This window comes from Antechinus flavipes, chromosome 3 (genome assembly GCF_016432865.1).
Source record: "Antechinus flavipes isolate AdamAnt ecotype Samford, QLD, Australia chromosome 3, AdamAnt_v2, whole genome shotgun sequence".
NCBI classification, from domain to species: Eukaryota; Metazoa; Chordata; class Mammalia; order Dasyuromorphia; family Dasyuridae; genus Antechinus; species Antechinus flavipes.
Window position 1 is genome coordinate 340,991,757 of NC_067400.1, and position 144,179 is coordinate 341,135,935.

The window sequence follows — 144,179 nt, forward strand, 5'->3', positions numbered from 1 at the left end:
AAAAAAGCAATTAAAGTTTGGCCTTGAGTAATGAATTGTTTGCGACTAGGATAATTTACAAAACCTGGCTTCTATGGCATGAGGAGCCTGTGATCACATTTGATCTTGGAAGCCCTGACATTGTATAACATTTGTGACAACTTTTGAGGGCTGTGTGGTATATGATATAAAGGTTCAACCTCAAGACAGGAAATCCTGCCTCTGAGACACAGTAACTGTGTCACCATCTGCAAATCACTCAACCTTTCATTGTTCCAGAAAACTCTTTAAGATAATAAGAGAGTGTTGGTTACCTATGTTAGTGAAGGGATTTTGTAGACCATGAGTATTCTGCTCACTGATGAAATCCTGCACAAAAGTAAATAAAATAGATCTTTTGTTACCTGTTTGCTTAATATGTATATGCCATGGTTATCCTGAAAGAATCTAACAATGGCATTAAAATGATCTTAGAACCAAAAAGATGACAGAAGCTAAGCTAAATTTAAGCTAAGTACTAACGCAATGAGATCACAAATTTGTAGCTGAAAGGATCCTCAGAGACAATCTGTGGTTCAACCTCCTTATTTTACAGATGAAGAAACTGAGACCTAGGTAGATTAAGTGACTTCAAGAAAAGGGTACAATCCAACAATGTAATGTCTCATATGTACAATCCTCCCCAAACTCTCATAACTTGTTGGGTTAACAGAATTACCTTGATTATGTTGCATGCATGTTGTATCATTATGTAATGCAAATGTCAAAAGAAGAATTGAAAAGGGTCCTTTTGGGTACTAAGTAATGGTGAAAACAGTAAAAAAGACTCAGATTAGAGGACTTTCACTTCATTTGCAATCTCATAGGCTGGGAAGTTTTAGAACTCAATTCCTGAGAAGGTCACTCCTTTTCTATCCTTGGTGAGTGCACAACCAGGATTCATATATAATTATCTTAATGGTTTGTGACCCTGTCATATAACAGTAAATTTCTTCTCTCAAGAGACCATTTAAGTCCAGATAATCCTCCTCCCCTCCCCCCTTTTACTGAGGGATCAGTTTTTCTTAAATTTTTGTTCCATGTTATTGGCAGAGTGTAATGGGCTTTGTAAATATCTATGGTGGAAAAAGACCCACCCAATATAGTTAATGTTTAAAATAAGAAACAAACAACACAAGAGAGATGAGAAAAGTCCCTGACAGGGCATTGAGCCATGTTTTTTTGTTTTTCCATATAATCACAATGTTATCTGGTTCAGAATGTTCTGTTACCATTTAAAATTTATTTCCAATAGCTCTGCTATAAATCAACGGGACATGCGCATCCTCTGCTGTTAAGGTATCCTTTTTTTGCCTTGGCACCTGTTGTTTTCCCTAAATGTCAAGGACTGACATTTGATATCATTATGCCCTGTCAGTATATTAATGATTAAATTTCCCATTCCACTCCCTCCCCTACCCCATGCTCCTGCTCTTGACATTGAATTTAACAGTGACCATCTGTATTGCAAATAAAATCAATAACCCCCAATCTGGCATTCAGTTCTCCCTGAAAAAGAAAATGGCCTCGAAATGGGGGTGTTGATAGCTTCAGCTTCCCCTCAAAATAGCCATAGCTTTGGAGCTCTCCTCTTTCCCAGATGTATTGATGCTAGGGGTATCCTCTGGAATAGAGAGCACTAAGAAAATGTCTGTGTGGTAACTTTTTTTTGGTAAGGGGAATTATTCCTTTTTTCTCAAATGAAATATTCTTTTTTGCTTTCGTCCCCAGGTTCCTGAAGGGTTGGGTCGTTTTTCAGGGCTTCTTCAGCACTTTCTGCAAACTCTGTTCCCTTGTCTTCATTTGTGTGGTAGGTGCCCTTGTGCCGGAACATATAATGCAGAATTACAAGCAGGAGGCAGATGAGGACAAAGGCCACAGCAGCAATCACAACTGCATGAAACAAAGAACCACAAATGAATGAACTACTGTATATGATATACTTGGCAAGTCTTAAAGTTCCATTTAAATGTCAGATATTATTTTATTTTTTAAGTTCTATTTTTAAAGATTCTAAATTTAATAACGACCAAACAAAAAGAATATTTCTATATACAGAGTAGAGCTTAAAAAGAAAATTGTACATGAAAATAAAGAGGGAGAAAGAGACAGGGAGACAGAAAGAGATATTTAAAGAGACACACACACAGACAGAGGCAAAGAGAGAGAAAGTGTCAAGAGAGACAGGGAGGGGGAAAATCAGTCATAGACAGAAACAGAGACAGAATTCCAAGCTTTGTGATTTCCAGGACTAGGTAGATGATGATTTTCAAATTCAGTATGAGAAACTCAAGGGGAGAAATCTTTGTTGGCCAGGTAGGGATTGGGATAAACACCAAAGATAATACTGCCCTTCCAGGTCAGAGAATCTAGGGTATAGGGTGATAGAAGTGACTTTTGTCCTTGGAATTCCAGAAGCCCTGGAACTAGTTTCAACCAGTGAATTCACAGAAAGGATAACAGGAAAAATTTCAAAAGTACAATGGATGGATGGTGCAGGGGATACCAAAACCAAAACTAGAATTTTATCCTGTCCGGCAGATGGATGGATTTGGGGAAGGGATGCTGACAGCAAAGTTGAAATTTCTAGTATCAGAGAGCTTGCTTACCTGCAATGATGGTGATGTCATTTCCTGGACTGGTTTCTCCTGCTGTGAAGAGAGAGCACAATGGCCCAAGATAGATTAGATATTCATAGTTGAATGGAAACCATCAATCCATTGGTTCTTTTCAGCTTCCTTTTACCACCATCAATCTTTCCCTAAAACTAAACATGTGGCTTCTCCTAAGATTATTAAACAATTCTTCCTTAATTGTTCTGCTCTGCCCTGCTGTGGTCTTGTCTCCATAGAGTTCTATAAAGAGGTGGGGGCAGGAAGAATAACACTAATAATGGATGAAGTATCATCTATCTTGGAAAGGATATTAGATTGAAAATTATGAGATCTGTTTTCAAGTCTCAGCACTGCCACTGATTAGCAAATTCCCCATACTCTGTGTTTCTAAAATATGACTGCAATAGGAATATACATTTTAATAACATTTCACATACGTTATCTCATTTGAGCTTCCCAACAGCCTCTGAGATAGCTACTCTAGTTATTGTTACCTTCCTTTCATAGATGAAGAAACTGAAGTTGAAGGAGTTTAAATGACTTCTTCAGGATCTTAAATGACTTCTTCAGGATCATACAGCCATTGAGTGTCAAAGGCAGGTTTTGAATGCATACTTTTTGAATCCAGTTCTAATGCTCTTTCCACTAAACTGTGTTAACTCTCATATTAACGCTGCATCTCATGCCCTGCCATCCCTAAAATTAACCCTATTTCAGTTAAGTAAGCAGATATATAAAGGATAAATGGAAATAATAGAGAGAAGGCATTAGGATTAAGAGAGTTAGAATGGGATTTCATCTGGGATTTAAAATAAAGTCAGGGAAGTCAGAGAAGGAAAGAAGGGAGAGCATTTCAGACATGATGACTTATAGGAGCTGTTTTGTTTGTGAAATAGCCAGAAAGCCAGCGTCACTGTATGAAAGAGTACATGGTAGGGATTAAGTGGTAAGAAGACTGGAAAAGTAGGATGGCAATAATTATAAAGAACTCTTAATGCCAAAATTGATCATTTGATATTTTATCCTGGAGGTGATAGGGAGCCATTGGAGTTTACTGAGTGGGAGTGTGACATCATCAATGCTTTAGAAAAATCATTCTGGTGACTCAGTGGAAGATGGATTGGAGTAGAGAGAGCCTTGAGGCAGCATACTCCCCCCAACACTCTATTTTGATAATCTAGCCATGAGTTGAAGAGGTCTCTATTAGATTGGTGGCAGTATTAGGAGAAAGAAGGGGGCATATTCAAGAGATGCAAAGGTGAAATTCAGAAGCCTAGCCAATAGATTGGATTAGAAAGAGTGAGGGATGATCCTGAATTCCTGGGTTGATATTTCCTAAGTAAAAATGAGAAAGGTTGTTTGGAGACTGGGAACTTTCCCAATATTCCTGAAATCAGGGGTAAAGGGAAGGTCATATACACTTATATAGCATTTACTATGTGCCAGGCACTTTGTAAAATGCTTTACAAATATTATATCATTTGATCCTCACAACATCCCTGGGAAATAAGTGTTGTTTTTTTCTTTACTTTGAAGCTGAGAAAATGGAAGCAGACCAAGATTAAGGGATTAGTCCAAATTTACACATCTAGTAAATGTTTGAGCCTGCATTTAAACTGAGATCTTCCTGACTCTGCATCCATCTCTGTAATCACTGAGACACCTAGTTGCCAAAATCTTATCAAAAAGGTTGTTCCCTAGTTTGTTTGGTCTTAAAAGTCTTGCAAGAAAGGAGTGATTTTTCACAAAATCTATGAAGATTATTGAAGACCCTTTCTTTGGACAATTCCTCTCTTGCTTCCTTTGAATGAAACAATGACTTGTTTCTCCTCAAGGAGTAATGTTTAAAATTTTTCTTTCCTTCTTGGGAGAATGGATATTAAAGTCTATCCCAGGAAGTTTTCCTTGCCTCTTCTGTACTACCTTAGAATCCTTTGTATTTTATCAGACCTATGGAGTTTACTTAAGTCACTGTGAGCTCTTGGAATTCTCCTTCCTAACAAGAGCCCTGTGGTCCTAAGAACTAATGAAATTGTGTGTGCTTGTCCTCAGTTATTAAGCAGACTTACAACCTCTCCTCTGGGAAATTGGAAAGAATAATGATTTATTAGACAGAGGAAGAAGCATCAGTGTTAACATGCAATTCCCATGTTCCCATTACAAGGACTACACATATTAAAACAGGGAAGACTGCTTTATAATAGACATTTCTGTTCAAATAATCACTTTAATTATAGTGATAGAGGTCATTCTCTCCTAGGGTAATTGCCAGATGCTTCTTTTTGTTAAAAAGCAAGTTGCCAGCATTGGGACCATGGGTATTTAGTAGCAGGGAAATATACAAAGAGGGCAGGAAGTCAGAACAAGAAGGACTGGACAATTCACTGGGAGAAGGTGGTAGGGGGGTGCCTATGTTCAGTTTAGGGGCGGCTGTTTAGGCCAGCAAAAAGGCTTATATAAAAGGTTAAGATCAAAGAATGGAATAACCATCTATTGGGATACCAAGATCTAACCAGCTGAGGTATCTTGAGCTCTGACATTGCTTGATGCTCTAGGGGTAATAGCCGTTCTTAGATCCATCCCCTAGAATCGCAGGGGTCCTCAAACTACGGCCGGTGGGTCAGATGCAGCAGTAGAGGACGTTTATCCCCCTCACCCAGGGCTATGAAGTTTCTTTATTTAAAGGTCCACAAAACAAAATTTTTGTTTTTCTATAGTCCGGCCCTCCAACAGTCTGAGGGACAGTGAACTGGCCCCCTATTTAAAAAGTTTGAGGACCTCTAGGGTCTAGAGACTCTCTCAGCACTAGTTCCACTCAGCTTTGGAATGTCTCTGGGACAGAGCTGCCCTGGACAGGATGGTGAGCCAGTCTTCACATCAGACTTCTCTATATAACTGGCCCCACACCAGATCATGCTTCTTATCATCTAGATTCACAAGGAGACCAGATCCTAATCATCATAGGCATCTTGCCATCTGCTACATGGGTGTAGCTCCAGATGCTTTCCTCCTCCTGCCCAGACACAGATGTGTATATAGGGTGTGCCTAGGAATACCCCAAGATTTCAAAAAATTGGTGTTTGGTTTCTCATTTTTAAGTTTGTATTTTAAAATATAATTTTTAATTTAAAAAAGTGAATGTAATTGACTTTTAGTCTCTAGTACTTTTTTATTTTTGATGAATAAAATACATGTCTTTTAAGACTAAGAATTCAATAAATTTTTACCTAAAAAAATTTCTTAGGTGTACACCCTAAAGAAACAATGAATGCACGTGTGCTCAGGAATTAGGCTTAGACATGGAATTCAAATCACATCAGTACAGGCTTTTAGAAAAAGTAATAATGATCACACTAGCCTTGCTAATGTTAGCCTTCTAATGTTCTAGAAAAGGACAATATTTAATGTGTTATGACTCCATTTATAAGCCCTAAAGTGCTTAGATTAAAATCCCCTTCCTTGACTACTACTCTCTATTCATTTATCATATCCTCACAGTAGAATACAATCTCCTTGAGGGCAGGGACTTTCTGTTTTGTATCTCTATTCTAGATAGTTTGGGGTATATAATAGGTGCTTAATTAATACTTTTGATTGATAGAAATTTGGAAGACAGGCATAATACAAAGCATTCTTGGATATTGGAGGCCATGGTAAGAGGGGGTATCTCAGAGACAAGGAAAACCAACAAACCCCAAGAAGCCTTTGCACCAAAGAGAAAGGAAAAGGAAATCATAAAAAGGCTGAAGTATATGAGAACCCCAGTTACATGCAGTTTTTTAGTGTTAAGCAGTGGAAAGGACAGCACCCAGATTTGATACAAAGTTTAGCATCACCATGAACATAACAAGCCTTTTGATGTCCAGTACTTCTCTCACTTACATAAATAATAGGGGTATAAATTTAGAACTGGACCTTATAGGTCATCCAGTCCAATTATAATAATTTTACAGAGGAGGAAACTGAGGCTTTGAGAGTTTGTAACATGCTCTCGGTTACACAGTGGTAGAAGTTGGATCCAAATTCAGCACTTTTGATTCCAAATCCAGATATTTTCTTGAGTAATACACTCCCTCTTTTATTTCTCTTATTCCTTTCCTATCACTCATTGGATCCTGAGGCTGTTCCTTTTAAACCTTCAGGGTATGGCTACTGATGATCAGATTGAGTTATACTATTCTTCCATTGTATTTTCACTCCTTCAAAGTCTTGGAGATACAAGAAGAAATGGTTAGGGACTAAAGAAGTCATAGAGTCTGAAAGGACATCACATTTTTGTTAGGTTTATAAGTTATTTTGGTATAATGAAAGAAAATTTTCCTGAAGGTCAAGACACCTGGGTTCTAGTGTAGACCTTGCTACTGACTAGGTAATGTGACTTTGGGGAAGTCACATGACTTCCCTCTAGTATTCAATTTCCTAATTTATAAAATGAATTAGTTGAATTAGGAAATCTCTAAGGCGCCTTCTTGCTTAAACATACTATGATAAAATGAAAAAATTGGGGTTAAGCAATAGCAGCAAGTTGATTTAATTCTGTAGTAAGCTTCTATACCAAGCCCAGTGTAGACTTTTTGTGAGCAACTGCTCACAACAACTGCTTCACACAAATTCTATATTGGGCAAAAAGTTGAAGGGTGTTTAGAGGAAGGGATCCAGGATGATGAAGGACCTTGAATTCATGTTGTGTTAGGATCAGTTGAAGGAACTGAGAATTTTTTGTCTGAAAGACACAGAAGACACATTAGCTGTCTTCAAGTATTCCAAAGGCTGTCATGTGAAACAGAGGTTTTCTTTGTTCTTTTTGGCCCCAGGAGTCATAATTAAATGTTGCAAAGAGGAAAATTTAAGCTTGATATCAGGAGAGACTTGCTAGCAATAAGATCTTTAGAGAGCTAAATGCTAAGAGATATAAGGTGCTAAGCCTGGAGTTAGTATTACGTTCAAATCCAGTCTGACACATTATTTCTGTGACCCCTGGAGTATATGATAGCCTCTTTGCCTCAGTTTCCTTATCTATAAAATGGGGATAATAAAAGCACTTATCTCTTAGGTTTTATGAAGATTAAATATTTGTAAAAATCTTGGCAAACCTTAAAGATAACACACATGCACACATATATCATTATTGTTGTAATTGTTATTATAATCTGTCCAAAAGTGAAATGTACTGCCTCAAAAAGTAGTGGGTTCTATCATTCCATTTTGGATTTCTTCAGGCAGGGCTTGGATGGCCACTTCTAATTCCTAGTACAAAGGGAATTTCTTTTACATATGGCTTGAAGTAGAAGTTGGCTACAACTCTCAATTTTGGTGATTCTGTGAATTAGAATAGCTCAGGCACTGGAACCTTGCTTATAATACTTATCATGTAAACATTTTTCTGAATATGGAGCTGAGATGGCAGATATGGTCATGGTCTTCCTTCCTTCTTTTCATTTTGCTAACAGTCATTTTACTGCTTGGCTCTTACTCAATAACTAGAGCTTTCCAGATCCTTCAGATCTTACAAATGCCTGTTTCCTTCTGGTCTTGGAACCTTGTTTTAGAAGTCTGTTCTCTCTATGTCTGCACTTAACCACATGGAGCCCAGGAATCTGAGTTCAGTCCAGAGATAACTGATTCTTCTTTGAATTGTGTGGATTTTTTGAGTGCATATTCAAAAAAAAATTGAACATTTACCAATAGGCAAGAAGACAAATTCTATAGTAGATAAAAATCTGGTCCTGCTGTCATGAAGACTGGATACAAGTTCTATCTTTAGTATGAGGTTGGGTGAACTGGACAAAGTTATTTAAACTTTCAGTGCCCTGAGAAACTTTCTAAGAACACAAGTTTAAGAGGAAGTAACAATAGTTATTTATAGAGAGTTTGTTCACCAAGGAATTCCCTACTCCAGTTAAATCATACCTCTAATTCTTCTCTCTATTCTTATTCTTATATAAGTAAATTTTAGTGTTTGAATTTTAATGACCACTCAGATCATGGAAGTAACTAATTTTCCAGCAGAATGAAATAATTAATAGGTCAATCATGATGTATTTATTGTTTAATTCCTGTGCTAAATACATGGTAGATCATCCTCAAACAAGGGATTGGTACAGCCAATTAAAATAATTCAATGAATTTGTGCTGTATTTCTGATTATTAGTTATCTTTTTTTTTGTGATGCACATTACCCTCCAATGATGTTTTCTTTTTCATGATATGAAGGTAGTTCTGGATTTTCAACGACTTTGCAAGCTGGGAATTCACTCTGGCCTCTCCTACCAAGCTGGAAAACTTTTTATACAGGCCCAGCAATGGACCAATCCATCTAATTTTGGAGAACTTACTACTAGAAGGATTCTCTTTGGGAACTGATTTTCACCCTACAGCATTCAAAAGACTATTTACAAAGTAAGGAATGGATTTTGATCTGTGTCAGCAGGAAGAACCATCATGGGAAATCCTGGATCCTTGAAGAAAGAAATATGTGCTTTTCATATATGAAGATGTGAAGATGACTCTTGGGAATCTCCTGGCTTACAGAACAATGTTTTTTATCACTAGATCACATTTTCCCCTAAAATTAAACCATCCTATCCAAAGGACATCAGGTTTTTTAAAAATAACATTTTTATTTATATATCAATTCATTTGTTTTCTTTCTTTGCCTCTTCTTTCTTTTATTTATAATTGAACATTTTGGCAATTGAAGCAACATGTGTTATATTTAGTCTGTGATGGTCCTTTAAGGGGATGGAAGGTTGCTTGGTTTCTTTATCATTTAAGGTCTAAAAGGCCTAACCTAGTGGAGCCAGTGCTGGAAGTTTCACCAAAATTCCTTGCTGCCCTGTGAAGGAATGACTTGATGATTTGATTTGGTTGCCATGGTGACAGTAGAGAAGGAAGCAAGTAGTATTTTATCTAGTCACTGTCTTTTTTTTAACTTTAGAAATTATATCTAAAATATCTAGTTATTTTTTTAAACGGCGTTTATGTTCCATAACTTCTAACCCCAAGCCTGAATCATTTAATTGACCTAGGTTTAGGTCTGGCCCAGAGCAATTAACTTCCAGTGCCTCCTTTTTATTAATCTTGCTGACAGCCTTTGTGAGTCATTGCCTGGTCTTCATATCTACAAATGCTTATTAGCTGTTTTAAGTGATTACACAGCTTTCTATTTCACTAATTTCTTTAGAAATTGGATTCTTCCACCTCATACAGGGTTTCCTAAAAGTCTAAATACAGCATTAAACTTATATTTGCACTGACTTTTGGAAAACGGTTAATAAATTCAATTCAATAAACATTTATGAAATAACTACTATGTCCGAGGCTCTTTGCTATGTAGTAGTTTTACTAGTTAGTCGAACAATTGACATTTATTGAGCACAGTATATTGAAGGAGTTTGATCATCTGGGCATTTTGTTAAGCAATCCACAACTACTCAGCCTGGAATTTGATGCCTTGGGAGATAACAGAAATATAAGATACAACCTTTTCTCTCACTGAACATAAAAGTCTAACTGGGAAACAGAACACTGACACATAGCTCTGTATTTGGAATAAAAAGAACAGTTTGAAACCTGTGCTTAGTACGGGTGAATCTGGGTAAGTTACTGAACCTTAATGAGACTCAATTTCCTTATCTATAAAATAAAGCAGTTGAACTAAATGACCTTTAATGTTTTGAGTAATAATTTTATGATCCAGTGAATAACACATGCCACAATTAGAGAATAATACAAAATAGGATATTGTGTGGTGAAGACACAGTGAGGGTGTTAAGAGATCTGAAAGGGGGAAAATTACTGAGAATGCTTCATAGAGTGGGAGGGATTTGAGCTCAAATCTAACCTAAGCTATATATATATTTTTTCTTTTCTTTTAAGGAACCCAGAAATATTTAGTTTGTGAATATTTATTCATTAATTAGCAACATACTGAGAAAGAGAAAACGGGAGGCAAAAGGAGAAAAGGGTGTGTGTGTGTGTATGTGTGAGATGAAAGAAAGACAGACACACAGAAAGACAGAGAGACAGAGAGACAGAGATAGAATTAGACAGACAGACAGAGACAGACAGACAGAAAAAGAAAGAGACAGGGAAACAAAGAGAGACAGAGACAAACAGAAAAGATATGGAGAGAGAGAAAGAGAGAGACAGAGACACAAAGAGGAAGGGAATCATGATTTTTATTTTACACTGTATATTAGAACTTATGAACCAAAATGACTTAGGACTAGCTTTTCTTCTGTGGCATTTGTCATTTGGGCTTTTGGACTAATGAGTATTGGTTATATCTAATGAGCACAGCTAATATCCACACCACATTGATCTTTAGTTAAGTGGGACAAACAATGGGAGCCAGAGGCCCTTCATTTAATGTTATTTTTAAAAAAATATTCCATCTATACTGAAATATATCATGATACTAATGATGTCATAGATTTGAATTGTGACCTTGTTATTGATTGGCCTGGTAGCATTAATCAATCAATTAAAAGTATTTTATTGAATGAAATCAAGCCAATGCATGCCAGGCCCTTTGCTAAGTGCTAGAGATACAACAAAAGGCAAAAAATAATCCTTGTTCTCAAGGAGTTCACAGTCTTATTATTAAACACCTGTCAAATTCTAGACATACAATATAATGAATACAGCAATCCCTATTTTTATTGAATTTATATTCCAATGAGGGGATGAATAATAGAGATCTCTCACTTATCTATCATCTCTTTCTTTCCCTCTCTCTTTCTCTCTCCTTAAATACACTTGTGTGTGTGTATACATATATACATAGGCTAAATATATGGTATCTCTTTGGGATGTATCATGTTGTGTGATGAAAAAGCCTTCCTTCTATTCTTAATATTTCTTATTGGTATCTAGGAATAATTTGATTGATGCTGAACCAGAATTTTGTGATTGTACTAGGAAAATAATCTTTTACTTATCAGGCTTTTTTTCATTAAGGACCGCTTGATGAGCTCATGATCAACAGGAAGAATCCAAGGATATCTGTGTTTGCTCTGAAATGGGGAGAGGGAGAGAGGAAGGGACTGTCCTTCACACATACCAAAAGGAACACAATTCATTGAGAGAATAAATATGCTCTAGAAGTATGTTGGGAGCCAAACAGTATCTACTTGTTGAAGATAAGGACTCTTTGAAGAGAACTCTCATTCCTTACTCCTCAAAGAAGTTGGAATTTTAAAAATAGAATCTTATCTGATCCTTTACCAAACTCTTCTTTTATTTCTAACATCTAATGAATTTTTCAAATACTTTAATGATTATTGAAAAAAAAATTCTAACATCCTGTTCCACTGCCTTCCATCCTTCACTCCATTCATTCTGAAACGTATTTGAGCTTAGTTTTGGCTATAAGATCTATGCAGAAATAGAGTAGTTATCTCTCAATTAAAGTTCCTTTTTTCATGGACAATCCCTGGGACTTGAACATTCTGGAAGGATTTGGAAGGTAAGAAAGAATGTAATTTAAACTCTCCAAAACTGGGTAGGGGGATCCAGACTTGCTAAAATTTGAGAGGGACAAGTAACATTTCTAGCCCCCACCCCAATTTAACAAACTTTTATTAGCAACACCCACTTATGATCAAGGTACTAAAAATTCTAAAATTCCCCTTCAGTTGGATTGTGGACATACTGCAAGAGAGAATTAATATGAAGGCTAAGAGAATCTGAAAGGAGTTAGGAATTGGAAACTCTTAGAATGTTTAAGAGACTCCCTCAAAGTCACACATGTTATGAACAACAGAAGTTAGATTTGAATTGAGGTCCTTTAACTCGAAAATCACTGTCTATTACTCCATAGCTAATTCTTGGACAAGTGTGGGGTAGATCAAAACGACCCCTAATAGACCAGAGGCTCCTTTCTCCCTTGGTATCACTTTGCTTATCAAACTAGGTAAAGTTTGATAACCCTTCCAGGTGGCTGGACTATTTGTACCACTCAGGTAAAATGATATTCTTCCAAAGGAATAGAGAACCATCAGGCCAAAAAAGATTGGGCTTTTAGTTTGAGTTATTTGCAAATAATTTACATTAATATCTCAGGGAAATTACTTCAACTCTCTGTGTCTTCCTTAGCTTTCTTCCTCCCTTCTTTCCTTCCATCCTTCTTTCCCTCCTTCTATTTTCATTCCTTCCTTGCTCCCTTCCTTTTCTTTCTCCTTCCTTCCTTCCTTTCTTTCTTCCTTCCTTTTTTGTTTCTTAGGACACTCTATCTCTCCTAAGTTGGAAATACAGTAACTACATAGAAAACTAACTTTCCTGTTGATTATCATGGATGCTTTGATTTGCTCTATTTTGCACTTGGACAGATTCATCCCTGTTTAGGAGACTTATTCTTATGAACTCACCATATTGGTACCAGGTTAGTGTGGACACAAGACTGACTTTAATTCTGTTGTTGTTCAGACCTCCTGATCTTAAGTGATTAACCAACCTTAGTTTGCTCAATAGCATCATATCTGTCATCATACCAAATGGGCCTTAATGAAAGACTTTGTCTAGAGGGGCTTTAAAGTTCCTCATGGTTTTGACATTCAAATCCTGTGTTTGATACCTTTCAGCCATCTAAAGGGAGGAACAAGACATTATCCCACTGCCTTTTTTGTAGCATTTGTGTGACAGGTCCTAGGCCTCAAAGTAAAAACTGCCATTCTCCATCCAGTATATTGTTTTGTCTGGCCCCAATGTAAAAATGCACCACTGGGGACAGATAGGACTCAACTGCATCAAAAATAAGGTAGTTTTGCCTTCAAGCTTGCCAAAGGTAGTTTTCAGAAAAAAGGCAATTTTGTACCACAGAAGAAATTGTTATATACTAAGATATATGTATGACTTCCAAAAAGGTAAAATTCCTGGATGGATTATTAATATTAGCAATGAGTTAATAGAGAGTTGTTAATAGAGAATTCTGGTGGAATTCAGAGCATAGAGAGCTGTCCTCAGAGTCAGAAGGACTTGAGTTAAATTTTTACCCTTTGATATATACTAGTTACATGACCTGGGTTATTTAACCTTTCAGTTGTTCCTCCAGTCCCTCACTATATCAGTCCACTTTCACAAATACCTCTTCCACCATTAACTCTCTAAGCTTATAAGTTGCAGACCAGTTGGGGGTCTGCATTGGTATAAAGATTTTCCTCACAGAGAGTTCTGGATGATGCTTTTGTACACATTTATTGGGAAGCAACTATCTCTGTATTTAGTTAGTACAGGAGCCTGAAAGAATTATTAGACACAATCCCTGACCACTGGCAATTAATAGTATTGCTGGGAAATCAAGACTAACCCAAAGAAAAAGGTAAATAATAATGCAAGACAGAAGATGCTAAGCAGACTGGAATTCCCATGGCCTCCATTCCACTATCCCAAACATGGGAGAGTGAGTACTATAGGAGTTTAAAAGAGAAAGAGAGAGAGAGAGAGAAGAGAGAGAGAGAGAGAGAGAGAGAGAGAGAGAGAGAAAAGAGAGAGAGAGAGAGAAAACAGAGAGAGAGAAAGAGAGAGAGAGAGAGAGAGAGACAGACAGAGTCAGAGACAGAGAAAGACAGGGGGAGACAGTGAGAGACAGAGAGAGAGACAGAGCGACAGATAGAAAGAGACAGAAGCAGAGACATACAGAGAGAGACAGAGAGAGAAACACACAGAAAGAGATAGAGAGATAGAGAGACAGAAAGACAGAGACAGACATACAGAGACTGAGAGAGAGAAAAAGAGAGAAACAGAGATAGAGATAGATAGAGATAGAGAAAGAGAGAGACAGAGACAGAGACATAGAGAGAGAGAGAGAGACAGAGAGAAACAGAGAGAGACTGAGACTCAGAAAAACTGAGGGTGCCAGCTGTGGGCCAGGGAAGCTTCATGGAAAAAGTGGAACTCCAGGGTGACAAACAAATCTTTGAATTCATTAAAAAGCCTGGAAGAATAAAATACAGTAGAATCTGAGCACTGAACTTGGAATTATGGGAATTGAGTTAAATTTTTGTTCTACTACTTGCGACCTGTGCAACCTTAGCTAAATCATTTAACTTCTTTTGACCCCAATTGCCTTATTTGCAAAATGAGGAAGTTGAACATCTTAGATAATAGACTCTGAGTTCCCTTCCAATACGAGTTCAGTGATTCTATGATTTAATCTGAAGTTTTTTGTTTTTTTTTTCCCTTTCTCTCTGTACTTGAGCCTAGGACTTAAAATTCTTCCATGGGCAATTGAGACCAGTTAGCAAATGGATTCTATTAACTGAACTGTTTTGGTTAAAACAAGGTCAAATTCACTTTCTTTCTTTTTTTCTTTTCTTTTCTTTTTTCTTTTCCACATTCCTTTAGACATTCCCTGAATTAATGAAGCACACATGCATGGGAAGTTGAGAAGTTATGAGAGTTAATATCATGTAATGTAATTCATTTATCTATCAACCCATTGGTTACCCATCTACTCATTCACCCATTCATCCATACATCCATCATTTGATGGGAACTTAATTATACAGCCCTGAATTAAGTTCTGTCTGGGCTAAAAGGAAGAGGATAGACGTATTTTACTCTGTTAAGGAAACAAGATATATACCTTAACTTAATCAAATAGGCAAAGAAGTATTTATTAAATGCAAACTATTGTGTGCCAAACACTGTATTAGGTTCTGGGATTTACAATGATAAATATGAAACTATCCTTGCCTTCAAAGACTTTACATTCTATAAGGTGAGATATACAGATATATACAGAGAACATGTATACAAAACATAAATGAATTAGCTACATGGTAATTTGGGAGAGGAATGTACTAGCAGCTGAGGACAAGGACAATTGAAATAGCAGGAAAAGTTTTACACAGAAGAAAGTTCTTCTGAATTTTTGAAAGAAATCAGGGATTTCAAGAGATAGAGGTAAAAAGAGGAAGCATCCCAGGCCTGAGGCACAGCCTACACAAAGACATGGACATAGGAGATGGTGTGCTGTATTAAAGAAACAAGATAAATAAACATGATGAGGCAGTAGGGGTTGAGTTTCAAACAAAGGGCACAAACTGGATGTTTCATAGGAGAGAGAGAGGAAAGAGAAATCCTTCTTGGGTATTCAGACAGTATAAAACTTGATTGGGCTTCCCTCTAGTTACTATCTGAAGAGCCATTTCCAATTCAAAAGAGAACTGTTTGAGATAAGAAGAAAGTCTATCGTTCTGCAGTATCTGTCTTGTCTTGATTTCCTTTTCATTTATGTTTTGCCTCATGTCAACACTCCATTTGAGAAAAAAAAGTATTATTCCATTAACTTATACTTGCTGATTAAATAGTTTAAAGTATGACTGGAACAGGGTAAGAAGAGCCTAACTGAATTCAAAAAACATATTTCTCATGAAAACATCAGAAAGTCAGAAACTAGTTTGTTTTGGTGAATATTTGTTTTGGTGAATTTCATAATTTCTCCAAATTGAGAACACTCTTTTCTGAGTGTTATGGTAGCATGATTATTAACACTATTTTAGAGATGAAATTGGATTTGCTTTATTCTCTCTTCCAACACTGTTACCACTTTGGTGCAGGCCTTCATCACCTCACACCTGAAATGCTACAAATAGCCTAATGGTAGGTCTGTTCACCTCAAGTTTCCTAAAAGTAACTTATTGTTGAACTGAAACTTTTATCAGTTTCTATTTTATGGGTAAATTCATTCCATTCACATTCTAATTTACACCCCTTCCTATTTTTGTTCACTGTCCTCATCATATTACTATCATTTTTCACATCTCTCCTTTACTTCTACCTTGCCCTCCTATTCCATAACCTACTTATACTTCCAAGACTCTGTCCCTTATCCTTTCTTCCTACCTATCCCCTTGCTTTCTTACTTCTTTCTGAATTAAGATTTTCATCTGCACATAGACATGTGTGTATGCATGTATATATATTGTTCTTTTTTAACCTATTCCCAAAAAGAGTAAAATTTTAGAACCACTTACCCCCAATTACTCCTTTTGTATCAATTTTTCTTTTTATGTCTCATTTATATGATCTAACTACTTGCTATATAGTTTTATTTTTTTAGATTCACTTCATCATGCTCAGCTCAAGACTTTTTTTTTCAAACTATCCAAATAATAATGACAGTCACAAGAATACTGTTAATATTTTCAAATATAAGAAGTAAATAATTTAACCTTATTGAGTCCTTTATAACTGGCCTTTAAGCTTTGGCTTATGGGATAGCTAGGTAGGGTAGTGGATAGAGTACCAGCCCTGAAGTCAGGAGCCCCTGAGTTCAAATCTGGCCTCAGACACTTAATACTTCCTGGCTGTGTGTCCCTGGGTAAGTCACTTAACCCCAATTGCCTCAGGAGAAACAAACAAAGATTTCCCTTATATTTCAACATAGAAACTGCTAGGTTTTATGTAGTCATTATTGTAGCTCCAGGATATTCAAATTGTATATTTTTTCTTATTACTTCCAATATTTTCTCTTTAATCTAAGAGCATTGAAACTTGATTATGATATTCCTGTAAGTTTTCATTTAGATTTTTTTTTTTTTAGGCAGTAATCAGTGGATATTTTTTTATTTCTGCTTTTTTGTTCTGTAATTTCAGGGCAATTTTCCTTGATAATTTCTTGTAATAATGTTTCAAGATTCCTTATCATAAGTTTCATATAGTCTGTTTTCTATTTTTTCATTTTCATTTATTTAGTATTTTATCTTTTTGCAGTTTTTTAAAAAAACTTTGGATTCCAGATTCTTTTCTCTCCCAACTCCACACTATCCTTCATTCAAGTACTATAGTGATTTTCCTGATGCACAGGTCTGACCATGTCATTCTCTCTTACTCTATAAATTCCGGTGATTCCCTATCACCTTGAATATCAAATACAAAATTCTGTTATTAAGGGCTCAAAGCCCTTCATAATCCAGCCCCCCTTATATCTTTCTAGTCATTTTATACTTTGCTCCTTGATATGTACTAGTTGATCCAGAGACACTGGATCCAGAGATACTTGTTCCACAAATAGAACACTCTATCTATCATCTCCAGGCATTTCCTCTGACTGTCCTCCAAGCCTGGAATGCTCTTCATCCTTATCTCTACATACTGACTTCCATAGTTTCCTTATAGTTACCATTAAAATCCTGACTTCTACAGGAAGTCTATTCCAACTCCTCTTAATTGCAGTGCCTTCCCTATGTTAATTATTTCCTATTCATCTTATGTATAACTTGCTTTGTATATGCTTGTTTGCATGCTGTCTGTCCCCCATTACATAGTAAATTCCTTTAACCCTAACTAAAATACCATTTTCTATAGGTAGCCTTTTCTTGTTGTTCAGTCTTGTCTGACTCTTCCTGAGCCCCTGTGAACAAGCCAGGCTCTTTCATCCTGCACCATCCCTCAAAGTTCATTCATGTCTATGTTCACTGTTTCCATGATACTTTCTATCCATCTCATACTCTGCCATACCCTTTTCTTTTTGCCTTCAGTCTTTTCCATCATCAGGATATTTTCCAGTGAGTCCCATCTTACCATTAAGTGGTCAAAATATTTAAGTTTTAGCTCCAGTATTTGAACTTTCAGCGAATAGTTTGAATTAATTTCTTTAAGTATTTATTGTTTTGACCTCCTTGCTATCTAAGAACTCTCAAACTTCTTCCAAATTTCATAATTTGAAAGCGTTGATTCTGTACTCAAGCTTTTTAAAAATAATCCAACTATGATAGTCATACTTTGATACTGGAAAAAAAACCAAACATAGTTTTGACTGTATGAACCTTTGTTGGAAAGGATGTGTCTTTGCTTTTTAGTGCTGTTCAGATTTGCCATAATTTTCCTTCCAAGGAGGAAGCATCTTTTAATTTCATGGCTGTGGTTGCTGTCTGTAGTGATCTTTGAGTCCAAGAATATGAAATCTGAAACTGTTTCCATTTCCTCTTCCTCTGTTTGCCAGGAAGTGATGGGACCAGTTGCCAAGATTTTAAGAGTGTTTTTTTTTTTATATTAAATTTCAAATCAGTTTTTACATTCTCCTCTTTTACCCTCATAGAAGCCTATTAATTCCCTTTCACCTTCTGCTATCAAAGTGGTATCATCTGCACATCTGAGATTGTTAACATTTCCAGTAAACTTAATTCTAGCTTTTGATTTATCTAGTTTGGCATTTTTCATAATATTCTCTACATGATATATTCTTCCTCACCTCTCAAATCCAGCGCGTTCCTTCTTTTAATTATTTTCCCTCTCCCTACCCCCACTTTTTGCTTGAGGATATTTGTTTACTTGTTTGTAGCCTTCCCCATTAGGTTATGATCTCCTTGGAGGCAGAAACTGTCTTTTATCACTTTTTGCATACTTGGTATTTATTGTTGTGTCTGGCACATAGAAGATGCTTTATAAATGTTTATAGACTGACTGACTAGTGCCCAAAGGCCCATGAACTGCTAGTTGATTAGCTGTTAAATACTAGAACCATCTTCCTTCTCTATCTCCCCCATTTTAAATGACTCCCATTCCCTATTAGATACCGCATTAAATATAGATTTCCTGGCTCACATTCTTTTTTATTTATTAAATTTATTGACATACCTTTTAAACACTTCCCAACAGACTTAAAAATGTTCCTACAACGTACATTCCTTGAAACATATTAAGTCTATTGTAAGCAGGAAGAAGAGATATGTCTTTTAACAATATAATATTAGTGCCAAGTATTTTAGCAGAATTTATTGGCTTGCTAGGTTGATATTATACTGTTGTAACCATTAAATATTCTGTTCTTTTAGTTATTTTTTATTTCATATCACTTCATATCAACTTTTTCATATTTCTCTGAATTCTTCATATTTTTCATTCCTTACAGCCTAGTAATATTCCATTACATTCACATATCACAGTCCACTCCCCTCCCCCAGCTATTCTTGGTTGTTGGGCATGCATTTTGTTTCTAGTATTTTGTTATTACCAAAAAATGACATGATTATTTTCATATATAATCCAAGTAGTGGAATCTCTGAATCAAAAGATATGAATGATTTAACTGTGATGCAAACTTTTTTTTTAATGTAACTTCAGATTATTTCTAGAAGTCAGAAGATCTGCATTTGGATTCTAGACCCTCCTTTTACCAGTAAATTATTTTGAACAAACCATTTCATCTCTAAAAACACAGTTTCCTGACAAATAGAAGTGTCAATTTTTTAAAATAAGCTGTATAACAAGGGTTATTGTCAGGGTTATATATGTATAACAGGGTTATAGTGTCAATACTTGGCACTAATATTATATTGTTAAAAGACATATCTCTTCTTCCTGCTTACAATAGACTTAATATGTTTCAAGGAATGTGCGTTGTAGGAACATTTTTAAGTCTGTTGGGAAGTGTGTACACACACACATACATATAAATGTATAATTTTGTCTATATTGTGTATATTCATGTGAGTGGAAATAGTTTCAATTTTATCATCTGAAAATTGTCTGTTCATATCCTTTTAATCAATAATGATTGAAAGCATTTTTTCATGACTATAGATGGGTTTAATTTTTTTTTACCTGAATCATTTTTTCCTACCTACTAATATACTTGGTTCTTCCCTATCTGAAATACACAGAACAATTCAGACTTTTTTTTTTAAACTTTCTACCTCCAAAAGTACTCCAACTCTGTCTTCTCTTTCAGTGTTGAACTTCTTGAAGATGCTTGCATACTGAAAGCTATAACCTAGTTTCATCTTGGCTTCGATTCTACCCTCTCTAGTTAGTTATCCTATCTTCCCCATTTTGTTGTATAAACTTTTTACATGGACTTCCACTTTGGTCTCATGAATTCTTACTTGTTCTTATTTTATTTTAGCATTGTATATTTTGTTTCCAATCCAATCTAATCCAATCTGATAAACATTTATTATGTGATAGCTCTATGAAAAACACTATGCTCACTGGTAGAGACACAAAGGCACAATAAAACCATTTCCTGGCCACAAGGAGTGCATATTCCTTGAAGAAAAGTTTTGTACTTCATAAGAATTTTTTATAGAGCTTAGCATAGGGTAGGTATAGGGGGACTCCATGAATATTTGTTGATTGAAAAATGGATTTATTGACTGCCTGTGTTGTATGTAGTTCTGCATTACATAGTGTAAGGAATGGAACTTGAAGTAAAGGTACAAGAGAAGATGAATTAGGTTTTTACTTATATATCACAAAAATCCTAGAATGTGCTTTGTGAGACAGGATATCAGTATAAATGATTAAGAATCTCGCAACCAATGAAATGAAACTCACAAAAGACTTTGTCTTTACCTTGAATCCTTAATTGTTCTTATTTTTCTCAGGAAACAGGTGATATAGATGGAAGATGAGTATAGTTAAAGAAATACAGCTCATGTTATTTGACCTCTTCTCTTTCCCTACCCTTTCTATCTCCTGCCTCTCCAAAAAAACACTATACAAAGTATCTTGAAGCTCTAGAACAGTGATGAAGTCGGTCATTGTTTGGAACACATCAATCTGACATGCCGAACACAAAAACACTACCACCCTCAAACAATAACTCATCAGGCTTCATATTCATCAGTCCTGCTCTTTGAAAATTAAGCAACGGTTTCTCAGCTGTCAATCTGGACAGTAGACAGAATAATTTGGCTTCCATTTATATGCTAAATTATTTCAGTGAAACTAATGGGAGGAAAAACAACCACTGCTGATTCATTTAGGTGAATAACTGAAGTCTGTTTAAAATGCAGCGGCAAAAGGTTTATAATTGCTTGGGCTATTTCCAAACGAAGATACCTAATGCTTCACATGTAAATAGTTCATCACAAAAATGACACAGGAAGGAAATAACTATTTGTAATTTTGGGGAGGAAAACAAGCATTTAGAAACAGTGAAGTGATACTTAGCATGATTTGTATCCTGTTTCATCTTTCCTATTCTGAGTTCTGCTTACATCTTTTTAAATTTTTTATATGACATTTGGACATAGAATGTATGCTCCTTGAAGACAGCAGACATTACATTTTTTTTGTATTGCATACCTAAGTTCCCAGCTTCATTCCTAACATGAAATAGACATTTAATAAATGCTTGTTAAATCATTGATCAGATGTCAGAGATTGAGCAGAAAACTTCACCATTTTTCTTAGACTATTGAAGCCCCTAAAAAACTATGCATTCAGCATAAACTCTTTCCAAAAGTTCAGCCTCACAAAGGAAGAATGCCAGTGGATGTTTCCTGTTTTTAAACAACAAATCAGAAAGATAATCTCAATTCCAGAGTCAAGAACCCTGAGTTTGTGATAAATGGACTGATAGGAGGCAGGAAGGGAGTGGTATGGGAAATCAGAGTCTTTTAGAACTAGAAAGAACCTTTGACATCATCTAGTCTAAACAACTCATATTACAGATGAGAACTCTTACATAGGGCCACACAAGGAGTTAGTGGAAGGACAGGAACAAAAATCCGAGTCTATAGAATCTTTTACTGTACCAGTGCCTAGCACTTCATTAATTTAAAATATTCCATTTGTTTGGTTTCTTGGCTATATAAACAGGCCTCACTTGAAGAAAATTCAAAAGTTCAAAAATTCAATATTTTTATAGGTTTCTTAATGGTTTTATAATGGTTTTAAGGAGCAATTATTTCCTCTGTGAAATGACTCTGCACAGGGAAGAAGGTCTATTGAAGACTGCATAGAAGGTAATGAAGCTTTTTGATCAAGATAAAATTTATCTCTGGAAAATTAACTGTACAAAGGTGAATTGGGGCAGGATCCTTATACTAGTGTTTTTCTGGTACTGGAAAGGGATCTAGTGGAAAAGCACTGAGATCAAGAGGGGATAGGATCTGAGGTAAAATGATGCATTGGTAGAAATGGATTGAGGACAAATCCATGTTAATTAGTACTCAATGTAATGAAAAAGGAGACAGTTATTTAAAGTGCTAGACAGAAGCAAATACAGGAAAGCTTAAAACAAGTGACAAGAATTGAGTGTGCACAATTAGCACAATTAAACAATTAAGACAGGTTAATTGTCCTTATCTGCTTTTGACAAAGAGCCAAAGGATCAGTTATATTTTATTCTTTAGTCCATACTAAAGCATAATTATTTGAAGTAGGAGGAACTGAGTAACAAGAAGAAATGTTTGGGTATACCATTCAAGGGAGTTTAATGTAATTATTCCAAAGCTTTTGTTGTAAGGCCGTTTCACTTATAAGATAATGTCATCATTTGGACTCTGAGAACCTTGTTATACTGAGATTCTCCTGTGACTTTTTGTCTTTATGTTGCTCTAGTTATCCCTCAATCTTCTGACTTCATTTCCTCCTCACTTTCTCTCTCTCTCTCTCAGAAAAACAAAAAACTCCCAACACAATCCAAAACAAAGACAACCCTCCCCCCACCAAAACATTTAAATGGATATATCTATTGAACATATTCAATGAACAGTTCAGAAATCCTAAATCACTGAAGCACAGCACGAAATAATAAATCCCACTAGAAAAGTGGATATTTTACATTTGGGGGATATATGTGCATACACAAACGTTTTGTAATTGATATTTGTGTGTTTAAACACATTCATGCATATGTGTGTTTATAGACATATAAACACATCTATCTAGATTGACTGGAGCAGTGAATATAGTATCTGGAGTTAGGAATAATCTTCTCTTCCTGAATTCAAATCTGGCCTCAGATATGTATTAGCTGTGTGAGCCTGGACAAATCATTTAATCCTGTTTTCCTTGGTTACCTTATTTATAAAATGAGCTACAAAAGGAAATGAAAAACTACTATAGTATCTTTGCCAAGAAAATCCCAAAAGGAATCACAGAGAATCAAGCGTGACTCAAAATGATTGAACAACATTTCTCTATCTGTATGTATGTATGAAGGTATGTAGAATGAATAGGGATAGGAATTATACATTTGACTTCACTGGAATAAGGAACTTCCCAGTGATGCAACTTCCTGTACCAATCAGTCCAATGCAGGTTGACTTCTTTTTGCAATTTATCATCTTAGTTGACTAGAATATTCAAATGTGAAATGACTTTCCAGGTCCTTAAAGCCAGAATGTGTCAAAGGTATAACCTAAATGCAGGTTTTCTTGGTTTTGAAGCTTGTTCATTTTCTGCTATTCCACAAACTGCCTCATTCATCTATGAGACTATTTGTTTATATATCTACATGGATGTATTTTACTTACCTAAATTAAGAGTTGTCACATTATTAGTGCATTTTAATATTTTGTGCTATAGTTCAGTATTTCTGAACTGCTCAGCAAATCAGGTTATACTGAGGTACAGTCCCTGTTTGAATTACTGTCCCCTCTTTCTCTCTCCTGTAGATTATTCTCCTTATATCATTTGACTAATACCTTTTCCTTCTGAATGTGATATATCTGAAAATAAATTTCTATCCTAATTTTCAAAACATGAGTTAATTTATGGTTGCTTCACCTATTGAATAAGTCATAGAAAATAATCAGTTTTAGAGTTCTTGTCTTGAGGTCAGTTTTGGAAAAAGAAGCCCAAGAATTTGTACTACTCTAGCCCCCTCATTTTACAAAATGGGAGAAGGGTTACATGATTTATCCAAGATCACATCTGTGGGATTTAAACCCAGGCACTCTGATTCCCAAACCAATGTTCTTATAAGAATCTTATAATTCTTATAAGATTAAAGAAATGTCAAAAAAGAGAAGGAAGGGACATAAAGGGACAAAATATTTTAGTAACTAGTCCTCCCAAAGTTATCTGAAGGCTTTGGGAGGGTATCATTTATCCATAAACTAAGATAACAGTATTCAGATGTTACTACAAACCTAGTTTAGAGGGGAGGAAAGAGTTAGGTAGGAAGCATTCTATTGGGGTGATTCTCTGTCTTTTCTTTCTTTGATGAATCTGTTCCTTTGAATTGCCTTTCTCTTAGTCTTCCTTAATGTCTTGGGTAGAACAGAAGTTAATGTAGGTTCTTAAAAAAAGACTATGCCCTAAGGATGACCCTGTACATCTGGCTAGCTTTAATACATTATTGAAGGAGAAATGTCATCTCCCCCACACCCCTATGAAAGAGGACTATGAGATGGTCAGAGCTTGTGAAAGGGTCCTTTCCCCAGCTCATGGCAGTCCAGTCTGAGTGCTCCTTTTGTTCCCAGCTCCCACTCTTTGGTCTATTTGGACAGGCTGCCCCCTTAGGTTTGGGGGCTGGTCATTTTTTCCCTTCTTACCATCATCTTTACTCAGAACAACAGAATTAGTTTTCTCTTTCCAATCTTACTTATAATTTGCTGGTTTATTTTGATCTTTAAGATCTTTTCCTGTTCTAGAATTGTTGCTTTTTATTATTTTTGTTTTTCACAGAGCAGGACTATTATGAATCCACCCAGTCAAAAAGTAATAGAGACAGCCCTGAGCCCGGATTTCAGAGACAACATTGCTAATGCCTGTTCTTTTTTTCTCTCTGTTCTTTCATTCCTTCCACTTGCCCTTTACCTCCCTTTTATTTTCCTCTCATTCATTTAGAAAATAGTATATGAGCTTTAGGCTATGTTCAACCATTCATCCTTTGGTACTTTGAGTTCAGACAAAAACTAAATGTACTGGGGACACAGAAAGTCCTAAGGAGAGAAGGGGTATAAAGGGTTTATATAAAGGGTTCTGCAGGCCCGTCCTCCTTTCTCTTGGATAGATGACCTCTAAAAACCTTCTTGTCTAGATATTCAGTTACTTTTTAGACATAAAAGTACCATTTTGGTTACTTAACTCCAACTTAACATATTCAACCTGAACAGCCTCTGTATTTTAACCCTTACCTTTTCTGCATGATTATCTAGGTCTCAGTGTCCTCATTTAAAAAAATAATATAATAACCTTCAAAAATGATCTTATTCCTATGAAATCTACAATGCAACCTCCTCTCTCTTCTCTTATAGCCAATCAGCACCTTACTTCTATGAAATGTTTTAAATCATCCTAGCAAACATTTGTCTCTTCTTCTGAATCTTCCTAGCATTTGTTTTGCTTCTTTTTTGACACAGTGTGGTGTCATAGTAGAGAGAGTATTATACTTTGTGTAAATATATATATATAATATATGTATATATATATATATATATATATATATATATATATATATACATACATATATATATATCTGGCTAGCTGGCTATCTAACTCTAGTCTTTCTAAAAGACTAGAATTCAGATTCAGATAGACTGAATATCTGTGCAACCTTCTATATGTAAATCAATTTTTAAATTTTTTTCAATATACATGGATAATTCCTCAACATTAACCCTTGCAAAACCTTGTGTTGCAATTTCCCTCCTCCTTCCTCCATCTCCTCCCCTAGATGGCAAGTAGTCCAATATATGTTCAACATAGTAGAAATATATGTCAAATCCAATATATGCATACACATTTATGCAATTATCTTGCTGCATAAGAAAAATCAACTCAAGCTGGAAAACATGAGAAAATAAAATAAAATGCAAGCAAATATCAACAAAAGAGTGAAAATGTATGTTGTGATCCACATTCAGTTCCCACAATCCTCTCTCTGGGTGTAGATGGCTCTCTTCATCACGAGATCATTGAAACTGGTCTGAATAACCTCATTGTTGAAGAAAGCTACATCCATCAGTATTGATCCTCATATAATCTTGTGGTTGTCATGTGCAATGATCTCCTGGCTCTGCTCATTTCACTTAGATCTCTCTAGACCTCTCTGAAATCATCCTGATGTCATTTTTTACAGACCAATAATATTCTATAACATTCATATACCATAACCTTTTCAGACATTCTCCAACTGATGGGCATCCACTCAGTTTCCAGTTTCTTGCCACAGTAAAAAGGGCTGCCACAAATATTCTTGCACACACAGGTCCCTTTCCCTTCTTTAAGATCTCTTTGGGGTATAAGCCCAGTGGAAACACTGCTGGATCAAAGGGTATGCATTTTGACAACTTTTTGAGCTTCATATTGCTCTCTAAAATGCTTGGACCATCTGGGCAGGCATAAAGAATTTGGGAAGAAGAGTATAAGGAAATATGACTGGAAGAATATTGTGCAACCCGGCTCTATGTTTTCTGCATTCAATATATTTGCTCCCAACTCCAACTATTTGAGCAGACTGTTGTTATCTAAGCCTAGAATGTCCTCCCCAATGGAAATATTCTCTTCCTCCAAGGCTCAATTGATACATCTATACCACTGAAGCTTTCATGATTCCTCTAGGTTAGAATGTTCTCAAGTTTCCTAGGTAATTTTCTTCCCTGTATCATATATTGTAAATATCTATGTTCATGTTATAGTCATATTCCTCCAGCACAAGTTTCCATATGAGTAGTATGTGTCATGGTTTTTGTTTTTAATATTCACAGTACTTAGAACTAACAGTGCTAAACAGATGTTTAAAAAGCTTTCCGTTTGAGGTTTTCTTCAATTTGATCTATATGTAGTTTGTTTGTACATAGTTATTTGCATGTTATCCCTCATTAGACTGTGAACTTCTTGAGAGAGGAACAGTCTTTTGCTTTTTTTTTTTTTTGCCAGTTTTCTTATTCCTTAGTTCAGTAGGTGCTTAATAAATGCTTGTTGACTTCATTTACAAAAGACTTAAGTAGTTAGCAAAGGCAGATTTTGCTGCCTGTATTTCCCCATTCCACACACTCTCTTCCTTCCCCAACTCTCAAAGCTTAAGAATCAGACAGGCATTCAGGAAAACAAGAGAAGGATGAAGCAGGTTAATATAATACAGCTGATAAATGCAATTATCAGCATTATGTAACACCCCCTCTTCCCTCCATACCATCAAAACAATAGCAATCAGTTCTTTTACCCATTCTATACCTGAAATCACTGGAGATTCATAGATTTAAAGTTGGAAGGGACCTGAGAGGTCACCTAGAACAGCCCCCTCACTTCACAAATAAAAAAATGAGGTCTGAGGAACCATGGTATCATAGGCAGTAAATGACAGTTCCAATCTCCAATGACTACCCTCATTTCAAGTACATAAAAATCTTAATATATGTGGGAGGAGAATCTTTTACATTGTTATTTACCTTCCCTGTTGCCTGATGAAGATGGCCCTGGATGTTGGTGTTGGCAACAAATTAAATAAGCACTTAAATCATCTCATCTGTTAAAGAATCTGCTGAATTGGAAAATCTCAAAGGATCTTTCCAGCTCTTAACTTTGATGAATAGGCCTAAGGCCATTTTGAGAAATGGATTAAAATTTTGAAATATAGCACCCAGAATTTAGACATGACTGTCATGGCTGAGCTGCGTGACTTGAGATTTTTTTCATCCTTTTAGGTCTCACTTTCCTTAACTGCAAAAGGAAGGTATTGGACTACACAGGGGAGAGATTTTAGAATTCAGAGTCCTGTCTCCTCCCTTCTTCCCCATTTTACAGACTGAGATTCTGAGGGTTTTACTGCTTTTATAAAAGAAAATAGACACTAGAACTGGGATTCGAATCTATATTATCTGACTCCAAAATCAGCCTTCTTTCCACTGTATTTTATTAATCAATGACTTTATATATATTGAGTCTGTATTCTAGCAGGATGCATATATAATGCTACACATGCTGGGCACAGTGAATGAATGTTTTTGGAGAGCACTAAACAGAACCGAGGTCTGGAACCAAAATGGAACTTTTAAGGCATTTCCAAAAAAGGAGGCATCTAAAAGAAAGCTTTAAGACTGGAAGAAATCTGAAGGGACTATCTGCAATGAAATGTCTAGCCATGAAGGGACTCCAGTTTCATAGATAGTCCAACTCTATTCCCTCAGAGTCTTTTTCTTCTGTGTGTCCTGGTGGCAGTGACTCCTCCAGAGCTCCAAGTGATCACTTCTGCTGCTGTAATACCTGCCCACAAGAGTTTCACTTATTTCTTTGTTGTATTGACTGACTTGAAGAAATATCTGGGGTATACCATTATCAAACTCACCAGTGTCCTGAAGTTTTAAAGGAGTAATTGTTGTAGGAAATGAAGGTAAACAAACTAAAGAAAAAAATCACTCCATGAAACCCAGTAAGTTACAAAACAAAGATGGAATATAGATTTTTGAATTAATCTGGATACTGTCTAAAGCTTTTTTCTGCTTACTGTCCCATTTGGTAACACTTTTAGATTTTTGTAAGAGAACCAAACTTATGAGGTGTAATGAGAAGAAGAGTAGTTTCTGAGGTAGACAGCATGAGCCTGAATCCAGATTTCTACTATTTACTATCTTCATGATCTCTATGAGATTGCCTCAGTTTCCTTATCTGTGAAAGGGGAGGGTTAACTGCAATGATCTTTTTGGTATCTTCCAGTGCAAGATTTTATTATTTTATGATTTTACAAAGGCAGGGAAAGGAGCACATACAGTCAATAGGGGTAAGAGGAGAAAAGGAAGAGCAAATGTAATTAATATGAATATTTAAAGTAAAAAAAAATATCATTCAAGAGGCCATAGAGAGGCAGCCTACAACATAGGATGAACTGAGTTTAAATCATGTCTCTGAAACAATCTGGCATTGTGACTCTGGTCAAGTCATTTAATTTCTTGGTGTTCCAAGGAAATTCTTCAAGACTCCATTGTATTCTCTAATAGGATTAGATCTATAGCAGTTGATAATCTGTATTGGTAAAGGAAATTTCCTCACAGGTGAATGCCCTATACTGATGTTTTATAGAAAAGAAACAAAGTTAACATGAGGTGATATAATTATGCTTCACTGATATTTCTTTATACTTTTGTGGTATCATAGAAAGTAATGGACTTAAAATTCTTGAATCTGGATTTGAATATTTACTCTGCTATTTATCACCAACTTTGATTTTTTTCATCTGTTTAGATGATGTATTTGGATAACTAAATTCTCTTCCAATTTTAAAATCCTAGGCTGCTCTTCTATGAATGCAGAAGATATGAGTAAATGGGAGCGAGGAAAGGTGATATAACACAACAAGACAGGATGGACTCAATTTTGTGAGATCTCTTTGCAAATTCGTTTCTTTCTTCCTGTGCTAATCCTGGGTTGCAGACAAGTCCAGGAAGCAGTTTTTTTATCTGCTCTTCTAGGTAAAGTCTTTTCTGTCTATATCTGCTTTGACTAGTGACTTTAGAGGTGTATGAAGGTATATGAATAGAGGTATATGAAGGCTGTTTAGGATTAGGTCAATAGTGAGCTTGATGCCCATCACTACAGCTGTTTGTTGTCTGTCTGATGCATTTTTAATAGACCAACTGTTTTTCCCCTAAGGACACACCTGCTATAGAAATGGTTGATTCTGACAATATAGTGGAATCCTTGCTGCTGTTCAGTCATTTTAATCATATTTGACTATGACCCCATTTGCTGTGTTTTTTGGCAAAAATGATGGATTAACTTGCCCTTTTCTTCTTTAGCTCATTTTTTTTTTCAGATGAGGAAACTGAAGGGAACAGGGTTAAGTGATTTGCCCAGGCTCCACACAGCTAGTATGCATCTGAGGTTGTATTTGAACCCATGTCTTTTTAACTCTAGGCCTGTCCCCCCATCTACTGCAGTATTCTAATTGCTTTAAAAAATATTTAGTCATTTCCAGAACCCATTTTCTATTTCTGTGAGTCAGGACCCTGGACTATCTCTTTTGTCCCAGGTTGTGCTGCACTTCCCTCCCTACCCTCCCCCCCCCCCCCCCCCCTGCCTCTGGATCTTGCCATATTCAATTGGAGAATTAACCAAGTGGACATCTTTGGATGGTTCAGGGATGGAAACGATAAGATAAGTAACAAAAGAGGGGAGACTGTAGTCAGGAGGCTAAGTGAAAAGATTAACAAAGAGCAGAAACCGAATTCTAGGAGCAAGACCTGGGACTCAGTGAGAACAAGTCTGTTCATCACCCAAGAATAAAAGTCAAATTGAGGAACTGTCAGAAGGGGTCAAAGGGTCAAAGAAACTGGAGTGAACTAAAGAAACAGGAAGTAGACTGACAGCCGAATGAGTTTTTTTTTTTTTTAAATAATAACTTTTTATTTTCAAAATATATGCCAAAATAGATTTCAATATTCACCCTTGCAAAACCTTGTATTCCAAAGTTTTTATCCCTCCTTTTCCTCCAACCCCTCCTTTAGATAGTAAACAATCCAATATATATTAAACATGTGCAACTTCTATATATATTTTTATATTTATCATGATGCACAAGAAAAATAAGATCAAAAAGGAAAAAAAATGAGAAAGAAAACAAAAAGCAAGCAAATAACAAAAAAAGGTGAAAATACTATGTTGTGATTCACATTCAGTGTCCATAATTCTCTCTTTGGGTGCATATGGCTCTCTCCATCACAAGTCTATTGGAATTGGCCTGAATCATCCCATTGTTGAAAAGTCAAGTCCATCACAGTTAATCATCACATAATCTTACTGTTGCTGTGTATAATGATCTCCTGTTTCTACTCACTTTACTTAGCATCAGTTCCTATAAGTCTCTCCAGGTTTCTCTGAAATCATCCTCCTGATCGTTTCTTATAGAACAATAATATTCTCAGCCATTCTCCAACTGATGAGCATCCACTCAGTCTGAATGATAATTTGACACACTCAATAGACACCCTGGGCATTGTATTTTTCAGCTGGGTTTGAATGTATTGATTCTGTTCCTTACAGGAGAAATGTTGTCAAATGCTGTGGTTCCTATTATTGATTCCTACTCTGCTTCTTAACCCATCTATGAGTAACGTACTTTCTAATCTCTAATCAAAACATTTTCTATCTGGGCTTCAGGTACCATTAGGCACTCAGTCAACAGGCATTTATTAAGCTTTCATATGTTCCAGATATTGGGTAAGATTCTCTTATGCCTTAAAATCAAGGCAAATTTTAAGATTTTAATGTTTCTTGGTTCCTTTAAATTTTATCTTCATGCTCAAACTATTCATGTGATCCAAAATATATGTGCTAGATAGCTGGTTGTTAAATATGATTCTAACTTTTCATGAGTTTTTGTTTATTCATTTCACTTCATTTCAACTAACTTCAACCTGGAGCTTCTCTAATTATATGAGTCTGTTTTTTATGCTTTTGGTATGTTTGTTTGCTTTTTTTTTTTTTAAAACTGAGGTCTTTTGTATACACCAGGGGCCCTGAGCCCATCAGGTTTAAGTACCCTCATACTGGTTTGCTCTCCTGTGAGATAACAACACTTCAATCTTTAGCACTTCTCAGGAGGACCTAATTCTGTTTTTAAAAAAATCATATAATTGCATTTTCAGCATAATTAGGCACCTAATTACATGCCCAAACTGCCTCCCTCCAGCTGCATGTGTAAATAATGATGATTTAGTTAGCGATGTTTTGTTTCCTGTTTCCTAGAAGCCACTTCAATTGGTGAATGGAATTTTGAAAGTATTTTTCTCTTTTTCTCACCCCATTTCTCTTCCCCTCCCCATTCCATTTCCTAATGCTTTTGAAAGGACATAAAAACAGAGACAAACATACACGAAGTGCTCCACGTCAGAAGAATAAATTAAAGACAAAATAATGGGCTAGAGTTTGACAATATGCAGCACAATTTAAAACTTCAGAGTAACTGCCCTAAGATTACATGTAAAGGATTGTTATTTTCTTATTTTTCAAGTAAGAACCAGCCCAGAATTCAAATTATATTTCACAGAACAAGTAATTATTGCAGAAAAAAAGAAACATAGTGTGTCTAGAGAGATGTCCATAATCTCCTATAATCATCCTAAGTTCTGAAAATAAATAGAAAATATAAGTGCAAACTGTGAAAATGGAAAGGATTTTGAGAGAGAGAGAGAGAGAGAGAGAGAGAGAGAAGGAGGAGGAGAAATTTAGATGGGGTAAGGGAGAGTGTAATAGGGAAAATCATAAATGCATAGACTTCTAGAATTCGAAGAGACCTTGAATATTAATGTGGTTTATACAAGCTCTAAAAAATAGTCAGATACTTCCAACTGGCTCTTATATTGGGGAACTCACAATCCCAGTAAGAGATCTTTCTATTTTAGGATATTTAATCATTGAGAAAATCTTCCTAATATTCAGGAAAAATGTCTTTCATTAATATTAATTTTAGAATTGTTGATAGATTTAAAGACTCTAAGGTTCATAAAACATTTTACTTCGCAAGAAATGTGTAAAATAAATTATACAAATATTATTACTCCCATTTTACAGATAAGAAAACTGAGGCAAAGAAGAGGTTATATAATTTTTTAGGGATCATAGAGTTAGTAATTATCAAAGATAGGACTTAAACTCAAGTATTATTTTCACTGAACTTTACTATTTTTCATGAACTTCTCATTGATTCTACTGCTGTCTTGGGAGTCTAGCGCAGTTGAGTCCTTGTTCTGCATAAAAACCCTTCAATTGTTTGACTATTATTGTCATATATTCCTTAGATAGCACCAATAAATGAGCAGGAAGGAATGAGGATGTTATGTTCAAGAAATAGTAGGTGATTAGTCTAATCTGTAAGGTTTGGAAAGGTTGGGTGAGAGCAGATTGTGAAGGTATCAGATACCAAACTTATAGAGTTTAGACTTCTAGCAAGGCTGTACTCTTCTATTTTCAGAGGCCACTTCATTTGGGAGAATTGGATGTTAAAAAGTTTTCTTTATTAAACCTGTTGAATTATCTTCCTTATTGTACACTGACATACATAACACAGCTGCCACCCATTCATGAGGGAACATGCGACTGTTGGAGAATCGTAGGATTTAGATCTGGAAGGGACATTAGAACTCATCAAATCCAACCTACTCCTTTTTATAGAAGGGGAAAAATGAGAGGCTGAGGAGTAAAGTGATTTTCTAAAGGTAACATAGCTTTTCAAATGGCAAAGCAGGAATTTGGAATTTAGGTCTTTCCTTCTGATTCCAAATTCATTGCTCTTTCCATTACTTTAAGATGGCAATCATGAGACTTTAGAATATATAATGAAAAGCTGTGGACGGCACCATACTTTGCCTCAGTGTTTTTGCAGAAGTGATCCTCCACGCCAAGAATGCAGCCCCTCCTCTCCTCTATCTTGAAGAATCTCTAGTATCCCTCAAAAGACAACTCAGGTACTACTTTCTACATGAAACTTTTCCTGATTCCCCTAGTAATATAGGATTTGTACTTTCTTGAAATAACTTTGTACTTATTTACATTTTAACAACAACCTTAATTAGCATTATATACTACTTCAAAGTTTGTAAAGTATTTTACAAATATTATCTCATTTTTTCTATCAACAACTCTGAAAGGTAGATGTTATTATCTTTATTTATAAATAAGGAAACAGCCTGAGAGAGATTAAGTTACAAACTCACATCATTAACAAAAATTTGAAACTGAATTTGAATTCAAGTTCCTGACTTTATCTCCAGCTCTCCATCCACTGTCCCACTAAATTGCCATGGACATGTTGTATTCTCTCAATAGAATGTAAGTTTCCTGAACAGAAGAACTGTTTGACTTTTGCCTTTGTATCTCCCAGTTGCTTACACAGTGTCTGGCACATAGGAGGTTCTTAATAAATGTTTGTTGGATTAAATCCCAGCTTCTGAATATAGCCAGGGCCAACAGGACATCTATTTCACTTCTTTAAGCATGAACTGAACAATTCAAGCAGACAAGCATTTATGAAGTGCCTTCTATGTACCAGGTACTATGGTAAGAGCTGAGGATACAAAAAAAACAAACATTACCTGAACTCAAGGAATTTATAATCTAAGAGACAACATACAAACCACTATGTAAAAACAAGATATTTGGATGATAAATTGAAGATTATCTCAGAACAAGAGCCCTAGCATTTAAGGAGGCTGGAAAAGGTGATATGCAGTAGGTAGGATTTCAGTTATGATTTGAAGAAAGTCTTGAAGCAGATAATAAAAGGAGGAGAATTCCATGTATGGTCAACAGCCAACAAAAATGCTTGGGTTTAGAAGTTGGAGTGTCTTGTTAGTGGAGACCTGTGACACTGGACAGTAGAGTACATGTAGGGAAGTAAAGTGTAAAAGAGTGAAAATGTAGGAAGAGACTACATTATCAAAGATTTTAAAAGCCAAACAGGATTTTATATCTGAACCCAGAGAGCAACAAGTAGCCACTGGAGTTTACTGAATATGAGTATAACTTAGTCAGACCTGTATATGAGAAAAATCAATTTGATAGCTGAGTGTAAGATGAACTGGAATGAAAAGACACTTGAAGCAGAAAGATAAATCAAAAGACTATTGCAATAGTACAAGCGAAGGATGATACAAATACTATGATGGCTATTACATACAACACTTTACCCATTAAAGAGGTCTAAAAAACTCAGCAGTAGTATCTTTTCTGCTGAGGTGGGAAAAGGATGCTAAGAACTTTATGTATGGCAGATATGGAGAGGGCAGGGAATCAGTACCTCACTGCATAAAATGCTATCCCAGAACAATGTGCCTTGTTGCTCTGGATTTTTGTGATTGTAGGAGAAAAAAATAACTCCCTGCTTCAGTTCCCAATCTGTAAAATAAGAACTGTTTCCTGCCTCCCCTCCCCCAGAATGATCATAAATGAGTGATTATTGAACTCAAATTCATGGATGTTCAAGGAATGTGCATATATTTCAGAGAGTCTTTGAACTTGGATGAGAAAAAATTACATTTTTTCAATAATATATAACTGTAATTTAGCATTTTTTTCAATTATGAATTTAAAAAAAAAAACATGATTCTGCCATGGGATTCACTACAGTGTCAAGTAGTCTATGTCATAAAAAGATTAAGATAACATTAATTGTTTTGATGCTATAGATAATTGTTATGGATAATCAGTGCAGTATATCTTAAGCTGAAGGAGAGCTCTTTCTATTGAGGTTACAAGGCAGGGAAATCTTATATCTCCTTCAAAGGAATGAAAGAATTAGCAGTATAAACAACAACAACAATAATAAAAAAAAATCTAAGAAAAACATTGGTTGAGAATGCAGGAGACCTGATTTTTGCTATTAAGAATTAAGAATCATATTTGGGTAGTTAAGTGGCACAATGGATAGAGCACCAGCCCTGAAGTCAGGAGGACCTGAGTTCAAATAGGGCTTCAGACACTTACCACTTCCTAGCTGTGTAACCCCTGGGAAATCACTTAACCCCAATTGCCTCAGCAAAAAAAAAAAAAAAAAAAAAAAAGAAGAAGAAGAAGAAGAAGAAGAAGAAGAAGAAGGAGGAGGAGGAGGAGGAGGAGGAGGAGGAGGAGGAGGAGGAGGAGGAGGAGGAGGAGGAGGAGGAGGAGGAGGAGAAGAAGAAGAAGAAGAAGAAGAAGAAGAAGAAGAAGAAGAAGAAGAAGAAGAAGAAGAAGAAGAAGAAGAAGAAGAAGAAGAAAGAATCATGTTATTGGACAAAAAGTTCCTTCTCTTATTTGATTCTCAGATTAAAATGTAATTGGGAGATATTTAACAAAGTAAATAAAATAGAATATAGACAATATTAATATGTGATAGTCTAAGTCAAATTGTAGACTCCATGGATTCTTATGCAAAGTTTAATGAACTTGTTTCTATCTGAGTTTAATACCATTAATCTAGAGTCCTGAGAAGTTAAATGTTTTACATAGTCAACATATCCTAGACACAGGACTTGAACTAGGACTAGATATTCCTCTTGCTTTTTAGGAATTTGATAAAACTCAGTGATAGGGATGCCATAAATGATTGTTTCATTAACATCTCTCCTTAGTGGAAAATATGCCTCATCACACTCCACATTTTGGGAAATCCAAATGATGACTTGCATCCTACAACACTTCTTGCCAAGTTCTACATGGCTCCCAGAAGGGTCTGAAGGGTATGATTATGAACCATCAGGAAACCTGAAAGTTGGGTATTTTGGGCACAGCTTGGAATGTCAGTCAAAAACCAAGAGATATCTCCAATCTCACTCAGGATATAATCATGTATTTTGAGCTGTGAATGTTGATAATGAGAGGTATCATATAAACCATCTATACTCCACTACTCAATAAACTTCAGTGGCTTCCTAGCACTTCTAGGATCAAATTCAAAATCCTATGTCTGTCATAACCTAGGCCTCTCTTACCTTACCAGTCTTCTACTCTTTATACCCGGCCATATACTGGTCAATTTAGTTATACAGGCCTTCCTGGCTGTTCAACAATTAAGACACTACACTGTTTGGTAATATAATGTAATATAATATAATATAATATAATATAATATAATATAATATAATATAATATAATACAATACAATATAATATAATATAAAACACAACATAACACAACACAATATAATATGATATAATATAACATAATAATGTTTTGATTTTCTAAGTCAAATTACAAGCCCCATGGATGCTTATACAAAGATTATTGGTCTTATTTCTATCTGGGTTTAATAGTAATGACCTAGAGCCCTGAGAAGTTAAATGACTTGTACAGCCAGGATGTCTCAGACACAGGACCTTCCTCATCTCTACCTTTTGACTTCTTTAAATTCTTATTCAGTTTTATCTTTTCCATGAAGCCTTTCTCAAGTTCATTGAACTCTAGTCTTCTCTCTCTTTATTACTTGCTATTTTATCTGTAAATAGCTTATTTATACCTATTTATGAGGTTATTGTCTCTCCCATCAGATTATGAGGCACTTAATTGACATCAGAGAATGTTTTTTGACCCATTTTTTTGGTATCCACTTAGCACAGTAGCTGGCACATAGTAGGTACTTAATAAATTACCCCAAATTGGGCTCTTTCTCTCCCTGAAGTAAAGAAAGAGTCCCTGCAGGACTTGTGACAATCTGAATAATTTACGATTCCTAATAGTTGTATTACCTGAGAGACTTAAATCTACAGGATGTTACTGACATAGGATCCTGTTTGGAAAAGGTTTCAGGAAAGACAGGACAAGGGTCTGCTTTACATCAACACATTATGAAGGAAAGACAAGAGAGAGTGAAAACAAGAAATCTGTCTAGCTTATAAAATCAACTTGCCAAATGGAACAATTTTAGACTTAAAATAATCCATTTTGCTAAACTTGAAAAGGAAATTAATTCCCAGTAGATTGTAACACTATAAAGGTAAGCAAAGAAGCTTTGGGTAAAGTAGCTTTAGGCAGTGCTTTTACGAATTTAAGAATTCTTTTTATTTGTACAACTCATCATACTTTTTCAAATAATTTTCAAATTATCTTATTAAAATCTCACAACAGCTTTTTGAAAGATATAGGAACTATTATTGTCCCCATTTTATAGATGAGGAGACTGAAACCCATAAAGATTAGGTCAGAAAGTTTTTATTAAGAAACTGCTTTACATAAGGTACTATGCTGATGGGGGTGTGAAACTGTGATCCCTTTTGATCTGTAAAATTAACACTTTGAAATTCTGCCCCTTTTGACTACTGGTCTCCTAGGCTCTGAGGAGTGTATTTCTCAGGCTGAGCCATTTCTAAGGCAAATCACTCCCTTGATACCTTGAATATCCATTCAAATTCAGGCTGAAAAAAAAAACCTTCAAAATAATTTCAATTGGGAAATCCTGGTCTGATCAGCTAAAACTGCCCCCAACCCCTCACCAAGATCTGCTCATAAAATAGGTTTCTGCTCTCTTACTTCTTTGCAGAATGTATGCTTTGCTTCTTTGGCATAGCTGCCAGGACCCTGCCTGCTGTGAAAACATTCTCTTCTCAGCAAAAAATCTTTTGTTATTTCCCTAACAGGACTTTGCCATTGAAGAAGTCAGTTTTTCTAGCAAAGCTGGCTTCTCATCCAATAATAAACTTCCATTTTTGCCATTTAAATCTCTTTGGGTTCATGAATTCTTTCATGAAGGACTTGCACCGACCAAAAGGGGATTTCCACAACTCTCTGACTGCCAGTAGAACCCCATCAAAGCTAAGGAAGGGGAAGTATAAATAAAGGCAAAAAAAATCCCTTGCTCACAAGGAGCTCACACTTTAAAAGGGGAGACAACAGCCAAAAAGTACATCCAAACAATCCATAGAGAGAATAAACTAGAAATAATCAATGGAGGAAAAGAATTAGCATTAAAGGGTATCTGAAAGGCTTCCGTTAGAAGATAGAGTTTTAGTGAGACTTAAAGGAAGGCAGGGAAGAGATGAGACAGAGAATACTTCATGCCAGCAAAAATGCTGACAGTTGGGATATTGGGTGTTTTGTTCTAGGAACAGCAAGGAAACCAGTGTCACTATATCATAGTCTGTGGGGTATTGAAAAGGTTAAGCTCCCCTTGATTCCTGGTGGTCAGGGAGCCAAATGATGAGGGGAAGGCTGTGTCCCCAAATGATGAGGTTTGGCGCAGGGCAGGAAGTTGTGGGAACCCCTTTGATTTGGTGCAGAGTTCCTTCGTAAAGGAATTTACGAACCCAAAAAGCTAGACTGGCAAAAAGAAGTTTATTATTGGCATTGGGAAGTCAGCCTTTGCTATGCATGAATAAAAAGACTAAATTCCTTGGTGGCAAGGTCCTGACAGAGGGATATAAAGTTTCTAGTGGAGGAGTCTTAGAAGAGATAGTTTCTAGCAGAGAAATCCTGTAGCAGAGAAAGTGAATAAGGTCTTGTTAGGGAAATAGAGAGAAAGATAAAGAAAGGGTAATGCTGAAAGAGAATATCATTTCAGTGGGCAGAAGGTTGCAGCTGAACAAGCTATTTTAGGCCTTCTGCAAGGAGTGAGCCCCAATTGGCTTTTTTTATAATTGAAACCTCAATTAGAAGCTGGGGGCAGCTCTTGATGGGGGCTGGGAGCAGTATGAGCTGTAATCAGAATAGAAAATCTTGGAATTGAATGAGTATCCCTGGACTAATCTCCAACTCAATAAGGTTGGAATCTCCAGCTCTGGCTAAGTAGGGATGGTCCTGTACTCAACTAGCCCTACCTAGATAACAGAATGAAAACACTTTATCTTGATTCCCTAGAATGGGTCTCTCAGGGGAGAGCTTAGCATTCCCCCCACCAAAGTCAGAGAGAGAGAAAGAGAAAGAGTTTCGGGGCTTCCCTCATCAGTATCAGGGATGAGATAGGGTACAAGAAGGCTGGCAAGGTGGGAGGGTAGTTATGAAGGTCTTTGAAAGCCAGAGGATTTTATGTTTGATCCTGCAGGTGATACAGAGTTACTGGAGTTTATTGAATGAGGAAATGACATAAACCTTTACTTTAAGAAGATTTTATATGAACTGATGTAAAATGAAGTGAGCAGAACTAGGAGAAAGTTGTACACAGTAGCAGCAATAATCTATGATGAAAAACTGTGAATGATGTAAGGTATTTTCAGCAATCCAATGATTCAAAACAATCGCAAAGGACCAGGAATGAAACAATATTTGCCTGAGGAAAAAGAATTGATACTGTCTGAACACAGACTGAAGTATGCTAATTTTTACTTTTTTCTTTTCATTTTTATTCATTTTCTTGTTCAGAATGAATAAGATGGAAATGTTTTACACGATTGAACATTTATAAACTATATTGCATTGCTCACCATTTTTGGAAAGAAAGAATTGGAATTTAAAATTCAAAACTTAAAAAATATTAAAATAATTTTAACATGTAATTGGGGAAATAAAATATTAAATCAATTTTAAAAAGAATGTTAAGATGGAAAGAATTATTTAAAAAAAAAAAGATCCATTTGACCCTGAGTAGAAGATGGAGGGGAAAAATTGTGACTGAAAGACCAATTAGCAGTCATTAGGTAACGAGAGCCTGCAACAGGGTGGCAGCAATGTTAGAGGAGAAAAAGGGGTATATTTGAGAAATGTTACTAAAGTTAAAAGTCTTTGGAATAGTGAATATATGGAATGAGAGAGAGTAAGGAATTGAGCATGATATCTAGGTTGTAAGCCTAGGGAACTGATAGAATGATGATCTCCTCCTCAGTAACAGAGAAGGGTGGAGGGGGGAGGATTTGAGAGGAAGGATGATGGATTCAATTTTTGATATGTTGAATTTAATGATGATGTCTGTAAGTTATGCAGTTTGAGAAGTCTAATGGTCAATTAAAAATGGGATATTGGAGAGCAGTAGAGAGGGTAGGGTAACAAGGCTTCATATTGATAAGATAAACAAATGTAACCATTTATATCTGGAATCCAGTATGGTATAGTGGAAAGAGTACTGAATTTGTAAGCAAAGGACCTAAGTTTGAATCCCAGTTTTACTAATTACTAATTTAGCCTGAGTCAAGTTACTTAACCTCTCTTTGCTTGAGTTTTCTCATTTATAAAATGAGGAGGATGGACCTCTAAGCTTTCTTTCCACTCTAGATCTATGATTATAAATGTTAGTAATAGGGAAAGTAATGAGGCAATCCAGACACCATTCAATAGCCATTCCTTCATGCCCAGCCCTATGTTCTTATCTCTAATCTTTCTATAAACTAACCATGCTTGGTTACCATTTCATGGATGTTCTAGTTGGTCTCTTCTTTCCTGTATCCCTCCCTCTCTTTTTGAAATTCTGCCTGTTATCAACAGACAAATCCCGGGGGAGGGGATATGCCTGCCCTTTTCTCAGCTCAGAGTATCATTTTATAGCCTCTTAATCAAGGGTCTGCTATACATGTTTCTGTGGAGTGTTTATAGTGAAGCCTTCTGGATTAAACATTTGATATTAGTGGCTCAAATTCTTTGCTGCTGACAACAGTTAAACATCCTGGTAATTCAGAAAATAGAAATCCAGCTGATAACAAACACACTGGTACCTGAAATCTGGAGCCACATGCAACCACGATAAAACTGTTGTCAGCCAAGCATGATACTTATGATTGAGAAGCTAAAAGGAGGATACAGAGATGAGTCAGAAGACCAGTTAGATTTATGATACTGCTTTCTTAGCAGCTGTACTCATGGGAAGCAGACTCACCTGTGTTGCACCTAACACTGATGATATGATTACCTCCATTTCTCAACTTTTGAGGGAAAGATCACTACTGAATTGAAACACACAATGACTGCAAATAGGATGCTCATTTAGGGTCTTCCACTCTGAAAAGCTATGTCTCTTTTGGACCTGTGGTTCTTTCTTCAACTTGTTTTTTTGTGTGAGTTTATGTTTCTTCTCTTTGTGCTTTGACATAAGAAAAAGGTATCTTATACATATGTTCTCAGAAAATCAAGGAAAGGGAACAGTGAAAGCTTCTCTTTGCCTATGAGCAGAAGAAGGCAAGGAGCTGTACTGATTTTCTAGAGGAGGATGGTGATCATCAGAGGGTGGGTTGTTAGAAATATTGGCACAGCAGGAGCGGAGTTGTGGTAACTCAAATGAGAGGCAGACTCTCTCCAGATCTGTCAAACCCTGGTTCTGTTCTGAAGAAAATGGGCTGGGGGAAAGGTAGGAAGAAGGATGTGAGATCTTTGTCCAACAAAGGAGAATCTGAAGACTGAGAATTAGGAAATTCTCAACAAAATACAAAAAAGGAGGAAAAAAATCAAAGCAGCAAAATGGGAATGAAATTAGTCAGTCTAATCAAGGGGAAATCAAAGAGCAGAAAATTATGGAGTAAATCTGTGGAATCACTGACTATCATGATTAAGAGGCAGGTTTTAGCATTGCTGGAGATGACTACTTATAGGCCAGTACTTCACTATCAGGGGATTGTTCTTACAGACAAGTAGTGACCTCACCTTCCAGTTCTTCAGAAATTCTTCCCCTTTAATGAAATCTGAACAGAAACAGACTAGTTCTGCTTTTGTTGGGGATGAACTCTGAGGCTTCATTGCCTCTACCACAAAGGAACTTGAAAGGACTTATGAAAATCAGATATGTCCATATTATGTATTTGGTACCATGAAGATCCTTAGGAAGACTGTTTTATCTAAAAAATCTCTCTTCACTCTATCTCCTCCAAAGAGATCTACTCTTTTTATTGAAAGTTTGTAGACAGTTTAAAACTGTCCTCTTTAAAAAAAAATCCTTCTTTGGCCTTATAGTACTAGACTGTAAAATGAAAGGGTTGGACTAAAATGTTTTTTTTTTTTAAATTTCCAACTGTAATTTCTATGAATGACAGTGATGGTATTAGAGATCTGGAGTAGACCATTGCTTTTTCTCCCAAAATCTAAGCCACTGGGTAGGGGATAGGGAAATCACTAAATTTTGACCATCCCTTCTTCCCACCTCCTCATCATTTTTTCAGCAGATTGAGATGCAGCCTAATAGATCTCAATTCATCAACCTGACAGGTTCCCTCTCCCCCCTCCTCCAAAGTCCCAGTCCTGTGATTTATGTTTCCCTGGCATAAATCTTTAAAAGCAAAAAAAGTCGTAAACACACACATAACTTTGGTTCTTGTCAGTTGAAATCCCATGACACAAATCAACTGACATCTAAATTAAATGTTTCTTTCACGGAAAGTGAAATATACTAACTGCAGTAATCAAAAGAAACTAACTTAGACTTTGTCCCACTTGGCATATCGTGGCTAAAATTCATGGACAAGCTTATGTCCCTCCATGATCTAATCTGATTTGTCAACTGTGATTGCCAATGAGCAAATTGTCATTGTATTGATACTTCAGTGACCAAGATTGCTTGGTTAATTTATTTACTCTGTCTCTTAGAAAAAGAAGAAGCAGCTCAAGAAGTAGGAGAGGAATCCTTACGATCTAGCACATCAGAAGCCAAGAGAAGAAAGAAATTTAAGAAGTTGCATACATCACTAACAGTGTCAAATATTTATAACCACTGCTCATGGTAGCATGGTAGACCAAGAGATTTAGAAAAATCCTGAAAGTAATCAAGTGGTTAACCTCTTCTCTGATTCAGAGGACACAAGTCAGTTTGAGAAAACAGAAATAAACAAAACAGGATGAAGCTTTATAGCAACACTCAATTTTTTTTTCAGATATGTTCCCTTTTATTAACTCATTTTATTTGCACAACTACTTAGATTAGTATGAAAGATTAGGGTTAATAGTAATAAAAACCATTATTGGAAAAATAAACAGTTGGTAACCAATTAATATGTTGGAATGCATTCACTGAGGACCTTATTATATTCCTAGCATTATAGGAGAGATTGGTAAAAATATTTTGTATTTTGAATATGCTTTTTGCAAATAACTTTCATGCATATTCAGTCATTGTGTCTAACAGGTTACAATCTGATGGTACCCAACAAGCTGTTTCCAAAATAAAACCAATAGTGTTATAAATCATAGAAACAGAGAATGTTATAGCTAGATGAAACAATTTTTCTCAATTCAATTCAATAAATATTAAGTGCATGATAGATGAGATATTGTTTTAGGCACTTGGGATATGAAGACAGTTATAATAGACATGTTTCTTAATAGAGAGGGAAAGATTTGTATACAAGCAGCTGTGATACAAGGGAGAGTGTGCTAAGTGAAGAGGGTATGGGAAAAGGGCTTTATAGGGGAGTTACATCCAGTCTTAGAAGGAAGAGATTTCAATAGATAGAGATGGGAAATGAGGACTGTCTAAGAATGTGCTCTGGCTTTAAATATGTATTGGCAACTGTTTATCACTGTCCTTGGTCTATGTGTGTATGAGCGTGTGTGTGTGTGTGTGTGTGTGTGTGTGTGTGTGTGTGTGTGTATTCTGGGTAGGATGCTTTATTTTCTATTGTTCCCTTTTTTCTGATAACATTATGAATGGTGGTGTTAGGAGAGAGCATCAAGATGAAGAAACTCTCTCTTCATTCTAAGAATGGTTCTCTTCCAAGGGCTTAATTTGAACTGGAATCCTTCACTTCTTAACTGAAATCTTTTGCTTCTGAACTGAACTCACTAATGAACTGATCACTATGTAAAAGGTGTCTAAAAGTATTTTGTGACATCCCATATGAGTTTATAAGTTGCATACTATCTATAAAATATGTAATATATATGTAAACACACATATGCACATCTCTAGTGGGCATGTGATTCTCTTTACAAGTCACATATTGTTTTCTTTCTTGAGATTCATCCTTTGTAAGAATAAGCCTTCTTATATACATATTTAAAACATTAATACATCTACTGATTGACTGTTAAGAATGGAGAACTCCCTCATGCTTTTCAATAGGATTACAGAATTACAGAAGGAATTGAAGAACCTTCAAGACCATTTAGCCTCCTCCCTTCATGTTATAAATAGGCAAACTGAGGCACAGAGAGGCAAAGTTTCTTACTTCTCAGGAAAATGGAAAAAAAAAAACTTGATTTCTGAGGGAACACCAGCAAAATAATTGAGAATTTGAGAAAAGAAGGAAAGGTCCAGATCAGTTTTTGTGCAAAATGTGACAGATAGATAGACAATAAGAGCTGAAAAATGGCTATGAAGTTAAGGTTATATGGTCTCAATTTGCAGAAGATTCAGTCATCAAACCCTGTGATCTCCATTACATTGTGTTCCTTCTCCTCTTCTCTTCTCTGTCTCTTCTGTTCTTTTTCCCTTGACGATTTAATTCTATGGCGAAAAGCTTATTTTCAGATACAGAATAGGATCACTTTCATAGCTTCTGTTCTGAGATTTTCAGGAATCTGGAGTTTGTTTCCTATGGCAACATTTTTCTTTCATTTTGGAAACACTTTGATGTATACTTCATTTGCATTCAGGAACCTACTTTTGCTAGATAAGGGAGTTGCTATTCTTTGCTTCATCTAAGATATAGATGTATCCTATTTAACCACAAACAACAACAAACCATTCAGGAACCCCAATTTAGCTCTTTCTTTTTTATACCCACAAAATACTCTTATGTCACCTACATCATAAAAGTCAAATGGTAGGGAAGCAGCAGGAAAAAAAGTCTATCTAAAATCAAATATCTTTCCTACTCCCATAAAACTGTTTCTCTTCCTTTCCTACAAAAGGGGTAAAAAAAAGAAAGGGAACAAATATTTAAGAGCCTACTCTGTGTCAAGATCTATCCTAAGAATTTCACAAATATTTTAAAATTTGATCTTCACCACAAACAAACCTATAAATGAAGTACAATAGTTATAATTTCTATTTTACAGATGAGAAATTGAGACTCAAAGATTAAGTATTTGGGGACCTAGACACATACAATTAGCAAACTTTCTCTTCTAATCCATCATCCTCATTTCCTTCCTCTAGTTCTTTCTTTCCCACCCTAGAGGACATTATGGGTTTCAGGTATGCCAAGATGCTTGTTCCTTTGTAAAAGAATTTTAATACATCTTGTTGCCAATTACCCCTTAATTATTCTCTCCATGGTTTGGGTTTGCTTCTGACTAGGAATTCTTTTGCATCTCTGCCATGTCAAATCCTAAGCTTTAACCCCCACCTATTACTACTAGTACCTCCTGTTTCAATTATTATACAGCCTCATTGAATTTACTTATTAAGACTGTTACTTTTAAAAAAGTTTTTAATCAAAAGAACTCTTAGAATGGTAACAAGACCTGATTTACTTTCCTTAGACCAAGTGTCCTTCATCTTACCCTTTGAGCAGCAGGGAGGGCAAAATGTTGTCAATTCAGATCTCAGGAGCTATTTACTAAGAGGGGAGCATAAAGGTTTGTACTCATGAACTGGATGGTTGTTCAGACTGTGATGATAAATGCAGGAACCACAGGGTGCCTGGTGTCTGTCTGAATGTCACCTATGCTGGCAGGAGCCAAGAGGCAGCCAGAATCAATTTTGCTTTCTTTGGTACTATCAGTAGTTTCATCTTCTCCCAGCTCTACACTGCCCAATTAATCCCAACTACAGAGTTCTTTGGAACAAAATCACCTCCAATATTCTTACATTGTCAATTTGCTGGGAATAATTCTATATCAAGGACCAAGCAAAATGTCGTAAATGCTGGCTTGCAATTGGAAAGAACTGGGTTTAAATTCTCACAGACTAACTGTGTGATAACTGGGAAGCATTAATCTCCTTGGAAGCTGTTTCCTTGTCTTTAAAATGGGAATTATAATATACTTATTACCTACTTCAGAATGTTATTGTGAGGCTCAAATCAATTAATGCAGGTAAATTAGCTTGTATATGTTAATACAGTAAATAAATGCCAGTTATGATCAATAGCTGAATTGAAATGCATCTAGCATTCACTATATATACCCAACTCTGGGTTAAGTGACTTGTAGAATCTATCAAGGTAACAGGGACCTCCCTTCCCTAAATCATAGTAAGCATTGTCTATTCTAAGTTTCTTTAATTGAGACAAGTTTCAAATCCAGGTCCTTCAGCATACTTTTTGTATTGTACCATACTGTTTCCTCTGCCATGAACTACCAAAAAATACAGGACACACTATAAGCTCTAAAGTAAATCATTCTAATTGGAGGTGATAGAATAATATGTAGAAAAAAATAACTAAATACAAAGCAATAAATTAATAAAGAGCTCCTATTGAATAATACAGACAAAGGACTGCAAGGGCTGGGAGAGAGAGATGGTTGAATTTTCAGACAAAGGATTTAGGCTTACCATCTTGTTGAATTGGTTCAGTCTTGTCTGATTCTTTGTTATCCCTTTAAGGGTTTTCATTGTGAAGATACAGGAGTGGTTTGCCATTTTCTTCACCAGCTCATTTTATAGATGAGGGTTAAGTGGATTGCTCAGAGTCACACACCTAGTAAGGATCTGATGACAGATCGGAACTCATGGAACTGACTCTTCCTGAGTACAGACCCAGTATTCTATCTAGTCTGCCCTATTATGTGCTAATTATGTGCTAAGCACTGTGGTAAATGCAATTGACTGGTGACTCTCAGATCTCACACTAGGTCCATTTTTCTTCACCAGATAGGCAGCTGAATATCCTTCTAGCTGATTTTTGCTTACTTATTTGACATCCGTTTATTCTTTCCATTTACAAAACTTTTCCTGAAAAGTAAAATTGGGAACTCTTGTTCCCTAGCCTTCCCTATTCTTGATCTTTTTTCCTCTCTGAGGTATCTCCAGGTATCCAAAGTCCTTACTGTCTCTTTTCCCTCTGACTTTGAAAATCTATTTCCAATAAAGCAGGGATTCTTAATTTTTTTGCACAATGAACTTTTTCTCAGAATAGTGTTTTTAATGCATATAAATGGAAACTACTTTTATTATTATGTTATCAAAATATTAAAAGTTCCAATTTTAGATTCCCTGAAATCAATCCACAGACTACTGGATTAAAAACCCCTGCATAAAAGAGTAGGATTGTAGACTTAACAATAAAGATTTTGAAGGTAACTGAGTTCAAATCCCTTATTTTCAAAGTAAAGAAACTGAGGCCCAGAGGAAAGTGATATGCCCTACAGCTAGTAAGGAGGGGTGGGATCCCAGGTTGTAGTAGGAGTAGTGCTGTCCTGATACAATTTTTTTTCTTCCATTCATAAAGTGGAAAGTGATTACCTAAAAGAAAACAAAGTTATTCCAAGGCTCTTATTGGCCTAGTTCCTTTTATCCAACTTTCCGGTCATCTCAGGACATAAAAAGTCCTAGACACATAGAATCTTGGTCCTTCAGAGTTGATGGATTCTGAAGATTACCAAGTTTTCCTTGTTTTTCAATGATATCCCATCCTGGTGACCAAACATCTTGCATATGGAAATGAATGGAGCCAAGTACAGAGATGCAAAGTACCACTGTATTCTTTTGGTATCCTTGTTATATTAAAGTAAAGTAAACCTCTTCCTATGCTAATCATTTAGTGATCTGCAAGTGTTTCATTTGGCTACAACACTAAAGCTGATTTAAGAAAGGACTAGAATTAGAGCTATTGCTAGTACAGGAAGACTTGATCCTACATAGTTTCATAAGATAATTCATATTAAGGACCAATAACTGATAAGATGGACTGCATCAACTTTTCCAGGAATATTTTAATTATAATAGGGAAAAAGCTTTTTCAGCATGGACTTTAGGGTTTAAAATATATTAATGGAACCCATCATTTTGGAAAGTTTTTGAATCATTCTTAGCATAAAAAGAGAGATTGGAGAAATTATGGAGGAAAATAGAGGGAATTAATTATATCTTTCTTGCTCAAAAATTGTTCCACAGAATAAGTGCTTCTTAATAAATACATCAATTTGTGTTTGATATTCTAGAGAGAAAATATCATCAGCATCAACATTTTCCTCACAGAATCCTTATTCAAATAATACTTTGGAAAATGTTATTTAAAGTCAAAGGAATAAAAATCTTTAGTGGTGAAATTTCAGGCACAGGGAAATTATGTCAGGAAAATTGGGCTTTTTTGTCATCACATTACATTATTTAATACACAATTTCTTCACTTTTTCAAATAACTGACCCCCACTTGAAATTTTCCTGAGGGAGCTTTAGGGAAGTGCAGTGAACTAACAGACAAGTCTGGAGAGAAGAAGAGATAGCTGTCAAGTTTCTATATTAACTAATTGCAATTTAGTTCATATTCAAACAGATTATACTCTTATTGAGAAGAAGGATGTTTTTCTTCTCATATCCCCAGAGTAACCACCATAGAGTTTAATGCAAAGTAAGTGGATATTGTCTTCCACACTCAGGAATTCACTCACACTTCTCCATTAACTCACCTATCAAAATCTGCTCTCAGGAAATTATCTGAACTCATTTCCATTCAGCTATCTTGATAGTAAATAGTTGAAAGTAGTTTAAAGTGTTATCCTTCTCACAGGGCTTTGCTGCATCACCATCATCATCATTATCATCAAGTAGCTAGCATTGATGTTGTTCTTTAACATATACAAAGTACTTTAAAAATATGATCTCATTTAATTTTTATAACAACCCCAGGGAATAGGTGCTAATATCATCACTGTTTTTACAAATGAGAAAACTGAGGCACAAGGATTTGCCCAGGGTCACACAGTTAAGTAAATGTTTGGGGCGGAATTTAAAATCAGGTCTTTCTGACTCCAGATCCAGTACCTTAGTAATTGTGTCACTTTACCATTTCCCATCAATCCCCAAATCATGGCCTAAGGAGAAAGAGAAGGCCCAGAAAGGCACCAGCAAGTCCAAGAACAAGGAATTTTATAGAATGAGAAAGGCTTCTTGAATCATTGACATCCCAACCATATGGGTAACCACTGATCTGCTTTATGTATATGGCTAAATCTGATAATCCTTCAAAGAACAGTAGGACTTATATTGAAATAAATAGAATCTCCACCTTTCTTCATCCTAAAATAGGTGAGACTTTGTTCTGATCAGTATCATTGTCTCTGTCTTTATGCCTTCTAGTGTTTTTACTGAAAAAAAGGAAAACCAGGTACTAAAACAAACAACAGCAAAACTTCTAAACCAACCAAAAAATCTCTCAGCTTAGGGATAAGGAATTCTTTCCTAGGGCTATTTATAAGGATTTTTTTCATTATGTAATAAAACACCTTTTCAGGGACATGTGAGATCTACTGTAATGCTAACAATGTAACTGTAATGTAACACTGCATAAACTGAACTCCACACCGGAGGACAGTGCACACTGATGTCAAAAATTAATGGAACAACACACCTAGAGACATTCAACCATGAATGTAGGACTGTAACATAGAAAAACAGGGCATCCCAAAAGTTTTAGGGCAATGTTAAGATCCCTGTAATAAGTCAATCATTCAGGAAACATTTATGTTTCTTATTATGTACCTAATATGTACCAGGTAGTGTATTAGTTAGTGGATATATAAAAACAGAAATGAATACTACTTGGTTTTATGGAATCTACATTCAAGAGGCAGAGACACTCACACATGCAAATAAGTCCCTGTTCACTCAAATACTTAAAATTCATAGACATATAGATTTATTCCACTTATAAACACGTACACATGGACATAAGCACACAATATAGAACAGTGGAAATTAAGCTACATTTGGAATCAGAAGGTCTAGATTAGAATGCAAACTTTTCTATTTAACCATCTGAATGACTTTGGATACCAGATTTATTCCTCCTTTGTCAAGTGACAAGTTTGAACTTCATCATCCAGGGGGTTCTTTCCAGCTCTAGATCTGTGATCCTATATGCACATACAATCACATACAGAGGCTTACCCCTTCAAACATGAATAAATACACATATATCAGCCCCCATCCCACATATAAATATATACATTGACTCACCTTTCCATACATATAGACATATTCATATATATGCTATTTACACACATATGTATATGTATGTGTGTATCTCTCTCTAAATATATATGTGGCCTTGTATGTAAATATCTATTTCTATTTTTGTATGTATATATCTATTTCTATTTTTGTATATATATATATATTTCTGACTTTTTTTCCTCAAAATTTAATTACACATACATATGCATATGCTAACACACACACATATACATGTGTTTATATACCTGTACATGTATATCTCTATCTATGTATCTCCACAAAAACATAGAAACACATAGCCTTATTTAACCTGCTCCCCTACCCCAAAGGTACCCACATACCCATATAGTCATGGACACAATTGAAATACATGCACCGAGGGCAGCTATAGGCTCATTGCCTGATTGTTGATCAGAGAGTCTTTACTGTACCAACCCTCTTCTTCTAACTTGCTGCCAGATTACTTTCTATTTAAATTCAGTGACTGTATCAAATCCTATTAAAGGTCGGCACCCTAAGCCTCTATCTCCTTGTTCAAAAGGAAAGAATGCCTCCATTTATGGACTGGGTACTGCAGCTCAGGTGCCATGCCCATGGATTACTGTACCTAGATGAAGTGCCCCATGAAATGGGGAGGGCATGAGATTTGGGAGGGAAGTTCCAGGCTGCCATTTATCAGTTGCTGGCGGCTGCCTAGGGCGTGTGTACCAGACCACCTTCTGCAGCCTCTTGATAAAAGGCTTAGCTTCAGCTTGTTCTGTTGCCTGGGAGGCTTATCTGAGACTTGAAGAACCAGGATGGAGGTGGGGGGAGGGAGTGAGGGAACTGTTTTCCATCTGCTTAGGGGAAAAAAAGGTGGAGGAAGAAAAAAAAAAAGCAAGCAAGAAAATAATACCCTGAAACTCAAATGCTGCCAAGTGAGCTGACCATCTTGCTATTTTGAACTTTTCTTCTTGCTTCAGAGAGGAAAGGACAATTGGGGGAAATAGATTGCCAAGAAAAGGGACATTTCAGAGGTTGGCCTCACTTAAATGTTCAGGTTAATTAAAGAAAAATCAGTGAATTAGGTATGGAGACTAGGAACCTCAGTAAAGGTTTGTACCAAGGTAAATTACGTTTGACATGTTGTATCTAGATTTACTTGCCTTGGCAAATTGAAATGAGGCTCATGTTTTGTTGATTTATAGATCAATCTCAAACTGGGGGATGGAAATGGAATCTGAAAGAACTGGCTTATTATCTATTGGGAACCATTATTATCTATAGATACCTTCAGAGACTCCCTTTGTCTTAAAACTTGATACCAAAATAGAACCTCTTCCACTAAACAACCTTCAAATATTTGAAGACAAGTTATCTTGTTCCAGCTGAAGTTTTTGTGGACAGAATGAATAATTCCAGTTATCCCTGTACATTATTCTCTTGTTTTGTTCTTCATAGGAGCTCTGTAACATAACTAGGCCACTGATTATTTCCATTTTACAGAAGAGGAATCCTAAACTCAGAGAAGTGACATGATTATTTAGACAAAATGGACATTAAGACTAAGGACATCTACTTGTTCTCAGCTTTACATTAGAATTTCTAAAAGTAATCTTTCCTTCTGTAGAATTGTCTATCCTAGATGGATTTATAAACTCAGGGTTCTCTTCCTTTCACTCCAGAGATATCTATCCCTTTATTCTGCTGTACTTGATATATTGTTTAGGGTACATGGATCAGGATGAACCTCAGTTCAAATTCTGCTTCTGTAGCATACTACCTATGTGCCTAGTCATAGCTTTTCTGAGCCTTGTCTTCTTCTTCCATTAAATACAGAGGAGAGAAACTTTGGCATAGTGGAGTATTGGCCTGGAATTTTGGAAGAATTGGATTCAAATTTCACCTCTGACACATATCTGCTGTATGACCCTGGCTGGACTGTTTGAAATCTCAGTTATCAGAATTCCCACAACTCTGTTAAGACTAAATAGCAGAGCTGGTGACAATCTGCATAGGTACAAAAATTTTCTAGAGGGGAAGAACTTTTACCAATGAAGTTAGAGGTCTGGTAAAAATAAAATAAAATAAAATAAAGTGAGGATAATGGTATTTATAAAAATACCAGCCCAAATCTCTATTCCCATTGCTAATAATCTCTTGGAGTATTGACCTCACAGGATTATTGTGAGGCTCAAATGAGATAATGTATATGAAGTATTTTACAAACATTAAAACCACTATTACTGTCAGATATTATAATTCCTAGGACCCACATGCCCTATAAAAGACTGCTTTGTCAGGAGTTCTCCCCCAGCTGCCATGTGAACCCACAGCACAGTACTCTGCATAGAGTAGGAACTTAATAAATGCTTGTGCAAGTATAAACACAACCACCAATAATAATAATCCTTTGTATTTGGAGAGTGCTTTTTAAAACCTTCAAAAAAAGTTAAAAGATCATGAGTTCATTTAATTCTTGGAACCACCCATTTTATAACAAGCCTGTCATCAGGACTGTCAGGAAATATCATTTCTGTTCAACAGATGGGGAAACCAGAGCCCAGAAAAATGACAACAGCTTGTTAGTGGAAGATCTATATAGTAAGGTCTTTTTACTCCCAATCAGTCCAATGTGATAATGACAGCTTATGTTTATAGAAGGATATTCAGTTTACAAAGCACTTTCCTCATGATGACATCATGAATTACAACAGAAGTAGCACTGGATTCAGTCAGAAGATACATATTTGATTTCTAATTCTGTTATTTTCTCCCTATGGGAACATGAACAAAATATCTCATTCCCATTGGGCTTTCTCACATATATAAGAGAAAGGTTGGATTAAATGTTTTTAAAATTATGATTGCAGGAAGAGTCCAGGTATTATTGTCACCATTTTATAAATGAGGAAACAGAGTCATTTTTTACCAATGTCTCCTTTCTTTATCTAGGTAATCCTTTGTTTCCAAAATCTATGCTGGAGAAGCACCACTCTAATAGGTTCTACTAAATTAGAAAGACTTTGAGGACCAATTTCAAGTGCAGATTGCATGACAATTGTCAGAGAGGCAGCTTGTCTAAATTTTGTGTCTTTCCAGCATTTGGAACAGTTTTCTGAACTCAATATTGAATATTACACATTTTTTGAGTTGAATTTAATCACCACCCCTGGCTCAAACCTATCTTTTCAGTCTCGTCAGACATTATTTCCTCTTCTACATTTAGTGATCCCAGTCAAATCAGTTATTTCTGTATGTTTTGCATTGTCTGTCCCTCACAGTTTCTCTATTCCATTAATATATAGTCTAATTATAATCTTCTACAGGAAGCCTTTCCTGATTCATGCTCCTCCCCAACTCTTTCCCAAATGACTTATATTTAATTACTTTATGTAGTTAAAATTTGCATTTATGTTGTTTATATTTATATGTATACTTATCTCCCCCATTAAAATGTAAATTTATCCTCAATAGGAATTATTTCACTTTTTTCCCTTGTATCCCTAATGCCTAGCACATAGTAAGTGCTTAATACTTAAAAAAAAAAAAAAAAAATGATGGTCTCTTCATCACTGAAGTGATCATGCAGAAAGGAACTGTGTTGCAGGTAGGAAGGGGGATTAGATCACTGGTAAAGTTCCTTATGACTCTGGGATTCTCCCGCCTTCATAAAATTCAGGTTGGAATCAACAAGGACAGGACCTAGGACCTAGCAGAGTGAAGTAATTCTTAAAGGTTATGCTGATTGGATAGGATAACAAGGCAAAATTGCTGGGCCTTGGAATCTCCTTGACCACTTGGAATGGCCTTCAATTTGTGCAGAGAAATCCATTTTACAAAAGATCTTGGGAAGGAGAGGGGGATGGGTGAAAGAAGGGCTTAAATGGAGAAAATGATGAGATTTTAATACTTCTTGTCCCAATTTCATCTTCTAACTACATCCCAATATACCCAATATACCCAATTAGATATTCAGAATAATTGCCTATTTGTTCTCACAAATGCTATATTAATTTCTGACATGAAATTTTTGTTGATCACCTAACACATAGGGTTTCACTGTGATTAGTGATTTGTAAACCTTGTAGGATATACAGACACACATGTGAATATTTCATAGATACATGAATATATATTCACATATATCCATATACATATAGAGGCATATATATCACATATTCATACATACAGGCACACACACACACATATATATGTATATATACACATATATATTTTATCTTCATTACTATCCTTTCAACAGTGGAGTTCAAATATAGAAACCTTCAAGTAATAGAATAAGTGCCTATCATAATTATTATCCTTTTATGTTTAATAGTCAGTAAAATGTTTATATAGGTTAATAAAATGATTGCTTTTTTTTGTAATTGAGTAAAAGTATTGGGCTATAAGCTCATCTTTTGTATGCTCACTGAAAGCATCTAGCAGAAGACATCAGGGATAATATGCATTTTATCCTGTTCTCACTTTGTTTCCATTTTTTCATTAGGTCTCTATATTTTGAGAGCTTTTCATTCAACATAATTTAGAAGTTATGAGTATTCAATCTATCAGCATCTATTAAGACTTTATTCTTAAATGTTTTTGAGACAAGATTGTTTCTGTGTGATTTGCCTATGATTATGCTCTGGTGGCAGGAGAATTTAGTTGTTGAATTCTTGAGAATATATTAAGATTAATATTTGAAATACAGAGATTTGTTTCTGCAAGTTTCTGAAGAGTAATGAGCTGCTGGTATAGAATTTTAGAAAATCAATTATGTCCTTCTAGGATTTTGGTAGGTCCTAAATTTTCACAACTTGGAATATTTAGTTTCTTTTCAAAATCTGCATCAACCAGTAACTTTGGGTTCCTTAAGAATAGAGCTTCTATAATTTCTGATGGTAAAAATCTGATCTTGTATTTCAATTACAAACCTTTTTGTTTTTGTTTTTAAAAAAGGCATATGATTCAATAATTTGTCCAAGTATTCTTTGTGGACATATCACTATTAACTGAGTTCATGTGGCTGTCACATGAATATCTATTTATAATTATTGTTATATTCATTATTTTTATTTATGCATGCTCATGGTTATTATTGTTATTATATTATAATAATAATTATTACTCTTTTCTCCACCTGGAATAACCTGCCCTCTACTTTCTGCCTGTCTAAATTCATTATAAAAATCCACTTCAAATCTCACCTCTTTCATCTGATCTTCTTTAATTATTCCAGGGCATGATAAACTTTCTTCTTTTGGCAGCTCCTGTGCTACGAGTGGCATATTGTCATTGCCTTGTATCTTATAACTTTAAAGAGACTACATGACATGATGGATATAGCCCTGGACTTGAAGTCAGGAAAACAGGATCTACCTGTGGCACTCTATGACTATAGTATGACTACAGACAAGTCTCATTTTATGGGCACTTCAGTTTCTTCATCTATAAAATGAGGATAATGACTCTTTTATTAACTAGCTATGCCACCCTTAAATTATTTACCCTTTCTGGCTATTAGTTCTCTCATATATAAAACGATGATCTCTCATTTCTCTTAGGTTTACATTTTGTGATTCTTTTTATTTTTCATAGTGCCAGCATACAGTGAGACAAAATTTAGGTAGATGTTCAGTAAAATCTTCTGGAATGAATTGAAATTTATAGCAATGATGGTGATAAGGATGCTACCTTTCAAGGGAGATCAAAGAACTACAAAGAAAAAGTAGTCTTTTTTTGGGGTGGGGGGCGGGGGGAATCAAGAACTCAGAGATTACCATAAGCATGAATCAGTACATAGACAACAGGACAGAGCTTTGGGTATTGTACTCTAAGTTATGTCACAGAGGGGTTCCTTAAAAACTGAAAGGAAATAGTGAAGTAAGCATTTAGAGGAAAGAATCTTTATTCTAAAGGAATACAGGATTCCTTGAACAGCAGGTAGCTTCCATATCTAGTGTAATACAGAGTTAGAACTGCAGGAGGTAAGGATGCTGTATGAACTACATACCTTTCCCTAAACCTGGACTAATCTTACATTTAGAAGCAGTTTTTAACTTTGTAAAAAAATATCACAAATGGACCACTTTCTTGTCTAAAAAGCCATAACCTTATTTTTGTATCTTGGGCAAGCAGCATGAAAAACCTTTGTATCTGTTTGATTGGGATGGGAGCATCTGATAACATAGTAAGGGGAGAAACAGAGAGGTCTTACCTGAGATATGGCTGAAAGGAAGAGGCTAAACTGCCATCTGATAGCTTCTAGTTTTTGATACTTATTCTTGCTTTAGGGCTAAGATCAATTGTTTCTATACTAATGAAAGACTGAAGTGCTATCAATACCTTTTTAATTTTTGGTACTCCCCTTCCCCCCCAGTTATGGCTTTACTGCTTAGGATCTTTCCTTCTTGTCTTGGCTGCTCTCCAGCTTTGCTCCTTTGCCTATACTGTCCGTTATGTCCAGAATAAACATTCCAGTCTCTTATTTTTGCTTTCAGGTTTCAGACTTTTTCCATGAAATTCTGCCTGTTCCGCCCTTCTCTCTTTTTTTCCTAGCCAAATCTGATCTCTTTCATTGTTTCTCCTAGTATTCTCTATCATCCTCTTTTTTGTATTGACCTCACCCTTTTTTGTGTCTCAACTGTTTCTATTGTTGCTCCATATTAGTAAGCTCTTTGAACACAAACATCACCTTATTTTTTTGTCTTTGGAATCACATTCCCCTCAGCACACACATAGCCTATAGTAACTATTCATTTAGTGTTTGCTGAATTGAATTTGGTCTTTGGCTTGTGGAGTATCTATATTTAGGTTATTATTTAAAAAGCAAGAAATGATTGTTAATGGTTTAATTTTTGTTTTTCTCCTCTATTCAAACACTAAATTACATACTTGAGATTATCACTTAGACCTCTTGATATATTTAAGAGTTTCCAAGGTCACCAGTCCTGAATTTTTTTGAATTTTCGTTACATAGATGAACATTAAGTTCTCTCTAAGAGGTCATAGATATATGTCCTATGTCCCCAAGCTGATTGGAAGCTCTTTGATGACAAATATCATGTTTCTAATCTTACCTGAAAGTTCCATTAATACTTAAAATTTGATATGAATAAAACAGAACACTTCTTTTTTCCTCTTAAATTTATCCCTCCTCCAATGGATGGATATATTTTTATTAAGAAAACCATAATCTTTAAGTTAAATCAATTTTATAACCTTAAAATCATCCTTGACTTTTTTCCTTCCTCAACCTTCATATCTAATCAGTTTCTTAGTCTTGCTAATTCTACCTTTCACTTCTCCTGTCTCTCTTTTCACATGGACATACCCTTATCTTATAACTTTAAAGTTATACTTCAGGTATACTACAGGTAAGAGGTTCTGTACTCTTACCTGTACTGTTTTGAGCTTCCTAAATGCTTTTCCTGTTTCTCCTCCCTTTTTAAACTCTCCCTTTCCCCTTTCCAATCTAGTTTCTGAATAGTTACCAAAATAATCTTCCTAAAACATATAACTGAGGTGTTCATTCCTCTACATAAAGTCAACAAGCACATATTAAATGTTTACTATGTGCCAAGCACTAGGTATACAAATAAAAACAAGACAGTTCTTGCTCTCAAGGATCTCCACATTGCCTATAAATTAGTCTGGTATTTAAAGCCATTTTTGTAGTAGGAATTTAATAAAGGTCTGTGACTAGAATGGAATTCAATTAACAGAGAGTTTTGAAAGACCAGAAAAACTTTCTAAACTAAAGGAATGACCCCATAATTGTGTAATTCTGGGCAACATGACAGGTTGTCAGGAAATTTTCAAGGCAGAACCTTGATTTCAAACCCATAAAAAATCACTGTATCTAGGAGTCCTTTGCGTGTGTGTGTGTGTGTGTGTGTGTGTGTGTGTGTGTGTGTAGTACCAGATAAATAAATATCTTATTTATTAAAGTGGCCCAGTCAGATTGGAAGTTTAGTTTTTATCTTTGCCTTTTTGCTGTCTAGCAACACTGAACACCATACATAACAGATTTCTTGAATAGTCAAGAAAAGAAGTGGACTTTTAAAGGATGCTTTGTAAACTCATTCTTTCAGATCATGAGTCCCAATTTTGAGTTAGGAAAATGTGATGCTTGTAGTAATACTTTGTGGATAACAAGATGCTATATTTTAATACTTTTCCCTAAGATATATATGCTACAATTGAAGAATTGTGAAAATTAAACAAAATAACAATCAAAGTTATGTACTGGTAACAAAGAGAAACAATATGGTGAAGTGTAACAATAGTAAATTTGTTGTGGAGAGATCTGTATTTCAATGCCAACTTCATTGCTTATTAAGTTTTTGACTATGAGAAAGTTGATTAATATCTCTGAATCTCAATTTCCTCAGCTGTTTAATGGGGATAAGAATACTTATGTGAAATTATCTCCCTCATAGAAATGTTAGGAGGAAAATACTCTGTAAAATGGCTAGAGCTTTGGAAATGAACTTGTGCTTTTGTTTTATTCATTTTGGCAAAAGGCTGATTTATCATGTGCCTCAAAAGACATCAAATTTACAAAGATGGTGGGAGGGAGATGCCAGAAGAAACCAATCTTCATATTAGTACAATGGCAGAAGCCTTATGGGAATCTTAGGAACCTTCATCAGGAAAGCTTTTGTGATGGATAACGCAGGTAAGATAGGTTTGTAAATAAACTTTTTGTGAGGATAAGGGAGATTTTTGTCTCACCTCCCCTCCAAAAAAATCCTCTGTCTGTTTAGATTCAGACTTTAGGGCTCTTTGGAAGCTTTTCTGCTTGTGTCTGTCATCAGAGGCTTAATTTTATATTACCAGCAGAGTTATTTTAAAGGAGGTACAGCAATCAGTGAGTTACAAGGGCTGATTTATTGGGCCCAAAGGAATTCCTGCCCTTAATTCCCACACTATAGACTTAAGTGGCACAGTTTACAGAGAGTTGGTCCCAAATTCTCAGTTGGGTTCAAATTCTGCTCCTGACATATTACTTGTATTATCAATAGTAAGTCACTTAACTTTTCTAAGATTCAGCTTTCTAATCTGTGAACTGGACATAATAAAATTGGTATGAGGCTTGAATAAGTAATATGTTTGTACTTTACATGCTACATACACACAATACACATATATGTATAAATATATGTACATACATAAACTAGCATATAAATAGTATATATAGAAATATATACTTTAATATTATACTATATTATATGTATATGTATATATGTACACACACATACACATATACTATAACTTTATACTGTTATAAAAGTTAATGCACTCCATCTCCAAAAAGGTGTTGTCAGAAAGTGACTTCCTCTGAACTCCCATAGCCCTCATTACCTCTGCTATTCATATAGCATGTGCCAATTATTGCCTTGCTTTATTGTTGTTTGTGAAGAGACATTATTTCCTTTTCTGGTTTGGAAGATCTGGGATCCCATCAGTCTGGGTATTCCCTTTAGTGGGACAGCCTGTCTCTGAACTCTTACTCTACAAAACTCTTGCCTCTTGCCCATGTCTTTCCATAAATCAAATGAGTCAGCAGGGCAAAATGCCATCTTAACCTCCTCAAAGGAGTTTCCTACCATCACTGATGTGTTATAGGTTACCTCTCTCTGACCCAGTTTAAAGTAAGGCAAGGCAATAAGCATTTTGAAGTCCTTACTATATGTCAGATATTGTTTGTACTAAGTGCTATACAATAGCAATTCAGGAAAATATTGTAATGTAGTGGTTATATTGTAGCGCAGAGGTTATGTTGTAGCATAATAGTCTACCTAGACTAGAGAAGCCTGACTTTTAGCAAAAATGGGTCACTAAATAATGTACCCTTGTTCTTTCATGCTGAGGACTTTGTGCAACCCTGCCTCACTTAAACCAATTTAACATGCTAGTCAAGACATCACCCTGTGATGTTATTGATCCTCTTCAAAAACAAAGAATGAAGGACAACAGAGAAGTGGAGGACTATGGGTGACAGATGTTGTGTATGCTCTCAGACAAGGTCACCGCATTGGTTCATTTTGCTTCCCTGTTTTTCTTCATTATGAGGCATATCTATAAAATGACTGATATTTAAAAAAAGTTCCTCAATAAGTTTTATCAGTGTGTACACACTGATAAAACTTATTGAAAAACAAAATTTTAAAAAATCATCAGGTCACTAAAAGGTCTTTGGTGATAGTAATAATGAGTGAGTGGAGGTAGTTTGAGGGATGAATCAAGGATGGCCAAGGAGCATGAGAGAGCTCTGAAGCCCATGAATGAGCATTGTGTCCTCAAAGGAGGGAAAATGCCGAGGCCCTCCTCTTTCTCTTCTGTTCCTTGTACCACCAGCAGTGCCCGATGGAGTATGGGGAGCTCTGGGGAAAATAAAAGGGGAGTTCTGAGAGGCAAGGGAGCAAAGCAGACAGAGACAGGCCCTTTATCTAGGAGACAGTCAGGCTTCTGTTCCCATGGCTCTTTGACAAAGAAAGGGAAATTTTCAGGAAATCAGATAATTGGGTGGGTGCCTCTTAGAAACAATCCATAATCAGAAATCGCTTTAGGGGAAAAGAAAAGAGGAAAAAGTTCCAAAACAGGAAAAAAAAAGTAACAGCTTCAGAAACCAAATTCTTTAAAAGAATAAAAGGGACAGAAAAGGAATGGAATAAATAATGTCCACAAACATTGGCAAGCTGCTAGGGCAACTGAACTTTACCAATACAAACACTGATTTCAGCTGCATTTTGACTGTACTGTCCTAGAAGTAGGGGCTACAACTCTTGATTATTTCCAGAACACTGTAAGTATTCAATGAACATTAAATATAGTTTCATTGTGGATGATTGCTTAAAAATAGCTCAGTTCCCAAAGAGACCTTTCAAAAATTCTGCATTGCTAAGATTAGAAATGACCTTAGGATAATTGGCAAGTAATGACCAAAGACTTAGAAAAATATATAGCATGTAGATAGTTCATGTGAACAATGTACTGCTCGGGTCTCAAGGACTTTTCTAGGAGCCTTCTGCCTTTCTCCCTCCCAACAATCATTATTAGCCTGATTTCTTTCCTTTTATCCTTCTTAACCCCCATTACACACAATTTATTTGTTCTCACCACTGTGCTTTGGCATATGATCACAATGTTTTCACTCTCTCTGGCAATCTGTGGGCATGAACATTTTTCCCCCCAAACACTAACTTTTGGTTAAAGCTAATTAACCAGGGTCCAACTAAGCTATGATTAATAACAACAGATTAGTGGAAAAGTGCCAAGGCAAGGCATTTCTAATCATTTAAATCTTACTCTAAACTGTGTATCTATTTAAATATAATGGATTCTAGTAAATGTTATATTTGACTATGTAACTGTTATTTTACTTTGAGTAAAAAAAAAAAATGTGTTCTCATTTGCTTGGGACCATCCTGTTAATGGGAAGACTAGTCTTTCAGACTAAGAAGTCAATAGCCCAGGCAATACTATTTACCTGGCAATTTCCCCTGATGTATGAAGGAAATATTAACATTTGGAATACTAGATTTGCAAATGAAACTTACAGGAACATATTTTAAGATTCTCCTCCCCCTTTCCATACTGACTTTTTAAAATAGTTATTATCTCAGTTTTTTTTCAAACCTTTCCTCTCTTTTCAAACTTTGAGATGTCAATCCATCCCATTTCTCTCATCACAAGACCTTACCATATATATGACTTACTAAAACTTTTAAAATAAGAGGGTAGGTTGTCTCATCTCTTTTATGTCATATCTTTAAACCCTCTACATATGTACCACAGTCTCTTCTTTTACTTTTTTCCCTGAGTGATAGTTGCTTATTCCTTGATCACTTGTCTCCTTTTTGAGTTTATGTTTTCTATTTGTTTCTCTTTCTCTGTTTCTCCCTTCTGCCATTCTTTCTCTCTCCCTCCCTTTTTCTATTCTTCCCTTTATCTTTCCCTCTCTTTCTTTCTCTCTTTCTCTCAAGCTAGCATCCTATATTTCCCTTCCTCTTAAGTGCCATATAGTTAGAAAGAATCTTCTACACCCATTTCCCTCATTTCCTCACTATCCATTCACTTTTTAGTCTCTGATAATCTGTCTTCCAAGCCTATAAGACTACTCAAATTTCTCCCTCAAAGGTTACCAATAATACTACAGTGAGAAACCAGTAGTGCTTTACCTTGACACTTATTACCTTCTGTGACCTTATATAAGATACTTATTGTTGCTCAACTTCAGTCTTTCATCTATAAAATGAAGGAGTTGCATTAAATAATATCTAAGTTCTTTTTTAACTCTAAATATATTATCCTTTGATTATATGTGTTTGAATCCAGGTCTGCCTGACTTGGGTATCCATTAAGCCCTGTGCCTCTCTGATACTCAATTTAAAAAACTAATTGATATTATAAAATATAATATTCTCAATCCTTTTCCCCAATCATCATACCAGGTTCCCAAATGAAGTTAAAAATACTACGTTCTTAATGTTGAGAACAAAACACCTCATAAAAGTAACATGCAAGATTCAAATAGTCTTAGGATGAATGATGATTGTGGACAAACACTTGATTTTAATGAAGGCATTTTATTGCTTATACTCTATTTCTCCTATCAAACAACCTGGCATGTTTTCTAAATTAAAAGGATTCAGTGGATTTTAGACTCCAAAGTAGTAACTTTTATGGTACTTAGCAACAGAGCAGATTCATTTAAAACATCATTTAAAGTTCCTGGGAAGGATAGGAGCAATGCAGATATTACACCAAATTTTATTTATCCTGTTTCACTAGGTTAGGTCCCAGATTTGAATCTAACTCATAAAATACAGGGAAATAGCCTCTCATTCCAGATGAACAATATTGCTGTGCACACTCATTCAAAGATATTTGTGGGATGATTTTTGTGGCTGATAATCACTGTAAATGAATGTCTGTCCTCAGTTGTGGCATTTAGTTATACATTACCTAGTTATTATAGTATATAGGTTTTTTTTTTTTCCTTTCCAGGAAAAGCAAAAATTTTTAGGGGTCATGAACTATCTCCTAGACTTCTATGTCTTCTCCAATGACTACAATAAGTAAAAGAAAGTATAGTTTCCTGGAAAAAAATTCAACTTTTTATCAGAAAATGTATTTTCAAGTCCAACTTTATATCTATGTTATCAAATAATTCTTAGCTTTCTCACTCTCCATATGGCTTTGGATAAGTGATTTCAACTCTCTAAGTCCCCTCATCTAGAAACTGGGAAGAATACTACCTGTCTTGAAGGGTTGATGTGAAGCTCAAATTAGATAATCTGTAAGTCAACAAGTTTATTAAACATTTACTATGTGCCAGGCACTATGCAAAGTACTTTTTAAAATGAAAATTGTTTAATCACAAGAGATGGGGTTTTTTTGGAGCTCAGCAAAGAGTCATATGTTGATTGGATATTTTTCCTTTCTGATGAAATTTTTGCAGGGCTAAAATTATATGATATATGTGGAAATAAAAACAGTTCGAAAGCAAGTTCCTTTAGCACAGGGATTGTATCTGATCCTTCCTCTTGATCCCCTTTTATCTCTACAATACCAAAAGGGCTGGGTACACAGGACCATAGATTTGGAACTGGAAGGAATCTTAAAAGTTATTTAGGCCAATTTTCTCCTTTCACAGTTGAGGAAACTGAAGTTCAGAGAGGTTAGGTGATTTGCCTAAAGAAAGAGACAGTATTTGAACCCAGGTTTTTAAATTCCAAAAATAGTGCTTGTTTTCCTGTTGTAACCATTATTTACTAACTTGAATTTAGTTAAATTAAAATGGAAATTGAATTAAATTTAACATATAGAGAAGGCTAATAGAATTAAGCTGGATTACATCAAAACAAACAAAATGAACTTTCAGAGATTAGTTGCCACCAAAGTCCTCATCTCAGGGCTTGGAGGCTTACTAAAGGAGGGAGCCTATAATAAAAGTTTTTCTAAGAGTAAAGAGTAAAGAGAGAAATGGAGTTAAAAAGAAATCACTTTGGAAAATTAGGATTCAGCTCCCAGTGTTTATTTAAACACTTTTAAATTTTTAACAGAAACTTTAAAAAAGTTTAATATGTGCCACTAGGTCACCATAATCTAGTGTGGCATTGGTACATATAAATTGCATGGTAGAATTATTACTGTTTTCTTTGGAGATCTAGGCAAGTTTCCAAAAGTATGTGTTCTTATTATTTTTAAAAGTACAAATGTCCATCATGCCAGGATTGGAAGTAAGGAGACCCAGTCCCACAACTGATTGGTACAGGAGTTTTGACCTGTTCTGTTTCTGACTTTAGCTAATTTGTCCCTCCTTAGATAAAATCCCCACTGGACTGACTACAATAATACTAAACTTAATGCAGATATCTGGGGGTTATTGCCTACAGAATCTCAAAATTCTCAAGAGACCTGTAAGTCTCAGCTTAGCTGGGATCTGGGATCTTTGCTGCACCATAAAGCCAAAACCTTAGATTATTTGTTGTGGAGAAATGCTTACTTGAGCTGTAATATTCTTCTCTAAAATGCAATATTCTCTTGTTGGGGTTTTCTTGGGGTCTCTGGAGGCAGCCTTTCTTTCAGTTCAGTAATCACCACAAGTGCAGCCAAGGATTAAAGTCCAAATCCTTTATTGTCTCCTTCAAAGTCTTGTCTCCTTTCCTGCGGCCCAGTTAGTTTTCTTAGAGGCCTTCTGTTGTCTTGGTTCCGAGAGCTTGAGCTCCAGACTGCTTTCTTTGACTTCTGAATCTTCCCGACTGAATCCTGGTCAAGGCTTCTAACTTAAAGATATGAATCTTGTAGAACTATAGTAAGTACTAAGTACATGTACTGAACTAGAGAACTGTTAAGCACCATGCTAAATTAGATAACTATTGTCTCTGTCAATTCTACTGACTTAGCACCTTGTTTCAAGTTCTGACCATAACAACAGTGCCAGAGAGAGAAACAGTGCTTCTTTATCTGGGTTCTCCCTAAAGGCATGAAATTCTACATGTAGTCTATGTACTTATCCTTTGTTGACATTATTTTTTATTTTTTATTTTTTTTAGAAAAAATTGGGGATGGAGCATACATAAGTTATTTTGAGCACTGAATGAGAAGTAATATTTCTTTAGTTATTAACATGTAAATTATATAGAAGGTAAAGAAGGGGCAAGTAAATTAATAATAATAATAATAATTAAAAACAGAACTCTAACCCAAGAAAGTATATTACGATGGTGAAGAGATTGTAAATTGCCACATTTGAAGGACTTGGATCTTTTATTCTTGGAAAACAACCCCAACAAACAGCCAGTCCTCAAACAACTGAGTATGAAAAGACAAAAATATAACAAAATATGCCTGCCTTCAAGGACCTTACATTCTATGAATTAGAGAATGACTGAACAAAATCACGATATAAAGATATAATGAAACACTATTGTGTTCTCTATTAGATTGTGAGGGCAAGGAATGTATTTTGCCTTTTTTGTGTCTCCAGGATTTATTATAGTTCCTGGCAAATCATAAGTGCTTAATAAATGTTTATTAATTATACTATAAGAAATGAGGGAAAACATAGTTTCAAAGGTACATGGAAAAACTTTTATGAGCTGATGCTAAATGAAATGAATAGAACCATAATGTTTTATACTTTACCATTAATATTATAAAAAAGAACAATTATAAAAGACTTAAGTACTTGGATTATATATAAATGCTTAAGAACTTGAATCAACTAAATGATAAACAGTGATTCAAGAGAGTTGATAACATGATGGAAACTTATAGGTTAATATGAAGAATAAGAAAAATATTTTTGGACATGACAATTGGGGGAATTTGTTTTGTTTGATTATGCTTATGTGATAAAGGAATTAGGAGATGTGAGAGGATGAAAAAAAGTAAATGTTGATAATTTTTTAAAAATAAATTTTTATCAGAATTATACATATATGTGTGTATCTATCTGTCTATTTATCTATCTATCTAAAATAGAAGATATTCGGAAGATGGAAATCACTAGTAGTTAGGAAGAGAAGGAATGGCCTCTTAAAGGAATTGGCATTTGTGATAAACTTGGAAGAAAATTAAGGAACTAAAAAATCAGAAGGGTTTTGTGGCCTTTAAGGACCTTTTTAGCTCTAAATCTTTAATTCTATAACACTATATGGTATACGAGAGGTTATTTTTGTATTTTGTGTATTTTGCTGAAGCTCACAAGGAAATGAAGTATTGGTATGAATTTTTTAAAGTATATAAGTTCAGAAAAACACAATATGTTCCAGAGTCTAAATATCTTATTGACATCATCTCTCTCATGTAACATTTCCCACTCACTTTTAGAAATCAGTGAGATCTAGAGACAGAGGGTCCTGCTTATTGCTTGGTAAAGTACACAACTCAAGAAACCTCAAGCCTTTTGGGAATAGCTTCTTTCTCTAGATTCTTCCAGAATTATCTGGGGACTAAGAAGAAAAGAAGGCACAGTGACAATCTTTGCCAATTTCACACCTATTGGGTCATTTTAAACCTCACAACAATCCCCTGAGGTAGAATAGGCTTTTAGACAATCCATAGCAATTATCAAAAATAATAATTTCTGGTGTTTAAAGAGAAGACATAAAAGCTTTCAAACGTTCAGGTGCTTTATAAAAGGTTAGCCATAATCTATTTATATGATCTATTTAATGTATATATTTAGTTCTGTCTCTCTGTTTTTGTCTTTGTCCCTTTGCTTCGTAGGCTCTATTTTTCAGTTTCTCTTTCTGCCTGTTTCTCTCTTTCAGTCTAGTATATCTAGCACCCTTATATACCTTAATCCAGTCTTTATATCTCTAATGCCCTATATGTGTTTTTGTTTGAGGGAAGTGGATCTGGGAATAGGGTGGGGAGGGCTGATATTGGACAAAATGTGAAACTTGGTTTGCCTATTTCTATCATGTTTGAGTTTCTTTACCACTTTCCAAACAACACCAAAATCATCTTGAAGGGATCATTAGTTTACATTTATACATCATTACAAAGTTGGCAAAATACTGTTTCCATAGCAATCCTAATAAACATGTTACCTCAATTATTATCATTCCCATTTTACAACTGAGAAAATTATGTCTCAAATATTAAGTGACTAAGTGACTTCCTCAAAGCTACCCACCCATGCAAGTGACAAAGGTGGTACTGAAATCTTGATTTTATGTTTTGTAACAATTATAGTCTTTTCTCTGTCTCATAGTTTTTTCTCATAGGCTAATCACAATAATAGGAGCTCAATAGGATTGTGTTTGTAATCTGCATTTTTCCTTACAAGTTTTGGTTCAGTGATTAGATGAAGAGTTTCTTAACTAAGAGTTCATGAATTTTTTTTTAAAAAACATAACTAAATAAGATTGGATTCCTTTGTAATCCTGTGTATTTTGTTTTCTGCATTATGAAAACATTATTCTGATAAAAGGTCCATAATTTTCACTGGATTGTCAAAAGGGGTCTATGACATAAAAATATTTAAAACCTCTACTCTGGATTTATAACTTTATCTCTCCATGTTTTAGTATCTTCAGCTGTCAAATGGGTAACTTCAATGAAACCATTGTCAAAAGGACCAAATAAGATAGTGTGTATGAAAGTAATTTGCAAAATATAAGGCAATATAGAAATGGCATCATCGTTATTATTTATTTGGAATGTTATTTGCATTTTAACAAAGGACAAAGCCTTAAACCAAAAGAATGATCCTTTAACTGTGCAATTTCAGGCATGAATAAGACAGTGGGAGAGATATTCTTTCAATAGGGCCCCAGAAATCACACCATGTAGGTAGCTGCCTACTCCTCCAACGCTTAAGGTCTGCCCTATGTATATCCTTAAGTAGTAGGGCTGAAGGGGAACACTGGTCCCAGTTTGCAACTGGTCATTGTGAAAAGTTATTAATATTTCATTAGCCACTGCTATGTAAATGGAACTGGAGAAAAGAGTAGAAAGGGAATAAAAGGATGGAGGTCCCCTAAGGACAAGTATGATAAGTTCTTTTCAGGAAAGAAGGATAGATTGAGGAACAAATGCAAACAAGCCTTCACTAATTCTCGTTTTCTTCACAAATTTGAAACACTCTAACATTGCTCCAAGATCTTAGTTCTCTCTGTTCCCATTCTATATTATAATTCTAATCATCATTTTCTAGGCAATAACCCTACCCTAAACTTTGAACTTAACTTCCCCTAGTCCCTAGCATAGGCCAATAAATAGATACCAAAATAGCCTTTTCACTTCCTGAAATTCTGACTTTGCTCTCCCTGTATGCTTTTCTCTCCCCAAATTAATAGCCTCAAGTATAGAAATGTCTAGTTATTGCCTTGAATGTACATTCCTTAATGTGTTCTGCTTATAATCTGCCCCTTACCACCCCCTCTTTGTTCAGAATTCACTCTCCTTTCTGTTTTCCCAAACCCCATTGTTCAGAGTCCCCATCAAGTTTAATTTCCTCTATGAAACCTTCACTGAGAACTTTATCTCACATTGATGTCTCCCATCTCTGAGCTCCTATATCAGTAATTGTACATACGTAGTGAGCATGTATTACATATTGCATACTATAATATTTTCTAATTGTCTCATGAGTCTATGTCCTGACTTCTAAATACAATATAGCAAGAGCAACAGAAATATATGAAGCAGCTACTGGGAATGCACCAGACAAAGTTAGTTGGGAGGGAAGTTACAAAGGTTAAAAAAGAGAGGGCGCCTCCATTCCAGGAGCTTATATTATAGTAGAAATATATGCTGAAACATAGATAGATATATTGGACAACATCATTTGATAAGTGCCTTTTGGTAAAACTGGCTTCTACCTCTCATCCTGAAGTCAAGCTCTCATTTTGGGACTCCAGGATGAATATATCTGGGATTAGAAAAATAATGAGGAAGTTAGATCCAGAAATACTGGGTAGCCAGCCACCAAACTGGTCCTAGTTGACCTAGAGATCTAAATGACATTATTATCTCAAGGTAAAATCCAACTGGATATGCCTAGCCTAGAAAGAAACATGAAAAACTTAAGTGTAGAGAGCCAAAACTCTGGAGAAGTATACTTGAAACAAGATATTAACTCAGAGGAATTGATGAGACAATGGTTATATAGTTTACATATACTTAGTACTTAGCATGATGATGTAATAGTTCTACGATTGATGTATTTGTAATAGGGTTAAGGTTAGAGATATAATCTTTGAGATTTTGAGAGAAGAGAGTGTAACTGTAATATAGGAAGAAAAGCTGGATATGAATAATAAAGTGTATCACTTATGATGAGAGAGTTTGAGGATTCTTCACTTTGGTCAATGGGGAAGAATATATGTATGATACAAAGCAAAGAACACTGGCACTGGAACTAGAGGAAATGGGTTCAAGGTCCACTTCTCATAATCACTCTCTGTAGAAGCAAATCTCTTGGAGAAAACACTTAATCTTCTAGAACCTCATTTTTCTTTTCTGTAAAAGGAGAGGATTTACCCTCTAGATCTATGATTCCCCAGAAGATGAAAGCACTAGCTGCTCTGGTGGAAAACAACATGCATATTCAGCACTTCTTGTAGCTCCTCTCTGACCTCCTAATGAGACCCTTGGAGGTTCTGAAGCTCTTGAGACAAAATCTCCATCTTCTCCCTGAGCTTTGCTCTTGCAAGAGTGCCTAAGCCTCAAGTGGCAAGAAGATTTCACCTTCAAACTACATCTTCCAGGAACCTATTCATTCAGATTCCAATTACTTCTCTACATGTACAGAAGTCTATCTCAAATCCCCACTACATCACTATAAATTTTGTTTAAAAATGGAAAAGTTAAAATTTGTGGCTTGTTTTTCCCTTCTTCCACCCTGATTACTTGTAATAAGTAATAAAGGGAATGTTTTATCATCTTTTCTGTGCATATAAAGAAGGGTGATATTTGGAGGTTATTTCAATTATCTCAGGAAATGCTGATAATCCAGAAGTAACCAAAAAGTGACCCATGAAGCCAAATATTCTAAATTAGTGCATAAAAATATAAGATTATTTAGATACAAATGCTAACAATCTGGAATATATTTACAAAAAAGAAGTAGATCTTTAGCGTTGAAAGGATTTATGTACACAAATGAATAGTAGTTGTGACCCATTTTTTGACCAGGCCCTAGTAACAACTGGAATTAATTTCTTAAAAGCCATAAAAATTGGCAGGGTTACTTAAGGGATGAGCAAGTTCCTATTTGTAAAGGAAGAAATTAAAAATATGATAAGAGAGATGATCAAAGGGAGGGTATTTCTACTTCCCTTTCAAGATTTGGAGAGTTGTGAGACGTTAAAAATATGATAAAGAAAGCTCTCAAGGGAAAGAGTAAAGCCAAAGGCTTCAGAAAGAAAAATGGATGTTTTCTGCTGGATAGGAATTTAATATAGAGCACAGATTTTTTTTAAAAAAGGTGAAGAGATTAATTAGAGTACAAATGAGAAAAATCTGTGTAAACTGTCAAAGAAAGCTGGTCAGTAAAGAAAAAAGGCACACTTAAAGATATCTTATGTGAAAGAAAAAGGGAGAGGAGGCTGGTAATGTGTTTGTTTAATAGATAAAAATGAACAGATTAGGATGGCATCAAAAGAGAAACTTACATAATGGAATTCTTTGTGCCATTATTTTGAGATCAAGAAAAGGCACCAAGAGAATGATCTAAATGCTAACGCTGTAGAAAGGTGAAGGAGAAAATAATTTAAAGACAGGTATCCCAGCTCAAAAATTGAGGAGGCTGTTCAAAAAGAAGAATGCTTCCAATGGCTTCCTTTGAATTGTAAATGTCTTTTGGGGTAAAGTCCCTATAAAAACCTTTGGCTATTATCAGTGACACACAGGAAAAAATATAAAGTGAACATCATAACAAGATATAGTTCTCTTGAGAGGTATCCTGGTTTAAGGGCTAGAGGGTGGATATTTGAATAGGAAGACTTAGATTCAACACCTGTCTCTGATATCCATAAGGTATGTAAATGTAGTAAAACAATTAGCCATGCTCTATCATGATTGGCCATAGACCTGGAAACTGTTAACTATTTAAACTTAGAGTCAGGAAACACGGGCTGAAGATGTCCAGAGTCATAGTATATGACTTATACCTTTGTACTTATACCAAAGGGAAACAAAGGGGGAAGGAGGGGAGACCTCTTCCTATACAAAATTGATTGTGGTGTCTAATACTTGTGCAGTAGAGGATATTGCATGTAGTAGTGAACAGTTACACATTCCAGATAGGCACAAATTCAGAGATGTAATATTAAAGAGCAGGATCTAGAAAGATAGAGAACTAATAATTGACTAAAGAAAACCAGCAGTAGCAATTGAGAATTGAGTTATAGAGGGAATAATTACATGAGGAGAAATCTCAGAGGTCTAAGTTTCCTTGGCCAATGTGTTTCTAACACATGTGCCTCACCACCATTGTACTCTAAATTTTTGCTTATCCTTCCCATGGATGCTCAGGGCATTTGGGAGAAAGTACATTCTAGCTTCATGTGAAATATTTCAGTAAATATCATTGCTTTAAGGTAATTATGTCTACTATCTGACTATTAAGAGAGTAGCATTCTGGTAGGGACTTCTGGACTCTAGTATTAGGAATAGGTACAAATAGGATACTTCCTGGTAACCTGGAAGTAACAGCTACCCTCTAGAGATCCAAATTGTGAGAGCATATTGGCAAAAGTAGCTTAGAAATAATTTATGCTAGTTATATTAGTTCACTGAAATCAGGATGCTGTTGGTAAATTAGATGGGAGTCCAAAATTCTTCCAATAAAGGAAGGATGGTAAGATATTATGATCAGTGGAGATTTTGATTTTTCTGGTTATCAACTTGAGGAAGGAAAAAAATAAGGCAACAACTGGGCAGCAGGATACAATAAAAATTGGAGGGCCAAGTTCAAATTTTACTAGCTCATGCTAGTAATAAGTTGCGGTAAGAAAATATTCCTGGTGGAAAAAAAAAGTAAAAACAAACAAAAAAGGATAGTTTCTGAAAACAATATATTTAAAAATATAGTAGAATGAAGGGTAAGCAGGAAAGGGTTATTAAAAGGAAAACTAAAATTTAGGATTATAAAATATTAGAGTTGGAATAGACCTTAAAGTTTAACTAATCCAATCCTTTCACCAACTCATTATACAAAAGAAGAAATTAAGGCCCTTAAAGAAGCTGTGAGAGATCTAAGGATTCACTCCTATTAAGTAGCAGTATTTGATTTCAAACCCAAATATACTAAGCATAATGGAATTAGTGATATTTAAAGAATTCAGAGCCATCCAGAAAAAAAGTAAAACAAAGTAAAAGCTGCTAACATTAAATCCTGGTTTCTTTTTAAAATTCTTTGGAGGATATAGGAACTAGAACTAAAACCAAATCATATATTAGATAATACAGTAAAATTTCTTTGTAAGGGAAAAAAGCACCTGCCCAAGAGAATGGATATAGTCTCAGAAAGAAAAAGATTTTTGTAGCCTTGATAATATGGGGAAAGAACAGACAAGCTGCAGTTACAAAGACAAAGTTTATCAGTTTATATTAAAAAGGAGGAGAGCAGAAGAACAAAGAAGTGGGAACATATAGATAAATACATGCTGATAAAGCATAAAAGTGAAAAACTATAATTGTATAAAACTCAGGAGAAAAACTTGCCAGAAGGGTAAAACACATTATAGAGAAGAGAAAAATGTGAGCTTATTGAATTTGCAAGAAATTGATATGTTATAGCCTCAGATATTTTGATGACTTTGAGGTGAGAGAAAAACTTGAGATATGTAAATATATATAATATTTTATAATACTAAACCTGAGGGAACCAAATGAAATAATGGATGTGAAACTGCTTTGGAAAGAATAAAGTGATATCAAAATATAAGAAGGTCATAGTTTTATATTATCCTCATTTTACACTTCTTCTTTTCGGTTTTTCTCTTCTGCTTTTTCTCCCTCATATTTTCTTTCTATTCCTTCCCACTTATTCCCAGATACTCCAAAAATGCCCTTCAGCACTACTTTAGGTGGTTTAGAGCTCAATGATAACCAAATTGCTGACCTTAATAGGTGTTCCCATGTCCAAACAAAGGAGGGCTTTATTGTTTGTACTACTTTTAATTTCATTCATGATCTTCCACCAGTGTGCTTCCTTTTAAAAATCAGTTAAATGGATAATGGGAAAGATTCATACTCTTTTTTTTTTTTTAACTTCTTTTGCTTTCTGTTGAGACTGAAGGGATCAATGCCTGAAGGCTAACTCTATACCTTTTTGAGGAACTATGGGGAGAAAAAGGTGTGTGTGTGTGTGTGTGTGTGTGTGTGTGTGTGTGTGTGTGTAAATACTGACAAAAATAAAAGTCAAGGCTATTTCTAGGACAAAAGTCTAGGGATCAGAAACCTTGTGTGTTCCTCCTATACCTTTCGTTTTTACCCCAACATTTTGTATAATTAAAGTCAGATCGAAATAATTAAAATGAACACAAGGAAATAATAGATCAGAAAAGAACAGGTTAAGAATACTTGTGAAAGAGAGAGGAGGACTTCTGGTCTTGGCAAACATGAGGAAGAAGGTTGATTATGTAGGTGAATGAACCTAAAGTCTAATAAAAAAAAAAAAGCATCAAATAGCAAGTCTAACATTATTTGCCTCTTGGTCCTTTGTCCTTTTCATTAGAGTGTCAGCATGAAAGAATAGAAATGTCACTGTACTTTGAGTTAGGAAACTTAGTTTCTGGTCTTGTCTGCTAAAGAATCAGGTTGGACTACTTGATCCCTAGGATATATTTTAGACATTCTAAGATTCTATTAATTGGCAAGTATTTACTATTTATAACATATCTAAACATGTTAGATGTTAGAGAGAAACCTTCCTTGTCTTTAAATCTTCTTATATTGGTTGAGGAAAACACCTCTTTTGTGGTTCTCCAGTTCATAGCCTTGATGTCCTTCTCATCTCCTCATTCACACTTACCTATTTATCCCATTTGTTGCCACATTTCGTTTTTAAATCCACGTATCTCATATGCATTCCTTTCTCTCTACTACTCACTCTAGTACATCATCAACCCTCGACAGACCTTATCAACTCCCATACAGCTTCCTAATTGTTCTTCCTAATACAATGATCTTTTTGCATCAAGTTTCTCCTCATTAAAATCCATTCTCTCAACAACCAAAGTAAATTTCCTAAAGCACAAGTGTGACCATGTCACTTTCCTCCTTAATAAAACTCCAAAGGCTCCCTATTACTTCCAGGAATAAATATATGTACTCTTCCATTTTCTTCATAATCTGGCAGATTACTACCCTCTAGTCTTTATACTTCATCATTTTTATGAATTCTCATGATCTAGATAATGCTGGTTAACTTGTCCTTTGGGCAGAACACTCTCACCCAATTCTTGTATCCCCTGCTGGAATGTTTTCCCTCTCATTTCTGCCTGTTAGGTTTTCTTGCTTTCTTTGAGAATAAGCTGAAATTTTACCTTCTGAAGGAGGCCTTTTCCTGTTTCCCTTATCCCCATCCCCACATTACCTGCCTTCTAAGATTACTTTCTGTCTTCTCTCTCCTCTGTCTCTGTCTCTGTCTCTGTCTCTGTCTCTGTCTTCTCTCTCTCTCTCTCTCTCTCTCTCTCTCTCTCTCTCTCTCTCTCTCTCTCTCTGGGTCTCTCTGTCTCTCAAAGAACTTATGGCCTTCTTAGAGAGACAAAGTTGATACATGAAATAAAACTACTAAATTTTAAAATTTGTGTCATTGAATAGAAGTACAGTGGGATGTCAATGGGATAATCGGTGTGAGCTGGAGTAAATTTCATGGGTCACAACTGACTTCTGCTCAAATGTCCTCTCCTGGAAGAGCCGCCACACATGAGTCTAGATCAGGAACAAATATTTATCGATTCATAATATGATAGAATGCTAGAGCTGGAATGAACCTTAGAGACAAACCTTTATTTTAGAGAGATGAGAGTAGAAAATGAAAAGGATTATGTAGACCCTAACTCAGAAGCCCCACTTCTCCTTTTGACCTTTTCTTCCATTGTTTGTGCAATTCTAATTTACCCAGACTAAATACTCCAGGACACATTTTACCATATTAGGTATTTAAATACTAATGAAAAGATGTATGTGAGGATACCAGAGGGAAATGTTTGTTTATCTAAGATAAACAAACACCTGCAGCTTTTATCTATAGCTCAATTTGTTGAGCCTTGTTGCAAAGTTTCAAGTCACAATTAGGGGATAAGTCAAGGTCACATTCTTATAAGAGGTCTTCACTCAGTTTATTCCATTCAACCAGAAAATGCTATAAGTTGCAAATTAAAACATCTCTGAGGTACCATCTCACATCTCTCAGATTGGCTAAGATCACAAGAAAAGATAATGATAAATGTTGGAAGGCATGTGAGAAAACTGGGACACTAATACATTGTTGGTGGAATTGTGAAATCATTCTGGAAAGCAATTTGGAACTCTGTCCAAAGGCTATGAAACTGTGCATACCCTTCGATTCAGTAATGTTTCTACTGGCTTATATCTCAAAGAGAGCATAAAGAAGATAAAGGGACCCACATGTACAGAAATATTTGTAGCAGCCCTCTTTGTGGTAGCAAAGAATTGGAAAATGAGTGGATGCCCATCAAATGGGGAGTGGCTGAACAAACTGTGATGCATGAAGGTAATGCATAAAAAATGATGAACAAGCTGATTATAGAAAAGCCTAGAAAGATTTATATGAACTGATGTTGAGCAAAACAAGCAGGACCAGGAATACATTATACACAGTACAGCAAGAATTTGTGGTATTCAACTATGAAAGACTTGGTTCTTCTCAGTGCTTCAATGATCCAAAGAAATCCCAATAGACTTTGGAAAGAAAATGCCATCTGCATGCAGAAAAAGAACTAAGGAGACTGAATATAAATCCACATATTCTATGTTCACTTGTTTTTTTTATTTTTTCTCTCCCATGTTTTTCCTCTTTGCTCTAATTTTTCTCTCCTAAAATGATGCCTAAAACAATGTATATTAAAAATAAACTTACCGCAATAAAAAGAGAAAAAAAAAAAAAGAAAATAGTATGCTTTGATCCACGTTCAGTCTCTGTAGCCCTCTCTCTGGATGTGGTTGGCATTTTCCATCCCAAAGCTATTACTCCACATGTGAGAGGCTAATCATGAACCAATTCAGCTAAAGGAAAGAAGGGCTAGCCAAATCCAGTCACAATAGGAACTGGCCATACTTTCTGATCTGTCATTTATTTTTAGATCTTAAAATTACAGTAATAAGAATGCCATACTTGATAGACTTCACAGTTTATGTAGTTCAGTATTACATTTCTAACAAAAGCATCCAGCAGCTAAGTAGCACAGAAGATAGAATTCCAAGCCTGGAGTCAAGAAGATTCATATTAAACTCATACGAATTTAAAACTATCTTCAGGTGCTTAAAAGTTGTGTGGCTTTGGGCAAGTCACTTAACCCTATTTGATTCAGTTTCCTCATCTGTAAAATGAACTGGAGAAGGAAATGGCAAACTGCTCCAAAATTTCTGCCAAGAAAACCCCAAATGGGGTCACAAAGTCAGATGCAACTGAAAAACAACAAAATAAGAGCACCATTTTTCTAAGAGCAGAAGTTATGTCCTTCCTCCTCAAGTACAAGAATTATGTCTCCCTGAGAAGACTGGGTGATTCCTCAAGGTCAAAGTTATGTCTCTCCCAACAGACTAGTTGTTTTCCAAAAGCAAAACAATATCCCTGCCATTTCTTATAAAGCCAATATTGAAACTGAGAAAATGGAAACATAGAGGCTGTTGAGAAGGAGATTCTTCTTGGATATTTCATTGATTTAATAAAGCTTTTAGCTCCCTGCAACTGCTCTCCAAAAAGATGTGGGTGAACTTTCACAGGAGACAAGGCAGAGCAGAGAATCAAATATTCCCCTACCTCCCAAACTAGTTCCACAGCATGCCCTTTTACCCCAGCTATACTGCCCTTGGTTATATCTCTACCTTGCCCATTATTTAAGATATTCATGTACATAATGTCATCAAAGGAAGATCTAATTGTAATGGGTAATATGACCTCTAAAGATCAGGGACCACGGTTGGGGGAGTGAGACCTAAGAAGAAGTAGTTTGAAGGAAGAAATGTACAGTTTCTGGGGCCTAAATATAATGTACATTAATTGGATCTAAACTTCTCTATTATTATCAGAAAAAATGAAGGTTATACTTGTAGGCTATGATTGTGGACATTTATAGAAAGTTATATATATGTATATATACATAGATACATAGATACATATATACACATATATGGATCCTATAAGAATTTAGCTAATCAACAGCAACATCTCTCTCAAGAACAACAGAGAGACAGATACTACACATAAACACACACACACACACATACAGATACACACACACGCAGAGGAACAAATAGAAAGTGACAGAAAAATAGAAACAGAAGCAAATAAAGGTAGAGACAATGACACAGAGAGAAAGAGAGAGCTAGCCTGGTTTTCAGTATTCAGCTAAATCTAGGATGTAGATTGTGAGACCAACAGTGTGATTTGGGTTTCCCTATGGAACATGATCTCTCTCCTACATGATGTGTATTATAATATTTAAATTTTATATGAACACTTTACAGTTTTCAAAGTACCAGCCCCACAACAACTCTGTGGGCTATGTAGTAGCAATTTTAGTTTTAAATTTACTTATTTTACTTACTTTTAATAATTTAGTATTATAATTTCAATATTTAAAAATATAATTATCTTCATTTTAGAGATGTAAAAACTGGGGCCAAGGGAAGATACACAATTTCTATGTAGCAGAATTGTCTGAACTCATTTTTCTTATTCTTTGAGAATAATTTATAAAAAAAATACAGAAAAAGATTTACAAGTTGGTTAGTTACAAGATAGTGGGTGGGACACTAAGATAGCTCAAATAAAGCTCCATTTGAAAATTCTGCTTACTTTAGTGCTTATTGTTTTTCTTCATTTTCAAAGAGGTGATATCAAGTCTTAAATTGGATTTAAGTGAGATAGAGTTTCACAAAGCTGCCAGCTTACTCTCTCCTCCTGAGTCATCAAAGTCTAGTAGCTCTTCTTAAAATAAAAGAGGGATTCTATGCTTAAAGATGATAAGTGAGAGGATTCTAAGTACGAGGTATGCCCATTTAAAGTCATGGAGAAGGAAAATGAAGTGATAGGTATAAGAAACAAAAAAGTCAAGTTAGCTGGAATGTATTTTAAGATCAAAATATAGTCTTTCTTTCAAGAGTCATAAGATAGGGTATTTGGGATAGGATGGGGAGATGTTTCTCCATGTACAAATGTCACGGAGAGAAAACTAATTTATAAGATTAGGCATGTCAGAGTCAAAGAAGTTAATGTAGACCTTAACCACAGGTTTTTATTATGAGGTGATGTTATGATATTGGGGCCAAAAAATAATGCTTTGATACTACACAACACAAAGTATAAGTCTGACCACATCAATCTCCTATTCAATAAACTTTAGTGGCTTATTATTACTTCTAAGATCATCTATAAAATATTTTCTTTGGCTTTAAAACAAATTAACATTTTTTATTTATAGGTAAAAACAATTTTAATGTTCTTTTTTCAAATGTGAATTCTGAATTCTCTCTCCCCCTTTACTCTCATTGACAAGGCAAACAATTTGGCATAGATTATACATATGGAATCATGCAAAACACCTTTCCATGAAAGTCATACTGTGAAAGAAAATACAAATAACCCCCCAAGAAAAACAAAATAAAGAAAAAGTATTTTTAGTCAGCATATAGGCTCCATTAGTTCTTTGTTTGGAGATGGACAGCAAATTTCATCATAAATCCTTCAGAATTGTCTTGGATCATTATATTGCTGAGAACAGCTAAGTTATTCACAGTGAATCACAATCCATTATTGTTTTTACTGTTATAGTCTCCTGGTTCTGCTCATTTCACTTTGCATCATGTTTGTGTAAGACTTTTTTGGTGACAACATTCTACTTGTCATTTTTCATAACAAAATGGTATTCTATCATTAATCATAACCTGTTTAGCCTTTCTTCAAATGACTGACTTCCTTTCAATGTCCAATACTTTGTTGCCACTAAAAAAGCTGCTTTAAATATTTTTTGTACATATATGTCTTGTTCCTTTTTGTTGTTTTAACTCTTTGGGAAATAGACCTGATGTCATAGATCCAGAGGGTAAAATAGAAATTAAAAGAGTATACTAATTATCTCCTAAAAAAGATCCTAAAATAAAACTAGCCAGACTTCAGCACTTCTTGGACAAAGAGAAAATACTTCAAGCAATATGGTGAGTAATCATCACTATGAATGTGAAAGTGATGAGCTCACCCATAAAATAAAAGTAGATAACAGTATGTATTAGAAACCAAAATCCTACAACATGTTGTTTACAAGAAATACACTTGAAACAGAAAGGCACACACAGAGTTAAAAATAAAGGACTGGAACAGAATAGAATATGCTTTGATTTAATTTAAAAAAAGTCAAGAGTAGCAATTATGATTTCAGACAAAGCAAAAGTAAAAAAAAATTAGATCTAATTAAGAGATTATCATAGAAACTATATTTTGTTCAAAAATACCATATGAAATAATATCAAATATTTTTGCAGCAAATTTCTCTGATAATGTCTCATTTCTCAACTAAATACTATGTATAGAACTGGTCAAATGTATAAAAATAAGTAACATTCTTTAATTGATAAAATGGTTAAATACCAAAAATAGGCAGTTTTCAAAAGAAGAAATCAAAGCTACGTATAGTCATATAAAATGTTCTAGATTTCTATTCATTAGAAAAAGGTAAATTAAAAAAAAACTTTGATGTTTTAAATAACAGATTTTCAAAACCATAACTCACTTATTAGAGATGAAAAATGGGATTTCAAGGTCATTAAATTTCAAGCTCTTCGGAATTTTCCCACAAACAGAATATATTTGTTCCTCACAGTGAACATAAAATAGTAAAAAAATCAAAAAAAACTTGGGACAAAACAGGGGTCCTCTTGGTACAACCCCAGAAGATTGTTAGAAAGACTCCAAGTTGGAGGCTAATCAGTGTGAAGTGCACATACCTTCAGGCTAACTCTTAAGAAATACCAAATGGGGAACCCTGGGGTGAGTTGGGTTTGGCTAGAGTCTCAGCAAAAACCACAGAAACTTTCACTTCTTGGACTCTGTGCAGATTTGTAGGTCTGACTCTGGGAAAACTGAGGAAACTTTGGCTGATTAGGAACATCAGGCCCAACAGTGTTTAGAGATGCAGCTTTGAGTGAGAAGGAACCAGCACACCTGGTAAATATAGAGGCAGCAGGGCAGGTTCTCTGCTGGCTATGGACACTTGCAGGAGGGTGGAGCTCTTGGTTCAGGGTTCAAGTCACAAGGGAGAGCTGAAATGAAGGTAGACACCATCCCCCCATCCCAGGAACAGAGGTGCTAACACTAGTACTGCTTATTTAAAAAAAAAAAAAAGAAGAAGAAGAAAAAGAAGAAGAAGAAGAACCTAACTACCGAAACATACTGTGGGAACAGGGAAGATCAGGATTCATCTTCAGCAGAGAATATTGAAGTAAAAATAAAACTTCTTCCACACGAAAACGTAACATTAAATGGCTCTCTGTCCAGAGAGAATTTATAAAAGAACTCAAAAAAGAATTTAAAAAATAAAATGAGAGATATTGAGGAAAAACTAAAAAAATCCAAGAAAAACAAGATTATTAAAAAGTACCAACTAGAAAAGGAGATACAGAGTCTCAAAGACAAAAATAACTCTTAGAAAATTAGAATTGGTCGAGGGGAAGCCAGCGAAGCTTCAAGAGACCAAGAAATAGCAAAACAAAATATAAAGAAAGAAAAAAGAGAACAGAATGTGTAGCATAATAATCCAGATCAGCAGATTTGGAGAAGAGAGTAAGAAGAAAAAATATAAGAATAATTGGACTATCTGAAATCTATGACCAAAAAAGTTCTTTGACGCAACAATGCAAGAAATAATTCCAGAAAGTTGTCTTGACGTGATAGAGTAGTAGGGAAAAGTAGAAATAGAAAAAAAATCCACCAATCACCACCTCAAAGAGATCCTTTGTGAGAAAAAAGTAAAAAATAGCAATTATGGTTTCAGACAAAACAAAAGCAAAAAAAAGACCTAATTAAAAAAGATTATCATAGAAATTACATTTTGTTCAAATGTACCATAGCTCACATGTGAAAAACACATAGGAATATTATTAGAAAATTTCAGGATCCCCAAAATCAAAGAGAAAATTTTACAAGAAACAAGAAAAAACAATTCAAATACAGTGGAGCTACAATTAGAACTGTATAGGACTTATCATCAGCCACAATAAAAGATCTCAGGTTCTGGAATCATATCTGTTGACAATCAAAAGAACTAGATCTGCAATCCAAAGTAACATATTCAGCAAAATTATGCATTCTATTAAATGAGAAAAATGGATATTCAACAGATTTGCAGATTTTCAGAACTTTCTATCAACCAAACCCTAACTCAATAGACAATTTAACATATAAGAGCCAGTATCAAAGATCAGTTCTGAGGAATTTAACATGGCAAAATTGTTTATATTTTTTACATGGAAATATATACTATATGTTTTAGATTGACATCAGCAATAGGTAACTCTAAAGAAAGATTGGAGCAGAATTAGGTAAAAAATAGTGATTATGTTATATAAATGAGATGCAGAGAAAGAATAGACACAGATACATTAGAGGGAGGAGAACAGATCATAGTTCTGAAAACCGACTCATAATGGAAATGGGTTAAAGAGATAACACTGCATTTATGCCATGAAGAGTATAGTACCCAAAAAAATCTATAAAGAAATAAGGGGAGAGGGATGGATAGAGGAAGAAGCAAAGAGAAGGGGAAGAAGACAACGGAGAGATCTATGAGTGGGGAGGTTAATAATAGCAAGGCAAATTAAGGAGCAGAATTAAAAAAAAAGAGTTAGCAGGGATAGGAAAGATGTGTGTATGTGTGTATGTGTATGTGTATGTGTATATATCTGTATATATATATATATCTATATATATATATACACATAAATATATCCTTGATGAATGATAGCTTGCTTGGAGTAGGTGTGGGGGATAAATGAAGAAAAAAGAATAAAGTAAATTATGTTCTGCTGGGCACATGAAAACACTCTGTTTTGTTTTGTTTTCCTTCTCTGTTTTTCTTTTTTATTCTATTATTTTTCGTAATATAAATAAAAAATTAAAAATGCTAGAGGAGATGAGAGAAAAATAGGTATACTAAAGAAGTATAGATGGTAGAATAGTGAAGGGGTCCAATCATTCTGGAGAACAATTTGGAACTATTTCCCAAAGGATTATAATTTTGACCCAGCAATACCACTACTAGGTTTGTATATCAAAGAAATCAAAGAAAAAGGAAAACAACTTTTAATATAAAAATATTTGTGAACTTTTTTTGTGGTAGCAAAGAACTGGAAATTCAGGAGATGCCCATCAATTGGATAATGGCTGAACAAGTTGTGGAATATTATTGTGATGGAGTGCTATTGTTTTATAAGAAATGATGAGAGAGTCATTTCAGAAAAAATTATGGTAAGACCTATTTGATCTGATACAAAGTAAAAATGCAAAGAACCAGAGATCAATGTGCACAGCAATAATAATTGTAATGATAATCAACTGTAAAAGACTTGGTTACCCTGATCAATACATGAACCAAGAAGTTCCAAAATACTCATGATGAAAAAATGCTATCCATCTCCAGAGAGAGAACTGATGACCTTTGAGTGCCAAGTGGAGTATAATATTTTCTTTATTTTTCTTGTTTTTATTTTTAAAATATGACTAACATGGAAATATGTTTTACACGATTTCACACATGTAATTGATATATTGTTTACATTCTCAGTAGGTGGGAAAAGAGTGGAAAAGAGGAAGAGAATTTGAAACTCACAAGTTAAAAAGAAAGAAAATTGTATAATTAAATAATTGAAAGAAACAACAACTTGTCTGATTGATCTTTATCCCAAAGAAAATTCTTGATGGCCTTCTCAGAAGGAATCAGATAGTTTTAATGTAATTTCTTTTCATCTAAATCTGGAGTTTGGTCTCAGTCCAAAATCCCAGCTCAGCTATTTGCTATTGGTGTGACCTGGGTAAGTCACTTAAATTCTCCAACCCTCAATTTCTTCTTCTATAAAAAGAAGATTGAAAGGTGATTTCTGAGGGTCCTTCCAGATTTAAATTCTCCAATCCTCTATGAGTGAGTTGTAGTGATAGCTCACTGGCAGAGTGATTTCATTGACCTGATTAATCTGTCAAAAGATTTGCCCTCTGCCTAGGACCAAATCTTGCAGGTGGAATTTGTTGGAATTTATAGTTAGAACAATTCAAAAAGATCCTCTTGCTGAATTCAAAGAGTGAACACAATAATGATGTGGATTTAACTGGTTAGGAATATTGGGGAGTTAGGGAAGATTTAATTCAGTTCTTAAAACTGAGTAGGGATAGGGTAATTAGAAAGGTGAGTTATTCCAAGGAAGAGTAACAAGATCTAAGACATAAGTTTGGAAATGAATACTCAAATTGGGCTACTTGTTTGGGGCAGATATATCACTGTGCAGAGCAGTGGAGATGGTTAGCACTAGTGTTATTGGATAACATACAGTATTATTGGATAGAGGTTAGACCGTGGAAGGCCCTGAATTCAAGGATAAGATACTATTTGGTAGGCAGTTGGAGTCAATTATAGTTTTTTTTTTTTTTTTTTGAGAATTTGTTTACATACCAGAACTTGATATGCAGATGATTACTAAACACCTTGATTTAGGCACTTTTTGCAATAGTGCCATAGGAACCCTCTTTATTCAATTCCATATGGTTCAGCAAATATTTATTAAGCAAGAACCATGTGCAAGGGTGTGCCTTACAAATCTAAATACTAAGAAGTTTGAAAGTTTGGCTTGGGATATAGGCAGTCAATTAAAAAAAAGTATTATTGATTTTTTTGTTTGTTTTTACACATCATTTAAAAAAAATCTCCTTGCAAGGAGTCCTCCTTTGTAACAAATATAAGTAGTTAAGAAAAGGTAACTAATGCAACACTCTTATCCATTGCCCTTAACCTTTCTACTGAGAGGAGGGAAGTGTTTTTGTTTTTGAATTATTTGTTCTTTGGGATTGAAATTGATCATTACAATGAGAGTTCATCTGCAAAGTCATTTTTCCAGTTAGTTGTAACATCTAGAAATGAATACTATTTGAAATCCTTTCTACAATCACAATAGATGTCAATTAACATCTGGGGGTTGGGGGAGAAGTGGGGAGGAAGGATGTTTAGTCTGCAGAATCAGGTTCAAGTTGACCTGAAAGTCTCATCCTCTATAATCTCTGATACTTATATGGAAAGTATCATGAAAATTGTTCATATTTACTCCAAGGAATAAATCCCCAGAATATGTTTAGAGTTCTTCAGAGGAAAAAAAAAAAAAAAGGTCTGTGTAAGCTAACACTTTCACTGGTGCTATTCCCAACTCTCTGTCCCCAACACACACACATAAAAACTCTTGGTGACAGTTTCTTGGAGACAGACAACTCCCTTATTCTGGCAGAAACTTGCTGTCAGCAACAATCTAGCTATCTTGACCAATTACAGCGGGAGCCCCCTTTCCAAATAGCTTTGAAGTACCCCCCTTCCCATTCCAGTATATTTTGCAAGTACCAAGAAACTAGTTGCCCAATTCTGGTAAGCCATGGGGACACTGGCTTCTCAACATCATAAATGAACTCAAACATCTGACATATTTTGGGGGAATTAAGCAATCACAGAAGTCTTTTCTTTGTTGTGCTTGATATAACCCTCTTTGCTCTTGTCAAAGGCAGGGATATATAAAAATTCCATACCTGGCCTCTTACTGACTAAACTTCAATGTCTCTTTGATTCAGCTGCTGGGGACTCAAGGTTACTGAACATGAGTCACTTGAAAAAAAGAACTTCTGGAATCTGGACCCAGTCCTAGCTTTGTGAACACAGCTGGATCAAGAAGGCTATGGAAGCCCTCACTGGTTCTATCGATTTGAAACTTGGTGCATTGCTTTCAATCCCCCTCCCCTCCAACCTTACTTCCAGTTCTGTAATGCAAATCAAGACAGGATATAGAAACATCCTGTCTGAATTAACAGGGGGAATGACAGGCAGGCAGTTTTCCTGCAAGATGCATCCCGACATCATATAAATCAAATGTGAGGTTTAATAGGATGCAAAGTTGGCCTGTAAAATTAAATTCTCTGGCCATTAAATGTGTGTGTTCTACTCTCATCTTCAGAATCAGAGTTCTAAAAGAATTACTTCTAAGAAGGGAAAAAAATCACAAACTTAAAAAACAAAACAAAACAACCCAAACCACTTAATAGTTCTCGCCAAAGACTATCTTCCTGTCTTGGCTTGACATAAGGAATTAACATCTCACATATCAGTATTTCCTCTGATTCTATCAAAAACTACTTGCATTTGAGTAATTAAAAGTATCATTCGTTGTTTTCCTGCCGCCTCCCCCCACCAACCATGAAAACTGCCCACATTTCCCTTGCCATACATGGGAGGGCCAGACCTCATGGAAAACTCAGAAATCTCACAACACAAATGTTCTTGAGTTATAAAAAGCGGTTCTCTCTGACACCCACACATTAAAGAATATTAATCCCAAATCCTGCTTGAATGCTTAGCTTTTCTCTCCTTTGACTATTGACACCATTTGAAATGTGGGAGACTGGGTGCCTATAATGGTTGAACCAAATCAAAATTGAGAAGGCCCATAAAAGGGGGGGGAGGAGAAAAGAGTATTGAAAAAAAAGTTTGTAATTTCAAAAGATGGATAGTGTGGGTGGGGAAGAGCTCACAGAAGCTTCTACACATCCTCACAATGAATCTTTTCACATAAGGCTTCCTGTTAGCAAACCATGTGCTAGCTCAAAACTAAAAAGAGAACGAAAACAGACACCAGCGGGCTAACAGAAAACTCCAATGAGTCAAGAGTATCATCACCCTCCCTGTAGCTTCTTTTGCCCATTCATAATACCTTGTTGGGCAATTGGAGTTTGTTTTGAATACTGCTCAGTGCTTCTACTTTCAGCAGAGCTTTCTTGGCAGCTTAGAAAAAAAGTTTTCAGAAAGTTCACTTCAGTTATTAAATACTTGGACTCCCTCTCCAACTGTCTGAATTTTTATTATTTTATGAAAAAAAAATTTCTTGCCTAAGATCTCTCTTGTGCTCTCCCTCCCGCTTCCCCCCTTCCTTCTTAAACTTCAGGGGCGAGGGTGAGGAGGCGGGGACAGATAACAGTATCATGCTTTTAAATATGGACAGTTTTCAGCTTCAGTATCAAGTTACACATAGCCAGCTTGTGGCTCATGCCCAGATCGAGCCAGGCAGCTTCTAGGAAAAGCACTATTGGAGCCTTAAGACCTCAACTATTCCACTAATCCCCCCCCCCCACTATGTTTTGTTTTAATTCCCCCAGAGGAAGGGAGAATGTCCCAACAAATGAACAAACAACAAAAAACAAGGACTGTGTCTGTTCCCTTTCTCTTTCTCATCATTAACTTGTTTTTTTAGACTGGAGAGGAGAAAAGGAAAGAATGCTATTTTGAAAGGTGTCCCTCTTTAATAAGTTTATACCAAACTCACTGACTAGAGCCCCCCACTCTCTCCTAGGCTCTCCTTGCTCCTCAAAAAGAAAAGAAGGATAAGACACTTTGGCTTTACATGCAGTTTTCTTCCCTTCTCTTTCAGGTCAGGTCCCTCAGGGAAATGGGGAACCTGAGAATATCACCCCCCCCTTCCCCTCAGCCTAACTGTTTCCAGGCAGTGTGGGACAAACACAGCACAAACAGGTACTCACCGTCACTGACTGTTGTACTGTTTGGGTTACTCATAACTGACAGACTCCAGAGCGTCTTGGGCCACTGGTCTCCGCTGGCTCAGGAAAGGCTGGGAAGATTGAGAAGAACAGCTGGAAGGATCAGAAAAAGGCAGGAGTCTCCTGGAGAAGCCTCCTCTTGTTCTTGCTGGTTCCTGACCCTTCGACAACTGGGAAAGGAAACAGCACATGTGTCATTCTCTTTACAGCTCACATGCTGAGGGGAGGGGCTCAAATTTGGAGATAGGCAGGGTTCTTAGTTTGTTGTTTCTTTTTTTCTTTTTCTTTTTGTTTTCCTTTTCTTCTCAATGTTAGCTTAATGAGTTTCTAATACTTTTTTTAAAAATGACTATTCACTCACTCTAAAGCACATACACTCACTTGCACATCTGTTTGTCTCACACACATTCTCTCTGTCTCACACATATACTCTCTCTGTCTCTCAGTTTTTCTCTCTCACAGTCACTCTCTCTTAGCCTTTCTCTCTCTGTCCCTCTGTCTCTGTCTCTCTCTGTGTGTCTGTGCCTTTCTCTGTTTCTGTCTCTGTCTTTCACATATATACTCTCTCATATACATACTCTCTTACAGTCTCTCTCTCTCTCTTTTTCTCAGTTTCTGTGTCTCTGTGTATCAGCCCCTTTCTCTCCCTCTCTGTCTCTGTCTATCTTCATAATCATTAGTTGTGAAATGGAAGTATAAGTGTATAGAACTACAGCGTAAAACCTCACTTAACTGAAAATTACTTATCTAGCAAGCAGACCTATAAAAAAAGTTAAGAATTAGAAAGGAAGTTGTAAATGCTTTTGAAAACCTAAATAGATTTCACAAGATCTGTATCCTAAAATATTATTGTTTTATCCCTTGGGTTCTCACTCAGTATCTAGCTACTTTTACTTTAGCAAGTAGTATGCTAGTGAATGTTTTTGTTTAACAACCAACTCTAAAATATACACATTCACACACACACACACACACAAACACACACTTTTAACTTAATCTTCATTAAGTCTAGACAACCATAACAATAAATCAAGTCTTGATTTATAGGATTTCTCAAGCCTCTTTGGTACTGATTCTAGCACATCCCTGCTTTAATAAATCTAATCTCTAATATACTAGATTATTTGTTTTCTTAGCATAGTGACTTCCAAACTTTTTTAATTGTGCAGCATTATCAGAAAAAATATCTATCCATCTATTTTATGTATGTAAACTGTACTAATATAAATATACATATATGTGCATGTGTGTGTGTGTGTGTGTGTGTGTGTGTGTGTGTAGTAGTAGTAGTAGTAGTAGTAGTAGGACTGACACAAAATAGAAAAAAAAAACAATGAAATACGGATGAAAGGCCTTGATCCTAGAAGCAATAGGTAGTCATTGAGTTTATTGAAGAGAAGAACAACAGGGTCAGATTTGTGCTTTAAGATAATCATTTTGGTAGCTATGTTGAGGATGAATTGGATAGAAATTTGTTTGAGGTAAGGAAATTATTATACTAATACTGACATGAAGTAGCAAGGTCCTCCACTGGGGTGATTGCTGTGTAAATAGAGAAAAGGGGAGAAATGGGACTAATATAAAAGAAAAACAGGATTTGGCAACTAGTTGGTTGTATGGTACAAGGGAATGAGGAAACAAAGATGTACCAAGATTATGAACATAGATGATTAGAAAAATGGAATGCTCTTGACAATAATAGTAAAATTTTTAAAAGGAGTGTTTTATTTGGAGGGGAAGATAATGGAATGTGATACAGAGCTAAATCTCTTATTATTTTTCCATATTTGTTCATCCTGGGCTACTCATATTGTTCCACCCAAAATGAAAAACACACAAACAAAAACAGGGAGGAACAGTATTCTTACACCCGACTCAGAATGAACACCCTGCATTCTGACATGTACCTGATATAGCTGTCAGGTTATCCAGGGAACAGGGGGGCATTAGACATATGTGTGCTAGAGTGAGCAGAAGGTTTTTCAATAGCACTTGTGTAGTTGCTACTATGGGTATCTATGTGCAAATTATGCTATAACTACCCCCAAATGTCAACAGTGGCTCAGAAGGTATAGGTGGGTAGGTGGCAATGTTGGGAATTTCTACACTATAAAGGGGGGATAGGGACAGATGTTGCAAGATAAGGGTAGGAGTGAGGGTAGGAGTGATTGTCTTGGAGGCAAGCTACACAATTGGTTACTGTGGGGAAAAAGGATGTTAGGAATCTTCCTACCCACTGATGATTGGTCCACCATAATTCTCTTGGGAGAAGGATATATCTTCCATTTTGGAAAATATAGGCCTACTAAGCAAGGGATGAAAAATAGCTATTTGGAAGCGAATGGGAAATTGCTAGAGACTGGACTACTACAGTAAAAAGTCAGCTGATGGTTTATTAATAAGGGATAAGCAAAATACTATAAAAAGTAGACACAAAATTTAAAAAGCATTACAGCCTGGGATTATTTAGGGTAAGAGAAGAAGTCAATGACTGCAGATTACTCAAATTAATATTTTTTCCCCTGAGGCAATTGGGATTAAGTGACTTGTCCAGGGTCACATAGTTAGGAAGTGTTAAGTGTCTGAAACCACATTTGAACTCAGGTCCTCTTGGCTTCAGGGCTGGTGCTCTATCCATTGCGCCACCTAGCTGCCCCTAAATTAATAATTTTTAAAATTTCTTTTATTCTTGTGTATATCTGTATTTTCCCCTGGTACAATGTAAGCTTTTTAAGGTCAAGGAGTATTTTTTGTTTCTTGGTTTATTTTTGTATTTTTATATGACCAACACTGAGTTTTTAAATAGTCGACACTTAACAAATATTGAATTGAATTAACAAATAGATTCACTAAATATTTGAGTATCTATTATGTGAAAAGCAGTGTGCTATGTGCATCACAGGATATCAAGATGACAAAGAAGCAATTCTTGCCTCATGGAGCTTACAATCTATGAAATGGGAAAAGATATATATATATATATATATATATATTATATATATATGTGTATATATATATAATATATATATATATATGTGTATATATATATATATATATATAACTATAATACAAAACAGAATGGAAAAGTGTAGTAAGAAAAGTATAAACTCCAGGCAAAAGGAATTTTAGAGTACATTATATCTAGTTGGAGAGGAACAAAAAACACTTTACAGAAGAGGTGACAAAGTTTTAAGAGAGAGTCAGATAAGAGAAAGCTTTAATAAGAGAGTCAGAAAAAGATAGCTCCATATCTCCTAAGCTCATCATTTTGTTATGATGGTCACAATTCAGCTTTATAGTGAAAGGAAAAAAAAAATCTGAGGACAAGTCTTGTAAAGTTTGCATTACTTAGGAAATAGTCTTCTTAGGTATCACCTTGACTCCTGGTTGGCATTTCAAAGTTTCTATGCAACCCTAGTTTTTTCATCAGGAATGCCTGAAAATTCTCTATTTTGTTTAAGATCCATTTTCTTAATTTCTCCCATAGTTTTTCTGAGTAGGTTATTCTTCTAATAAGTCTATACCTTTTGCCTTCTGGAACATTACATTCCAGACACTCCTTTATAGTGATAGCTACTTAATCTTCACTGATCCTGACTGTGACTCTTTAGTATTCAAAGTAATTCCTTCTAGTTATTTACTATATTTTTCTTTGAACAGGAATATATGGATTTTAATTATAATATTCCTGGGAGTTTTCATTTTGGAGTTTCTTTTAGAAGGTGGATTCTCACTTTCCTTCACTTTGCCCTTGTATCCTAGGAAACCTAAATCTTTTATAATTTGTTGAAATATCATGTCTAGAAAATTTTTTGGTCATGCCTTTGAGTAGGTCCAATGGTTTTTAAATTATTTCTACTTGATGTGTTTTCTAAATCAACTGTTTTTTGTTGAAGGTTCTTCTAAGGTTCTTTGCTATAAATATTCTTCTATTATTTTCTAGTCTTTTGATATTTAATGTTGTATATAAAATTGACTATTATTTTGTGCATTCTGATTTTCAAGGAGTCTCTTTCTTGGAAAAGTAAGGCATTTCTGTTCCAAGGTGTTAGTTTTTTTTTCCATTTACATCTTCCATAATTTTCATTTCTTTTTCAGTTTTCTCCTAGCACTCTTATTTATTTTTCAGCTCTTTCCTCCAATGCTCTTATTTCATTTATAAAATCTTTATAAATTTATAAAATTCTTTAGATATTGATTTCTTACTTTATCTCTTCTAGGATTTTTAGTTGGATTTGTGCCCTGAATTTGTTTTAAGTTTCAGATAAATTTAAACTTCAAGTGCTTTCTATCACTACCCTAAAATAATAGATCTATTCAGTTTCACAGAATAGGTGATTTATATGCTATTTATCCTTGAAAATTTCACATAATATATTTTATATTTTTCATAAAAACAAATTTTACAAGGGTATTCCAAACTCACTAAGATGTTTCTGCATATAGCAAACTTCTACTAAGTGCCCTATCAGATAGAATAAAGAAAATGTAGTGAATTCTTGGAATTAACCAGTTTCAGGAATTCTACATTGCATCCTAAAATGAATAATCTCCAACCTTCTTAATCCCCGCATCTCTAAAATCAACTAAGATGTTTTATTAGCAGTTACCATAATTGGAAATTTATAGTAAAGATACAGTATTTCAGGGACAAATTTAGTCTCTAATTTATTTATGATGGCATAATTTTCTACAAACCAGGAAAAATGTTTTCCTTTCTTTGATTATCTGACATTATCTCTTTTAATTACAACTTAGAGAAAAAGCATTTTGCAGGATTTTTTTTTCTTTTTTAATCTAATTCCCACTGAAAGCATAAAGTAGGAGTTGTCTGTCTTACTGGGACAGAGAATATAGCATCAGATTACAGAAAGCTGAAAGAACTACTTAAAGTATGAAACAATGAATGAAATTAATGAAATTTCATTAATATTCCCTAGCATTCTAAATTCTTGGGTTACAAAGATTTTTGGGGGATCATGTTATAAAGACAGTAAATATAGACAATATGATAATATGGAAAAATAGTATATGTAATTTCCTAAAACCTGCAGGATGAATTTATAGGAAAATGAAATTTAAGCATCAAAACAGAGTCAGTTTTACAAGATGGAGTAAGCTTGTTTCAAAGAATTCTCTCAACTGCTTGTTCCTGATTGATGTCCTCTTGGGTCCTGCTGTTGATTTTTTGGTGGTATTGAATTTTGAATTTGGGGCAGTTCAACCTGGGGACCTTCAAACTTTCAGGGCACCTATAGTGAAAAGTGTGAACAATGCTCTCCTAGTCTGAGCTCTGCTATTTTGCTATTTTGCTATTTTGACATATGGACCCCATCTCAGTCTTTCAATTCTAAAGCTTTGTAGATTCAGAATGATAGAACTATAAGCTCCCATTTTGTCTGGACTTCAAAATCACACTTTTGCTACTTCTGGGTTTTCCTGGGGATTTTCTTAGCTCCAAAGGCCTCCTGAAATTGCCCTAAAATGACTTGTCCCAGCAGTCTACTCACCCTAGAATCTTAGCTTCTCTCATTCTTGCTTCTCCTATTGGTGAGTTATTCCTGGAGCCTCCATTTTGTGGAAGATTCTAGGCCTACCTGTGTTCATTCTCTTTCTGCCTTTGGCCCTAAATTTCTAGATGTCACAATCATGCCTTTGTATCAGACACCTTCCCTTCTCTTTCCAGCTCCATTTTGTATGTTGTCTTCCCTTATTACAATGAAAGCTCCTTGAGGGAAGTGATTATATTTGAATCTTTAAGGCTTATCATGTTTCCTGAAACATACTTAAGGCTTAATAAATGCTTGTTTTGTTTGTCTCTCCCTCCCTCCTCTCAACTTTCCCTTTTTTTCTTCCCTCTTTAGGTTGAAATGCTAATGCAACTGTTTCCTGCTCAACTCCATCCCTTCCCCACAGCCATTCCCATTATTCAAAGACCTCTTTATCTATCTCCCTATATGACATGGGGTAACAAAAATGATTTGTGATATTTTTTTCTTGGATTTCTCAATTGTGAGTTGGGCTTCTAGATTTTCTAGATGAGAAACCAACTACTATTTTCTTTTACTCTGCTATCTTGGGTGGTCTTTCTAAAATTATTTATTAAATGTTCAATATATGAAAGGCCTAAGTTTTAGTGAGAAGAACTCTCTGCTTGGGAAGGAGAGGGGACTGAATATTTATGTGGTTTTTAGTGTGTGCCAGATACTATGCTAAATTCTTTACAAAGATTATCTCATTTGATCCTCATAGCAACCTTGCAGGATAAGTGTTATTATCCTTATTTTAGAATTGAGAAAACTGAGGCAAATAGAATGATTTACCAAGAGTCACATAGCTATTAAGTGCCTGAGGTAAAAATTGAACTCTTTTTGACTCTAGGCTCAGTGCCCTATCTATTGTGTCACCTATCTGCTTTTAAGCAGAATTCCAGCTCAGATCCTGACAGTATGACTTTAGGCAAGTCACAACCTTTCTGAGTCACTGTTAGAAAAAAAAAAAGAGCATGTTAATATCTGCAAATTGTGGAGAAAGTGTTTTATAGGAGATGGTTTAGAGATGGAGTTAGGTAGGAGAACTCCAAATCTTTTCAGGTGACTACAAATAGCTGAGTCTAACAGTGTGTATAGACTGTCAGGGGAAGTCATGGAAGGCAAAGCTGAAGTAGATTATATGTGTTAAACAGTTAAACTTTATCTGGAAAACTCAGTTATGTGAGACAGACACTATTGCTTGCAGCCAGCCCCAGCTGTGATCTCTGTGACTGTGCATGAAAGGAAATATCTTTTTATGGTTTCACTCTTCCTCTTTATATGGCTAAAATGTGGGACAAGTGAATTTGACTTTGTGACTCTGGGAACCAAGAGGCAAGAAGTTAAAAATTGTTCTGTTGTAAGTTCTTGGAAACAAGCAATCTGCCTCTGTACTCAGAGACTGAGTAGATGATTAGCATAAATAAGGAAAAAGAAAAGAGAGCATTACTGAAACCAAGATTAAGATCTTCTTTGAGGATACCACCATTTTCTTTTTTCTTTTTTTTTTTTTTAGGTTGGTATTATAACATTTATTAAAATAATTCTATGGATTAATTGAAACAGCAAAGGATCAAAGAATTAAAATGCAAGCTATGTAAAATACCAATTAAAACCCAAATGTGTCTAATGCATTTCTTCAGTACCTAACTAAAAGCTCAAGAAAGACAACACTCTCAATATAATAAAGAACTACAAAACAATTGGCAATTTTCAGTTATTAAAATTGTGGGTTTTGCATTTTGTATCCTTTTCTCAATCAGGAAAAAAAAATTATTTTTGAATGTTATGTAACATACATATAAAACAAGATACGAAAATACATTATAAAGTTGTAACAGTGGCTGTAAATACATTATCTTACATGTTTCTCATAGTCAATAGGTTGATTATGGTACATATATAGCATGAAATTACTAAGGTAATAAAAAATCGACAAAATACATGTCAGCTGTATGGTATCACACAAGCAACATTTCTATCTACCCACTCTAAAAAAATATATAATACTGTCAGAAAAAGTCTTAAAATTACATATTTTAATAAGAAATAAATTCAATAAGGAATAATAATACTGAGAGCCAAGGCATTCAGAGATTTCAAAAGTTATGCCTTTTTAGTTGATCCAAAATTGTGTCAACTAAGTTTTCAAAAGTTTATTTAGAACAAACATTACTCATAAATGTCACACATATATTTCATACACTTACTTTCTTCCCAATAAAAGACCTTTGATAAATATCTAAACTGTCCAGGTTTATCATAGTTGAGATGAAACTGGAACAAATACTGGTATCATTTTAGCAAATCTCTCCTCAAATATTTTGAGTGTTGTGACTTTATTCAACCAACCAAAATAAAAATCAAAATGGCACAATATATTGTAAGGAAATCAAAATATTGCATGTGTAACAGGAGGACAAAGCAATACCACCATTTTCCCAGCAACCCAGACTCCCATCCTCCCTTGGTGTCATTCTATATTCTTCACTTCTAGTCATCTCACATATTCATTCTGTCACCAGTTTTTGCCATTTCTATCTTCACAATATCTTTTGTATTCAACTGCTTTATTCCAGCTGCTCAGCTGTCCCTGTGGTACAGATCCTCATCATTTCATTTGGACTATTTCAATAGACTTCTAACTGTTCTTCCTTTCTCCAGTCTTTCTTCACATTTAAAGCGCAGATCTGATTAGGTTATTACCACCTTCCCCTGAATGAATAAATTGTGATGGCTCCTTAGAACTTCTAGCATTAAATATAAATTATTCTGTTTAAAGCCCTTCACAACTTGTCTCTGTTTCTTCTGTTCAGTCTTCTTACCCTTATCTCCTCTGCATGTTCTTTAGGATCGCCCTTCTTTTTCCTCAAAAAAAATTCCTGATATCCCAAATTTTGTGCATTTTCACTGACTCTTGTTCATTTCTTAAAATGTTCCTCCTCATCAATCACTTCAGCCTTTTGCTTTCCCCATCTTTTCTCAAGGTTCAAGTGTCTAACCTTCTCTAAGAATACTTTAATGAGTCTCCCTTAATGTCAATGACTTCTTTGCCTTTATATTGCACACTGTCAGCTCTTTGGAGCAGGGTTTGTCTTTCTTTTGTCTTTGTATCCCCAGCCCTTAGCACAGTGCCTGATGTATAGTAGGAATCTGATAAATGCTTGTTGACCAACTGCTTCTAAAAGGGAGGTTAGAAAAAACAATTGAGGAATCAGCTCTGAGGCAGCTAGTTTTCTCAAATGTATTTTTATTAACCCTAACCTACTTACTAAAATACTCTCTCCTTCCTCCAAAGTATATCGGGGGAGAATCTCAGAATGTGGTTGGCTATGTCATTATATCATACTATTTAAACCTAAGATTTAACTAAAAGATCTAGGAAGTTTCAAGTAAAAGATCACTTCAATTTGGGGGATGATGGCAGTGCTGGTGGGATAGAATTAGGAAGTTTCTTGGAGAAAGTGCGGGGGAGAACCTGGAAGTGACAATATAGAGAAACAACTATTCCAATTCTTCCACTTTGACTGGTGAGCCAAGGAGAATGAGTGAAGGTACAGCCAGTATTGGAAAGGGTGTCCCAAGAAGTCTGTGTTATCAAGAGGAAACCACATTTCAGCATGAGCAAGTAGATGGAAGTAGCGGGAGAGGAATAGGTTTAAGATGAAGGAAAGTATGTGGCACAGTAGAAAGGCATGGTGAGTTAGGGTAAAATTTTGATATGGAAGAGTTGAGAGGTAAGGTGTTCAGAGTCTGGAATATAGGGGTATATAAAGGGAATGTGTAAATAGAAGAATGCTCATTATTGAAAGGAAGACTTTGCTCCTCTACTGTTAAGGAGCAATAGCAACAGGAGATGGAAAGTCTAAAGTCAAGATGGGGGATTGGTTTGCTCTTTTCTGCACTGAAGGTTCTTAAAAATCTCTCTTATAGACTAAGCTGGTGACAGGAGGTTCAAGATGCCTTGTGCTGGTCCAGATGGAAGTTGTTGCTTTGGGGCAGTTGACAGATATCTGGCCCCTGACAGCCTTTTCCTCAGGGTACTTGTGCATATGAGCTGAGGTCTTCTCACCTGCAGAAGGTGCTATGAGACAGCAGGAGGAAGTGGTAGTGTTTCAGGGGCAAGAAAGACATCTGGCTGGTCCCCTAACAGCTTTTTTCTCAGGGGACAGGCTGTACTCAGGAAGAGATGAAAAGCTTAGGGTGCAGCACTTCCTTTACTAATACTAACCATGATTTCTTTCTGTCTTTATTGACAATCCTCAAAAAGTGTAATGGATGAAATAAATTCATGACTCTTTGGCTAACTTTCTGATGATGAATGTCACTGAACTTAGCAAGTAGACTTGGTTCATGGAAGTCACATATTACTCTATTTTAGGACTCATATTAAAATTCTTTCCAAATGGGTAGAACTAGCCAGAGATTGCATGGCTCGTTGGCAAAGTCTTCAAGAACCTATGGTTAACACAATGCTAAGATGAGGAATAAGAGGAGGACTTAAAACATCATGTAATGTGAATGATATGACATAATGTGATATATGATATAACATACATTTATAATATAGATAACCTTGGTTTATAAAGGTTTTTATATATAATATCCCATTTAATCTTCACAACAACCTTAGGAAGTAAATGCTATTATTTTTCCTATTTTACAGATGAAGAAATTGAGAGGCAGAGATTAAATGAATTGCCCAGATTTGAACAGCCTATAAATATCTAAGACTGGATTTGAATTTGAGTTTTTTTGACACCAGGCCCATGTTTCTCTCACCATCTTGATTATTCTTTTTGAGACATATTCCAGCTTTTCTATATCTTTCCTACACTGTGACACACTGAACTAAATGCATTTTTTCATTTGAGATTCGACGATGGAAGTATACAGTAGAACTATCTTCCTCTGTTTGGACACTGTTGCACTTTATATATCCTAATAGAGAAATGGCTTTCTTCACTCTGGCCATGTCACAACATTGATTCATATTGAGCTGGAAGGTCTAGTTACCCTCCTACTACATTTCTTCCACAACTTTTACCCCTATCTTTCATTGAAAAGTGATATCAAGCCAATTATCTTTCATCCTGCATTTGAGAAGGTAATTTTTGTACCTATGAAAAGATTTTCTTTTCTTTATTAAATTAATTTTGTTTGATTTTGCCCATTGGTCTTACCTAATTGAATCCTGATCCTGTCATTCAGTACTTAAACCCCTCGTAACTATGGGTCATCTAGAAATTTGGAAAGGATGCCATCCATACTTTCATTCAAGTCACTGATAGAAATAGAGTAGCACAAGTCAAGTTCTAATGACCGCAGAGCCCCACTAGAGACCTACTTTGAAATGAGTTTTATTCCATGAATGAAGATTCATTGAAATCAGTCTTTCTATTAGTTTTGAGCGATTTAATTACTATAGTTTAGCTCACATATTCCATCATTTACATACTCAAAAAAAATTTGAAATTTTTCAATATGATCTTTGTGAATTTACATTGGTTCCTTTAGTTACCTTCTTTCCTCCCTTATTTGTCCTCATCGGAATGATTTCTGCTTGTATTGTCAACATTTTACTTTTGAGTTTACTATTGCTGTCATGTTAACTTTACCTCACAACATTAAGTCATCAGTTCAGGGATTTTGTGAGACTCAAATGAAACAATGAACTTAAAGTGCTTTAAAAATCTTAAAATGCTACATAAATTCCAGTTTATTATTATTATGATTATAATTATTTTCCTCTAACCACCATGTTTCCAGTTTGGTGATAAAGTCATTCTCTAGGCTTTATTTCACATTTCTGCTATTCCCAAGAAATGTTTATAGAATAATAAAAGGTGTATTGGTAAATGTTTTACAACAGGGCTTTTGAGGAAAAACACACATGCACATTCTTAAAACTTTAATTTGTATTATTAATACTTTGTGATGTTTAAATAATCAATAAAATGATGAAACAAGGATTATTTCTAACAATTTCCAATTTCGGAGATGTAAATACACCAAAATTAAAAAAAATATTTTATTTTCCCCTAGTTATATATAACAATAATTTTTAACATTTTAAATAAAGTTCTGAGTTTAAACTTCTATCCTTCTCTCTCTTCTCCCTCTCTGAGATAGTAAACAATCAGTCACAGGTTATACATATGCATTCATATAAAATATTTCCATATTCACACTAAAAATTTAACTATCATCTCAGAAGCTGATTATAGCTGAACTTCAGCTTACTCCCATTCTTTCTTCCCTTTGTCTGAAGCCCTTAAAATCTGCTTGTCCCAAATCTATGGTGGAAGTCTGATTATAATCTTGTTAGCCTTCTCTAATATAAAATCTATGATGAATTTATAATTTGCCTACAAGGATCCTGTCATTTTTATGCTAAAACTTAGTTTTTCTTTATTAGTCAGAATTTGGTTTATCTTTCTTTCCTTTTCATTCCTTGCATTTTTTGAAGGATGAAATTGCTATTAAATCAAGACACAATTTTTTCAGCTACTATGCTTTTACAGAGTTTCATCTTGATGTCCAAACAACTAATCAATCAACAAGCATTTATTAAATATATATTATATGTCAGGCATTTTATTAGGTTCTGATACTGTAAGTATAGTGAAAGAAACTGTCCCTACTTCCAAGAAACTGTAGCAGGTGGTCGCTGTGATGTCATTGCACTTGCTTTGTGATCTACTTTCTAATCTCCTCATCTAAAACTTTCCTGGGTCTGAAGTTTAGCCCTTTACAGTTAGTCAATTAATGTTTTATTACATACTTATTGAATGGATGTTGCCTCAGTCAAACTGGGACCTGTTAAAGATCTTATCTCAAAAAGGCCAAGATTTCCTATTGCATCCAGAGCCATCTCCTTTTCTATATATCTGGCCACTGGACTCAGATGGCTCTGAAGAGAAAAGTAAGGCAGGTAACCTTGCATACTCTCCCTCACTTAAATCCAATTCACTTGCATATCATGGCATCACCTCCCTAATGTCATTGTCTTTTTCGAGAAAAAAGGACAAACAATAACATTTTGTGTTTACTATGTTCCAAGCACTGTTGTAAGCTCTGGAGATACAAAAAACAAAAATAAAAATAAAAAGGCACAACACTATTCTGCTCATGAGGAACTCAACAGTCTAATGGGTAAGTCAATTTGCAAATATCTATGTGGCATAAGTCAGGAAGATCTGTTTACTTAATTTTGTTTGCCTCAGTTTTCTCATCCATAAAATGAGCTGCAGAAGGAAAGGGCAAAGAACTCTGATATCTTTGCCAAGAAAGCCCCAAATGGAATAACAACCAGTCAGACATGAATGAAAATATGAATAAACAACAACAAAAATGTACCGACAAGATAAATAGAATAAATTGGATACAATCAAGAAGGAAAACATTAGTATTAAGAAAATTTAGGGAATTTTTTATAGAAAGTAGACTTTCTAAAATTTGGAGGAAGTCAGGGAAGCCAGAAGGCAGAAATAAATGTTACTACCTATCTATTTTTCTTTTTGAATAATGTGTACCTTTTAAAAGTTTTAGACACGAATTCCATCCTACTAAGGATAAATGATACTTTTGAGGTCAAATTTCAAGGCAACAGATACTCTTTGATTACATACATTCTCTGTGAATGTATCCCTCCAGTTGTATACCTTGGTTAGAAATATCCCTGTGTGGGATCACTCTTCCCCTCTGATGCAATGCGAGTACTTCAAATACAGGAGGAAAATGTTTTGTTGCTGGTTATTATTATTATTTTTTTTACAATTCCATTTCACTAAATATCTCTTTTTTGAAAATATTTTGTCATCTGTCCATAAAAGGCAAATGTAGGCTCTCAAGATCCATGCTATGAACCCATCGAGTATCTTGAAATCTGAGTAACTCATTTCTCTGGGACATAATCTATAATTTTTTGGGGGTGGACAAGTACCATCAGGGATTCCACATCTCTTCTTTTCTGAATGTTCAGTTTCTTTAATAGTTTAGTTGTTTTTTATTTGGTTATTTATGTATATTAACTTTTTAATTCACCTTTCTTTATGAATCATATTGGGAGAGAAAGCTGAACAAAAACAAAAAATCATGAGAGGAAAAAAACCAGAAAATAGATGTGAACATAGTATATGTTGATTTATATTCCATCTTCATAGTTCTTTTTCTGGATGCAGATGGCATTTTCTATCTAAAATTTATTGAGATTGCCTTGAATTGTTGAAGCACTGAGAAGAACCAAGTCTTTCATAGTTGATCATCACAAATTCTTGCTGTTGTTGTGTACAACGTATTCCTGGTTCTGCTTCTTTCACTCAGCATCAGTTCATGTAAATCTTTCCAAGCCTTTCTAAAATCAGCTTGTTCATCATTTTTACAGAACAATAATATGTCATTATTTTCATATATCACAACTTATTCAACCATTCCCCCATTAATAAGTATTTACTCATTTTTCAATTCTTTGCTACTACAAAAAGAGCTGCTCTTTTACACTGGGTCCTTTCCCCTCCTTTATTATTTTCTTTGGATGGAGACTTAGTAGTGAGAATGTTGTTTAAGGATATGCACAGTTTTGTATGCCCTTTAAGCATAGCTCCAAACTGTTCTCCAGAATGATTGAATCATTTCACAGCTACACTAACAATGCATGTGTCTCAATTTTCCTATATCATCTCATTTATCATTACCTTTTCCTTTCATCCTAGCCCATATGAATGGTGTGAGATGGTACCTCAGAGTTGTTTTAATTTGCATTTCTCTAGTCAATAGTAATTCAGAGCATATTTTTATATGACTATTGATGGCTTTAATTTCATCATTGGAAAATTGTATATTCATATCATTTGACCATTTATCAATTGGAGAATGACTCATATTTTTATAAATTTAATACAGTTCTTTATATATTTTGGAAATGAGACCTTTATCACAAACACTGACTATAAACATTTTCCCCCAGCTTTGTACTTCCCTTTTGATTTTGTTTGTGTTGGTTTTAAATATTTTTTCAATCAATTTTTTGTCATTCTTTCTTGAAGAGAATCAGTTATATTGGGATACTAATATCATGACTTGCAAGTGAATTAAAGTGAGGTAGGACTGTGCAAAGTCATCAGCCTCACTCTCTCCTCTGGAGAAATCTGGGTCCAGTGGCAATTAAGATAATGAGATAGCACCGAATGCAGTGGGAAACCTTGGCCTTTAGAAGTTAAGGTCTTTCCCAGGTTTATATCTGTGGCAACACATATTCAGTGATTTGAGCTAAAGTAAAAAAATGAGGCAAAAATGGCAGTAATTATTATGAAAGTACCATTTGTGTGTATGTCTACATTTGCCCATGACTTCATAATCCTTAGCAATATAGGTTTCTTGTGAGCAAGGATTTTTTTTTATTCATTGCATTTGTATCCCTACAGTGCCTAGCCCATTATAAATATCTGATGATTGCTTTTGTATTTATTGATTAAATGATTGTCATTTTACTTATGACATTGCAAATCACCAGAAGTAGATAAGTGACCTCAAGTTTGGTAATAGTCATGAAGTTTTCTGTTATATCCCAGATAACAAGTATACGTCATTTTATTGCACTTCATTATGCCTCATAGACAGTGCATTTATTTTATTTCATTTTTGGAAATTAAAAGTTTATGTCAACCTGTTGTCAAACACATTTAACAGTGCCATTTTTCTAATAGCATGTGCTCACATCACATTTCTGTGTCACATATTGGTAATTCTCACAATATTTTAAACATTTTTATAATTATCAAATGTGTTATGGTGATCTGTGATCAGCAATCTTTGATCTTATTATTTAACTGTTTTGGGAGGCATGAACCACTCCATATAAAACGATGAAGTTAATTGATAAATGTGTTTATTCTGACTGGCCATTTCCCTCATTTCTCTCTCTCCCCTAGGGCCACTCTATTCCCAGAGACACAATAATCTTGAAGAATATTGCATTAACTTAACTGATAAAGCAGCAGTAGGTTTTGAGAGAATTGATTCCAAATTTGAAAGAATCAATCTGTTTGGCAAACTTCATTGTTGTCTTATTTTAAGAAATCGTTGTAGCCACTCCAACCTTCTGCGGCCACTATCCTGATTAGTCAACAGCTACCAGCATCCAGAAAAGATTCTCCACCAGCAAAAAGATTATGATTCACTGAAGGTTCAGATGAGAATTAGTATTTTTGGCAATAAAGTATTTTCAAATTAAGATATGTATACTTAAATTGACTATGGTATAGTTTAAATATAACTTTTATATGCACTGGGAAACCAAAAAATCCATGTGACTTGCTCTGTTGTGATGGTCTGTTGCCCAACACTTAATATTTCCAAGGTATGACTATATATGTTCTGAAAAGATAACTGATCTCTCTTTTATTTCATACCCATACTCTTTAATAGGGATTCACAGACACACTTCTATACTCTTCTGAATATTCCAGGATTATAGCAACACATCATCATTCCTTGGAACATAAGAAGCTTTTTTCTCTAAAAATGCTTCAGCTTCTCTCTCTAGAGGAAGAGACTCATATAACTAGCTCCAAAGATTCAGTAGTGCTTCTTCTCCATCATACTCCAATTTCCACACCCAAGTAAGAATTTTCCTTTACCTCTATATGTTTTCTTCTCTGTTTCTTTCCTAAAGCCTGTATTAGATAATACTTTACTTTTACTAATTATCTAGAGAGTAAAAATTAATTCTGCTCTATTATTTGATATCATGAAGATATATCCTGGCTTCAAGGCTTAACCTCTTAAAGTCTGTGTGGAATAATAGAAAAATAAACATTGTAAACCAGGAACTAAAAGATTCAGTCAGTTTTCAGTCCCAATTCTGCCCTTAAGCAACTGGGTGCCATTAGTAATTTAGGACTCAGTTTCTTTATTTTAAAATGAAAATAGAGACTACATGCCATAGACAACCAGTATCAAACTTTTGAAAATCTGAGTTGAAGCCTATGTATGTTGGAGCATACATGATATAGGACAGGTTTCTTAACCTTTCAGTGTTTCTAGGCAACTCAAAGACAGAGAGTTTCAGAAAAGGTGCTTGTTTGCTATAGTAGAGGAAGATTCCTTATCTAGTGTCTTATACCAATGAAATCACAAATTCATGCCCTGCATCCACCCATAAAAATGAACATAATATTTGAACTGCCTTCCTCATGGGTTCATTTGTAAAAATCAAAGGAAATAATATATGTGAAAATGCTCTGTAAATTCTTAAGTGCCCTATGAGTACAAGGAATAATTGTAATTATATCTCCTCTGTCTCTTTGGAGACAGAAGAGAGATATAATAACAGAGATGTGCATATAGTAGGTGGACAGTGAAAGCAGTTGATTGAATGATTGTTTGATTAGGTCTTAAGTGAATAATATGTAATCAAGAAATGACTGTAATTTAAAAGTTTGGATTCCATTATTTCAGGGGTATTGAGGGACTTTTGGAATCCTGAGAAGAAATGAATCATATCTCATATCCTATCATATATCAAAAAAGATAGCAATACTATTAATGGTATCACCATGGAGATTAAATCTCCAGAACTCCACAGTGTCAGATGTTAATAATGGTACTGATAATAGTGGTGTGGATGGAGGTTGTGATTTATTTCCCAAGCAGGGCATTGGGACATTTTGGTACATCACAGATATTGATGTACTTGAATATTCTGCATGTACTGCAACATTCTTGCATGTACTGCAACATTCTTGTATACACTGCAACATTCTAGACTTCTTTTCACATTTTTCAATTTGTGATAGAAGGGACAATAATTGTTATGACTATAGTAGAGGACAGAGGGGGAAAATTCCAATTTATACAAATATAAACAAATGTAGAGTTAAATGTGAGTGAATTTAGACAAAAATAATTTAATATGTTTCATTGTGTGACAATGGCAGTCATATGTATGTTTCTATACCAGATTGACTCAAAGTACCTGACTTTGATCAGATAAAAACAGACTGAAGTATCTTTCCTGATCTACCTTCAAGGATGTTCGTAGGAAAACACTTCACAAACCTTAATCCATGACAGTTGTGTGTTATGTTTTGTGCCAAGTATATGCATCTAATTGTTCACTTCGGTTTTATTTTTAATTCTACACTTTTAAAGAATGAGTTTGGCTAGAAGGGAATGCATAAAACTTGTAAATCATTAAGAGCAAACATCACTGACTATTAGAAATATTAAAGAGGCTTTTGGTACAGAGAAAATCAAATGTTTAAAGGCTCATTCAAGCCTGTAGTGAAATAGAATCAGTTGCACCAAAGTACCAAGTCAAGTATTGTAAAAATGAAGATATATATGGGCAAACTTTTGTTATAAAAGCCCAATTAATAAGAAAATAACTTGGAAGGGATATGACAGCTAGCAAGTTGTTATTTGATTCCTCTACAATATTATATATAAGCTTCTTGGGGTTGGGAAAATAGTAAGATCACCAGTAAACCATTAGCTGATAAATATAGATAGAAAGAAAAAAATATTTCTTGAGCTCAAGACAATATAAAGACTGGAATATTGAAGATTGGAAAAAAAACAACTAATATTTATTGATGAAACTTAGTTTTTAGTTCAAGATCCTATCAAAGTTTTCCAGAAGTCCATGTGATCCTATAAACAAAATTATTAGATTTTAACACATCCAACCTAAAATGTTTTGGAGACCGTTTCACTTTCAGTAAGCCTGGAAGCCTTGTTTTAATTTAGAAAATGATAAACTCTGATTAGTGTGAAAATACATTTAATATAAACACAGAGAATATGTATGTATTCTCTCTAAAAATAAATAGAACTGTGAAACTTTACAAATGGAGATGGAAAATGTATATATAATATGTACAAAAATATATAGCACTTCTTTTTGTGGGGGCAAAAAAACACTTCTAGAATCTAATAGGATAGTAATCAATTGGGGAGTGGCCAAACAAGTTATACTACTTGAATGTGATGCAATATTGCTGTGCTGTAAGAAAGGAAGAAATAGTTGATTTCAAAGGAAATTGAAAAGATTTCTATGGACTGATGCAAAGTGAAGTGAAGAGGACCAAAAGAAAAAAATATATATATATATATACTATAATATCAATATTTAAGAAAAAAACACTGAAGATTTACAATCAGAAGAATTATAGAATAAGCAGAACCAGGAGAACAATTTATACAAAAGCAATCAAGCTGTAAGGAATATCACCAATGTAATGATCATCCTTAATTTCAGAGGATTAGTGAAGAAGCCTGTAACTATTTTAACTATTTTCTGACAGAAAGATGATGGATTCAGGGTGAGAATGAAAAACAAGTGTTTTTTTTTTTAATATAGGCAATGAGGGAATTTGTCTTGAATGTTCATATTTGCAGGAGGAAGAGAAGATAGATTTCTATTCATTAAAATTATAATTTAAATGAAAGTTAAAAAATCTTAAATTATCTCACTTTTAAAAAGAGAGAGAACACTTAAATGCAGCTTTTTGTCATGCCCCATGAGATAAATATATTTTAATGGACTGAGAAAATATGATTTAAATCCCACTGAAAATCTATGACCTGCAATCAAAGCTAGACTTGAAAAAACTGATTATTTTTCTAATATTGATGTGAGAATAGCATGATTTCATGATGAAGAATCAAGTTCTCTCTATTTTTTTACATTATATATATATATATATATATATATATATAATGTAAATCTTATCAATTCAGTGTCATCATGAAAAATGAGCTTGCAGCAAGAGGAAGACATTGCATATTAAAAGTTTCTAAAGATGTAGAAAAGTTATAAGGTTTATTATAGATCAATACATTTACCTATTTTAAAATACTTATACCCATAACCTTATATGTGTAATTACTTTTTATTAAAGCTTTTTTTTTGCAAAACATATGCATAGATAATTTTTCAACATTGACCCTTGCAATGCCTTCTGTTCCAAATTATTCCCTCCTTTCCCACCCCATCCCCTAGATGGCAGGTAGTCTAATACATGTTAAATATGTTAAAATATATATTAAATCCAATTTATATGTGTAATTTTATGGGGAAGTATATACATGATTGCTGGTACTGATTATACAGGATGCAGCTACAGATCACTAGTTAATTCAAATTGTAAAGTACTTGTGAAGGTATATAATGCGTTTCTGGGTCAGCAACAGAAGTACACAGAAAGACAAGTCTATGGTTGGCTGGGAGAAGGAGTAAAGTGGCCCTCCTTCATCCCCTTCTTTCACTCTGCAATGCATGTCCTAATAAGTCTATAGGTACATTGTAGAAATAGTAATGTGCTTAGGCAACTGGTTAAGTGAATACAGTACTGAGTCAAAAAATATGAGTTCAAATTCAGCCTCAGATACTTACTGGCTGTGTGACCCAGGGCCAATGATTTAATTTCTTCTGTCCTGTTTTAGTAACTGTAAAATAGGGATAATAACAATAAATGCTAGCCAGATATTCAAGTATCCTCTATCTTTCCCTATAATTTTTCAGAACTTTTTGGTCTAGACATACAATGAGGGCCAAGTGCAGCAATTGTCCATAACTTATGCTGATCATAATGTTGCACGCTGTTGGCAGAAGGGATCTCATAAATTCCATCATTAGCTTTTTCCCAGTCATTAAGTGGGGTGGAAAAAAACATTCTTAGGAGATCTCAGTGAGGGAAAGACTGAGTTTTATTATAGATCTTCTTTAATGATCTGTTGCCTTCAATACCCATTGTGAAGCTGAGGAACTAAAATAAAAACATCATCATACTATTGTTGTTAATACCAGGCAGCACTAAGTGGGGAGAGTGTATTTTAAACACAATTTTGGGAGTGGGAAGAGGTGAGGGGAAAAGGAGACATGTTTAAAAATAGCTCAAAAAGAGCTCTTATTCATGTCCAGAAAACTATTCATTGTTAGTTAACTTGGGTTCCAAGGCCATCACATCAGGTTTTTTTTTTTTTTTTAATCAAAGGACCTTGGTTTTATCTTCCTCTTCCAGAAATCAATATAATCCAAATCCATTTCATTTTAGAAGTACTGTTTTAATATAGCTTTTATTTTAAAAAAGCATTTTAAAATGGGCTGAACTGATATGGGAGAGGAAGAATCAGCTGATTTTTACATCCTTGGATTGGAAGAGAATCAATAGTCTTCGCCTCATGGTATTAGATCATTTCTTTGAATGAAAGCATTAAACTACTTCACAACTTTAAAATATAGCTTATTAACCTGGCTGTCGGGTGAAACTTATTTATCTCTTCTCAAAATAATATTTTTAAATGAATAAAATAAAATATGCAGGATCACAAAGGAAACCAATTATATTTAAATAAAGCGATTTCCTTCCCCAACCTTTATTTGTATTGATAGATCTCTTAGACGTCTGTTCATGAAGTCTTTCTTTAAAAGATCAATTACTTCAGCAATAAAATATAAGCTATAAGAGGGTAGGTAGTGTTTCATTTTTTATCTTTGTATACCCAGTATCCAGCTCTGAATTTGGTACATAAAAGAAGTTTAATAAATATGTATTGATTTTTCATCTATTTAGATAATCTTTTCCTCTCTGGTACAAATCATTAGATTTGCAAGAATGTTGGTAGATAGTCTCCAGGTGTTGCTATGGGGAAAACAATTCATAATCTGGAGAATACCTTGATAGAAAAAGCCTTTTTGCAATTAGGTAGCTAGACTGATTCTCTTATAGCAGGAATACATCAAATAAATCAATTCATTGCTGGGCCTATACTTTTCTGCTTAGTAAAACCTAAGCTTGTGCCTTTCTAACATAACTTCTGAAAACCCAGAATCATTTCCCCACAATGATGATTCATTAGAGTAATTTAGTGGTGGTGGGGGGAGACATTATTACCTTCTCTCCCCACTTCCCCACTTCACCCCATAGAAATGAAAACTTTATCTGGAGTGGATCACTCATAAGACCTAGCAGTGGATTCTTTGGAAGATATACTGCAAGAGAAGTGAGTTTTTATATATGTAAGAAGGGGGTAGAAAGAAATACCTGAGGCTTGGATCAGGGGCAGATGGGTGGTTCAGTGGTTAGAGCACCAGTTCTACAGTTAGGAAGACTCCTTTTACTGAGCTCAAATCTGGCCTCAGAAAGTTACTTAACTTGGCATGTTACTTAACCCGGTTTGTCTATCTCAATTTCCTCATCTGTAAAATGAGCTGGAGAAGGAAATAGCAAATCACTCTAATGTCTTTGCCAAGAAAACGTCAAATGGGGTCTCAAAGATTCAGATGTGACTGAAAGAACTAAACAACAACAGTATAATAGTGAGGGATCTTGAAGAGAAATTGTAGAATTGGATTTCAATGGAGAAGAGCAGAGAAAGGCAGAATAGAAGACTTAGAAAATAGCCTTTGCCTTATTTAGTATTTGTTTTTAATTTTCACTTGTAGACAAGCCTATTGTCAGTGTTTCAGGATACTGATAAAAGTACACCTGAGAAAATAGAGAAGACCAAAAATACAATTTTCCCTGAGATTTTTGATGCAGTCATTGTTGCTGAAGCTTCAAGTGTTTTAGGCATTTAAGACCTTAGGCAGCTTAGAGAACAATCTAGAGCACAATATTTCCCTAGGGTTGTGCACACCCCAGGGAAACAGTAGGTTTACTTGGAACCCATCAAAGTCTGTCACTGCTCAGCTATGAAGTAGGCTGGCATTAGGACTGTTTCTCTTTCTAGCATAAAAAATTCTGAAATTGCAGTGTAGTGAGCTAATGCAAATACCAGCCCTGAGGCATGCTGGTATTTGCAAACAAGTATTCTTAAACCACAGATAGCCTCAGAATATGAGAGACATTCATGCCCTCATTAGATCTTTGGCAAAAGCTTCTTGTTTTATTGTCCCACATTTTGACTATTTTGTCTACTCATTCGTGGTAACATCTTGAATGAAGTAGTTCTATATGTCTTTTACAGGCATGTTTGTAACTCTGAAAAGATCTGGGGTGATGATATGAGTTTTATCAAAATTCATTTTAACACTTACTATGCATAAGTTATTCTCTCACAGTAATTAGGAACTAGAAAGGGAAATGGAATATGTACTTGTTTTAATTTTGACTAGATCTAATTTAATTGGTTTAGGAAATGAAATGACTCCCTCTACCAATGAAAATCAGAATCTACTTTGTGACTAAACGTCTTAGAGAATTTCCTACATCCTTTTTATAGATGAGGAAACTGGGGTTCAGAGAAATCAAATGACTTGCCCCAAATAATAAAAACAGTATATGCTGGAGATAAAACTTGAATCCAGATCTTTCTGACTCTAAGATCACCTATGTCACAACATGTCAATCTCTGGATGGGGAATGGACTGGAATTAGATGTATAAGATTTAGGTAAATAATTCAAGAGGAAGGATCTTTCCAGACAGGATAACTGATTTCAGCAAAGATACTATGGTGAAAATGCTCTAGTATAATTCAGGGGATATGAATATATGAAAAAATAACAACATAAAGCAGTCCCAAATAAGTGATATAGACCAGATCTGGAATTTAGGATAGGGAATGTAAAGAGATTGCCTATTATACGCTTTAAAAAATAAAAGCATATAGTATTTTAAATCAGAATATTCGACTATCCATGTCATAGGAATATAAAAATTTTTAGGGGTGCATGTCATATTTTTGATTAAAGCTTTTTTATTTTCAAAACATATGCAAGGATAATTTTTCTTTTTTTCTTTCTTTCTTCTTTTTTTCCTGAGGCAATTAGTATTAAGTGACTTGCCCAGGGTCACACAGCCAGGAAGTATTAATTGCCTGAGGTCAGATTTAAACTCAGGTCCACCTAATTTCAGATCTGGTGCTCTATCCATTACACTAACTAGCTGCCTCCATGGAAAATTTTTTCAACATTGACCCTTGCAAAACCTTCCAAATTTTCCCTCTTTCCCCCTATTTGGCAAGCAATCCAATATAGCCATTTATTCTGTGATAAATCACCAAGTTGTTATAGTGAAGGCTGAGGGACTCTGGGGTATAATAATAATACATGTGGATGAGAGAAGAGAAGGTTTTGAACCTTGCTTAGGGTATACAATTGCTTGCTCTCAGCTCTAAACTCCCTGCCTCCTGAACACTAAGTGCCTCAGAAATTCAGGGAAACATTCAGAAACTGAGAGTTGACAGTTGCAAAATGTTGATAATGGAGGTGGGAACTGAGTCTTTAAAAGCAGTTAGGTTGTAGGTGAATGAAAAATAGAGGTCATGTCCTTCCTGGCTAGGGACATAATGTCAGCTAAGGTATCATAAAGGAAATACCCTGAGTAGATAAATGTGACTAAATCAGAAATGGCCTTGGTGGAAGTCAAGCATGTCAAAGCTCTAGATGTCACTTGTAAACCAGACTACGGAGTTTTGACTTTATAATATAGGGACCAGGAGCCATTGAAGAGTTTAAAGCAAGGAAGTGACATATAGAGTTATATTTTAGAAGGCAAATATGCCAGGGAATGTCAGCATAAAAGGTGAAGTTCAGTTACTAGACACATGATCAGTGACTTCTGCGTGGGAGGTAGAAAGGTGGAAAGGGTGCTGAATTTGCATTCAACTTTATCTTCCTTCCTGTCTGTCTACCTTAAGCAGCTGGTTCTGACTCACTTACCAGCAGAGGTATCAAAGAAGAAAAATGATACACATGACATTACATTTCATTTGCTCTCTGGATCTGTCTAGGAGGCAGATCTATCTAGACTCTGCACAATCCTGACAAACTGTCCCCTAATGCTCTGACTCCTTAGAATTCTTTCAGGTCCCATGAACATAGGATTATAGGATTCAAAGTAAGAAAAGAACTGAGTGGTCATTTACTGAAACGTTTATTTTACAGATGACAAAGGGGAAGCTGAGGGGTGGGGTGTGGGAGAGGAGGAAAAGCAAGGCTGCAACTCTTTCTGAATATTTGCATCTGGTCTCATGCATGAAAACTGAAGAGTTGTAGAACTGATCTGTAAGAAGAAAATTCCAGAGAGAGAAATGGAAAAATATTCTAGTATCTTTGTCAAGAAAACTCCAAACAGGGTCACAAAGAGTTTTATGTGGCTAAAACAACCGAGAAACAGCAACAAAATCATATGGTTAGAGATAGCATTTTTTCATTTGTTACTTAGTTGGAATAGTCTGCATATTGTATGGAGCAGTTGCTCTCTCTTTCCAGCTATGGTTATGAAGCATAAATGTCCTGTTCACTCATAATGAATTGAACTGAGTGAACTTTCCCTTTTCCCCCATTTTAGACTCTGTAGCTCAGAGAAGTAGTTTAGAGATCTGAGATATTTTTGCTAATTAGAACAGTAGATAGAGCACCAGACATGGAGTCAGGTAAGAAAACCTGTATACAAATTTGATTTCAAGCTTTTGTTAGCTCTGTGATCCTGGGCAAATGACAAACCTTACTTTCCTTAGTTTTCCTCATCTATAAAAATTGTAATGATTGTAAATATCTTAATTTAGTCAGAGTTGTTGTGAGAATCAAATAAGATAATAATTATGAATCCCTTAGCATAATATCTGGTACTTTGTAAGTACAATAAATGTTAGTTATTTTTGGTTCTAGTTGTAGGAAGTAGAATTCACTACCATGCAATAGTGACTCTGGAGACAGGATTCTAGATGTTGCTGCCAGGAAAGAAGCTTTCATAAGCCAGAATGTCTGGGACTTGTAAAGTCCAGATGGGCTTTGGACTTTTGAACTTGGTGGGACTGTGTTACATAGGAACTAAGCTAAGCTATGAACCTAATCCTCTTCTCCTTCCTAGAAACAGAAGTAGTAAAAGGGAGGAATCAAATGCTCTGTGTGTTGGGATATATTTGTTCTTGATACACATTTAAAGTAAATATTCCTTCCTAAAAGCTAATCTGACTGTGAATTGGTTAAGTGGAACTGGGGCACAATGGATCTCTAAAACTGGGGGAACATGAAGAATCCTGGAAAAGGAGTCAAAGAAAACATATTTAGCCTTCAGGCAGTGTGGGTCAAAATAGTCACTGTCATACTATGAATAATGAAAAGTTCACTGTACAGGATGTTAACTGACCTGCATTCCAATATTGGCTCTGCCCTAGCTTTGGGACCAGTAACTTTGGTTCTTTGGGAAGACATTTCCTGTTTTGTTAAATAAAAAGGTTAAATTCAATATCTTGATTTCTTTTTCTAGATCAAACATTCTGTATTTCGCAATGTTTCCAGGTGTCAACCCTGAGTCTTCGAAGGTCAAACTAACTAGGTGCTCCAGAATCCTAGAGCCAAGAGACTTTAGAAATGACCTAACTCAATTGTCTCATTTTACAAATGAGAAATCATGGCCCAGAAAAGTCAGCTGATTTGCCTTCAGTCCACAAAGTTAGTAAGTGACTGAGCAGGTATGCAAACTGCAGTCTTCTGCAGCACCATTAACACTACTTTATACTTGCTCATCTGCAGAAAAATTAGAATTGCTCTTTTTGGCTGTTTTGACTTCTCCCAGAGCATGATGGATAATTGTGATCAAGTTCTATAACTTTCTGTGACTTCTAGGTCTCAGTCTGTTCAGTGGAGGTCATTCTGCCCGCTTTGCAGAGGTTGTTTTGAGGGTTTGTTCGATAGTGTATGATTGCCAGTGAGAACTGCAGGCAATGATGAGAGTCTGAGGCATATCAGGTGGGTTGGGCTGATTTACTGTACATTGCTAAAATGAAAAACAATAAAACATGAAATAGATTTCGTTCTCCAGACAAGAACAAATAGGACAGTGGGCAGATACTCTGATATTCAGCCCTGGAGCTGTAGGTATCTGTCCTCCTGGAAACATTAAACAATAGGAACAAAAAGCCTTTTCAGCTCTGAAAAGAAGAAACTAGTTTAAGAAAGCTGCTGCCTTCAAATCAGAAAAAGAACCTATCTGCATTAATGAAATGTAAAAATGCAAAAACAAAACTGTAACCCAAAGGGATGGAAATAAGTTAAATCACACTTGCTGCCTGTGGTAGAAACAAGAGGACAAAGTAAATTGAGCAGCTGTATGCACAGAGGGGAAGAGCAGAGATCCCCACAGGGTGGCATGTTTTCCACAATGAACTAGACTTTAGGGTTGTGAGGGCTGGAGCTACATCTTTATGCCCCACAAGACTGAGCCCCATGTATATTTTTTTGAGATGCTACATATTAGCTATGTGACCTTCTGTGAGCATGAATTTAAAAAAATAGTCATAATCGTTCTTGCACTTATCATGTCAAATTGTTGTTAGGTAGATAATACTTTTTAAATTTCAAAATACTATAAAGGGTTCTTTCTATGAAGTCTATGCATGCCTAAGGAATCTGTGGCTAGATTTTAGAAGTTCTCTGATTTTGGATAGTAAAAGAAAACACCATCTTTATTTCATGGTTTGCTTTGTAATTCTATGTATTTTTAAAGATATTGTTCTGCAAAGGGATTCCAAGGTTACACCAGACTGTCAAAGGGATCCACAATGCAGAAAAGGTTAAGAAACACTTATAGCCCTATGGTGGTGATCATGATAATGCTTATTAACTATGTGTTGATTAGTCAGTAAAATCAAAAAGTGCTGGTAATAGACATCTGATTTTGAATACTGGCTTTGACATTTACAAGTGTGACTATGGACAAATCACTTAACTTCTTTTTATATAATGTTTTCTCATCTGTAAAGTGGAGATAATTGTACTTGTCCAACCTCAACAGAGTTGATTTTAGGAGAATATTTTGCAAACCTTAAAATACTATGAAAATGTGAGTTATTATTCTTATTACATAGCTGTTTTTCCTCATTTATTTTCATCAATCAGTAATAGGAAAAAAATATGAAAGAAGCCAAAACTTAGAATCAAAGATTTATTCCTACAAGTGACTTTATAGATCCTTTGGTCCAGCTCTCTCATTTTACAAATAAGAACATTGAAGCCCAGAGAATTGGAAATGCTTGATCACAGGTAGTAAGTGACAAAATAAAGATTTAACAGGTCCTCTAATTCTGGGATCAGCACTTGTTCTATTTTACCATGCTCTTTTCTTGTTTTAATTTCTCCCATCTTCCATTTTTAGTGAGATCTTTCTCAGGCACAGTTTCTCATCTCTCCCATGCCATTCAACCTTTAGGAGTTCAGTGTTCTTATTCCCTCTTCTCTTTTAACTATTAAAACTTATAGTTCTAGGTAGATTGAAAGTGGTAAAAGTCTGGAAGATCTGAGTTAGAAATTGTCCTTAGTCACTTACTGTCTATATGACCCGGGATGGATAAACTCTCAGCCTCGTTTTGTTATTTGGAAAATGAAAATAATACTAGCACCTACTTCATAGGACTGTTGTGAGGCTAATATGAAATGGCATCATAAAGTGCTTTGCAAATATTAAGATACTATATAAATGTTAGCAATAACAATGCTGATAATGTTGATTCATATTATGGTGTTCATGATGGGTGAGATCTTAATGTATTCCCTCTTTATTGGCCTAATAAGATACTTCTGGCAAAATAGCATAGTGAATTGTGAGAACCCAGTTCCTGAGCATCTCAGGGCAGTGAGAAAGAGAAAGAGAGACACAGAGAGAGAGAGAAACAGAGAGAGAGAGAGAGAGAGAGACAGAGACAGAGAGATAGAGAAAGAGATACACACAGAGACAGACAGAGAGACAGAGATGGAGAGAGAAAGAGAGAGACAGAGACAGAGAGAGAATGAGAGAGACAGAGACAGAGAGACAGAAACACAGAGAGAAACGGAGACAGAGACATACAGAAAGACAAGAGACACAGAGAGAGCTTTGGAGGAAGGTTAGGTAGCAAGTCATAACTAAAAGTTCTGTAGGAAAATCATCTGAGGAATGATGGGAAACTCTCAAGAATGAATTTCTGAAGACCCAAAGAACATTTTGATGAGGAAGAAAAACAATCACTAAAGAGACTGATGTAGCTGTTCAGAGAACTTACCAATAAACTTAAGTATAAAACACATATATACAAAAATAGGGAACAGAAGATGTGTTACAAAACTGCAAAAACAAGGTCATGGTTGCTAAATAGCAGAATAAATTGAGGTGGAGAGGAAAGAGAAAAAAAAAAGAAAGCTGTTCCCTCCTTTCTTAAGGTGTATTGGAAGAGGAGGGCTTACAAGACTGGATCACAACTCAGGATGACTGGGCATGATAACTAACAAGAGAGATAACAGAGTCTCTCAATACTCTTTTTTACTTTGGAGGCTATGTGACATAGTGGAGAGAAGCCCTGGGAGGTCAAAAAACCTGGGTTCAAATTTCACCCCTGGTGCATGCTGGCTAGATGATCCTAGAAAAATCATTTAAATGTTGAACATTTCCATGAAACTCTTTAAGATGCGAAGTTGCAGAATAGGTACCTACCTATCCTGACAGTAAGGATTTCCACTTCTAGGAGTTTCCTATGTCAATGAAATCACAGGTACTACCGCTATCCATTCTCTGCCAAGTATAATGACTTTGAACTAGAAAGAACATAGAAATAATGGCTACAAACTAGATATTAATATAGTTGTTATATTATAGGCAACCAGTTTTCATATGCAAGATAAAAAAATTGATAACAGGAGGGCATTGTTACTTTTTCTGAATTTGTCATCTTCCCAAGATGGATTAAATAAATAAATGTACATATACAAACATATTATGTACTGAAAAAAACTGATGCCTCTGCTTAATCTACCACCCTCAGTGCTAATAACATAATGAAAACAGATACATTCAGACATGAAGGAAAGGGAGAGAGAGAGACAGAGAGAGAGAGAAAGAGAGAGAGAGAGAGAGAGAGAGAGAGAGAGAGAGAGAGAGAGAGAGAAAGAGAGAGAGAAAGAGAGAAGACAAGGACAAGGACAAGGAGGAGAGAGAGAGGGAGTGATGAGGGAGGGGAAGAGAATAGATTGAGGAAACTATAGTCAGAAGTTGGACTTCAAATTCTAGTTATATTCTAGAATGTATTATTGAAAAACAAAACAAAGCACAATATGGTTAGTGAACATTCAGGAAAGTAAGAAGGTAATTACAAAGAATTAGACATTTACAAAGTTTTTCAGTTCCTAATTTTCCTACCTCCCCCTCCCTTTTCCCTTGAGAAGGCAAGAAAAATAAAATTTGTTACAAATATATAGTTAATGTAAATAAATTTCTTCATCAGCCCTGCACACACACACAAAAAGCTTCAGTCTGTGTTCTGTGTCCATCAGTTCTTTGAATATGGGCAGCAAGTTTTAGCATATTCTCTGAAACAGTGGTTGATCATCTAGCATGACTTCATCAATAACTAAATTTATATCCTTTTTTGATGGGTTGCTAAATAGGCAGATTAGAGGAACTGTGTCTGATTTTTGCAAAGCCCTTGATGAAATATTTCTGGAGCTCCTATGAAAAAATGGAGAGATGTGAGCCAAATGTTAGGACAATTAGATAGATTCAGAGCTAATTGAATGGCTGGGTTCCAGAAGTCATAATTAATAGTTTGATGTGAACTCTAATGGACTGTTTCAGGGTTTTGTGCCATGCCTTAAGCTATCTAACATTTCCATAAATGACTTGAATAAAGGCATGGATGACATACTTAATCAATTTGCAGATGAAAGAAAGATAGAGAGGGTGTGAGAACAGCTAATATATAAAATGGCAGATTCCTAAAATATTATGGCAGATCAGAAAACCGAGTTGAACAAAATAGCATGATAAATATACATTTGGAATTGATGAATCAACCTTAAAAGTACAAAGTAAGTAAGATATGGCTAAAATGGGCAGTTGGAAGATCTGGGTTTTTTGTTTTGTTTTGTTTTGTTTTGTTTTTTAATAGATTACAGATTCTAAAGAATTCTGTTGGCTGATATGGGTATTGAAAAAAGTTATATGATCTAGATTAAAAGAAGCAGAGAAAAAAGAATAATGTTAAGATACTGCTCTGGTCAGACCACATCTTTAATAATGTATTCTGCTCTTGGAGCAGAATTGAAGGCGCTGATTAAGTTGAAGAGCATTTAGAGAAAGACAACCGGGATCTTGAGGAACCATAGGTTCATATTATATGGATATCAACTGAAGGAATTGGAGATCTTTAGGTTTGAAGATTAGGAGAGGCTCAGAGGGAATGTAAGAAGTATCTTCCAGAATCTGAAAGAGTATGAAATGGATAAAACAGTAGATTTGATTCAGTTTGATATTAGAATGTAAAACTAGGAGCAGGGTATGGAAATTGCAAAAAAAGGCAAATTTAAGCTTAATAATAGGAAAAATGATATTATCATTAGAAGTACTGAAAAGTGGAATTGGCTTCCTTAGGAGGTAGTGGTTTCCTCCGCAGTAGAAGTTTTTAAGCAAAGTCCTAAAGGCCATTTGTAGAATACTTTGTTGTAAAAATTACTTTTGGGTTGCTTGGATTTGCTTTCAGCTTTGAAGTTTTATGATTTTTTTGTGGAAAAAAGTAACCAAAAAGCCTCATGGAAAAAAAAATAACCAAAGATATAAACAAACAAAACAATAATAACGACAGCAACCACCAACTCCCAACATGATTAAACATTGTCTTAAAAAAAATGAAGATACTAGAAGGGAAAAAATAACATTAACAATGGTTTCCAATATTAAACTAGAATGATCCTGAGACACATAAACTTTGATAATAAATGCATTTAAGGAAACAAAGGGTGAATTGACATTAGTAAAGCAGGAAAAAGACATAATTGCCTTAGTTAAGGACAATACCTTGACACCAATAAGAGAATAGTGCCTGACATTTATACAAAGCTTTAAAGTTTAAGCATTTTAAATTATTCTCTCATTTGATTTTCACATCAATGCTATGAGATTGTGTTGTTATTATGTCCATTATTAGAAGGGGAAACTGAGGCCCCAAAAGTTAGTGATTTATCTAGTGTCACTCAAATACTCAAATAAATCTGTGATCTAAAATAATCAATTTATTATGTGCCAGGTATTCTGCTATACTTTGGAAATACAAAACCAAAACTAAAAAAAAATTCTTCTAAGCCTCCCCCAAACCAAAAAATTACAACAACAACAACAACAACAACAGCAACAACAAAACCCCCACAAACCTGACAATCTCTGCCTTTAAGGAGTATATATTCTAATAAGGTGATCATATTGCCTCTCATTCTCATGCTCATCACAAACCCAGTTTGCCTTCTTATTCTATCCTATTGTTTTCTTACTTTTTTTTTACTCCTATCCTTCTTCATGTTCTTTACTTATATGCTGCAGTTGGCTCCTATTTACTTCTAGTCTCCATGTCCCACGGGTGGTATTCTTTTAAGACTGTAGGATTTGATGTCTTTTAGTCATATGTCATCTCTAGTAGAATATTCTATGGTTGTTCAACCCAGGGTCAAAACATAAGTACCTGAGAAGTATTCGAATCTAAATGTCCCTAACTCTAGAGTCTATGCTTTATTCATATATCTCACTATTATACTCTTTTTTTTAAATTTAATTTTATTTAATAATAACTTTGTATTGACAGAATCCATGCCAGGATAATTTTTACACAGCATTATCCCTTGCAATCACTTATGTTTCGTTTTTTTCCCCTCTCCCTCTCCTCTCCCCCCCAAGATGGCAAGCAGTCCTATATATGTTAAATATGTTGCAGTATATCCTAGATACAATACATATTTGCAGAACCGAACAGTTCTCCCGCTGCACAGGGAGAATTGGATTCAGAAGGTAAAAATAACTCGGGAAGAAAATCAAAAATCAAATAGTTCACATTCATTTCCCAGTATTCCTTCTTTGGGTGTAGCTGTTTCTGTCCATCATTTATCCAATGAAACTCAGTTAAGTCTCTTTGTCAGAGAAATCCACTTCCATCAGAATACATCCTCATACAATATCGTTGTAGAAGTGTATAATGATCTCCTGGTTCTGCTCATCTCACTTAGCATCAGTCCATGTAGGTCTCTCCAAGCCTCTCTGTATTCATCCTGCTGGTCATTCGTTACAGAGCAATCACTATTATACTCTAATGGCAGAAATCCAGCCATCAGAAAAAAAGTATGTGTCTGTGTATGTGTTCGTGTGTCTTTGTGTGTGTGTGTGTGTGTATTCATGCATATGCCTGTGTGTGAGAGCAGTGATATGGATTTCATGTCAATACTCCCCAGTTATATCACCTTCTCAGTGATCTCCTTCTTCATACAGTCTGTCAATATTTCAACAAGTAATGAGCTAGTCAAATGTGGCTCAAAATTCAGTAACATTTTTGCTATAAAAAGGAGTGCAGACTTTGTTGGCATGGACAATATAAATAGACAACTTTATATCAAACATCCATATGATAATGTCTGCCTTGGACTAACTGTGGGACTTCAGACAAGTCATATTCTTTGGACCTTAGTTTTCTCAGTTTTAAATAAGGGAATTTTACCAAATGTCTGTTAGCAAAGAGGTTTTTTTAAAATGGTGAAATCTTAAAAAAATTTCCATGAATACTTTTAACAATCAATAAAGAGAAGAAAAATGAATAAAATCCCAGTGCATTACATTTCTTAAATGTTTTGAGTGGGAGAGGGAAATGTGACCAGTTAACAATCAGAGTTCTGTGAATCATCATGGGTTAAAATAAAGAAAAAGAATGCTGTTGAATTAAGCTATGAATCTTCACACTTAAAGCATGATCTTCTCAATTACACTCTGACCTTAATAGGGTGGTGGTATTTGGGTGAATATGTAGGGTAGTTGCCAGTTGTCATTTTATAGTGGCAGTTTCCTTCCTAGATAAGTAGAGGAAGTAAACTCCAGAAAACTTTAGCTATTAACAAAAGTATGAGGTTATTAAAGCCAACTTTTTCAAAGTATGTGCATGGATAGGGAAGAAGGAATGAACAACAAATCCCTGGGTGAGAAATTAGTCCTTCTAAATAAGCACCTTGTACAAGCTACCACACAGAATCATCCTTCTTTTCTTGAAGCACTCATACTTTTATATGGAGCTGTCAGGCAAACCATATGCTTTGTCATATTGTACTAAAGTACATTTGCTGAGAGTCATTTCATTTTGTCATGGCATCTTTTGGTAAGCTTCAGAATAAGCAAACCATTGGCTTCCTTTTATGGGAAACTTTATGTCTGTCAAAGTTCAAGTACATCCATTATGGCAACTGATGCTCATAACAATGCTGCAAGCAAGTCTGGAAGATATTAGCATTCCCATTTTAGTGAGCAAAGAAGGAAGGCATGGAGAAGAAAATTGACTTTTCCCCAAATCCCAGTGCTGGAAAGAAGAAAAGAATCAGGTTTCCTGATTTGGAGTTTATTTCTCATTCCTCTAAACTACAATTCCATCTTGGAAGATTCTGCATATCAAATAATTAATAATTGTAATGTGGGACCATTGGAATTAGAGCTAATGATTCTTGGGTTCCAATCCTTGCTCTGCTTTTTTACATCTATTGGATCCTGAGTAAGTCACATTGGGACACTGACTTGGAGTCAGGAACTAAAATAGCACCAAGGATAGCTCCTAGAATGCATATCTTTATTGTTCTAGTAGCTGTACTCACTACTAGACTATCAGGGGCTAGTTTGATTTTCTTCCAACAGTGGAATTCTGAAACGAGAGGTTTATTAAATAAGATTCCAATCCTTAGCAAAGAGACTTTTGGTCTTTCTTGTAGACATCAGCTATGCCTTCTGAGTAGATTCAGCATTCAGTTGGAAACTGGAATCTTTCATGGATTCCTACTTCCATGGGGCCTACTTTGTCAGCATCCATGGAATGCTCTTCATTAGATTTTCTTCATTTAAGGCTCAGTTCACTCCAAGGTTCCAGATAGTTATTATAACAGCTGAAGTTTTCTGGATCTTCCAAGTTTCTTTCCAGCTTGAGAATTCTTTATAATCTCCTATGGTTCTTAAGAGCTTTAAAAGGAAGGGAGTCTGCTTCATTTCCTCCCATTGTTTTTTATTTTATTATATTGGTTTGCTTTCTAGTTGCTTTCAAGTAGGTATAGAAGCAGAAAGAACTTAGAATCAGAATATCTGGCTTCAAATACTGTTTCTGCCATTTAATGCTAGTGTCTTTTTAGGGAATCACTTCATCTCCATAGATGTCAGTTTCTTCATTTGTAAAATTGTGGAGTTGGACTAGATTACCTCTAAGATTCATCAGCTTCATCCCTAATACATTATGATGCTTTTTTTGTTTAAGATACCACATTCCATGGCATTCTCCTCATCTTATGGCAGAAACTACTCAGAGAGGATATCCATGTTTTGTACCACAATTGCTTTTAGATCTTCAAAGGAGTACAGAATGTACTCTTAGCATGTGCATCTCTGATAAAACCTATATTAATAAAACACTACATAAGTTCTGCATTAAGCTCAAAGTAGCCCCATAAGGTATTTCATATTTGCAGTTAAAGATCAGCCCTGGATGCAATTATAAGGTAAAATCAGAAGGAAAGTTTAGAAAGCGAGGGGATAACAAATATATCTCATTAACATAATATATGATTCCCAAATGAGGGTCACATGACCTTAAACTTTGATCATGACTATTTGGCATCAAACAAGCTTAGTAAATATTTCAGATGTTTCTAAAAATCTGACTGTTTTGCATTATTTTGACAAAACGCCATGATTCCCCCCTGCAACTGCTTGTATATGGGGAGAATGGTTGAATCTCTGCCATTTCTCCAACCAATCCCTCTTTAGAAGTTTTGTTGAAACAGTTTTCTCCTCTCCTTCTATCAGATATTTGAGTACCCCTAGGTTCAAAATTGACTTGATATTTTATAAATGACTCAAAGGTCGTGACCAAGTTTCTTCAGATGATAACCATACACTTTCTCTGCAACATCATTCTCTTTTATCCAGTGGCTTTTAAGGGTTTCTAAATTGATTTAGGACTTTTTGAACTTAATCTAAAGCCGTTGATAGATTTTTTTTCAATGAAGATATCTAGGGTAAGTGAAAACAAGTAGAAATAATACCACAGCAGGGAATAAAATTATAGGATTTACGACCACAAGAGTTAAGAAAGGATGAACATCATAGTTTCAAGTGAAGTTTAGATAAATTCGTGGGTGATAACTAAACAAGGTAATATTAAAGGAAATCTGTGATGTTTTTACAGTGTCCCTAACCTTTAAGGTTGACATCAGGGAAAATGAATATGCCCATCCATAAGATGTCAGGGTGATAAAGAGAAAAGGAGCCTAGATGTGGAATCAAAGTACCTTTGTTTCAATCTTTGCTTTGCTACTTACTATTTGCATGATCTCGGGCAATCACTTAACCTATATTGACCTCAGGTTAATCTATAAAATGAAAAGGTTGACCTAGATGACCACAAATTACCTTTATGCCCTAACTGACCCTATTGGATACAGAATTATGAGTTATAAGGCCCATGAGTTATAAGGGATGTATTTCCCTAAATATTTAGACTTAGACTATAAATATTAGAACTTGAGTGAAATAGATTTAAACCATCAAGTATTGGATTTCTTGTGAAGAAGGCCATGTGAATTCATCTAGTCTTATCACCCTACCTTCATATATCAATGTACCTAGCCCATTCTAAACTTCTTAGGATGTCAGAAGTTTATATTTACATGCAAACATACATATATACACATCAGCACATGTGTGTATATACACATATGTGCACATCTATACATGTACACACATGTCTCAGTTACTAGTTTGTCCTAGCTTGGATATTTTTCCAGATTAGATATCAGTAGATTTTGGAAATATATAAAAGTAATAATTGTATGAATTAAGATTTCTTCTGAAAAGATATGGATGAAAAAACAGTGGATATTGAGGTAAAAGTGAAAAATTCTAACAATATAAAAAGAAGTAATTTCACCACAGAAAAAGACTTTGAAGAAGAGCGATTCTCAGTTTATAACTTAACATAGATACGTGACATTCAGATTATTGCTGATGTCTCCAAATTTTATTTTAAGTCTTCCATTTTGGAATGATTTCCTTTCTCTCTATTCAAATCCCACCATTCTTTCAAGTCCAAGTTCAAATCAAGTCTTTTCTATGAAACCTTTTTAAATTACCTTAGGCTATACTCATCATCCTCTTTCTCTTAAAGACATATCATAGATATAGATTATGGTATTGAAATATATTTTATAGTTTCCCCCAACTTTCTCATGATTCATTAGTATTTGTGTATATATACACACATACATACATACATAACATATATATTCTACATGTGTTTGTACATACACAAATGCATATGTCTATGTATTTTTAATTATTTCTCCAACTGCATATCTTTCTTGAGGATGGAAGAACCATACTTTAACTTTTATCCTTTGTGACATCTAACCTTTAATTTAACTTACTAGTAGGTACTCAATAAATGTTTGTTGACTGATTTAAACATAGATCAATTTTCCTGTTGTGCAAGATATAACAAGTCTTTGTCAGTTCATAAGAGAATACATTATAAGAGTGATCCTGTCTGTTCAAGAAAAGCTTAAAACAATTTAAAGGACATTATTTTAGTCACCATGGTCCCAGAGGTCATTCTACTTTTGAAGTCAAATAATGCACCAGAACAAAGTTTAAAGTTCTTGCCACAATATGAATTAATTATTCAGACTATTTCCTGTGGGCCAAATTGCTGACTGAAAATTGAAAGGAATTGAATAGAAACAGAGATTTTGAATAGAGAAAGGGGAAAAGAGATAGGTACTGCTAGGGATGTATTATAGGAGATCGGGTTAGAAAAGGGTTCCATTTTTCCTAAGCAAGAATCAATTAATCCCCAAATATTTAATAATGCCTAAAATGTTTCAGGCATTGTGTGGGGTCCTCTCTCTCAAGAAGCTCATAGTCTAAGGGAGAAATGATTATGTACAAACAAGTTATATACAGATGAAAATTGGAGGTAAACTCAGAGAAGAAACTTACAGTAGATATAAGAAAAGGCTTCTTGTTGAATAGAAATTTACCTGGGATATGAAGAAAGCAAGTGTTTTAAAGATTAAGGCAGGATAGGAGCAAGACCTGGTCAGAGGAAGGAAACTTACCTATAGTGTTCTAAGATGTTTATAACTCTAAAAACAAGACTGCATTATTTGAGATTGAGGGGGAGGATAGAGGAGCTAGGTGGAGTGGACTGGCAGAAGAAAATAGCTTAGATGTGACACCATGAGAGAAGCAGCGTTGAAATTAAAATGTAAACCAGAGAATGAGGATCCACAAGGAAGTTAATGTAAAAGACAATGTTATCAAATAAAAGACACTATCATCAAAGGATCATAAATATTGATATTTGAAGTGTTTATATATTGAACAGATCAGTCCTCTGTATTTGCCTTTCTATATACCTTGCTTTCCACTTCCTTTTCTAGATATTCTTGTCTTTGATAATGCCTTTTATGCCACTTACCCCATGAAAGTCATAATTGATAATGTAATGTAGTCTATTTGCAATCATCCATTTTGATTTGCTCATATATTTGATTCTTTCAAAATCATAATGTTCCATGACTCATAGTTGTAAATATTGGTGTTAAGAATATGAACTCTTCAGCAATGATTAGATTATATTTATTGGAAGCATTGTATATTATTGGAGAATCACTGAAAACATTTGGCAATAAGTTTATCTGAAATGCTGGCTATGGAGACATTAATATCAATGAACAAAACCACTTCTCTTAAATGAAAAATCTTCTCTCTTATCTTTTAATTCTTGAATATACAGATTCATATCCTTTAAGTACAAGGAAATACAGTTGATCATGCTATTTCATATGTCTGAAGTCCAGCAGATTTAAGAATATAGATTTTTTTCAGCAATCTCATCCAATCTAGTTTGGTGAAAAGTTGCATAAGCATTTTCTGCCTTGTATTTTTTTGGATAGGAACAGTATCTTAATGCTTACTGCAAACCTCTCAATCCATCTTGAAGTTTTACTGAATTTCAAGTGACTAGCACAATGCCATACATGTAGTAGGTGATCTGGAAGTATTTATTGATTATGATGATAATATTGATAATCATATTTGTTAATAAGTAGTTTGATGTGGTAGAAAAAAGTATCAGATTTGGAGTCAGAAGACATGAGTTTAAATTCCAATTATATCATTAGCCATCTATATGATTCTGAGCAAATCAATTATCATTTTTAAGATGCAGTTTTTTCATCTGTAAAATGAGGGGGTTGGGCTAGGTTACCATATATTATCCTGTCATGACAATAATGATGTAAAATTAAGATTTATGAATAGAATTCTTGGAAATGTCCCAGATATATACATACTTAGTGATATTTATCAACACATAAATCAATAAGCAAATATTTTCAGGCCATTTACCATGTGTATCCCTGTTCTAGATGGTATGAAGGAAACAGTAGAAGGAGAATATGTACTTTTTACTTTCAAGTAGCTTGTAGTTTTGTTAGGAAATGAGACCACCACCAACAATAATAATACTATCAACAACAACAATCGTGACCAAGACAATTTCTCCCCAGGGCTTTGTATCCTTTCTCATGCCTGCCTTTCATAAGGAACATTCTTTGCTTCAGCATCACTAGGCATTCTGGTCATTACTTCAAAATGCATCCAGTGAGATGGTTGTTATTATTTTTAGCAACAAATAGATAAAAATAGACTCAGTTGTAAAATGCTTCTGAGATCAGTCAATCAATAAGCATTTAATAAATGTGTGCCATACACCAGGCATTGTGCTGAAGATAAAAAGAAAGGCAAAAGACAGTCCTTGCTTTTAAGGATCTCATAATCTAATGAATAATATCCCATGCAAACTATGCACACACATGATATAGACAAGTTTAATCCTAGATAGACTCAGAAGGAAATTGCTTTGATTAAAGAAAATAGGGACTATTGCTTGTAAAAAGTAACATTTTAGCTGAGACTTGAAGGAAGCCTTGAAAAGTAATAAGCAGAGATGAAGAGGCAGAAAGATATAGGTTTGGGGGACAGTCACTGAAAACTCTTTTGCTCACAGAGGAAGAATTCATAGAGTATAAAGTAATGCAAACTGGAAAGGAAGGAAATCACTAAGTCATGAAGGGCTTTGAAAGTATTATTTGCTAGATCCTGAAGTTTATAGGGAATAGGGTTTTTTTTTAATATGGATATGATAGGGTAAGACCTTCATTTCAGAAATCAATTTGGCAGCTGAAAAGATGATGGATTTGGATAAATTATAAAAACGAGAAGAGGAGGAATTACAAAAAAGGAGATTCACATGATCTCTCTTGCCAAGACTTGATAGATATCTATAAAATTTTTCTGAGATTAGTTAGTCAGGAAACCAGCATTTCTTAAGTACCTGATTATGTGCCAGGTACCTTTCTATTGATTTCAACTAGTTATCTAGGCTTAATTATATTTTGTTGTTGTTGTTCAGTGAGGTTCCACTCTCTGTGACCCCATTTACAGTTTTCTTGGCAAAAACACTGGAGTACTTTGACATTTCCTTCTCCAGCTCATTTTATAGTTGTGGAACTGAGGCAAAATGAAGGTAAAAGATTTATCTAAGATACACAGCTAATAACTATACTAGTAACTAGCATCTAATTAGACTTTAGAAAATGATATTTATGAAGGTGACAAAATTGGTATAGTTGATAAAGTACCACTCCTCCTTTCCCCAAAGAGTGCAACTTGTTTTTCCATCGGTAGATATGGGATCTGTGTGTGTGTGTGTGTGTGTACGTGCGTGCGTGCATGCATGTACAATGTACTATTATTTATTAAATTTCATAAATTAAAAAGTAGTGACAAAATATGGAACATCTAATTAGAATTTTAAAATGCACAACTTTTATTTTTCTTAACAATCTGTCATATTGAACATTGCCATGATTAATTATTTCCTTTGATTAATGTTTCTTTTTCCCCCTCAGTTTTAGAAAGCACATGTGGCAAGAGTATAACACTAACAAGTCCTAAGTAGAACTCAAGATGTTCTACTTAGATATGATGTAGCTCTTTTGCTCAGTTCTTTGTGGAACTATGAATCCCTATCTAGTCTGTCATTGGCTCTCATTTCAGGCATTGCCACCAGCTGGGCTGTACTGGAATGCTGTGAGGATACCTGATGCAAAAATCAATTCCTCTGGCTCTCTGAAATAGATAAGGTTTTTATTCAGGCAAAGGAGGTAGGAGTGGGGGAGATCTAGATGAAAGCGCTGGCCTGAGAGGCTTTCCCCCCATTCAATTTCTTTTCAGTGGGTTAGCTGGAATACTCTTTTCTCTATACTGCTAGACATGTGAAATCTGATTCCAACCAACTTGGTCCCAGAGGGTATGAGTGAGTCTCTCAGCTATTCAGAACAGACTTTCCCATTGATCCCAGGGAGTTATTCAGGCCTTATTCACACCTAGGCAATAGTGGAGTTGTGTTCTCTCATGATATCAGTATGTTGCATCATATCAATAATTGTGAGTAGGGTTCTTGCCTAATCTGACCTGCCAGTTTCCTTTACAATAGGCTAATTGAACTTTGGAGCTAGAAAAGATCTTAGAAATAATTTAGTCCAATCGCATTTTAAAAATGAATACTTTTGGTTCAAAATGAGAAACACTTTGCCCAGAATCACCTGGTTTGTTAAGGGACAGTGCCAGAACCAAAACCCAGCTTTCCTGGTTATCCAATATAATTTCTGCGATACCACTTAGGGATGTGGAGGATGCTTATGAGAGGAAATAAGTGTCCCTAATAATTTTGTTGGCTCAAAGTCAGAGCAAAAGAAGTCAGAGATTGTACTCTAACAAGTATGATGGAAGGCTAACAATATCTTTATGCACAAGCAGAGCATGAGTACAGGGTATGATTTAAGGGGCATCGGGAAAGATCTGCATGTCCTTGGGGCATAGTGTCACTCACATACAAAGTGCCTGAAATTTCATCATTAAAGGGTCTTTTTTTTTTTTTTCTTTTGAGTTAAAGGATTTCCCTCTTTTCACAGGCAAATATTCCTGGAAGAGATAACGCATGGAGTCTATCACTTTCAGTTTGAATGCTTGTCACACACACAAAAAAAAACTGAGACCCAGAGGGGATAAAGTGATTCACCTTCACAGTCTGCCTAGAAAGCAAATCTCCTAACTCTGGTGATCTTTTCCTATATTTCTTACAAGGTCTCTGTGTATGTATTTTTGGATTATGGGGATTTGCTTGTGATATATGTGCGTACATATATGTGCATGTGGATATGTGGATTTGCATTGCTTGTCTTGATGCTGACACAAGCACATTATATGCCTTTTAGATAGCAACATAGCTTTGATTTTGTGAAAGCAGGTTCTTTTCCTCAAAAAGCATATTTTCCATGCACAAATTACTATTCCAGATGAAATATAACAGCCATTTATGTAGACATTGCCCATTGTCACATAATAAGGGTCAGAGGTGAGACCAGAACCCAGTTTTTCCTGACTTGAGTTCAGTACTCTGGATACTTCAAAATGCTACTTCTCTGGCTTAGCAACAAGATATATCCTGTTTCATGAATAGATAATTTTCTAGCTCACTAATCACACTTCTTAAAAACATTAACAAGATGAAATTTTAAAGTAAACATAATAATTACAATTTCAAAGATGCTGCAAAGATTGTGTTTTACTGTCCCTTTAAATAGGTCATTCTGAAATTGTAGACGTAGCTAGAATTAGTCAGCCCAGTAAATATGATTTGAGGGATAAACTGTGATAAATGGAACACGAAGAGTCACTGCCTCTTAAAAATGGGAGTTTCTTTCAAAATGGGTATGAAATATGCATATAAAAAGCCATACCATCATAACAAAAGAGAGAGAGAGAGAGAGAGAGAGAGAGAGAGAGAGAGAGAGAGAGAGAGAGAGAGATAAGATCAGGTGTCTTACACGGCTATGGCTAGGGGTAGTGAAAAGGTTCCTTATTTAAAAAAGAATAGAGATCATTTCAAAAAAGTCATAATTTTAATGATATAGAACTGAAAAAAACTTTTGGGAGAACATCAATGCAACTAGGATAAGAAAAGAAACTCTGGGGTAAAAAAGAGGTATCAAAAAGAGGTACAATCCCCTACACTCTTTTCATCAACTATCTGTTAATAAGGATCTAGTATTGAGGAATGAAAAAAGAAATAAAATAAATATTTAAGATCAATGGTCAATGCATATGAAAAAAAGTGTTTTAAAAGGAGAATTGCAAAATATTCATATGAAAAATTGCTTCAAATCATGAATAATAAGAGACATAAAACAACAACAAAAAATAAGGCTAATAACATCCTTATGTATAACCAGAGTGTATGGTAATGATTTGAGGTATGATTTGAGGGGCATTAGGAAAGACCTTCAGTATCTTTCCTATGGGTATTAATTACATATATGGTATCTGAAATTATTTCATTAAAAAAGTTTTTACTTTGAGTTAAGATATTTCCCTCTATCAGCAGATAATTATTCCTGGAATAGATAATACAATGAGCATATCATTTTCAGTTTGAATTCTTGTGACACAAAGAAACTGAGACAAATCTAATACAAATAAAGATAATTTAAATTTCACAGCTCATCCAACAAATTGGCAAAAATGGAAAAAAGATAGGACTAATTGATAGTGGAGAAATCATTAAGATAGAGAAACTAATACACAGTTAGTGGATTTGTGAAATGGCCTAGCTTTTCTGGAAAGTACTTTGGAATTATGCTTTGACCAAGGAGGTCAAAGACAGAATGATTTCATAGACATCAAAATATTCATGGAAACCCTTTGATAGGAGCAAAAAACTGTCCATTGCTTGAGGAAAGGTTAAAAAACAGTGATATGTGAATAAAATGAGATATTACTATAACAAAGGAAGTGATGAATATAAGGAATTCAGAGACACAGTTAACAGAGGATTCAGACTATGAATGTGAAACATTGCATATATTGTTTGACACAGGTTGAAATAAATGTTAATTTTGACAAACTTCCTTTTCCTCCTCAGAAATTCTTCATTAGAGAGGTGGTTTTATCAGTAGAGGAAGAAGGAGGCTTGTATCCACAAATGGTAGAGAAATAAAACATATAAATAAAAAATTAAAAGTGTAAAAATCCCTTTCTAACTTTAGTAATAAAACTATTTTTTAATCTAATGATCACCTGGGAACACTCAGATGTGAGAACAGGTTTATGTATAAACCAAAGTAGTTGCACGCTTCTGTTATATGATTTTAAGGGCACAGGTAAATACCATCTCTTTTCCTCCTTTATTTCCATTTACTACACCTGAAGTTTTACCCTTAGAGTTTCATTTCTTTAACTTACTATTTGAATTCTACTGGATCAAAAACTTTGGGCTATAAGGAAATATGTAGATCATTCAGTTAATTTTATAGATTAGGAAAATAAAGCCCAGAAAGCTCCTTCTAGGCAACAAGCACTAGTATTACCTCTTTTCAAAATGATAGTCCTTCATATATTGAGTCTTGTTCTGCCTTCTCCTTTTCCAAGCTACACATAGTATCAGAGGATAAGAGTTGGAAAAGACCTAAGACCTCATCTAATCCAAACCCTTTGTTTTACAGAGGCATCAATTAATGATTCAACAAGCAATCATTTATTAAATGTTAATTCTGTGCCAGGCATTAGGGATAAAAACATTATGACTGATACAATTCCTATGCACAAGAAGCTTTCAGTATAATCGAGAGAGACAAGGACATATATTCTGTATATAATAGAATTAAATATAGAAAAATATCTATAGATAAATACAAAGTCATTAAAAATAGAGAAATTTGAGAAGGAAGATACTGATAGTTGAGGGTAGGATCAGGAAAAGCTTTATGCAAGACATTTGTGACAAATGCAATAAAATAGACAAGGGAACAAGGAATTTGAAAATAGAGTAGAGGATATTTTTGAATCAGTTAAATATTGGGAGAATATTGGAAAGAAAACAGTCAAGTTTGAGATGATAATGAAAATGAATAAATAATTTCTTAAGCAATACTGTGCAAAGCACTGTGTTAAGCTTTAGGGATACAAATAGGTAAGTAACCACTCTAAAGGAGATAATTTTCTAAAGGGCGATATGTGATAACTCATATGTTTCAATATGAAGCTGCAAGTCCTATGGTCCTTAAGGTGCATTGGCAAAGCAGACATTAATGCTTCTTCTTTTGGTATCATTTCTACTGATAAAATCATATTAATTTCTGTTATTGAACTATTTGACAGTATTTAGGACTTCAGTGGCAAGAACTTTCCTTTCTGGGCTTTTGGGAACTATGTCTTTAACACTTCCAGGAACAGTTGCTAGGTTTAATTTTCTCAGAGGTTGATTCCCAGAACGATGACTTAGGATAGTAGGTTGGAAACAATCTATTCCCAATGTTCTTTGGTTCAGTGTCCTGGACTAGTTTCCTCAGCATCTGGTAGTCAAGGTGGTGGTGATTTGATTTGTCTGACTTGTGCTGCCAGGAGGATAAGACAAAGAGATATTGAGTTTTAATGAGGGAAATGGAACCCTTATGGTTAATGGTGATATCCAGTATATGACCATATTTATGAGTCACAAAGTTGGACATCCCTGATTCCTTCAATTGATCCTTGAATAGAATAGTCTCCTGTCCTTTGATCATCCTGTTTGGCTCCCTTTGGACCTGTTTGATGTTCAGTCAGTTTTAAGTTAGCTAAACTATTATTTTGAAGACAGAAATACCCTAAGGATTGCACTAGCTTATGGAGGAATAAGCATTAAATATATGAAACAATTAGAGAACAATACAAGAGAGAATACTTTGAATGCTAAATTGTGTTTTACAAGCATTATAGGCTATTGGAGTTTAAAGGTGGGAGGCATCTATGTAGGTTGGATTTTTTTTTAGGGAAGCAGGTGAAAATTTCCTGTGGAGCAGATGAGGCATAAAAATGTTAGATCTGGAGTCAAACTTTGGGTTCAAATACTGGCTTCACCACATAGTGCCTCTGTGACCTTATATAAAGTTATTATATATATATGCATATATATATATATACACATATATATATTATAAAATATAAAAATTATATAAAGAATTAATTCTCTGTGCCTTGATTTCCTCATCTGTGAAATGAGAGGTTTAGACTGGATGACCTCTAAGAACTCTTCCAGTTCCAAATCTGTGATCCTGTACATATCTTTCCACATTAGGCCTTGAGACCTATGCACTGCCAGTCACACCCTTGACAGGTCCAGGGTTTTGCCTCTGTCCCTCTTTCTCTGTCTCTTTGTCTTTGTTTTTCTGTCTCTTCCTTACCCCCTTTTCTTCTTCTATCAGGACCAGGAAGATAACTAAAATCTCTCTTATTTTTCTCTTTACCATCTACCTACATTTTCATTCTAAAACAAAGTTTTGAAAGTTCATTTTATTTGGGTTTAACCTTGACCAATGAGTTATTAATTCCCTTACAAAAAGCCTGTCTTGTGGGAACATAGACAGATACTTAATCATGCCATGCTTGCAGTATGGACTCGGCTATTTAATAAGAAGGGATGTTTTTTCTTCAGTCCCTTCGGACTTTTCTCCAGCCATGTTTTATGTCAGTCCCTTGCTATCTCCTTGGAAGAATCAGTTTTCTGTCTTTTACTCATAATTTTTGTGGTGCTACTCCCTCCCAAAATGACCTTATGACTCAGGGAAACATGGTTATCAACTTGATGGAACAGACTAGAGGAATCACACCTAATTCCTCTCATCAACTTCTACCCTTAATGGTTAATCCCTTTAGGAAGTGAGATGAAGGAATAATTAATGTGTCCAACCCATTGTTAAAAGGATTTTGTTCAAGATTAGCTTTCCTGAGGGAAAGGGACCTGTATGTGCCAAAATGTTTGTAGCAGCCCTGTTTGTAGTGGCTAGAAACTGGAAAATGAATGGATGCCCATCAATTGGAGAATGGCTGGGTAAATTGTGGTATATGAATGTTATGGAATATTATTGTTCTGTAAGAAATGACCAGCAGGATGAATACAGAGAGGACTGGCGAGACTTACATGAACTGATGCTAAGTGAAATGAGCAGAACCAGGAGATCATTATACACCTCGACAATGATATTGTATGAGGACATATTTTGATGGAAGTGGATTTCTTTGACAAAGAGACCTGAGTTTCAATTGATAAATGACGGACAAAAGCAGCTACACCCAAAGAAAGAACACTGGGAAACGAATGTAAACTATCTGCATTTTTGTTTTTCTTCCCGGATTATTTATACCTTCTGAATCCAATTCTCCCTACGCAACAAGAGAACTGTTCGGTTCTGCAAACATATATTGTATCTAGGATATACTGCAACATATCCAACATATAAAGGACTGCTTGCCATCTAGGGGAGGGGGTGGAGGGAGGGAGGGGGAAAAAAATAGGAACAGAAACGAGTGTCAATATAATGTAATTATTAAATAAAAAATTAAAAAAAAAAAAGATTAGCTTTCCTGTTTTCTATGACCACTCAGCAATTACTGTCCAACCTTGATGCTTTTTTTGACCCTTTTCAGCTTCCAGCCTTTTCTTCACCAGTTCCACAAAGATTTACTTACTTATTTACTTATTTATTTATTTTAATGATCAGTACTACAATGAACCTGCATAAGAGAATCTGTGTTTGGATCTTGGCTTTGCTAGTTAGAATAAGGGTAGCCTGGGGAAAGACCACCTCAACTTCTGAGCCTCAGTTTCTTCATTAGCATATAATCCATGGCCATCCATGTCCTAAAAATAAGAGGGTTAGGATGCCCAAGATTCTTGTCAATACTAAATTTGGATACTGTGGTTATGAGATATAATTTTATCCTAAAGTAGTAGGAATTTAATGTGCATTCTCTCTTTGGAGTATTTAATTTCAAAGAAAATAAATGTTTGTAGAAAGCCCAGAGGAATATCTTTTTAATGGTGAATTTTTAGACATTCATGGGGAAGATATTTTGGAGGCAACAGACCTTCCTGATACTCTCACACTAGTATTGTATCAATAGGCGATTATGTACTTCTTGAATATGTAAAAAAAAAAGCCTTCTCCTTCAATTTCCTTAGCTGTGCTATTTCTAGAATATCACAGGAGAGAAAATGATCAATTATTGTTTCCCTTAACTAATGAAGTGGGTATTGTCTATTGAATAAACATTCAATGGGTCTCAAGCTTCTTTTCTCACCTGGCTAATAAAATGTAGGCCTATCAGCATGTGCAATTAGCATCAGGGTGTAGGAGTAGAAGTCTTAAGGAGTTTCTCATTAGGAACCATGAAGCTCTATGTAAGGATGCTTCCACCTTAAAGGAACTGTACCCATTAAATATGCACCTGGGAGACTGCTCTGATATGCTGAAAGGTTTAATCTTCATCATGGGGATAAATCTATTTCCTAACTCCCATCCCCTCCCTTGTTGATACGGGTAGTTTATATAAACTCCCCTGTCTCACTTGCAAATCATCATCTCCCCATCCCCTGGCTCTGTCAAACATGCTTATCTGGTTAGGAAGGCTGGACTGGCCAGGCCATAAAATTAAATGAAATTACTACAGAAGCTTGGGTGTTAGTGACAATGAGGTGAAATTATAGCCCAGAGAATGGCAGGGGGAGTTTTATGGTACCCCATTGCCTATCTGCACAGCAATTATTCAAAAGCTGCTATTTTCTTTGATGTCTGCTTTTAATATCTGCTTTTGCTTGCCTCAGGATCTTCTTCCTGTTTCATGACATTGTTCCTCTTAGAATTATTGAATTTTTAGAGCTAGAAATGACCTTAGGAATCATTGAACCAAATACCATTATTTTACATTTGAAGAAACAAAGTTTCAGACATGGGAAGTGATTTACTTCAAGTTATATGGTGAGCTTATGACAAGTCCAAGCTAATTCAGACAACCTGATGCCCAGTATAGTGATTTTTTGTCATGCTATGATATCTTTCTGACATTGATTTTCAGGAGCTGAAAATAAAAGTATTCTCAGCTATACATTATGGAGATTTAGAATCTGAACATGATCAGATAGTTGATTTGAAATCCAATAACAAGAAACTAATGAAAGATCAATGGTCTTTAGTGAATCAATATATCATTTGTATATTATCCCTTTTCTTCATCTTTGGTTTCTTTAAGCAGCAAAGAATCCATATAAAATATCCTTCCTCCTCATCTTTTATCTATGCAAATATTTCCTCTCCTTAAAGGACTGTATTTTCTTTCTTTCTTTTTTTGAAATTCTAAACATTTTCACATTTATCATTTTACACAAGAAAAAATATATTAAAAGGGAAAAAAATAAAAAAAAATCATGCACACAATAACAATAACAAAAAAGGTGAAAATACTGTTGTGATCCACATTCAATTTCCATAGTCCACTCTCTAGATGCAGATGACTCTCCAACACAAGACTATTGGAATTACCCTGAATCACCTCACTGTTGAAAAGAGCCAAGTCTATTACAGTTGATCATCACATAATTTTGTTGTTGCTGTGTACATAGTTAATTCAGCTTCCAGTTCCTTGCCCCCTATAAAAAGCTGCTACAAATATTTTTGCATATGTGGGTCATTTTTCCTTTTTCTGAACTCTTTGGGATACAGATCCATGAGAGACACTGCTGGATCAAAAGGTTTGTATAGTTTTATAGCCCTTCGGATGTAGTAAGGATCATATTTTATATGATGTTTTCTCTGATCTATCTAGCTAGAAATTATCATTATCTAATTTGAAATTCAATTGAAGCCAACAAATGTAGAAAAACTGGACAAAAAAACGGCACACTCCCAGGACTCAAAGAACTTATAATAGAATCAGATTTCTTGTCTGTGTCATTTCAAATACTCAGAATTACAAAATGTCTGAACTAGAGGATAGTTCAGAGGTCAATTAAAATTGTTTTCCTAAACAATCTCATTATAGAGCATAAAAGAAAACCTCAAATAATCCAATACAAAGCAGTAAGGCTTTAGCTAAGCAATCTCATAAAATGGTTTAATATTGGTCATTAGAGGAAGACACTTGATGGATCAAAAGGAAGGTCTTATGAGTGATGGGCTAAAGATCAAACACATCTCTGATAATCTTTAAAAAGCAAGCTGACCTTACTCTGAGACAATTAACCTTTATGATTTGGCTATGAAGAAAATACAGAAATATTTAAGACTTTTTGAGCTCTTGAAGATTAATTTGAAGACCTCATTTCCTAACCTTAGTCCTTTTGAGTTGGGAGGATTTTGAAGACAGGCTTGGGACATGCAGGATTCAAAGCTGAGATTTTGAGAAAGCATAGCTAGGGAGCGTTTCCACTGGTTCCAAGATAAAGACTTCTTTCCTTTTCCTGAAAAAGTTTTGCAGTGTCCTAACAAAAATATTCAATTTAGCTGGAAACCAGAGATTATGAATATTGTAACTAACTGGTGGAGCAAGGTGTCCTGCAGAGTAATGTACCAAAACAAGGTACCTTGCTCAGAAGGAGTTGTGGTATATTACAAAATGATAGGAACGTTTTTCCAGCAGTGGAGATGTGAATATAATCTCTACATTTTCGCACTCTCCCCATTGACAGTTTATGGCTTTTTGAGTATGGACCCTAAGATTATAAGGGAGAGATGTGTTCTAGTGTAAATAGTTTTACTATATTATACCAATAAATGGCTTTGCATTTGGTTTTGTGTCCTCTGACTATTGAAAACTAAATGTGGAAATTATAATTTCAGGTTAATAGATCCACAGATTGCCTTGAATCTAAACTATCCATCCTGGAAGTTGGAGAGGTAGAAAGAGATTATTAATGATCTATTATATTTAAGTCTCTGTGCCAGGCATTGAGAAAAGAAAGATGGTACACTCCCAGCACTCAAAGAATTTACAATCTAATAAGATTTTTTGTCTGTCTCACTTGAAATACTCAGAATTATAAAATGTCTGAACCAGAGGATGAATACTTCAGAGGTCAATTAGTACAACTCATGTCTCAATAAGAATTCTCTCCACAATATTTTTGAGAAGTGATCTTTTATAACTGTATAAATATGTATACATATATTGGATTTAACATATATTTTAACATATTTAACATGTATCTGCCAGCTAAGGGAGGGGATAAGGAGAAGGAGGGAAAAACTTGGAACAAAAAGTTTTGCAAGGGTCAATGTTGAAAAATGACCCATGCATATGTTTTGTAAATAAAAAGCTTTAGTAAAAAAAAAAAAAAAGAAAAATAAAGAAAAGTGATCATTTAGCCTTTGCTTGAAAACTTCTGGAGAGGTAAAGTCATTAGCTCTTAAAGTACTCTGTTCTACTTATGGACAGTTTCAATTGTTACAATTGTTAGGAAATATTTCCTGACATTAAACAAAAGCTTATCTTCTTGCAATCTATATCCAGTCTGTCCTCTGGAACCAGGCAGAAATACAGGACTTTCATTTTTGGAGTCCTGAAAAATGAATTTCAATTTAGTGAATTCTAGGATGAGATGTAGATTTTTTTTCAATCAAAAGAGTGAATATTAATTGCAAGAGTCTGAAATTTTCTAAGTCTGAATTTTTTGGCTATCTCAGTTCTTCAGTTTGCTTTCTTATATGTATGTATCCTAACATGAAATGAAAGTCTCTTTTTTTGTTGTTTGTTTTATAATTTTTTATTGATAATGCATATGCATGGATAATTTTTACAACATTATCCCTTGCACTCACTTCTGTTCTGACTTTTCCCTTCCCTTCCTCCACTCCCTCCCCTAGATGGCAGGCAGTCTTACACATGTTAGATATGTTATAGTATATTCTAGATACAATATATATGTGCAGAACCTAATAGTTCTCTTGTTGCACAAGAAGAATTGGATTCAGAAGGTAAAAATAATCTGAGAAGAAAAACAAAAATGCAAACAGTTCCCATTCATTTCCCAGTGATGCTTCTCTAGGTGTATCTGATTGTGTCCATCATTGATCATTTGGAACTGAACTAGATCTTCTCTTTGTTGAAGATATCCACTTCCATTGGAATACATTCTCATACAATATTATTGGTGAAGTGTATAATGATCTCCTGGTTCTGCTCATTTCACTCAGCATCAGTTCATGTAAGTCTTTCCAAGTCTCTCTGTATTCATCATGCTGGTCATTTCTTACAGAACAATAATATTCCATAACATTCATATACCACATACCACAAGTTACCCAACCATTCTCCAATTGATGGGCATCCATTCATTTTCCACTTTCTAGCCACCACAAAAAGGGCTGCCACAAACATTTTGGCATATAGAGGCCCCTTCCCCTTCTTTAGTATCTCTTTGGGATATAAGCCCAGTGGTAACACTGCTGGATCAAAGGGTAAGCATAGATTGATAGCTTTTTGGGCATAATTCCAGATTGCTCTCAATGGTTGGATTTCTTCATAACTTCACCCATGATGCATCAGTGACCCAGTTTTCCTGCATTCCTTCCAACATTCATCATTATTTTTCCTGTCATCTTAGCCAATCTGACAGGTGTATAGTGGTATCTAGAGTTGTCTTAATTTGCATCTCTCTGATCAATAGTGGTTTGGAACACTTTCATATGGGTGGAAATAGTTTCAATTTCATCATCTGAAAAAAGGCTGTTCATATCCTTTGACCATTTATCAATTGGAGAATGGCTTGATTTCAAATGAGGCCATTATCAGAACCTTTAACTGTAAAAACGTTTTTCCAGTTTGTTGCTTCCCTTCTAATCTTGTTTGCATTAGTTTTGTTTGTACAAAGGCTTTTTAATTTGATATAATCAAATTTTTTCTATTTTGTGATCAATAATGCTCTCTAGTTCGTTTTGTTCCAAATTCCTTCCTCTTCCATAAGTCTGGGAGGAAACTATATTCCTCTAATTTATTTATAATCTCGTTCTTTATGTCTAAATCATGAACCCATTTTGATCTTATCTTAGTGTGTGGTGTTAAGTATGGGTCTATACCTAGTTTCTGCCATACAATTCCCAGTTTTCCCAGCAGTTTTTGTCAAATAATGGATTCTTATCTCAAAAGTTGGGATCTTTAGGTTTGTTAAACACTAGATTGCTATAGTTGTTGACTATTTTGGCCTGTAAACCTAACTTGTTTCACTGATCAACTAATCTGTTTCTTAGCCAATACCAAATGGTTTTGATGACTGCTGCTTTATAATACAGTTTTACATCAGGTACAGCTAGGCCACCTTCATTTGATTTTTTTTCATTAATTCCTTTGAAATTCTTGACCTTTTGCTCTTCCATACGAATTTTGTTGTTATTTTTTCTGGGCCATTAAAATATTTTCTTGGGAGTCTGAGTGGTATAGCAGGGAGTATTGTCATCTTTAGTATATTCGCCCAATCTATCCAAGAGCATTTAATATTTTTCCAATTATTTAAATCTGACTTTATCTGTGTGGAAATGTTTTGTAATTTTCCTCATATAATTCCTGAGTTTCCTTTGGTAGATAGATTTCCAAATATTTTATACAATAGATAGTTATTTTGAATGGAATTTCTCTTTGTAGCTCTTGCATTTTGTTGGTGATGTATAAAAATGCTGAGGATTGATGTGGATTTATTTTGTAGCCTGCAACTTTGCTAAAGTTGTGAATTATTTCTAATAGCTTTTTAGTAGAATCTCTGGGGTTCTCTAAGTATACCATCATATTATCTGCAAGAGTGATAATTTGGTTTCCTTATTACCTATTCTAATTCCTTTCTTTCTCAACTCTTATTGCCAAGGCTAGCATTTCTAATACAATATTGAAGAATAATGGTGATAGTGGGCAAAGTTGTTTTACTCCTGATCTTACAGGAATGGTTCCAGTTTATCCCTATTACATATGATGTTTACTGACGGTTTTAAATATATGCTCCTGACTATTTTAAGGAAAAATCCATTTATTCCTATGCTCTCAAGTGTTTTTATTAGGAATGGATGTTGGATTTTATCACATGCTTTTTCTGCATCTATTGAGATGATCATATGGTTTTTGCTATTTTAGTTATTGATATAGTCAATTATGCTAATAGTTTTCTTAATGTTGAGCCAGCCCTGCATTACTGGTATAAATCCTACTTGGTCATAGTGTATTATCCTGTGAGTGATTTTCTGTAATCTTTTTGCTAATATTTTATTTAAGATTTTAGCATCAATATTCATTAGGGAGGTTGGTCTATAATTTTCTTTCTCTGTTTTCAACCTCCCTGGTTTAGGTATCAGTACCATGTTTGTGTCATAAAAGGAATTTGATAGGACTCCTTCAATCCCTATTTTTTCAAACAGTTTATATAGCATTCAAGTTAATTGTTCTTTAATTGTTTGGTAGAATTCACATGTAAATCCATCTGGTCCCGGGGATTTTTTCTTAGGAATTAATAGCTTCTTCTATTTCTTTTTCTAAGATAGGACTGTTAATCAATTTACTTCTTCCTCTGTTAATTTGGGCAAGCTATATTTTTGAAGGTATTCTTCCATTTCATTTAAGTTATGGAACTTATTGGCATAAAGTTGGGTAAAGTAACTCCTAATTATTGCTCTAATTTCCTCTTCATTTGTGTTGAGTTCTCCCTTTTCACTTTTAAGATTAACAATTTGATTTTCCTCTTTCCTTTTTTTATCAGATTCATTAAGGGTTTATCTATTTTGTTGATTTTTTTCATAGACCCATTCTTAGTTTTATTAATTAATTCAATAGTTTTTTACTTTCAATTTTATTAATCCCTCCTTTTATTTTTAGAATTTCAAATTTAGTGTTTTATTGGGGTTTTTAAATTTGTTCCTTTTCTAGTATTTTTAGTTGCAAGCCCAATTCACTTGACCTTCTCTTTTTCTATTTTATACAAGTAGGCCTGTAGAGATATAAAATTTCCCCTTATTACCATTTTGGCCGCATCTCACACATTTTGGTATGACATCCCATTATTGTCATTTTCTTGGGTGAAGTTATTTTATTAATTATGTCTATGATTTGCTGTTTCACCCAATTATTCTTTAGTATGAGATTATTTATTTCTCTATTTTTCCCTGGCTTTTTATTGAATGTAATTTTCATTGCATTGTGGTCTGAAAAGGATGCATTTACTATTTCTGCCTTACTGCATTTGAGTTGGAGGTTTTTATGTCCTAATATATGGTCAATTTTTGAATAGGTTCCATGATCTGCTGAGAAGAAAGTGTACTCCTTTCTGTTTCCATTTAGTTTCTGCAAAGATCTATCATCTCTAACTTTTCTAGTATTCTATTTACCTCTTTGACTTCGTTCTTATTTATTTTGTGGTTTGATTTATCTAATTCTGAGAGTGCAAGGTTGAGATCTCCCACTATTATAATTTTGCTGTCTATTTCTTCTTGCAGCTCTCTTAATTTCTCTTTCAAGAATTAAGAAAATTCTCTTTTAAGAATTTAGATGCTACACTACTTGGTGCATATATGTTTAATATTGACATTGCTTCATTATCTATGCTATCCTTTAACAAGATATAGTGCCCTTCCTTATCTCTTTTAATTAGATCAGTTTTTACTTTTGCTTGATCTGAGATCAGAATGACTACCCCTGCTTTTTTTTACTTCACCTGAAGCATAGTAGATTCTGCTCCAACCTTTTATTTTTACTCTCTATCTCCCTGCTTCAAGTGTGTTTCCTGTAAACAACATATTGTAGGATTCTGGCTTTTAATCCAGTCTGCTAACCACTTCCTCTTTATGGGGGAGTTTACCCCATTAACATTTATGGTTAAAATTACCAATTCTGTATTACTTGCCATCTTGTTAACCCCTGCTTATGTTTTTCTCCTTTCCTTTCTCCTTCCCCCACTCCCCACCACTTGCTTCTCACAGCCCTCCCTTTTTAGTATTTCTCCCCCCATCTTAGGGTTCATCCCTCTATCTTCCCCCTTTTTCTCACAATTTCTGTATTCCTTTCTGCTTAGCTTATTCCTTCCCTTTTCACTTTTCCCCTCCCACTTTTCAATGAGGTGGGAGAAGTTTCACCATAAATTGAATATGTCTAATATTTTTCTCTTTAAGCCAATTCTGATGGCAGTAAGATACACACAATGTTCATCCCCTGAGAGAATGTTCTTTCTCTCAGATATAATAGGTTTCCTTTGCCTCTTTGTGAGATGTAATACCCCCACTTTACTCTTTTCCGTGTACAATTTCCTTTCCATCTCTAGTTTCTAGAACAAAGCGTACATGTGTTCTTTATATATCTTTATAGCAGAAATATAGTTCCCAAGATTTCTTTTCACCTTTTTAGGTTTCTCTAGAGTTCTATATTTGTAGATCAAACTTTTTGTTTAGTTCCGCTTTTTTCATCAAAAATAGATGAAATTCACTTATTTTGTTGAATGTCCGTCTTCTTCCCTGGAAAAAAGATGCTCATTTTGGCTGGGTAAGTTATTTTTGGATGCATACCAAGTTCCTTAGCCTTTTAGAATATCATATTCCAGGCCCTTTGATCCTTTAATGTGGATGCTGCTAGATCCTGAGTAATCCTTATTGTAGTTCCTCTGGTTGAATTGATTTTTTCTAGCAGCTTGTATTTTTTCCTTCATCTGATAGTTCTGGAATTTGGCCGCTACATTTCTTGGAGTTTTGATTTTAGTGTCCCTTTCAGTAGATGATTGATGAATTCTTTCAATGTCTATTTTACCTTCTGTTTCTATAACATCTGGGCAGTTCTCTTTGATAATTTCCTAGAAAACAGTGTCCAGGATCTTTTTTTTTTCATCATATTTTTCAGGGAGTCCAATAATTCTCAAATTGTGTCTCCTAGATCTATTTTCCAGGTCTGTTGTTTCCCAAGAAATTATCTGACATTTTTCCTATTGTTTCATTTTTTTGGTTTTGTTTGACTGATTCTTGGTATCTCCTTGAGACATTCAATTCCATTTGTACGATTCTAATTTTCAATGAAATATTTTCTTCACTCACTTTTTTAA

General features: G+C 35.0%; 1 protein-coding gene across 2 annotated transcripts; it reads right to left on the minus strand.

Annotated features, from left to right (window-relative positions):
- Positions 1-1,162: 1,162 nt before the first annotated feature.
- Positions 1,163-88,097, minus strand: GYPC (glycophorin C (Gerbich blood group)). 2 transcript variants are annotated; one of them, XM_051985715.1, is made up of 3 exons: positions 87,659-88,097; positions 2,628-2,669; positions 1,163-1,911 (listed from the first exon to the last, which is right to left on the minus strand). In XM_051985715.1, the coding sequence occupies exons 1-3, from the start codon at positions 87,690-87,692 to the stop codon at positions 1,715-1,717; spliced, it is 273 nt and encodes a 90-aa protein (XP_051841675.1). In that variant the 5' UTR covers positions 87,693-88,097; the 3' UTR covers positions 1,163-1,714. The 2 variants fall into 2 exon arrangements, with proteins under 2 accessions (XP_051841675.1, XP_051841676.1); XM_051985716.1 differs by having other exon boundaries at positions 2,628-2,666; positions 87,659-88,090.
- Positions 88,098-144,179: the final 56,082 nt, after the last annotated feature.

What these genes read in the sequence shown, in the direction of transcription:
- GYPC (XM_051985715.1), bottom strand. Translation starts at nt 87,692, where the DNA reads ATGAGTAACCCAAACAGTACAACAGTCAGTGACG. An exon ending in CAGTACAACAGTCAGTGACG is followed by an intron (nt 2,670 to 87,658) that starts GTGAGTACCTGT and finishes CTCTCTTCACAG; the next exon opens with CAGGAGAAACCAGTCCAGGA. An exon ending in TGACATCACCATCATTGCAG is followed by an intron (nt 1,912 to 2,627) that starts GTAAGCAAGCTC and finishes TGTTTCATGCAG; the next exon opens with TTGTGATTGCTGCTGTGGCC.